The sequence below is a fragment of the Gopherus flavomarginatus genome, chromosome 1, assembly GCF_025201925.1.
Source record: "Gopherus flavomarginatus isolate rGopFla2 chromosome 1, rGopFla2.mat.asm, whole genome shotgun sequence".
NCBI classification, from domain to species: domain Eukaryota; kingdom Metazoa; phylum Chordata; order Testudines; family Testudinidae; genus Gopherus; species Gopherus flavomarginatus.
In genome coordinates, this window is record NC_066617.1 from 26081834 (window position 1) to 26201281 (window position 119448).

Here is a 119448-nt window from a genome sequence, read left to right on the forward strand (position 1 = left end):
TTTAACAAGCAGCTACAAGTAGTCCTGTAGATGGCATTCAGGCTGATCTCTCTTTACAAACACAGAACGCTCCATGCTATCTGTTTGTCTGCTGCAGCTCCTCACTCCAGAAACAAGCAAGGGCACAACTGGGTCTTTCAGCAAGTACAGAACAAGTAGACACAACAGTTTAAAGAGGCAGTTTAACTGAGTTGTTCTTTTTTGCAGACCCAAAAATAAAACCAATTTGTTATTCTGAACCTTTATTAAGTGGCTCACATTTCAGTATAAATCACACTAAAAAGATTTTTTAAAAAAAGCTATTTACACTACAGTGCTGACACATTTAAAATGAAAAAAATTGGTATAAATAAGCTCTATGGAAAAGCCTGGAATTGTCAAAAAGAATTCTGGCTCATCTTACAAAAAATATATATGTTAAATGTCAGCTCTACTCTAAACCCTACAACTCAAATTATTTAAAGACTTCTTTATGTTAAACCTGCAGTGTTTACAGTGCATCTGGCCCTAAGTGCTTTGATACTTCACAGTTATGGACAGGCACTGAGGAATGTTACAAAGCTACATAAACTATTTTCTGTAACAGATGTGAGGGCAAGTCACAAGCTTGCCTCACAGAATTTATGAATCTTTACATTATTACGTCATTCAGTTTAAAAAGGAATTTAAAACGATATGTACAAATTTAGCACAAAAAGTCATCTTCTCTTTGTCCATGCAGATTTGGATGTGTTGAACTCTGTTGTCTTGTATCATCTAGATTTATGTGACTTCCAGAGCACAACTTATCCTGTAAGTCGTTGTTGCCAAGTTCGAATTTAGAGTCCACTTCACACTTAAATCCTGTCAATTCAATATTATCAAATTTTCCTTTAATATTCTGACATTCCATATCATTAGGTGCCAATGTCTTCTCAGGAAGATTAACATTCATGGATTCTTCTTTAATTCGGTGAGATGCAATAAGTTCATGTTTTATCTGTGTGAATTCCTGCTGTACATATTTAGTTTGCAGAGTATCTGAAAATTTGGTGTCTTCGGAGGTATTTTTGCTTATTGTACAGATGTTGTCAGTCTGAAGTCCAATAACCGAAGACATGGGGTCTGCAGATGTGCCTGCTTCACAGGTGCTTGCATTTTGAGAAACTTCTCTCTCTGAGTGATATAGCTTGAGCCGAATGTGCCAAGCCAAACTGCAAACAGCTGAAACCGTCTTGAACTGGTGCACAACATTCCTTGGAATAAAATAAATGTCATTATCATATAATTGAATCCTAGCATATCGAATGCCTTCCCTTCGCAGTTGGTTAAGTTTTGCATCATCAACCCACTGGACACACTGGAGGAGGAAAAATGAGAATAAAGATGAAAAATCTATTCTAAAACATGATAAATATTCATGATTAATAATTCACAATAAGCTTACCTGTGAGAGTGGAGGCTCATGCAAATCTAATTGCATTCGCTGAACTACCTCTAAGAAATCTTCAGCATGAAAACAAATTACATCTTTGGTTATACGAGGTTGCTCAGGCCTACAAAATAAGAAGAAGAAGCAGCAGAGTCAGGGCCACAGTTTAAATTGCTACAGACTTTGTTAGTCTCGGTAGCAAGAACAAAGCAAACAGAATCTAAACATGAATTTTACAACACAAGTCTGAAAAGAAATTTGAAAAAGCCTGTAGCTCTTCAGCTACAACACACTAACCACACTCAGGAATATAATTCAGTTAACCAGTTTCCACTAGTGCCACCAACAGTGACTGTCTTTTATCATGAAGGCAGAGGTTGGATGTTCCAGTATGTTCTACTAACTGACTGTCAAGCTAGAGAATGGTACAGACAGAGCACTTGTTGCTCTGATAAACGACTTCTTCTGTACAATGACAAAGCATTCCTTGTGTCCCACCTTTAAAGTTGCCCTAGGGATGGAGAGAAATATTCTGACATGCTTCTGGCCAAACATAGACACATTTATTTATGGGCAACTATTCATCTCAAAAGCTGTCCCCTATGGAATCCTACAAAGTTCAATCATCTTCCCTATATTGTTTAGTCTCTGGGAGAACTGGAGAGATAACATGGGCTGAGATACTAAAAGTTGATGGTGAACATCCAGCTCCACATTTCCTTAAAGCCAAATGTGACCAGCATCATCTCCCAGCTTTCTCAAAGTCTAGGTGAAATCACCACCTGGATGAAAGTACCAGGACAAAACTGAATCTATGTAAGACTGAGGTAATGCTAGAAAGAGGGAAGAACTTATCTCCTTTACAACATGCTCCCCTAGTGCGGGGGAGATAACCTCAGATTAAGTCAGTCCAGCTGTAGGGTCCTTTAGTCACACAGTAGCACAGTCCAAAGAGCCAACCCTGCAAAAATCCACTCATTTCTATAAGAATCTGGCCAGAAGATTGTACATCAGGCACAGATCTGGCCACAGTGATCCATACATTTGTGACCTCTAGGATTTGATTACTGTAACTCATAAATAGAATGAAGGCACATAATGAGTACAGCAGACTGTCTGATTAGCTCAAGTTGCTGTGAGCGCCTTGCTCTGGTGTTCTGCCCTTTCCTTTTGCTCCCTATTGAATTCAGAGTCCAATTCCTCATTTCTGTCCCAATATTCAAAATCCTCCATGAAAGTTCACCTCTCATCCCACAACCATGACTTTCTACAACAGCTGCATCATTCAATTAAACGATGAAACTGTCAACCATAGGGAAGAGACTCAAAAACACAGGAGAGAATTTTCACAGAAGCTGGACTTCAAATAATGGAACCCACTCTCACAAAAAACAAGACTTACCATGTTCCTTATTACTTTCACATCTGAATCCAAAACTCAGCTCTCCTTCAACAGCATACATACGAGCGCGCGCGCACACACACACACACAAGCTACTCATACTATTTCTCCTATAGGGTAGAAAGGATGAGAGGAATTGGATGATATTCAAACATTACACTGATGAGGATGAGGTGATTTAATAGAGGTTTTTAGGTATATATTGAAGACAAAAGTAATTGTTAAAAAGTGTCTGTCTGTTCTATTTTGTAATAATATGAAGTGACTGGTTGTGGAAATATGTATATCAGGGATTGGCAACCTTTGGCACGTGGCCTGTCAGGGAAATCAGCTGGCAGTCTGGGCTGGCTTGTTTACCTGCAGCGTGCGCAGGTTCAGCCGATCACGGCTCCCACTGGTCACAGTTCGCTGTTCCAGGCCAATGGGGGCTGTGAGAAGCGGCGGCCAGCATATCCCTTGGCCCACACCTCTTCCCGCAGCCCCCAGTGGCCTGGAATGGCAAACTGCAGTCACTGGAGCTGCAATCAGCCAAACCTGCGCACGCTGCAGGTAAACAAACCATCCTGGCCCGCCAGCAGATCTCCCTGACAGGCCATGTGCCAAAGGTTGCCAATCCCTGATGTATAGGAACAATGTCTACCTGAAAATAATTTCTGGTGTAAAATGTTGTGCATACTGGAGTTACAATTAACAGGATTACTGTAACTAAGTTATTGAAAACATCTTCCCTGTGCGATGGATGCTGCATTAAATATTGTCAAATACACAAAGTGCAACTCCCTTGCAGGGTTGCAAGGCACTTTCTATGGAAGGGGGCAGACGAAGATATGGAACAGTGTCAATTCAAGTTTTCCCTCTAATGCACTTCTAACGTGGCATAGTTGAAGAGGGGCACAATTGGTTTCTGAAGAAGTCTAAGAAACATCAATCTAACAGTTATTTTAATTGTTTCTCTCTTGCTGTAAAGACTATTGAAGAATAGGGGAGACAAAAACACCTTATATAAAGAAGTTTTTGGTTTTAATTCAGGATGTATTTAATAGGTGCTGAAACATGGACTTTTAAAAAAAGTAAATTATTAAAAAAAAAAGCTGATTGTGTCCCTTTAATTGATCTTTGTTTCTAATTACTTGGTGACTAACACAGGGACCTACTCTAAGTTCTAAAGAGTTGGCAGACTAACATTTACAGTTAATTTAAAACTGAGATAACAAATGTTTAGGCCATGTGCTGTTTTTCTTCAATAACTTGCAATCTCAGCATGAAACTAAAGAATCTAACATTTATATCAAGTTGGTTTTGTTTGTTTTAACAGAATAGTGAATTAGTCAGGTATGCAACATCCATCGTTACATTAAAACACCACATTACAAATTCTGTGCTAAACTAGGATGTTCCCTTATGAAACTTAGACACTGGCAGTACTTTAATGAGAATTTCCAAAGCTTACAACACAAATTGGAGGACAGGAGAGGTCTCAGACGACTGGAGAAGGGCTAATGTAGTGCCAATCTTTAAAAGGGGGAAAAAGGAGGAGCCAGGGAACTAAAGACCTGTCAGTTTGACCATGATACCTGGGAAGCTACTTGGATAAAATATTCCATTTGCAAATACCTGGAGGATTACGGGGTGATCTCTAGCAGCCAGGATGGATTTACCAAGAACAAATCATGCCAAACCAAACTGATATCCACCTTTGACAAGGTTACTGTTTTGGTGCACAGGGGGAATGCGGTGGCCATAAGATACCTGGATTTTCGCAAGGCTTCCGACATAGTCCAACATGACATTCTCATAAGTAAGCTGAAGAAACGTGGGCTCGGTAGAATTACCACTAAGGGGAAACATAACTGGTTAAACAACCACAAAGAGTGGCTATCAATGGAATAATGTCAGATTAGAAAGAGATCTCAAGTGGAGTTCCACAGGGATCTGTTCTGGGTCTGGTGTTATTTAACATCTTTATTAATGATCTGGATGTAGGAAAAGAGAGCATACTGATCAAATTTGTACATGGTGGGCGAGGGTGTTGGGGGGGGGATGCAAATACTTGGAGGACAGAACTAAATTTCAACAGGATCTTGATATATTGGGGAATTGGGCTATAGGCACCAGAATGAACTTCAACAAAAGCAAATGTAAGGTGCTACACTTAGGGAAGAAAAAAACAAATGCACAAATACAGAATGGGGGATAACAGGCTTGGCATCAGCACTGCTGAGCAGGATCTGGAAGTTATGATGGATCATAAACTCAACACGAATCAACAATACAATGTAATTGCAAAAAAGCAAATGCAATTTTGGGTTGCATTAACAGAAGTACAGCATGCAAGTCACAGGAGGTGATAGTACCAGTCAGCACTAGCTAGGCTTCAGCTGGAGTACTGTGTCCAATTTTGGTCATCAATGTATAGGAAAGGATGTAGAGAAACTGGAAAGTATTCAGAAGCAAGTGACAAAAATGATCAAAGGGATGGAATGCAAGCACGGCTGCCCAGAGGATTCAGGGGGCCTGGGGCAAAGCAATTTCACAAAAAAAAAAGTTGCAATACTATATTTTCATGGGGGCCCCTGTGCGGCCGTCAGCAAATTGCCCCACTTGACACTCCTCCCCCCCGCAGGGCGGCCCTGGGAAAAATCAACATTTAAAAACCTTCCGCATCTCAGCACAAACACAGTTTTGAGAAAACTTCTTTTCAAGTCATCTTTACAAGGTATCACTGGTTCTCAGCATCAGCTAGTGCTAAAAAGTACTAAAGCTCATTAAAAGCACTGGACAAATATTTTCCATCAAAACTTTTTTTGGATCGAAAACTAGGAGTTTTTAAAAAGCAGAAAAAATCACGGACAATGCTGCTTTCCTTCAAGATTTGTTGTGTTTTTTTTAATTGAAAAAGCTGAAACTAATCTGCCAAAACCTGAACATGATTTGGGGTTTCAGAAGTGTGTGGCCAAATATTTGCTGCTTGCTGCGTTTGACTGTTTACAGAAACAATAAAAAAATTCTGCTTAAAAAAAATCCAAAACTTTTGAATCGCCTCAGCTTGTGACCAGACGCCTGAGCCCATCCAGTCAGAGATTTTTCCAGGTTTCTGATACTCTGCTGGCTTCCTTGACTCATATCTGTCTCCATAATTTTGGGTTCATTTAGATTAGAACATAACATAAGAATGGCCATACTGGGTCAGACCAAAGGTCCATCCAGCCCAGTATACTGTCTACCAACAATGGCCAATGCCAGGTGCCCCAGAGGGAGTGAACCAACAGGTAATGATCAAGAGATCTCTCTCCTGCCATCCATCTCAATCCTCTGACAAACAGAGGCTACAGACACCATTCCTTACCTATCCTGCCTAATAGCCACTAATGGACTTAACCTCCATGAATTTATCTGTTTCCTAGAGACTGGGTCCATGGGGTCCCTCACAAACTGGAGACGGTTACTGTGGGTTTGTCTTTAGTATAGCTTATGTACATAACTCCACGAACTGAGCATGTGAGCTTGTTCCAGAATCTGGGATGAGCCTACATTGTGAAAAATTAAATGCTCAAAATAGCACATGCATGTGAATGGACACATTATGCTAAAATTAAATTAACCCAGAGGGTCTCAAACTGGGGGTAGGGACACAAGGTTATTACTAGGGGTCGCGAGCTGTCAGCTTCCAACCTCACACCCTGCTTTGCCTCCAGCATTTATAATAGTGTTAAATATATACAAAGTATTTTTAATTTATAAGGGTGAGTTCACACTCAGAGGTTTGCTATGTGAAAGAGGTCACCAATACAAAAGTTTGAAAACCACTGAATTAATCCCTCTGGAGCCTCAGGGAATGCAGGGGAAGGGGGGGGTCTCCCTTGGTAGGGTTGGGAAGGAGGTAGGTGGTATAGGATATTGTTCTTCTCATGTGATCCCTCCCCCACGGCTCTCTTGGCTCTATCACTGTTAATCTAAAGTGGCTAATTTTGAATGAAGCTACCTCCTCTGACATGAATCTCCCTATGGCACTGAAATTAAATGTAAACAATAATTTGGCATTTGAGAAGTGAATGGGATGATAACCCTAAGGGAAAAGATAACAGCTTGGCTCTTTGTGTTAAATAGCTGTCTGCAAGCCTCAAACTGCTGAATGAGCTTTAGGGAAGGAAGGCTGTGCCTCCCAAACAGCCTGGCCCTGCCTCCATCCGACCCCCACCCACTTCCTACCCCCCAACTGCCTCCCTCAGAATCCCCGACCCATTCTACTCCTTGTCCCCTGACTGTCCCCCCGAGACCCCTCCAACCACCACCCTGGGACCCCACCCCATACAAACCCCTCCTCCTCCCTGTCCCCTGGCTGCCCCAACCCCTATCCATCCCACCCGCCGAGTCCTGACAGACAGTCAGAATGCCCACGATCCAACTCCCCGTTCCCCATCCCCGACTGCTCCCCCGAACCTCTGCCCCTTATCCAACCTCCCCGGCCCCAGCCCCCTTACCATGCTGCTTACCCCGACCTCCCCCTCTCCCAGAGCCTCAGCACGTGACGTCCAGGAACTGCCTTGGCCCCGGGACAGCACTGCAGCAGCATGGCTCTGGCGAGACCGGAGCTTGCAGCCCTGCCCCCTTACCACGCAGCTCTGAGCCGGAAGAGCTCAGGCCCCACCTGAGCCATGCGACTTTAGCTCTGTCCGGGCTGCTCCTGGACACAGTGTGCTGAGGTGCTGGGGAATGGGGGAAGGCGGAGGCGGGGCCAGGAAGAGCCTCTTGACATTCTCATTGGGCTCTTGCGGGGCCCGCGGGAAATTGCCCCACTTGCGCCCCTCCCCCCTCCGTGGGTGGCCCGGAATGCAAGCCATATGAGCAAAGGCTGAAAGAAATGGATATGTTTAGTTTGGAAAAGAGGAGATTAAGGGGAAACATGATAGTGGTCTTTGGATAACCTGAAAGGCTTCCATACGAAAAGATGGAGAAAAACTGTTTTCTCTTGGCACCGAGGGCAGGACTAAAGGGGCAACAGGTTCAAACTACAGCACAGCAGATTTAGAGTAAATCTCAGGAAAAACTTCCTAACCCTATGAACAGTATGACTATGGAACAAATGGCCTAGGGAAGTCATAAAATCTCCTTCACTGGAGGTTTTCAAAAAGAGACTGGATAGCCATCTGTCTTCAATGGTTTAGACACAACAAATCCTGAATCTTGGTAGGGGGTTAGACCAGATGACTATTATGGCCCCTTCTAACCCTCTGATTCTATGATTCTGATTTGAAAGAAATGCGACTGTATACATGTATTAAAAATAAAAAGAGCAACTGCCTGTGGCTATGACACTTTAGACTTTTTAAATATACAAGAACTGAAAAGCACCTACAAGCATCCTTCAATCAAAACAGCCCAATTACAATAACTAACCTATTCATATTTTAGAACTGAGTTATGTTCTGACCCTTTGAAACCTCTAATTATTAGAAGTTAGTCAGTCAAAATAAAGTGTCATCTCCATTTTCAGATACAAATGAAGTTACACTTTTATCCCTCACTCCTGAGCATCACAAACTTCAGAGTGAAATGAAAAAAGTGACACTGTTTTTGCACTATTTAAAAATTCAGACAACTCAATGCTAAAGTTCCCACAGTGGCCTTAACTTTATCTTGTTGCTTTATGCATTTACATGATCTCATTATACAACTACTCAAACTGGACAATTTGCAATTCAAAGCATCAACTGTTTCTCTTTCTAAAACCTTTCAAAATGCTCCGTAGATTTATTTATTACTAATTAAGCTTTGTGTTCATGTAATGAGACATCTGTTACAATGTGGATGTGTGCACACGCCCCTACACATGAAACAGGGCAGAATTAATTTTAGTGTGAATTTTAACTCAGTTTTCTGACTTGTGGTTTAGCTCAACTTTAATGTTTCATCAAAAAGATTGATGTTTTCTTTTACAAAGTATAAAAATTATAAAAACCACATACCTAAGTAATTTAATTAGAGAAAAGTATAAAAAGATTTAAAAGAAGAGAATGCTTTATAGAAAGCTGATTTCAGTCTCTAATCATTTTTCTAATAACTTTGTAATTTCTATAGGCCATGACACCTATAGTTAAGGGGTCTGCAAATGTTAGAAGGTTGAAAATCACAGAGAGGTGTTTTTTGGTGTATATATACACTGCTACGTAAGCCAGTGCTTCAGCTCAGGCTCAAGCCTAATCCACTTGCATCAACACTGCTAACTCAGGACTTGGACCCTGCAGAGCTGGAAGTTCTGAGCTCGAGTTAAGCCAGGTACCTGTTCCTTTGCAGTGTAGATGCAGCCCCGCTTGACTTAGGTCCCAGGAATCAGAGGTATCCCACAATTCCATGGGACAACTTCCTTAGTCCTTTCTATCCAAACAAGCTCTACTGAAAATGGAAGCCCTCTTCCTTCCCCCGCCAACCCCAGCCATTTCCAAAAGGCAGCAGCTCAGGTCAGTGTTAATCCATTCTCTTCAGATCACTGATTTGCAAGCGCAATATCAGAGAGCCTCCTGGGTTTGCAATGGAGAGCAAACTGATCAAGCCTTTTGCAAAGCAAGCTGCTTCCTGGTAACATGCAGGATGGGCAGTAAAGTTTTCCCACAATGTATCACAGTCCTAGGGCTAGAGCAGCCACATTTTGAGAGTTGGGGTGGGAGGGAAACGCTAGGAATTCAGATGTGGTTACTTTGACTAAGGTCTGTCTGTGCACTGCAGGTTTGAGCAAGGGTTAGCAAACTCTTAACAGGGTTAAAATACAACATAGACACTCAAATCCAGGGTTCCCTAACACAGGTCAGTTGACTCGAGTCCCACCAATCCTGGGCTTACATTGCAATGTAGACATACACTTACTGTCCCTGTGAAAAATCCATCCAAGGCCACCAAGTTATAAATTTTGAAAATCCCACAGGCGACATCAATTCTGGCATTTCCTAATCTTTGAGTGCTTAACTTTGCAATATTAACATTCTTTAATGCAGTTTTTGTGTATGTAATTATTTTGTTGTTGCTGGGTTAATATATCTGGGAGAAATGACAAGTCTGTTTATTTATTTGTGAGTTTTAAAAAGTTTGTCAAGGTTGCCTAGATAATTGGATGGGTGCTTTTTAATAATTTGTGTATATCCAAATAAATAAGTCAAACAATGGAATAAATCTAAAAACATTATAGATGGCTTGCAAGAGAAAAAAAACAGGATTTTTGTACTTTTTTTGTTCTTGATGTATAATGAAGCTATGGAAGTTTAATGTTCTGTCTTTTCCCTCCCAAGAAGTATTTTTTTACTGCCTCTTCAGAAATTCTGATCTTGTCTACCTTGAAAGACACCATGGTGACTGAATAACTAGTGAAATCTGAAGACTGAAAGCTGAATAACTTAAAGGCAAAGAAATTTCTTGGGCTGTTTTAAGTTATTTTCATTAACATTTACAATTAATACCTAATGAACGCCTCGGAGAAAGGATACCTTTGTTAAAGATTCAAATACTCCCACCATTTCAGCTAAATATGAAGAGTTCACAAATTCCAAGAAATCCTTTCATAAAACTAGGGAAGCCTAGACAAGCTGATTTTTTTAAAATGAAAAATCATACAAAACAAGAAGTCAAACTAGATAATCATAATAATCACTTCTGGACTTAAAAATCCAGAATGAATATTCTTCTATTATCTTACCAAGCAGTCAACGCCATTGCCATCTTGCCACCTGAACATTACCAATTGTTGTATAAGGATAATTTAGAAACAAGTCAACACAGCTAATACCCAAGTTCCCTCTGGCAAAAAATGCATAGCTTGAGATGTACTGGACAGGAAGCAGAAAGGTATCAAAGACAACAGTGGATGAAGGGTTATTCTTTTTGATTGTTCTATTTCAGAAAAGAATTACACTGAGGGACACTGGAATCCCAAGACAGTACATTACCTAGGATATTTAATCACTCTGGGTAAAGGTACATTTCTTCCCCTCCCACAAAGCTGCATGCATACAACGCAACCAAGATATAAAGCAACCCGGATATAACACGGTAAAGCAGCACTCCAGGGGGGTGGGGCTGTGCACTCTGGTGGATCAAAGCAAGTTCGATATAACGTAGTTTCACCTATAACAGTAAAATTTTTTGGCTCCCGAGAACAGCGTTATATTGAGGTAGAGGTGTACTTGTCTTCTTTCCATGATAGAAGCTTAAAGATGACCTGCAAAAGGATTTTAAATAAATTGGAATTGTAAGTCTCTTTTTTTGTTTCATGACACCTTAAGGTGGCCTGAAGGGTATTTTTGTGCATTTTTTTGTTTAAACATTAGAAATAACAGGAACATAAAATCTGGACTTCTGCTGAACAATCACTGGGCATCATACATGTCAACATGGAACAGAAGGAACTTATGTACAACAAAAATGACCAAACTGTGACATGCCTGTCACACCGTAACTGACAGATAATGCTTCTTGGCTATAAAAACAGTTATTAAGGATGTTTATTCACTGGGAATAAACAATTTAAAAAGAAAACTGGAAGAACAAATTCCATCATTGTGTGCAATGTATGGATGACCAGGATTCCTGGCTGCACAGCAGCCTGTCTGGCTTCCAAGTTCTAGAGGCAGCAGGACAGATAGAGACTGATGATAAACAAACAAATCTATTTAAAATTAAATGGCTATTTAACGGTGGCACCACCTTCCCCTCAGTTTCTTCGCATTAGAATCTTAAGATGGGAGACTCCAATGCAGAGAGGATGGATTCTGGAATAAACATCTGCACCCATATTTTGAACAATTGTTACAGTACAGGTAAACCATTTTTTCCTTTTTCAAGCAGTTGCAGATGTGTATTCCACTCAGATAACTCAAGTAATTAATGGAAGCGTAGCTCAGAGTCTTCTTAAACAACTGCAAGAACTGCCTGTCCAAATTCTGTGTTCGATCTAGATGCTGTAATAATAGCATAATGCTTAGTAAAAATGTGTGTGGAAGACCAGGTAATGGCCATGCCAAAGTCCAATATAGAAAAGTCACTGAGAAGCACAACAAAAGGCGCTTGATCCCCTGTCAAATGAGCCACCAGTCTCCGTGGTCATGGAGGTGTGGTCTGAGTTACCCCATATGCTGTGGTAATCCATCTGGAAACAGTGTGTGCAGAAGCCACCAAGGAATAAAGTCTCTTCATCTGCATTTGAGACAGACTTAGGAAAAAATACAGGTAACTATATGGTTTGGTTAAGGTGAAATTGTGACACCACTTCAGACAAAAACTTACGCCACTTGGCCTTTGAAAAACTAATCATTTACAGACGCTGTGCCATGAAGGCCTGCAGATCAGTAGCTCTCCTTGTAGGAGTTACGGCAACAAGAAAAGCTGTCTTTTGGCACAGTAGATACACAGCAAGTGGTTAGGGGCTCAAACAGAGGACCCATGAGGGCAGCCAATACAGTATCAAGATCCTGCAAAGGACTCTTTTCTTTTACAAGTGGAAAGAGCTGGACAACATCTTTCAGAAATCTAACTACAATGCAATTGAAAAATAACAACTTCCCTTGGATCGGAGGATGAAATGTTAAGATCATTGCTAAGTGGACCCTCAACAAACTGAGCGACAGACTTGAGAACTTAAGATGCAATAGGTAATCCAAAATGACTTGAATACATACGAGCATTGGCTGAATTCCCCACCCAATGACTAAACCAAAAAACACTTCCCACTTAGCCAAATAGGTAGCCCTAGTAGAAAGTTTTCTACTATTAAGCAGGACTTGCTGCACTGCTTGCGAATATTGTTTCTGCTCATTTATCCATGCAGCATACATGCCATCAGATATAGACTGCTCAGCATTGGATACCATATCTGACTATGGCATTGTGTCAGCAGGTCCGGAATGAGGAAAACAGATCTGAGAAGTCAGACTGTGAAGGTTGGAAAACTAACACTGTCTCAGTCAAGCTGGTGAAATGAGTATCATCTTGGCATGATCTAGCTTCAGCATGAGAATCATCTAGGAAATGAGTGGGAGGGGGAAGTGTGGGGAGGAAGGCATACATCAGTGCCAATCCAATTCAAATGGAAGGGGTCAGCTAATAATGCTGCACTGAAACCTGCTCAGGAGCAAAAACTAATTGCACTTCTTGTCTTTCATTGCAAATAAGTTCATCACTGGAATGCCCCATTCCTTCAAAATGGACCTCAGCATGCCACTCTTCTGAGATTCTGGGAAAAGTTCCTTCTGAACTGATCAGCCAAGTGACACTGAGCACTTGGCAAGTGAGCAGCTGTAAGAATGATATCTTCCCTGATACACAATTGCCAAAACTTCATTGCTTCCTGACAAAGATGGCTGGAGTGGGCTTCTCCATGCTTGTTCACATAATATATTGTGGTGGTATTGTCGGTGAGGATATGAACCACTGTGCCCTTTATCTATGTCCAAAAGGCATGGCATGCATTGCAAATGGCTTGAAGCTCCAGGATGTTTATATGAAGAGACGTCTCCTGTTCTGTACACAAAGTTTCATTGTTTCCAGATGTTCTCGCCAACCTATTGTGTAGGATGGTCAAAAGGATCACCTTCACAAGCACTGATCTGATTTGTCCACCATTGCAGGGTCTCCAGAGTTGCTGGTGGCACTCACACAAGGCTGTCCAAAGACTGACAACTCGGGTGATAGGCAACTTCAACCAAAATTGAAGAGGACAAAGGCACAATCTTGTATGCTGGAGTACGTAAGTGCATGGAGTCATATGGCCCAGTAATATGGTTGCCAACCCTCCAGGATTGTCCTGGAGTATCCAGGAATTAAAAGATTAATCTTTAATTTAATTAGATTATGTCATATGATGAAATTTCCAGGAATTTGTCCAACCAAAGTTGGCAATGCTGCCTAGTAACCTCAGGCACACATGGACCGTAGCTGAAGCGGGAGACTGAAAGTAGAGACAGGTGATGAATTGTTCTGAACCGCTCTTGATGGAGAAAGGTTTCTCACTCAGAGTTTTGTAGGGCCCAATGACCTTGATTTTTTTGTGCTGGAATTAAATGTCAACTTTTCTTTGATCAAAATCAGCTCCAGATCTAACTTGAGCTGGACATGATGGGGGACTTGATCTTCTGATTTGCCCCTCATTAGCCAATCGTCTAAGTACAGGAACACACGGGCTTGGGGATCAAAAGTAGCAGTAGAATCCCTGTCCTCAGTGCTGACAGGGAACTTTCTCTATGGCTTCCAAAGCACAGAGAGTCTGGATCTGCTGAATGAACAGGGACTCACGAGAGTTGCCCCTGAAAAGGCATGAGAGAGGTGGGTGGGAAAGAGGTATGGACAGGAATTGGATGGCATAACCTGACCTCACAGTGCTTAGGACCAACTTGTGATTAGTTATTGCTTCCCAATCACTGAAAAAGCAGGAGAGGCTGTCCCCAAACAGAGGAGATATGGTCGAGAAGAAGATCTCACCTAGAATGATGTCCTCGCTAGGAGAGTCAAATTACCTGCTTGCACAAAGCTGATGGAGAATGGTCTGGTTGGTTGAAACTAGAATGAGAAGGCCTTCTCCTTTGCGACTTACATCTCTTCCTGGAGAAGTCCTGCTCTCTATCTTGATAAGCCAACTGCTGGAAATACAGTTGGGAATATAGTTAGTAATGTTGCTACTGTTATTGCTGACTCCCCAAGTGACATCTCTATCGCTGGGACATACACTCCAAATGAACCTAAAGTAATTTGAGAGTCTTTTTTTTTCCCCAAAGGGTGTAATGTCTCTCCAATTTTCTCTGAAAACAAAAACTAAACCAATCAATTGGTAAACCCTCCATGCTTTGTTGGGCCTCAGGGGCTATGCCAGAGTTCCATAACCCTAAAGCTCTTCTCATTATTACAGCTGAGGCCATAATAACGGAGGCATCCGCAATATCTAGTGCTGACTGTAGAGATGTCTTAGTGATTAAACAACCTTCCTCGATGAAAACATTAAGCTCTTCTCTGGAGGATTCTGGTAATTTATCTGTAAATTTGTACATAGTCTCCCAATTTACAAATCATACTTTGATAGTGCCTGCCAATTACTGATGGACATTCATAAAGTGAGGTTGAATATATTTTTCTTCCCATTAAATCTAACCTTTTAGACTGTCTTTCAGCACTGACTTAAATCTCCTTTCACTATCTGTCATTTACGGCTATGACAACCAGAGAGTTAAGGGCTGGATGTGAGAAGCAACACTCAAAACCCTGCATAGGGATATAATACCATTTGTCAGCGCACTTCGCTGTGGGCAGTAAGAAAACTAGATATGCCAAAGTGCTTCATTTATAGGAAGAACTACCCTCTGGAATTAAACACTGGAGAATATCTACTCATGTATGGGTACAGTCCTGAAAGCCCAAAGTTGTGTTCATTCACTTTAGAAGATCCTGATACGATTTAAAATCCTCAGGCACAGGAGGGGAGGAACCTGGTAGAGCGGAACTGTCCTATAAACCAGATGAAGAGGAAAGCAAGGGCCAATGGAATCTGCTGTGATTCTGCTTACTCCTGCTCAGATGAATCAGCTCAGAGAGCGCAATCTAAGTATGCATCTCCAGCCTTGTTGGGTCAAGAGGTGAGACAGGAAGAAGGTTTAATGATCATGCTCTGGAATAAGTGCATGAATGTCATGGAGGAAATAGACATGGCACTGGGAGCCAGTAGGAACTAGGCTATGAACCCCTATCTCTATTACAAAAATGGTACCAATCCTGGTACCAATGATGATCCCCCAAAGATCTTGAAGATTTTCAAGATTGGTATCTGAATGAAGAAAAAGTGGAAGCTGATTCTGAACTTGAATGCAAGAAACCCTCCAAACAATCCAAAGGGAATGGAAGAGCCATGCCTGGTGGAGCCATCACGTCCCGAATGACTCATCGGCACAGTATATGGGCACAGAAGAAGGCAGAGCAGTCAGTGCCTTGAGCATTAGCAGTCTCATTAAGGCAGCACTAACACTCAATACCGAATAGACATCAGTATCCAAGTAGAGGCCAGTACTGCATTTGTAGCTCCAGCCCGTATCAGGCCTGTAGAAGCCAACATTGTCTCTGAGGGTCAAAGATGGAAACAGTATACAAGTGTTCCCTCAGTGCCAACAAGGAGAGTAGTCTTGTCTCTGCAGCCTGATTTTTAAATGGTGCCAGAGACAACACTTGCAACAGCCTGTATTCTGAGGCAACCAACCCAGATGGTCCAAGGATCACAGAAGATACTGCCACAGCTGAAGACTCCTGTATCACAGCTAAGTCCAACACAGAGAGGCAGAGTAAATCTGCAGGTGCTTGAAAAACCTGTGGAGTCAGTATGGTCAGTGTCGAGACCCATGTTGTTCATAACAGATTCAACAGCTGCTCTACTAATGGTACCGAGTTGTCAATGCGGTGCTGGAATGATCTCAGCATGACACAGGACAGTGAGTAAAGTGCCCTGCTCTATCCTGTGAACTCAAGGAAACCTGATTGTGGCCAGCACCCCACTTAGAAAAGGTGGAAGAATCTCCTCGAACCTTAGAGCGACTGTGGTCAGTTTTATGAGTCTTCTCTCTCAGGTGTTGAGAAGAAGGATAAGAGTCTTCTTCTCCTTGGAGAAAAGTCAGAGCCTCAGCAGCACCAAAGGCCTCTGAGAGGCCAGACGATCTGACCCCGGAAACGCAGTGGGCCTCATGGCTTTCTCTATCAAGGGCTGCTTTAGGCGTAAGTCTCTAGTTACCGTGTCCTCTTTGTGAACGACCTGCATATGGAGTATTTAAATATGCCTCTTCCTCAGCCACAATAAGCAATGAGTATGGGGACCAATATTGGGTATCACTATCCCACATGAGACATGCCTCTTGCAGCTTGGAGAAGGCACTGCACCAGGAAAAACCAAAACTATTAATCCAACTAATTGAACACTAAGGGTATTACTACTAACTATATACAAAACCCTCCCAGAAAACTGAGTTAACACCACAAGTGAGAGGTAAATACCACACAGAATGCTCCAATTCAAGACAGGAAGGAACCGAGGGCGTTGATATCGCATTGGACTTAAATAGTCTTGGGAAGGGCTACAAGGGCCAAAGGGTGCAAGCACCACCCCAATGTGTACTGCTAAGCAAAGTTCTCCAGCTTTGGTTTGCTGGGCACGTGCACACCTGAGTGTAATAGATGTCTGCAGACACATGAAGAAGAGGAGGATATCTACTAATTCTAAAAACATTAAAGATCCAGAGTCAGACTTTAAAAGGTATATAGGTGCCTATAGATATTAATAGGTGCTTAGAGTGATTTTCAAACCCCCACTGGGAATTAATTTCCTAACTTGCTTAGGCACTTGTGAAAATTGCATCTATTTGTAACTTTAGGCGTCTATGTATCTTTGAAAATTTGGCACATGCTATCCAGAAAAAAAAATATATCAGTCAATTCACTGGCTAGAGTTAAATTTCCTTTATTTAATTAATCAGTTTTAAATGCACAAATGTTTTGATTAACTTAATTTTTTTCTTATGTATCCAATACATTTAAGGCAATTTTACTTAATCAATAAAAACTATTTTAAAATGCTGTGCATTTAACTGAATTCCAATTCCATCCAAATGCAGCTTGACACAAATCACGAGTAAAAAATTATCACGTAGTAAACAAGAAATGTGTCATTCACCATTTTCTAACAAAAAATGCAAAATTAAGAAACTTAATAAATGTATGTTGAGATATATAACTGCTTAAACGAATGTAAATAGACACAGTGAATCCTCTGTTTAGCAAAAAGTAGTATTGTAAAGGCTGCAAATCATGATGTTTAATGATTATACCAACCAAGGAAAATGAACTTTTCTTTAGGAAAATAACTACAAATGCAAAACATGATTAAAATCAATAATTTAAATTAAGGTTTAATCATTTCAATTATCATAAAAATTGGTAATTTAAATCAGTCCACTCTGTCTTGCAGCTTAGCTCACTGAACTCCTCCAGCATGGCATGACTTTCCACCTCCCCTGGACAGCAGGCTTGCTTTGACAGCCCTGAGGAGCCAGTAGCCCAGCGAGCAAACAAAAAAATTCCATTCTGGTTCTCCCAAAATTAACTTCTTTTTCCCCTCCTGAAAAAAAATTCAAAATTTTTTTTATATCTTTCTTTACGATTTATGACTATTTTTTTTTCAACTTCAATTTTTTCAAGAGGAAAAGGCTATTTTCCAGGCAGTTCTATTAAGGACCACCTGCCACAATGGGTCAGCATAAGAGTTCAAATTCTTGTCCTTCAGATTCAGAGCACAGACTACTACTTGAGCTAGAGGAACAAGTGTTATCCTCTATGTGGACCACTAGTTTGGGTGCGCAGCACATTTTTCCAGTTACATAACTATATGCTACACAGCAGTAGAAAAGTGGGGGTCAGGATTTCTAGGTTTTATTCCTGCCCTTAGGAGAGAAAAGTTTATTTAGTGGTAAGAGCAATGGGTCCGAGTACATAGATTTAGCACATTCTGCAGCAATATGGTTGAAAGGATGAGAGCTTGGTATACATAAAAGGTTTCACTCCCAATTCTGCCTCAAGTGACACTGTGCAACCTCTCAGTTAATGTGAGGGGAATGATACTTGCCTCCCTCAGAGGGAAGGGATATGAGACTGCATCTGGAAACATCCTGCACTCAGACCTCCACCCCTGCACCCCCACTGAGCTCCCTGCACTCAAACCATGACCCTAATGCCCCACTCCTGCACCATCCTGAGCCCCTACATCCAGACCCCCACACCACTGACTCCCAACTAACTGCACTCAGACACATCCCCAGCCCCACTCCCCCAGCACCCAGACCTCCTCCTCCCCGCTGAGCTCCAACCACCTTCACCTGGAAGCCCCTACACCTGGAATCCCCCCAACAGGCCTCTGTGCATCCAGATCCACCCACACCTAGACTCCCCACTGAGCTGCCTGCACCCAGATTGTCCCACACAAAATCCAAATCTCATGATCCCATGACCTCAGAGTGGTTTTCCTAGACCACATGAATTAGATTTTTTCAATTGCACCAAATGTGTATTTTTGTAAGTTTGAAGAAACGGTGGCAAAACGTCATTGTAAGAATAAACATTAGTCCTATGCCTTTAAAACTTTCTTTGCTTCCACAATCACTAACTGCCCATGCATGATTTGTATTAATCAAGATAAACATTTTCTAACTACAACAAAAAAAGACCATACATCTAATGCTCTGGGTGCCCTTGACAGTTTTTTAAAAATACACTAAAATAAACATTCTAAATTCCAAAATCAACTCAAAGACATAGTGACAACAAATATAACTAAAATTAATCACTCACCACGCACAACCCCCATCACAACTGCCTAGCTCTGCCCCATACTCAATTCTTCACAGGCAAAGGAGAAAAGGTGGGCCTTTCAGCATACCCTGAACTCAGACTTCCTCCAGGGAGGAAGCAAATTCCAAAATGTTATGTCAGTAACCCCTCTCCCTACTATCTAAGGGTACTGTCTGCACATGCTGTTGGAGCAAGCTTCCAGCCCAGACAGATTTGGAATAGCAGGACTGACACCAGTGCTCTAAAAATTGCTATATAGATAGTGCTTTGAAGTTACAATTTGGGCTCTGAAGTGTAGGGAGGAGGAGGGCTTCAGAGCCGAAGTTCCAGATACAGCTGCAACTCAAAGCACTGTCTATCCAGCAAATCCTGCCAAGTCTATTGACCTGGTCTGGAAGACTCACTACAAAATGCTATACAGATCAACCCAAAGGGCTTCAGCTCAGGTATGTCTACTAATCCTGCCACTGAGGCATTATGTTATAAGGAAAGAGGCAAGGTCTTACACAGGTAGATTCCCAGGCCTTTTAGGGCTTATAGGTAAAAAAAAATAAAAAAAATCAACATCTTAAAATCAGTCCAGAAACCAGATGCACAATGCAGATCTATGGTTTAACAGACTCAAGGAAAGAAACACTGCTTAATAAAGGCACTACTGAATTCTGCATCAGTTGCAGTTTTTTAGACTGAAGCTGGCAACGACTCTTGTAAAAAAAAAAAAAAAAAAAAAAAAAAAAAAAGTACTGTCATTCTAAAGTGTTCCTAAGACTTCACAGCCCACAAGATACTATGCTTTAAAAAAATTACTTATTTCTAACATTTCACTTCAGCTGTGATACCTGATTAGCAAGCACCTCAAAGTTGGCTACTGCATGTATCAGGAAGCTAATGTTGATATTAAAAATGTTTAGACAGCATAAAAAGTTGAGTTCTAGCTCTGGCAGATGACTATCTACCATTAAAATGTTTAAACTGAACAAAATAAACGAAAATAGAATGACATTTTATGGTCTAATCTCTTGTCTTTTAGGGTTATAAATCCATGCTTTATACCAATGGAATGTGGAGACTCCAATCTTTTCAACAGTATATATTCATGATCAGTCCTCACTGTGCAGATGCTATTTCATCTAACAATCATCACTTATCCCTGAACCAAGCAGTGCTTTTTTGGAACTGGTCCAGGACTGACCATAGAATAAATTATGGACCAATGTAATTTTCGATCTGTTTGCCTTTGACAATATGTAAAGAACAAAACTCAAGAGTTCACAGAGTGATCAACAACTAAAAAATGAAAGATTGAAAAATTTTTGCATTACTTTGAATATGAAAGTACACATATTCTGCCTAATATAAAAGAGTTTGCCATAAGTGAAATCCAACCTTCTGACAACAGAAATCCAGCTTCACTAAATACCAACTTCTAAGTGACCAATAAAGGAGACTACCACACCTATGAATGAACGAATAGAACTGTGCCAACATTTCCAAGTCAAACGTGGAACGGTCCTGAATTTGCCAGAAACTAGACTACAGGCCTTGAAGTTTAAAAAAAAAGAATGTCCACATTTGAATGACCCAGTTCTCTCCCATGGGGAATTTCTTTACTACAGAATCACAGATAAGTTCTGGTTCATGCACTGTTACACATATTTGCACCATTTCACCCAAAGAGGGATTAAGTCTGGGCTCTGATGCAATATGAGAATTCTTGTCTCAGTAACCATGACAGTCAAACTATAAAAAGCGTCGGTGTTCTCAGTAACTGAGCAGGGGCATTGGAACAATTTTTATAGTGGGGATGCTGAGAGCCATTGAACCAAACTGTAAACCATGTATATAATGGAAACCACTTCAAGCCAGGCGGTGGAGCAGCATCCCGCCCCCCCGCCCCCCGAGCCCCCAGTTCCAGCACCTATGTAACTGAGTGGGATATACTGAAGGTAATGTACAACAGAACCACATGCCAGTCTCAGGGACAGAAGTTAAGAGGACCAAAAAAATCCCCCAAATTATCACTTTTCCAGTTCAGTGAAAGAGCCCAGCTGAAATGTACTCTTCTCTTTCTGATAAAACAAGCAAAAAGGGATTCTGCTGAGCTGGGCTGATCCCCTGGATCACATGAGAGTTTCAGACTGTTTGGGACACTAAAGAAATGCCATGCAACTTCCACCAGGCTTAAAACAACCACCATTCCCTTGAACCAGAATTGTGATGTTTGTTTTCATCCACACAGACAGGGCAAAATGTTCCCAGAAGATTCTATGTGCAGTTCAGATAAAAATGTAGGCAAGCCACTACTGTACTGGTTCACAAACCATCAAGACAAAAATCTAGACAAGTTTGAGTGCAACAATTTACACAACTGTATTTATGAAGCTGTTATTGAGACAGGGGAGGCCTTTCTCTAGTTTCCACCAAACTGCAAAGTTGTATCTACATTAGAATGTACCCAGGATACCTAACTCCTCAAGACAAAAGAAAAAAATACAGTTTATTCAATAGTTATGGCTTATTTCCAAAACATACTAATAACTGGATTAACATATTAGCTGATGATCCTTTTAGCAGCTATAAATGGAAATTCATGCAAATATTTTTCAAAAGTCTAACAAGACTAAACCAGTTGACACCTACCACTCTCCACAGTGCACAGCCTTTAACACTCCTACAGCAGCTGTAGTCTGTCGTTCAAAACCTTGTCCTATGTGATCTGCATGGGCTCGTGTCCTGTCTTCAAAGAGCATTTCACGGGGCTCACTAGTTCGAGGTAGGTATTGCAGGTTTTTTATTTCATTGGTAGTTCTGTTTAAAAAACAAAACAAAACTAAACTAAAAATCTAACACTTCCCCCCGCTCAAGTTTACAGTTTTCTACATTCAAGAGGATCCATTTCTTATTTCAGCATGCACATATATTAGAATAAGAACATCTTGGCCAGATTACAGGACGATTAGCAGTACAAAAGTCATTTAGGGAACATTTATGAAATGTTAAAAGTAATCATATGTGCATTCACATTCATTTGCTTACATTTCTACTGAACAATTTGAGTATTGTGTATTACAGCTCTGTTCCACATTTCATCACTGGGTAGAAAAAGGTTTGCAAGACTACTTGTCAGAGATGTTAGAATAAACGGAGAAAACACCACTGAGGTGGAACAGATCCTCTATGATCATTCAATGGCTAATCTAAAGCTGATAGTAAGAGACCATATCACATTAGGTGGACATCTGGGATTTTACAAACTAGGGGTCCCACCTGGAAAATATTTGGATGGGAAATCCACAAGGAAAATCTCCATGCTAAAAGAAGTTATGTTTGATTCTGTAGGTGGCACTCTTCATTTTGAGTCATTATCTAAATCAGTACCCCAATATAATGTTATGGTGACTTTGTACTGTTAGAGGTCCCATCTTTCAGATGAGACAGAAGTCTTTGTCACTTGTAGTTTGTAAAGGTTCAATGGCACTTAAAGGTCCATAAGCACTTAAGAATAGGCAGTTAATACCAGTACCTAGCCAAATTTGAGTAACCGTGTACTGCCTACTTAAAATTTCCCCTGCAGTATTCATATGGATATAGCACTTCATTTTTCCCCAAAACACATTTCATTTTGCTTTATGCTGTTACGTCAAGGTAGCTGCAGTTTAGGGAGAGTGAAGAAAAGATGAGTACTAAAATAGTAATTTTACAAAGCAGGTCATTACAGAAGCCCAGAGGCTCCAATCAGGATTGACACATCATTATGCTAGGTGGTGTACAAATGCTTGCAAAAAAACACATTTCCTTCCTTGAAGAACTTAAAAACTAAGAAGTGATTTTGTTTCTTCTTTTGGGGTAAAAAGCTACATAAACGTAAGACTTATGCTATAATATAGCTACAGCCATTGGGATGAGTGGAAAAGGGATAGGTTAAAACAACTAACCAGATAACTTACCAAGCTAAGAATCCTAACATACCTTTTCCTTTTGAAAGGTGACTTTGGCATGTCAGCCACAGGGATCATCTGTTCTCCTGGACGTACCCACATGATGGGACCATCATCGCTATCTTTACGACTTTCTAATTTTAGACTCGAGAGTGTCCCCCACGGCAATGTACACTAATGGGAAATATAACAATCCACATTTTGATGCGAGTTATTTTCAAATACATTTTAAAATGGTTATTTGGTAAAATGAAAAAAAGTTAACAGATATGATAAATAAGTGAATGTAGGTAAGTGTGATGACTTGGGGAAACAGTCTGTACAATTTATGAATTCTGAACAATTCAGGAGATTACAAATTTTCTGTATCTATTTATACCACGATGAAAACTCCATCCTGAATACAGGGCCTAAGCAGTCTTCTCTGTTGTCCCTCTACCTCCATGTCAGACTGAAGTTCCAACGGATACTGGCACAGGACTGACAATAGAGGGTCATTAATTAGAAATGGTCCTCTAGTCTAATACAAACATCCAGGTAACAGACTGGCTTCCACTTAGAAGAACTGGTTTCTCAGCAAACGGAATGCCTGGCAATGAAGTCACTTGGCAAAGAGGTCCATGATCACCTGTTGAGGTTGATCTGGAAGTCATCTGATTAAGGGACTGAAAGGTGATCAAAGGATTCACAAGGCGAATGCTGAGGGAGACCAACAGGAAGTTTGGTCTGGAAAGGGAACAGTGTGGCCAAGGTCACAGGAAGCAAGCGGGGGCGGGCAGGGAGGGGGAGGTGCAAGAGAGCTCCATGGTTCAGAACCCAAGCCATGCACTGCAAAGAGGACGACTCTGGATGGCCCCAGACAACCCTGACCCTAGCCCAAAGAATGCTCTGGAAGGGGCAAGTAACTGAGGCAACAAATGCATGTAGGGGTTGTTGTTTTTTTTTTTTTAATAGATATGTATATTTCTTGTGTTATTAAAGGATGAGCAGTGGTAGTTCAGAATCTTGTGCAATCTTGTCTGTGTGTATTAAACACGTGCCCCCTTGAAGAGATAAACCAGAAGGCCAAACCTTCAGATGGAGTTCAGGGCAAGGGTGTGTTTAAGTTCTGAAGAAGCCTGAGGAGTCAGCACTGGTTCCAGGGACTGGGCAGTGGTCCACATGATCAAAGTTCTCAGGAGCAGGTGCCATAGAGAAAATCTGCACCCTGAGCATGTGCCAAGGACAGTAATTGGTCTCTGTTCAGATCTGAGGCTTAAAAACCCTGGAGACTCAAGGGCTGGATGCCTTCAAAGGAGCCTGGTGAATGGCCAACATGGTGCTCAACCAGACCTGTGAGATAAGTATTACAGTTCTATTACTTTAATATAGAACAGTGGTTTTCAACCTTTTTTTAATTTGTGGACCCCTAAACAATTTCAAATGGAAGTACAGACCCCTTTGAAAATTTGCAGACTGTCTGCAGATCCCCAAGGGTCTGTGGACCACACGTTGAAAACCACTGATATAGAGTATTTGGAAGAATATCTCCCCTTTCCCATCTTCCCCTTACTTTTAAGAAAGGTGAATCTTCCAACATATCAAGGAACTCTGGAAAGTAATCCCCCACTTCCTCATCCACTGCTCCAACCAAGCTGATCTGTCTCATTGGGCCAGCTCTATATGTACCATGGGAGTATGTTCTTTTTACCTAAAAGAAGAATATGAAAGTCAATTACGAGTTACATTGAGTTCATTAGGACTCAACAAAAGTTTACAAATCAATGCCATGGGCACATCCTGTCTTCTCTAAAACATGACTAAAATTAATACTGTACGCAGTCCATATTAAATAGTATTAACAACTGTATTATATACTATCATTATAAAACCATTATTATGAAACACCAACTGGCTGACGTAGCAGGTAGCTTGAATGTAAAACATTTACTATAGCTGAAAACATGTATTTAAATATAAAAGAATAAAGATAGAAGATATTTCTGGCAAGCTGCAAGATTCACAGTTATGTCAAGTTAAGGTGGAATTTAACAGGGTGTTAAATATTCATTACTATGCATATCCAAACAAGCAGCAAGATGTCTTGAGTGATGTTTTTTTTACAGAAAGGGGATGGAATGTTGAAGTTATGGTTGCATGACAGCTGGCTAGAAAGAGGCCTGCAAAAAAATAGACCAGGAGGACAGAAACAGGTAATAAGAGGTAAAACCAATATAAAGCAGGGGAAAGTCAGAGAGTGTAACAGTATAAAGGAGGTGAACCTATTGAAAGTAAAAAGATGAAACAAACCATCTTAAAACTTGAAAAAGGGCAAAGAAGTGAGACCAAAGCCATGTCTACATGGAGACTGTCAAGAAAGTTAAGGCAAATCAACCAAATGTATGCAAGTTAAGGCACATTAAATCCCCAGGTGGATTTTCTCATTCAGGAGTAAAGTGGCCTAAGGCATGTCTACATTTGAAACTTACCGTGGGTTTTGTGAATCTACGTTATGTGATCTGCAACAAGTGTTTCACAAGCAGTTCATACACATCACATTGTTATCCTGTGATTAAGGTACTTCTGCCTCGTATCATTGCACCCACACAACACTGCGATGTTTTGAAATCAGCAACCAGCATTCTGGGCAGACATCCCAGGCGCACTGCTCTGCCACTGTGCTCTATGCATTCTCGGATTTTTCATGCTGAGCACTCAGATACTTATTGGAAGACAATCGAATTCTGGAGTTTACTGTCAAATTAAATTCCCATGATTCCTAATTTATCCTATCATGCATTAGGGTTTTTAGAGCCATCCAGTGCCATTTTCAAAGCACTGTCATGCAACATGCAGCACACATTGTGATCGCTACAACCCACACTGTAATGAACATAAATAAGCTGCTGTTAACATCTGAAGTTGGGCAGTGACTTCAGAACTGGGATGATAAGGCGATCAGAGAAGGAGAAGGCTGAAATCATGCACATATCGTCAACTTTTTTTCCTGAAGCAGCTTCCCTTGGTGGAGCACCACTTTGGAGTGTGGCTAACGGGTAACTGACTGGTGGGAAAGTATAGCACTGCAGATTGGGTATGAACACGAGTGGAAGCAGAATTTCAGGATGTCAAAAGCCACTTTCTTAGAAAGCTTTGCAGAGTTTGCACAGGGCTACAACAGCAGAATATCTATGTAAGAACTGCCCTCAGCATAGAGACGAGTGTGGCCACCCACATCTGAAAGCTTGCCAACCCTACTACCTACACCTTATAACCAGTCAGTAGCTAACCAGTTCGTTGTTGGTAGATCAGCTATCTGGGCTGTTGAAATATAGACGTGCAATGTTATCAAGAAGGCTCTATCCCACTGTATCTTAAGACTGGGCAATGCACAGACAATTAATTGGTTTGCATTGTTGGGGTTCCCAACTTATACTGGAGCCTCTGATGGGTCCCACATGCCTATTCTTAACCCTCCGTATCAGGCCTCAGAGTCCATCGATAGAAAAGATTTCTCCCACTCACCCCCCAGCCCCATGGTGCTGCACAGCCTGTTTGATCACCATGGAAAGTTTACCAGTATTTATGTGATATGGTCTATGAAGGTCCATGACTCCAGGATCTTCAGAAAGTCTAGAATGTTTTCTCCACTGATCAGTGGAGCTTTTGCATCAATAGTATCAGTGTACCTTGGCGGTAATGCCATTCCATCACTCATTCTGGGAGACTCAACTTACCCTTTGCTTGCCTGGCTTAGCAACAGGTGGCCAGACTTGGCAAATGTTTTGAACAGCCTGACTGGAGGCCCCTACAAAAGGATGTAACCACTCTGGGGCACAGAGCAAGAGATGCATTGTGTTCCAACTTCGAGTTTAGGTGCCATTTGTAAAGAATGCATGTACTTTTGCATAAGGCACTGATCAGCATTACTGAATATGTCTTCTTCTGTATGTGTACTGGGGCAAGGATTTAATCATACTTGGTGCGTATATCACCACATTTCTTGTTGCATTTTTAAGATATTGTGAGAATTGTTGTATTATAATGCTTGAAATGTAGATGAGAAGTTATGCATTTATTGTGCATGCGTGGATACTGCGACCATGATACTGCACATTTGAATGAATGATGCAAGACTCAATCACCATGAACGTAAAACACACTTTCAATATTTCAAAAGGAATGAATACATCAATTTGAACATTGTGAGCAGTAAAAATAATATATTCAAATTCATAAAGCTGTGCAAATTCAGGTTTGAAGACCATGTGCTCCATCACCTGTGTCTGATGTGCTACCCATTTCTCTGACCTTCCCACCCACTCACTCCCCCTCCCTGTGGGTGCTAGGGGGAAAGAAAGGACAATGGACAAATTATTGTCCAAATTGCAGTCTCCATGCCAACATAGATAAAAATGTTGCTTTTTCATTTATTTTGAAATTCCTTTCCTATAGGCTCTTCCCAGTCCTCAGTGAGCTTGGAGATGGTAAGATGTCTGCAGTCTTCCTCCTTTGTACAGGGTCCCCTGAGCTTGTGGCGTAAGAGGATAGCTAGGGGAGGTGTCTGTTCTGACAATTTCAGATTCAGAGTCCACCTGGAATAACTTCATTGTTACAGACTAGGGACAAAATGGCTAGGAAGCAGTTCTGCAGAAAAGGACCTAGGGGTTACAGTGGACAAGAAGCTGGATATGAGTAAACAGTGTGCCCTTGCTGCCAAGAAGGCTAATGGCATTTTGGGCTGAATACGTAGGGGCATTGCCAGCAGATCAAGGAACGTGATTATTCCCCTCTATTCGACATTGCTGAGGCCTCATCTGGAGTACTGTGTCCAGTTTTGGGCCCCATACCACAAGAAGGATATGAAAAAATTGGAAAGAGTCCAGCGGAGGGCAACAAAAATGATTAGGGGGCTGGAGCACATGATTTATGAGGAGAGGCTGAGGGAACTGGGATTGTTGAGTCTGCAGAAGAGAAGAATGAGGGGGGATTTTATAGCTGCTTTCAACTACCTGAAAGGGGGTTCCAAAGAGATGGATCTAGACTGTTCTCAGTGGTGGCAGATGACAGAACCAGGAGTAATGGTCTCAAGTTGCAGTGGGGGAGGTTTAGGTTGGATATTAGGAAAAGCTTTTTCACTAGGAGAGTGGTGAAGCACTGGAATGGGTTACCTAGGGAAGTGGTGGAATCTCCTTCCTTAGAGGTTTTTAAGGTCAGGCTTGAGAAAGCCCTGGCTGGGATGATTTAGTTGGGGACTGGTCCTGCTTTGATCAGGGGGTTGGACTAGATGACCTCCTGAGGTCCCTTCCAAACCTGATATTCTATGATTGAGAAGGGAGTGCTTGCTAAAGGGACTGCTTGCTAATAACTGAATGTGTTCCTCTGCAGATTACTGACAGAATAGCAGTAGCTTTGGGAGTGAGGCAGGCATTGGCAGACTAGTAATTGAACATGTGCATCTGCAGGCTGTTCTTACCTGGAGGAGGTTACCCTGATACATATCCCCAAAAGACAGAAAAGGATGTGTTTAAGAAGGCATTGAACAAATTTGAAAGATATGCTGTGCTGGTGTTTGCTAAGATAATTCCCCTAGAGTTGGTGCAGAAGTGGAAGGGAAACAAGCTCTCTGGACAGTGCTGAGATAGCTGCAACACACTGCAATCTCCCTGCAAAATTAGAGCACTGTTCACACCTTAAGTTGATATTTAACATCCATGATCAGCATAAAGTGCACTGCAAAATTAACAGAATTCTGAAACAAAACAATTCATGTCCCTTTTAGTTAAATGTTTTGAAATCTTTATGAAAATGTCTATAGCATGATTTGGGCAAGGTAATATAACTCTTGTTCACTCAAAAATGAGGGCATTCACAAAACTGTGGACCATGACTTTGTTTCTTCTTTGTATTTGATGCCTTTCTTCAAATAGTCTCATGGGTTAACTAGGCAGCGCCACCATTATGTAAGAGAAAAGGGGTTGGGGAGGCGGGAGAGAAACCAATAAGCACCATCATAAGGGGATGTGGGACAGTACACGGCAAGCTTAAGCAGCACTTGTGTTTCTGTTTATAGAAAAAAGGTACGGAGAGTTTGTACAGTCACTGGTATGGCCATCATTGAGTAGCAGGTGTAGGTGAGACACAGGAGGCAGAGAGAAGGTAGACCAACATTGTGGTACCCTTTACAGTATCTGGAAATAAGTTATTCAAAGCCCTCACCCTCCTGGCTTAAAGTGTTATTGTAATATGTCATTCCACACTCACTAGAATTGGTCCCCTCCAGTTTGGATCTGTGCCTGTGGTTCAGAGTGATCCTCCAGCTGTGGTCTGAGATGCTCCTGAATCTCTGCAACTGTGTCTGCCCTAGAGTTCACTGGATGAATGAGATCCTCGTTTGGAGGCTCAGTCAGAAAGTCCACAACATGCTATGGCTGAGTGGTGCAATCTCTAGCAAACATATTGTCCAGCTCCTAATAGTACCAGTAGACTGTACTAGCTTTCCCTGAGGTCCCATAGTACTTAGCAGTTCTATACTCCAGCTGGAGCTTCTTTGCCTTGATGATGATGGAGTCTCACATCGATGATGACATATGAAGAGTCACCAAACACTATAGGTGAACATGTGCCTTACTGCAACACTGGAGAGTGTCACAGTTGTGCCCCCATCTTGCATTTGTCAGGAAAGCCACTTTCACACCTGTGCTGAACAAATGGTGTTCAGATGTGCCTGGTCACATTCCTCTCTCTAGAGGGCAGTGAAGTCTGCAATCTCAGCACAGGACCACAGTAAAGAATGAGGATGACTGATCAGTAATCAGGAGCATGACAGAGGTTTGTGAACTCCACAGCAGCTGGAATTACGAAAGACAGAACCTGGCTGTGTGCCAGCATTTAAAACAAGGAGGTGACAGCTGGTTAGGATGTCCCTTGAGCAGTGGTGAGCACACAAGTAAACAGAGAAGATGAGCAGATAGCCAGTCAAGTGTGGTATACCAGTAGGATGACTTAGCAGATGTGCAACCATTTTTTTGGGATGAAGATGCACTCACACCTACTTTGCTGAAAGTAAACTCCTCCCGCATCTCAGTGAACCCATCTTCAACGTGGGTTTAACAATACACATTAAAACACTAGATGATTTGTAACAAGAAGGAGAAACATTTATGGATGCAAGGCATTTAACAAAAAATAAATTAATCCACAACAAATTTCAAGCACAGACAAGCCCTTAGTTCGCTGTAGCTTAATCCTCCACCAAGGAGAGTTAAGCTACAGGAAACTAAGGCTACTTAACTCTTGAATGACAGAATTCACAAGGGGGTTTGATGCACTTTGACCAGTGTGCATTAATGTCACACCTTTAGTTGATTTATATTAACTTTCTGAGTGTCCCCATATAGACAAACCCCACTACTGGGGGCAGATAGAGATCAAAACATGAGATTCCACCCCAGGTAGGGAGCAGCTTTCAGATCCAGAACTTTTGGGTGACTGACTGGTTAGGAGTTTATTTGGTACAAGTTTTTTTTTTACTCATACATTTCCTACATATAAAAAATACGCAATTAGAAGCAATGACTGCAGTAAATTATCTTCCCAAAGAGATTTATACTTTTATATTTTAAAGATTTACATTTCAGTCAATGGTTTTCAATAATTCTCTTTTCCTCTCTACTTACTATCATGAAAGCATAACTTATTCATAAGAACATAAGAATGGCCATACTGGGTCAGATCAAAGGTCCATCCACGCAGTATCCTGTCCACTGACAGTGGCCAATTCCAGGTGCCCCAGAGAGAGTGGACCTAACAGGTAATGATCAAGTGATCTCTCTCCTGCTGTCCATCACCACCCTCTGACAAACAGAGGCTAGGGACACCATTCCTTAATCATCCTGGCTAATAGCCATTAATGGACTTAACCTCCATGAATTTATCCAGTTCTCTTTTAAACCCTGTTATAGTCCTAGCCTTCACAACCTCCTCAGGAAGCAAGGAGTTCCACAAGTTGACTGTGTGAACAACTTCTTCCTTTTATTTGTTTTAAACCTGCTGCCCATTAATTTCATTTGGTGCCCCCTAGTTCTTATATTATGGGAACAAGTAAATAATTTTTCCTTATTCACTTTCTCCACATCACTCATGATTTTATACACCGCTATCATCTTCCCTCTTAGTTTCCTCTTTTCCAAGCTGAAAAGTCCTAGCCTCTTTCATCTCCCCTCATATGGGATCAATTCCAAACCCCTAATCATTTTAATTGTTCTGAACCTTTTCTAATGAGATGAGGAGACCACATCTGTACGCAATATTCAAGATGTGGGCATACCATCGATTTATAGAAGGGCAATAATATATTCTCTGTCTTATTCTCTACCCTCTTTCTAATGATTCCTAACATCCTTTTTGCTTTTAGATCACCTCTGTACACTGCGTGGACGTCTTCAGAGAACTATCCACGATGACTCCAAGATCTTTTTCCTGATTCATTGTAGCTAAATTAGCCCCCATCATATTGTATGTACAGTTGGGGTTATTTCTTCCAATGTGCATTACTTTACGTTTATCCACATTAAATTTCATTTGCCATTTTGTTGCCCAATCACTTAGTTCTGTGAGATCTTTTTGAAGTTCTTCACAGTCTGCTTTGGTCTTAACTACACTGAGCAGTTTACTATCATCTGCAAACTTTGCCACCTCACTTTTTACCTCTTTCTCCAGATCATTTATGAATAAGTTGAATAGGACTGGTCCTATTCAAATTCAATTCAATTCAAATTCCAACTAACATTCAGAAGGTATTGAGGTTTCTAGTTTTTACTTTATAGACAAGCATTGACAGACTGTACTTTTATAGAAGTTATGCAATAGGAAAGGAAATAGCAAGCAATGGACTTTGAAGGGGAGATAATTTAAAGAATCAACACTAAGAGAAAAAAGTCTTCATTAGCAGATATACTGCTCAATAATCAAACAATAAATAAGAAAGAAACTCATAATGAAAGCAGACTAACCAGTAAGAACAGTATTCAAAGGGTCATAAAAGGTTAGCATGACACTTACAAGTAACCAGAAAAAGACATAGCACTCATTGTTTCATGAACGCTTAATTTTATTGCATACATGAGCAGACTCACACACAATGTTGCCGCATGTTAAATGAACAAACAATACTTAGGCATAGAACAAGACAAAGACTGAGGAGCACTGTGAAGTAGGGAACCAGAACCACAAACTTTAAGAGGAACCAAATCCTGGAGTGAAAGACCTATTGGTATTAAACAAAACATGATCACATCAAAACAAATGAGAAAGCAGATGTATTAGAACACAAAGTAGCCAAAGAGGGACACTTCATGGAGTTTAACCTATCATGATCCTGCATTCAGAGCAACAAGAAAAAAGAGCAGAAAATGATTAATTATACACAACTCACTCACATCTAAACAGACTATTAGATTTATAAGAACAAGGACAGAAGAGAACCAGCAGAAGCAATCCCACAAAATATAACTAAATAAGCCATACTGCAGAGTTGAATACCTTGTCCTTCCTAAAAATTAGACTTGCCTAACAAATTGTGTTCCAGATCAGTAGGAAGAACCTAGTCTTCAGAACATCTGCTGATCACTAAGTGACAAATGAGTGGAGGCTTAAGTGAGACCTTTGAATCACCAAATGTTTATATAAACCAAAAATGTATGCTACTAAAGTCAGAAGCAAGGAGGTGACTCAAAAGTTTTTTTATGATGTACCCAGAGTAATCCAAAGCTTTAACTAAATGGTACAGTCTCACGCATCAGGGAGAGTAGATTTTTCAAGCACTGGATTGAAAGAAGGATAAATGGGCACAGTGGACAGCACAGATAATGTGGGAGAGTTTGTCAAGGTTTAAAAAAAAATCTGGCAAATGTTCCTTTATTGGGAATTTATGCCACTAAATATCTACAGAAACATAACATTTGAAAGTTTAATATGGGATTCATTTTAATCCTTGAATGAAAAAGTTGAATGTAAGATTTACTCTGCAAAGGGAAAACAATCAGAAATTCTTAGGGAACAATAAGGAAGTTGTTACTGTTAGAAGCCTGGATGATAGGGAGAATAGACGGAGAGGTTAACTGGTTTTTTGAGAGAGGGGTGGATAAAGGACAGAATCAACTGTCACTGGATACTGAAGGGAACAGGTGAAGTTGTGAAGTGTAAATGGACTTACCTGACAGAAACAAGAAATTTCTGGAAGGTGGGTAGGGATCCATGATAGTTCTATATAAAGCTGGCTAACTCATCATATTCTTCAGTCTTCACCTAGTGTTGTATTAACTGAGTGGTTACGCCTCATTCTAACTGTAATAAATGTGACAGCTACTGACTGTAGATCTGGCTTGACATGAGTAACTGGACAAAACTAAATTAAAAAAATTCCTAAAAGGTCGAAAAAGCCAATGTCTGTTACCTATTTGCACAAAACCAAAGCAAAAGTATGCCACCCTTCAAGGACTATATTTAGTAAATACAGTGTTGCAGGCAAAATGTACTACATTAAAAAATAAATGCAAAAAACAAAGCCACCAAAAAAATGGCTAAAAATGTGTCACTTCAAAACAGTTTTTGCACAAATAAACACTGCAAAGTTCAGAGGGAATTAAAGAGTTGAGGAATGTGACAATGTTAAAGTAAAAGCATTAAAGAGGACATTAAGTTGTTCAAGATGAGAATTCTTGGTTTAATAATGAAAAAGACGGTTACTCACCTTTCTAACTGTTGCCTTCGAGATATGTTGCTCATATCCATTCCAATTAGGTGTGCGCGCACCGCATGTTCTATCATCGGAGAATATTTATCCTATCAACACCCAATGGGTTGGCTGTCGAGCCTCCTGAAGTGGCGCCTTCACGGCACTGGATATATACCCCTGCCAACCCAGAACCCCCTCAGTTCCTTCTTGCCGGTTACTTCAATAATGGGGAAGGAGGGCGGGTTTGGAATGGATGTGAGCAACACAACTCGAAGAACAACAGTTACAAAAGGTGAGTAACCGTCTTTTCTTTTTCGAGTGTTTGCTCCTATCAATTCAAATTAGGTGACTTCCAAGCCTTACCTAGGCGGTGGGGTCGGAGTGAGACATCGCTGAGTGCAGAACCGCTGAACCAAATGCGGTGTCATCTCTAGACTGCTAAACTAACACATAATGAGCTGCAAATGTACATACGGATGGCCAAAACAGCAGCTCTCCAGATCTCCTGAACCGGAATGTGAGCCAGGAAAGTGGTCGACGAGACTTGTGCCTTCGTGGAATAAGCTGTGAGACATGGGTCAGGACCCCCACCAAGTCGTAACAAGCGCAGATACAAGAGGTGATCCATGAGGAGATGCGCTGCGAGGAACCGGTAGGCCTTTCATCCGTTCAGAAACTGCAACAAAAAGCTGAGTTGTTTTCCTAAACAGCTTCATACACGCGATATAAAAGGCGAGGGCTCTACGAAAGTCGAGGGAGTGCATGTGTTGCTCCTGCCGCATGGAATGGGGCCTTGGATAAAAGACTGGGAGGAAAATGTCCTGGTTCACATGAAAGGTAGATACCACTTTGGGAAGGAAGGCAGGGCGGAGGCAAAGCTGCACCTTATCTTTGTGGAAAACTGTATACAGTGGTTCAAACGTGAGGGCTCAGATTTCAGATTTGCATCTCACTGAAGTGTTGGTTACAAGGAAGGCTGTCTTCCAAAGACAGACGAAGGAGCAAACAGGTGGCCATTGGCTCAAAGTGAGGCCCCGTGAGTCCAGAAAGGACCAGGTTTAGGTCCCGTGCTGGAACAGACTGCCGTGCTTGTGGGTTGAGACGATCTAGACCCTTCCGAAATCTAACAACGATCGGGTTGGAGAAGACAGAGGAAGCACATTCTCCTAGATGGAACATCAATATGGCTGCCAGATGCAACCTGATAGATGATGTCTCCAGGCCCTGCTGCTTCAGGGATAGGAGATAGTCTAGGATGAAAGGTATTGATGCCTGTAATGGAGGCATGGCGCGCTGCCCACAACAACAGGAGAATCGCTTCCATTTCACCAGGTACATGGCCCGAGTGGAGGGTTTCCTGCTGCCTAACAGAACTTGTTGCACCAATTGTGAGCAGAGTAACTCCAATTGAGTTAGCCATGCAGTATCCACACTGTAAGGTGGAGGGATTGCAGGTCGGGATGACAGAGGCGACCGTGGTCCTGTGATCTCAGGCTCAGCCACAGGAGGAGTGTGATCGGAGGCTCTACCAATAGTTCCAGGAGCATAGTGTATCAGTGCTGCCTGGGCCATGCTGGAGCAACCAGAATCATGCGTGTCTTGTTCCCACATAACTTGAGCAAGACCTTGTGGACTAGGGGAAACGGAGGGAACGCATAGAATAGCTGGTCTCTCCACAGGAGTAGGAAAGTGTCCGATAGGGATCCCGGAGAACATCACTGGAGAGAACAGAATACCAAGCATTTCCAATTGTTGCACAAGGCGAATAGGTCGACCCAGGGAAACCTCCTCCTCAGGAAAATGGGAGTGGATGACCTCTGGGCGAATGGACCACTCGTGAGTCTGGAAAGATCTGCTGACGTGGTCTGCCAGCGTGTTTTGGACCCCCAGGAGAAATGACGCCACCAGATGTATTGAGTGGGCTATGCAGAACTCCCACAGGCGAACGGCCTCCCGGCGTTGGGGAGACGACCAGGCTTCCCCTTGCTTGGCCGTGGTGTTGTCTGTGAGGACTGCCACACAACAGCCATGTAGGAGACAGCAAAACGTCTGACACGCGAGGCGTACTGCCATCAGCTCTCGTATACTGATGTGGAGAGTTAGTTCAGAAGCAGTCGAACGGCTTGGTTTTGTGTTCCCCAAGGTGGGCGCCCCAGGCCAGAGATGATACGTCTGTGACAAGGTATAAGGAAGGTTGTGGGGTGTGAAATGGTACCCCTTCGCACACCGACGTGGGGTTCAGCCACCAACTAAGGGAGGCCAAGACTGGTTCCAGAATCGTGACCAACATGTTCAAGCTGTCCAGACCTGAATAATATACCATTGATACCCAGGCCTGAAGCGGGCGGAGCCAAAGTCTGGCATGCCTGGTTACGTAAGTACATGACGCCATGTGCCCCAGAAGGCCAAGGCATGTCTTTATCATGGAAGTCAGGAAGTTTTGGAGGCTACAGATGATGTTTGCCATAGCCTGAAAACGAGTCTCCATAGCCTGAAAACGGCAGGAGAGCACAGGCGAGTCTGGAGTCTAAGACTGCCCCGTTAAACTCTTTTCTCTGGGTTGGTTCCAGAGTTGACTTTTTGCTGTTGAGCAGGATGCCCATCTTGAGGAACGTGCCTAGGGTGAGCCAGATGTGAGATCGCACTTCTTCCCTGGTGTAGCCCCTAATGAGCCAGTCGTCTAGATACGGAAACACTTGGATCCATTGTCAACAAAGGTAAGCTACCACGACTTCCATACATTTGGTGAACACTCTCAGAGCCGTGGACAGCCCGAAGGGCAGGACAGCAAATTGGAAGTGTTCGTGATCTACCACAAAGCGAAGAAAGTGCCTGTGAGGAGGATAAATCACTATCTGAAAGTACACATCCTTCATGTCAAGGGCGGCGTACCAGTCCCCAGGATCTAGGGAAGTGATAATGGTCCCCAGGAAAACCATGCAGAATTTCAACTTTACCATGAATTTGTTGAGTCTGTGCAGATCCAGAATGGGCCGTAGCCCCCCCACCTTTGCCTTGGGGATAAGGAAGTAGCGGGAGTAGAACCCCCTTGTCCCTTAGTTCCGATGGAACCTCCTCGATTGCTCCCATAGACAGGAGTGTTAGGACCTCCTGTATAAGGAGTTGCTCATGAGAGGGGTCCCTGAAGAGGGACAGGGGGAGAAAATTGGAGAGAATATCCCCTTTCCACTGTGCAAAGAACCCATCAATCTGAAGTTATAAGGGACCAAGAATGGAGGAAATGGGAGAGACTATCTCGAAACGGAGGGAAAGGATCCTGGACAGAGAGTGGTACGCTGTCCTCGGGCACATCTTCAAAATTTTGCCTAGGCCCCAATGATGGTTTAGGAGGACCTTTGGATGTGTTGCCGGCGAGGACTGGTGCCGTGGGTCTCTATCCAAGTCTCCCTGTGGTGCAGTACTCGAAGTTGCTGCTGGAACACAGCACACCGAGGCACTAGGTGCTGGAACTTGGCGTGCCAAAGGAGGAGCTGAGCTGAGAGCCGCCTCCTTAAGAAGCTGCTTGAGTCTAACGTCACGCTCCTTTTTGGTTCAAGACCTGAAAGTCCTACATATCTTACACTTTTTGGCCTGGTGAGACTCTCCGAGGCAGTTTTAAAAGGAGTCATGGGGGTGTCCCGTTGGCATAGGCTTTGAACAGGCTGAGCATGGCTTAAACCCCGGAGCCTTGGGCATGAGCCCAGGCGGCAGGCAGGGAGGAAGGGGAAGGAATCCCTTCCAATCTGCTAACTTTATATACAAACTAATTCTACAACTATCAAGACTACTGTACTACACTAACTATATAACTATAAGAACTAGAACAGTTATCCAAACCGGGAAGTAAAAGCTAGGGAGAGTGGAGGACAGCAATGCCGCGCTCCACAGTTCCAATGACCGTCACGGGCAGTAAGAAGGAACTGAGGGGGCACTGGGTCGGCAGGGGTATATATCCAATGCCATGAAGGTGCCACTCCAGGAGGCTCCACAGCCAACCTACCGGGTGTTGCTCGGGTAAAAATTCTCCAATGATCGTGCATGCAGCATGTGCATATCTAATTGGAATCAATATGAGCAAACAGTCGAAGAAGAACCCAGCTATAGTAGTATAACTCAGTGCAGTCACTTCCGGGGAAACCCTTAGTAATAAAACATTGTGCAAAGGGGAGGTCAGGTGATGACAATTAGCACCACTGTGTTTTTTCCCTTATTAGAAGTGTTCATAGCCATTCTACAGGAAATGGGCCCTTCCTAATGAATGTGTCTATAAATAATCAATTGTAAATGACACTGCATGTACACAGAGACAATTTTATTTGTATTACTAGACTATTGACAGTACAGTTGAGACACTGGGATGCTGGTAAAGTAAAAACTGCCTATGCTACTAACAAGTATTGTGTGGTGACTAAAAAAGACCACTTCTGGCATGACCCCAGGGGATATTATTTTATTTAGCCTATGTTCTGTTTCACACTTAAATTTCCTATGGTAATGCATATTTTTAAATAGTTATACCCATTTTTATAACGTAATAAAAGCAAAATTAAAATAAAAAAATGCTTTGAAGACAAAGCAAACTTGTAATGTAAAATTACACCCTAGTAGACTATACCAGAGGAGATAAGCTTGCACCTCCAGATAGTACTTTAAGACTACTATTAATAGTAATTGAAATAAACACAACTAGTATATCCTTCAAAATGTGCTGCTAAAGAGTACACTTTAAAAAAGAAGAAAAAACAAAAATACAAATAAAACAAATGCCAATATTGAAAAGAAAAACAAAAGCAGTGGAATGTAACTCTGGCCTGAACCGAGTTACTGGACATATGTGAAGCCTCATTTCTTGAGAGACAGGATTAGGGAAGCAAACGGATCAGCAGGCTGGAAACAGAATGTCTGTATTAGCTAAGGCCAGATCTACACCAGATAATTAGGTCATCATAACTATGTGGCTCACAGATGTGAAAAATCCACACCCCTGAGCGGCACAGTTAAGCAGACTCAATTTTCTAGTATAGACAGCGCTAAGTTGACAGAAGAACTCTTCTGTCAACCTAGCTACTGCCTCTTGGCGAAGTGGATTACCTATGCCGACAGGCTGCCCCAACACTGATCAATATTGCAAATGAGTGATAACCAAATACCAGCATGAATTTCTGAATCAATATACCCAAAAGTTGAAAGAACAAGTGACTGGACTTAAGGAATGAAAACCAATAGCCATTCCAAGGTAAAATATAAACAAATATTGTCAAGAGTTGTTAAGTAGCAAGATAAAGGATTCATGCTCATTGAGAAATGAAGAAAATCAGTTCATCTGGATTCTTTTTTAAGATCACATGTGCCACCAAGCAAAGTGTTGTCTAGTGAAATGGAAGAGAACAGGAGTGAGACATTTTCTGTAACTGTATGGCATCAAAATGAAACTGATAACAGAAGGCCCTATTCCATATCTTCCAGAAGAGCTCTTCAACCAGCTCTGTTCATACGTCTATTGGCTTACAATGACCAGCAAATAGCAAAGATCAATAGGCAATTATGCCATAAAAACCAAATTAAAAGGAAAAAGCAAACTAGATAAGAAAATCATGAATTTTTTACATACTTTCAGTATAGGACAAGAGGAGAAATTTAAAGGAATGACTACACACTTAAAAAGACGGTTACTCACCTTTGTAACTGTTGTTCTTTGGGATGTGTTGCTCATATCCATTCCAGGTAGGTGTGCGCACCGCACGTGCACGCTCGTCGGGAGGTTTTTACCCTAGCAACTCCAGTGGGTCGGCAGGTCGCCCCCTGGAGTGGCGCCGCCATGGCGCTGGATATATACCCCTGCCGACCCGTCCGCTCCTCAGTTCCTTCTTGCCGGCTACTCCGACAGTGGGGAAGGAGGGCGGGTGTGGAATGGATATAAGCAACACATCTCGAACAACAGTTACAAAGGTGAGTAACCATCTTTTCTTCTTCGAGTGATTGCTCATATCCATTCCAGTTAGGTGATTCCCAAGCCTTACCTAGGTGGTGGGGTCGGAATGAGATGTCGCAGAGTGCAATACGGCAGAGCCGAAGGCTGCGTCATCCCTAGACTGCTGAACCAGGGCATAGTGGGAGGCGAAAGTGTGGACCGAGGACCAGATCACTGCACGGCAGATTTCATGAATGGGCATTTGCGCAGGGAAAGCAGCTGATGAAGCTTGAGCCCTGGTGGAGTGTGCAGTCACGTGGCCCGATGGGACATGAGCCAAGTCGAAACAGGCGCGGATGCACGACGTTACCCAGGAGGAAATGCACTGTGAGGAGACAGGAAGCCCCTTGATCCGCTCAGCCACCGCGACAAAGAGTTGGGGGGTTCTGTGGAATGGCTTAGTTCGTTCTATATAAAAAGCAAGCGCTCTACGAATGTCAAGGGAGTGTAGCTGCTGCTCCCTGTGAGACGAATGCGGTTTTGGGAAGAAAAACGGGAAGATCTCCTGGTTAACGTGGAAGGCCGATACCACCTTGGGAAGAAAGGCCGGATGTGGTAGCAACTGCACCTTGTCTCTGTGGAACACCGTACACGGGGGGTCCACTGTGAGGGCCCAAAGTTCCGAAACCCGTCTCGCGGACGTGATGGCCACCAGAAAAGCGGTTTTCCAGGAGAGGTAGAGAAGGGAGCACGTTGCTAACGGTTCAAACGGAGGGGAAAGAAGTCTGGCAAGAACCAGGTTAAGATCCCATGTTGGGGCAGGGCAGCGTACCTGAGGGTAGAGGCGCTCTAGGCCCTTAAGGAACCTAGACACCATCGGGTGGGAAAACACCGAGCGGCTATCCTCTCCTGGGTGGAATGTAGACATGGCCGCCAAGTAGACCCTCAGAGATGATACCACCAAGCCCTGTTTGAGGGACCAGAGGTAATCCAAGATGTTAGATATGGATAGCGCAGAGGGAGGGAAGTTCCACTCCACACACCAGCACGCGAAGCGCTTCCACTTGGCCAAATATGTAGCTCTAGTGGAAGGCTTCCTGCTACCCAGGAGTACCTGCTGCACCAGGGTGGAGCAACGCAGCTCAGAGCAAGTCAGTCACGCAGGAGCCACGCCGTGAGGTGGAGCGACTGAAGGTCCGGGTGACGGAGCTTGCCGTGGTCCTGGGTAATCAGGTCCAGGTGAAGAGGCAGGGGAACAGGGTCAGCTATGGACAGGTCTAGCAGCATTGTGTACCAGTGCTGCTGAGGCCATGCTGGAGCTATCATGATCAAGTGGGCTTTGTCCCTGCGCGCTTTCAGTAGGACCCTGTGGACAAGTGGAAATGGTGGAAAGGCGTAGAGCAGGTGCGTCGTCCACGGCACAAGGAAGGCGTCCACCACTGAACCCGGTGAGAGGCCTTGAAAGGAGCAGAATGCCTGGCATTTCCTGTTCCCGCGGGATGCAAAGAGGTCTATCTGGGGAAACCCCCACTTCCGGAAGAGTGAAAGAGCAACGTCCTGGCAAAGCAACCATTTGTGGGACAGGAAGGATCTGCTGAGGCAATCCGCCAGCGTGTTCCGAACTCCTGGGAGAAAGGACACGACGAGGTGTATGGAATGGGCTATGCAGAAGTCCCATAGTTGTAAGGTTTCCTGGCACAGGGGTGAAGATCTCGTGCTGTCCTGTTTGTTTATATAGTGCATGGCTGTTGTGTTGTCAGTGAATACCGATACACAACGGCCCTGCAAGTGTTGCCGGAACGTCTGACAAGCGAGGTGGACTGCTCTCAGCTCTCGGACGTTGATGTGGAGGTCCAGTTCGTGAGGTGACCAACGGCCCTGGGTGCGTAGGTGCCCAAAGTGAGCCCCCCGACTGAGGGACGATGCGTCCGTTGTCAGGGACACCGAGGGTTGGGGCAGGTGGAACGGGAGCCCCGCACACACCATGGAGGGATCTAGCCACCACTGGAAGGAGTCTAACACAGTCGAGGGAATGGTGACGACCATGTCCATAGGATCTCTGGCTGGACGGTACTGCGAGTTGAGCCAGGATTGGAGGGCCATAGGCGCAGTGTTGCGTAGTTCGTTACGAACGTGCAGGCCGCCAACTGGACGACGAGGGAGCAAGGACAAGGAGGTACATATAGATATTCATAGCCCTTTGAGGGCACCATGTACTTGCGCTCTACTCCTCACGCAGCAGGCGGAACAGAGGCCGGAGACTGCCATATTGTAGTGGCATTGGCCTATATGGTTTTTATAAATGGGAGAGCCACTCTAGTGGGGGCATCGGATGACAGTATGTTCACCACTGGATCTTGGACCTCTGGGACCTCCTCGGCTTGTAAATTCATGTTCTGTGCAACACGCCTGAGGAGGTCTTGGCGTGCCCTGAGGTCAACTGGAGGAGGGCTGGTCGACGAGGTTCCAGCCACCGCCTCCTCAGGAGAGGACGAAGATGAGAGACCTGGAACGAGCGGGTCTGAAGAGGGCTCCGCCTGAAGCATAGTGTCTGTCTCCCTGGGGAGCTCGGAGTCCTGTGGCTGGGTCACCCCTTCCTCCATAGCAGGTGGGGAAGGGCAGGTAATCGTGGCCTCCGGTGCCCTGTGTTCCGAGGCCGTCGAATGCGGTGGATGTGGGGGGGGAGGGCCTTGGGCTTGATGGTACGCCCAGGGCATCCAGAACCCCCACTGCTGTGGACCATGCTCTTGAGGCTGAGGCTCGCTGAACAAGGCAGCAGGCACGTCGGTGTCCAGGGCGTATACACTGTCCGCCTGAGAGGACAGAGATGGCTGACGGGACAGCCAGGTAGGAGCCGAGTGAGGCTAGTATGAGTCCCTCGCTCCCGTCGTTGGAGATCTCCTAGGTGCCGGGGATCGGTACCGGGAATCGTATCGGTGCCGAGGCCGAGACCAGGACCTGCAACCAGCGCGGTGCCGGGAGGTCGACCTGGATCTGGATCAACTATGACGGGACCAGCTGCCAGGAGCGCTGCCGGGAGCCGGAGCGTACCGACCGGGATGAGAGGTGGATCTGCGCAGCAAGTACGACCGGTGCCGGAACTGCGAGCGGCGTCGAGATCGGGACCGGCCGCGAGACCTGGAGCGGTGCTGAGACCTGGATCGGGATCGGTGCTGGCTCGTCGACTCCAGCGAAGGAGGCCTCATAGCAGCAGGCTTGCCTCTGGACTGGAGAACCCGCACCGGCGGTGCCAGGGGTTGAGGCAGGGCCGATTCAGTCAACGGAATAAGGTCCCTGGCCGAGGAGAATGTCTCCGGCATGGAGGGGACCGTCAGCTTGACCACGGGTCTCACTGGGGAGCTCTCCTGGACCGGACTCGATGGCCCTCTCAGGACCGGAGTCGATGGTACCACAGGCGTCGGTGTCAGGGCATGGGTAGGTGCCGGGCGATCCAGGCGAGTCTGCACCAAGGGCGTGGAAGAGGATGAAGGCCTTCGATCAGGTCCCTGCTCTGGAGAAGGCCGGTGCCGAGGCGTCTTGGTGGAGCCAGCACGGTCCGGTGACAGAAAAGCGCTGTCAGCGCTCGGTGCCAAGGACGGAGGGTTAAGGGCTGCCTCCAGAAGGAGAGTCTTTAACCGAAAGTCCCTCTCCTTTTTAGTCTGTGGCTTAAAGGCCTTGCAAATGCAGCACTTGTTAGAGATATGCGATTCCCCGAGGCACTTTAAGCAAGAGTCGTGGGGATCGCTTGTGGGCATCGGCTTTTTACAGGCTGAGCACAGTTTAAACCCTGGTGAACCAGGCATGGGCCCCGGCACCGGGTGCGGGGACAGGCTCGAGCCCAAACCCCGCTAAACTATGTACAACAACTAACTAACTGTAAACTATAAAACTAAGATACTAAGAACTAAGTCAACTATTCACAACAAGAGATCAGACGAACGGAGAGAAGCTAGGGAAGTGGAGGACAGCTAAGCCGCGCTCCACTGTTCCAACAACCGACACGGGTGGTAAGAAAGAACTGAGGAGCGGACGGGTCGGCAGGGGTATATATCCAGAGCCATGGCGGCGCCACTCCAGGGGGCGACCTGCCGACCCACCGGAGTTGCTAGGGTAAAAATCTTCCGACGAGCGCGCACACCTAACTGGAATGGATATGAGCAATCACTCGAAGAAGAACCTGGATATACTCCTCCAGACAGATTTGAAAATGTGTAGGTCCACTATTAGTCACTGCAAGTGAAGTAGTGGAGAAAAACTTAAAATAAACAAAACTAAAAAGAATCAACAACATTAATACAAGACAGTTGGTCATACAAGATAAATGACTGGATAACAGCTATAAGCATCCATATAAAAGGAAGAATGAATTCCTCTCTCATTTTATTTATTCTAGTCGGAAAGGAGATCAGCAAAATATTTTGTCCTGATCAAAGTAGCTGAAGACGTCATTCAAGAATGCAGATAAAAGTATGACAAGATCTTTGTCAATTACTCAGACAACAAAATAAAGTGAAACCTTATTGAGAAGAAGGTAGTGATAGCAAACAGTCTTCACACACACTGTGCAACTTTGAAAAATTATTTTCACTATCTCCCTCATTTAACATTATGGTTGGTATTGAAAAAGAAGGATTAATGCCTAAATTTCTGATGATATTGTGAACTCTCAGATATCACAGACTGATATCTCAAGAACCCAAACAAATTTATGTATCTACATTTACTATAAATTACCCTATCTGCACTGAGTATAAGTAGAGTAACTGATCAAAATATAGCATGCTGTTTAAGGAACTATGCACAAAGGTAATAAGCTTACAAAAACAATGAAAGGAGGTTTCTGAGAGACTTGACTGATCACAGGCTGATAGCTCTGCTGTCACAGTGCCAGAGAAAATGTTGCTTGTTATAATTAAACAGAGAACTGGAACCATACAAGCACAAAAATCAAGAAAATATTCAAAGCAGCTATGGAATCTTTCCATTATACAGTCTGCATGACTGAATCCAAATTCACAAGACATAGGCAGAGTCCAGCAGAAGAAGTGACATAATGTCTACTATTTAAAATTGAAGACACAAATGTCTACCCCAAATCTGTCTGTAAAGGAAGTTGTGTCAGAGTTTACTGCATGGAAGTGGTGTAAAATTGTGGAAGTAAAATCATCAGACAGGATAGTTGAAATCAAAATTGTCAGTTTTTCACTAATATCCATTTCTGTGGTCAGGGTTGCACCAACCAAGTGTGTTTTTAGCACTGTCTGATTAGTTTAATAAAGACTTTAGAACAGTCCAAGGCTTTAAAAAGCAAAATTAATTTGGTAAAACTGTACTGGTATCTAAAAGGGAAACACTAAACTGTTATTGTGGGGGCTCAATACAGAATTACAAGGTTCATTTTGGACAATGTGGACTTTATTTGTAAGCATTTTTAAAGTGAATCACATAGTATATATTTTAATAAACTAAATACGTTTGTGCTTTCCTTTTCCAAATTGGGGGTGGATGGTTGATATAAGATAATTTTGGATTAGGGCAAGTCACAACCACACTTTGGGTTTAGTTTAGCAGGTTCAGTCCTCTGGCATTCATCTGATACATTTTTCAAGCCCTGAACTACAGTGGGCTTGTCTACATGATGCCAGCAGAGCACTAGAAGGGTGTGATTTGTTAAGCAACCAGACTGGCACATTGGAGATCCTGCTGGTGCACTTTAAAAGTGTATCATTTCGCATTAACAGTCTGTGTGAAACAAGACTACATTAACACAAACTAGGTTCCTTTTAGAGCATGCCACCTGGGTCTACACAGGGCAGTCAGAACACAGCACATTAGTGTGCTTTACAATCACACCCAACCCCAGTATGTTTCTGGGAGAACTTCATATTTTGAAATCCTGGATTTTTCTGTTTTGAGATTTCAACTTTAAAACCAGGAAGTCAAAATACAAGGAGGAGGAGGAAAGTGTTGCAGTCAGACTACTTTAGGCTGCAGACACAATTTAATGCAAAAGCTGAACTGGAATTAAATACTTCTGGAAAATCTGGACGACTGTTTGAACTCTAGTTCCACTTGCGTAAAATGTGTTAGGAGACCAAAGAGTTGCAGGAATAGTAGCTTTGAATTTCAGCGCACTACGGCATAAGCCATGCACTTACACTTGTTACTACCTAGATTCTGGACCTCCTGCCTCCTCACCTAAAACTTTCAACTGGCTGCTGTAATGGCCCTGTTCAGGAAGTGGTGGGGTAAAGAGTGCAGCAGGCATCAAGTCTTCACTGCCACCTCTTTAAGTTCTGCAGAGCTGACTCAGTAACAACTCGTCTCCCTTAGTCTTCATGGAAATCTTGTCTCTCCCCGTCATCTAGCTCTTATATTTTACAGAGTAGCCCTTCTACTGCACTCTTTCACTTCATTTGATAGCTGGTCAACATGCTACACAACTTAATGGTTTACCCAACCCAAGAGATTTTAAGATTTTGAAAAATGTTCCCTATTGCGTACCAGGATGAAAAGAAGAAACAAATAAAAATAATTTTAAAAAAGCTGAGACTTTTGCAAATCAAAAATTCAAAATAAAAATATTTCAGATTAACAATCAAAACATTTTGTTTTATAATTTTAAAATGTTTACTTTTATTTCAGGTTTTTAAATTTTGTTTTACTTTTTTACTATAAATTAACTTACATTTCAAGCAGAAAAGTAATTTCAAACCAAAAACAAATATTTTTTATTTCTAAAATATGTCCAAATGGAATTTTTGACAATTGGAAAACGTTTCAAAAACAGAAAATTGATTGAAACCAACTCTTTCCTGTGAAAAGTTTTGGTTTTTGACAATTTGGCATTTTCTGATAAACATATTTTGTCAAAAAATATTCGACCAGCTTTATTACTCAGCACAGCTCCCTTTGTTTCCCTCTACCATTGCTACTTAACTCTGTGGTAAGAGCGCTGCCTGGCAAGCCACTGCTGGGGAAGACACAACATGAATGGACCAGACTTTCTACAGCATGCTACCCTGCAACTCCACATGTGAACTGTGAATGGCGGGAAGAGAAGGGAAAAGGAAGCCAGTGGATGAACAAGATGATGATCTAGGTAATTATATGCCTATTATTTTTTTAAATCCATCCCAGGTAAGATAACTACTACTAAGAGACTCAGCAATAAAAAAAAAATTCCAATCTTTAATGCCAATCAACACGCTTGCATGGAAAATATATCTTGTCAAATCAACTTCACAAGTTTATGGAGTCTGGTTGAGAAATGTAGCCAGCTGTGTTGACATAATATATTTAGACTTCTAGAAGGCATCTGAATTGATATTACTAAAAATTAGCATTATACAAAAATCAACATGGCATATATTAAATGGATTAAAACTAGCTCAAGAGATCTCAAAATATAATTGTCACTGAGAAAATCAACAGGAGTCTGTATGTGGTTGCTTCTAGTATAGTTTCATGTAGACTTATTCTCTGTCCAATGCTATTCAATACTTGTATCAATAATCTGGGAAACAAAATCACTGCGCTGAGCTAAACTTTGCAGATTGGTGGAATAGTAAATAATGAGATATGTCATACAGAATCATCTAGATTGCTTGGTAAAATAGGATGCAAACAAGACAAGTTCACTTTAGTACAGCTAAATGCAATCATAAATCAAGGAACAAAACTATAGGCCACATGTACAGGATGGGGAATTTGTACAACAGAAAGCAGTAGCTCCAAAAAGGATTTCAGGGTTATAGTCTATAACCAAATTAACATCAGATTCCAATGCAACACTGTCTAAAACAGCTAAGATGACCCTTGGATGTATAAACTAGGGAATATCAAGTAGGAGTAGGAAGGCAATAATACCACCGTATATGGCATTAGTGAGACCACTTCTAGAATACTTTGTCCAGTTTTGATGTACACATTTTTTAAAGAATGTTGAAAAACTGGAGAGGGTGTTCAGAAAAGCTGATTCACAGTATATAAAATATGCCTGACAGTGAGAAACTTAAGGGTTAAGAGGCAATTTGATCATAGTCTGTGAGACCATTACATTTTAGAAGGCTCTTCAACACAGTAAACAAATGCATAGCAAGAACCAATGTTTGCAAGTAGAAACTCAAAAAATTCTTTAGAAATAAGACAAATCTTTCATGAGATTAATTATTGGAAAAGCCTACCAAGGAATGCGGTTAGAATTTCCATCACAGAGAATCTTTCAATCAAGATTGGATGTTGCTCTCTCTATATATTTTAGTTCAACCACAAGTAGGCTTACCAACTTTCCAGGACTGCCCTGGAGTCTCCAGGAATTAAAGATTAATCTTTAATTAAAGATTGTCATGTGATTAAACCTCTAGGAATACGTCCAACCATAACTGGCAATCCTAACCACAAGTCATTGTGTTTGATCTAGGAACTACTGAGTAAAAATTCTATGGCCAGTGTTATGTAGGCAGTCAACCTAAAATGGCCATGACGAGGGCCCTGACGTACCTCACAGCACAATGAGAACAGAGCCCTTAAATTCCATGGCAGTGCTAATTTATTCTGCTGCCATGAAGGTAATCCTTTGATATTTAAAATAAAAGGTCAAATTCTAAAGTAAGACTCTGTAGCAGGAGCTGAATTCTGCAGAATTTTGCTACATCACAGAATACCCAAGGCCCTGATAATAAGGTCCCTTATGGCCTTAAAATCTATGAAATGAGCAAATGAAAAGAACTAGATATTTGTGTAAAGGCCAAGAGATGAGGAAACAAGGTAGGTCGGAGATAAGTATTCATTCCCAAATATGCTGCAATATTCCTCTCCACACATCAAAAGAAATAGAACACTGGCATGACAGCTGAATTTGACAAATTAGAGACAGAAGAGTAAGTAGCTCCTGTACAAAGGGGATTACTACAAACCAACCAAGGAGGGTAGCATTAATTGGAGGCAGGGGACAATGAAGAGAGAACAGCATAAGCTAGGTAAAAATGAGTTGAGAAAGAGAAAATGGCTGGAGAAACAAAAAGCCAAATATAATGCGTCAAAAAGAATGACCTGAAAAGTGATACATGGAGAACCAGGGACATGAGTATGTGAAGAACCAGAATCACTGCCTAGCCAGATTTCCTTAAAAAACAGAACTAAGCTTATCACCAATTTACCCCTCTAGGACAGGAGTAAAGCATGGCAAATTGATTCAGGAAGTAAAATTGTTAGTAGTGAAGTATTTGTTGTGCACTGTGAGGATCTGGAGCCACAACAAGGGATTACCTGTCATCCACTGCTAGGGGAATCTGGCTGTAGTCAACAGGAAGGCATTTACCTTGAGTTAATGAATAGCTCAGACAAAAATGGGATGACTGCAAGGTATAGGTTACTCCTGCGAGAATTCTGTACCTCTGCGCAGAATTCATACTGTCTGCAGATTTCTTTGCTCCCCCACAGAACAATGGTGGAGCAAAGAAATCTGTGGGAAACACACTCCTTCCCTGTTCACTGCAGAGGGCAGGGGAGGTAAGGTAGGGTGCTCATGTGTATGCACAGAGATGTTAAGGGGGCAGGGCTGGGCGGGTGCCTGCCTGCGAATGAGCAAGAAAGACTCACTTTGTCCCTCTTGCTCACTGTTGTAGTGCCCCCAGCTTGGAGGGGTAGGGTTTTGTAAAGCAGGTTCTGTCCCTGAAGCAGAGCAGAAATGTAACAACTTAGCAGGCAGGCTGCTGTTCCTGTTGTCAGTTAACTGTTCTCATTCTTAGTCAATTCCCCCAGGAGCCTAAAATGTGCAAAAGTTTTAAGGCTCTTTTACATTGCCAGAGTGGTGTAAAGGAGTCTTAGGGCTTGGCTACACTTGCACTTTATAGCACAATAAAGCCTCCCAGAGCACTCTACCTTACTCCCCATCCACCCTGGCAAGGCACGGAGAGCACTCTGACTCCCTGGCTAGAGCCCTCTTGGTATTCCACCTCCCCAAGAGGATTAACAGCTGTTGCATATTGGGTGAATTGCTGCAGCTCCAGTGTAAACAAGGAGTTATCACGCACTGATTGACCTCCGGAAGCATCCCATAATCCTCTTAACTGAAGTGGTCTCTCTTGTCTTTGTTGGAAACTCAGGAGGCAGAAGTTCCCTTTCAAAGCTCCAGTTCCAAGACGGGCTGCTTATCTGGTCCGACAAATAAAAACCAACAACTACTGTTTGCCTTTGAGTGAGTGAGATAGAGGCAGGGGGGCTCAGTTTGGAGTGCACGCTGCTCAAAGAAAAAAAGACAAACAGCTACTGTTTGCTCTGAGTAAGTGAGAGAGAGGTGGGAGAGGGAGAGGGGTCTGAACTTACAAGATGGAGTGCTGACACATTCTCAACACCCCAAAAACCCACTCTCTCTCCCCCCACACTCCCTGTCACACTCCACGCCACCCCACCTCACCCCTTTTGAAAAGCACACTGCAGCCTCTTGAATGCTGGTATAGCTGCCCATAATGCACTGCTCCCAATGCAGCTGCAAGTGCTACAATGTGGCACGCCAGTGCACTTTCAGCTCTCAGTGTAGACAGACTAGGGCGCTTTCCCTAGTGCACTCTATGAAGGCTGGTTTAACTTAAAGCGCTCTACAGCTGCAAGTGTAGCCATATCCTTATTGTAAAAGACAGTAAGGGAATCCTCAGATAGAAAGATCTATGTGCTTTCTTGATTTTTTCCTGTGCCAGAGTGGCACAATGGGGTTAGATTACAGTTCAGGATCTATTTTACTTACCCATTTTAAAAAAATGCAGCATGATGATTAACAAAACTGTATGACTTTCATATGTGAAAGTCTGAGCAATTTAAAGTGACATTCTACTTTATTTTTATTTCGGTGTTTGGTATTCTGTAATGTAATTTAAATGAAAGTTAAGTTACAAATACTTGGTAGCCAATACCCTGCATTCCAGTTATAATCCTGGATTTTCATGTGTTTAGGAAATGTTGACCAGTTATTGCGATATTTTTTTCTGTATGGTAATTTAGTTAAATTACCATACAGAAAAAAATTTAGTTAAATTACCAAAATAAGTGAAACTGATGTGATGATACTGCATTACTTTGACAAATACAATATGTAGAATTTTGCAGAATTTTTAACGTTTTGGTGTAGAATTCCCCCGAGACTAATAGGTAGTGCTCAGATGTTTCAGTGATGGGTCTATACAAGGAAAGAGTGTACAAGAAGGAAAAGGTTCTGTTTTGGAATTGGCTTCCTTGTAGATGACCGATTTAGAGAGACAAACTGCAGACAACTCAAACATATTTGGCGGTAGAAGAGAGCGTGAGCATGGAGCACTGGGCCTGGTGTAAGACCTGAGGCCTGAATCACAGTGAGAAAAGTCAGACCACGCCGTGAATCAAGGTCAGGCCATGTATTAAATCAGATGCTTACTAGTTCACTGTCTGATACATGAACTTGGCAAGGGTACTGCTGGCATTGCTAAAACACAGGCACGCCTAAGAAACAACAGATGCTGAGTTGTTGTGTTTATGTATGTTTGTATGTGAACACATTCCAAAAGACTAACACAGGTGCATCCTGACCTAATACAAGAAAAAAGGGTTTAATAGAAGTGATGTATAGGGATGTTTTGCTCGAGACATCTGGAGCAAGGTACAAAGGAGATAACAAGCAGATGTCATGAAATACATAAGGTGGTATGCAAGTTGTTTGTCTCAGTCTATAAATATCAAGGTACCACACTGTAACCTTTTGTGTGACCAAGGGGACAGCAGAAATTCCTGCTACTGACTGAATCATTCCCGGGCACTCATGTTAGTGTACCTGTAGCTACTATGGGATGCTAGTACTGAGCCTTGAGGGCAATGAACTTGGCTGAGTGCCTTTTGTCATCAAACCTTTCCTGTGGTCTTTCTTTCTGAGTAAAGTCAAGGTCTGCCGAATTAGCAAGCTGCATTCTACAGTGTTCCCTCTAAGCTGCCTACCTGTGCACCTGCACAACAGTCCATCAAGTGCCACACACTTGATTATTACAGACATGCACATTCTCTGACTTGTGTTCAGTGCCCCACTCCTACTGCTCTGCCACACTGCTCCTGCCCTCTGCGTTGGGGACACCCCGGACAGCTGCACTCGGCAGCCTCCCGCTTGCTCTTATGTGCAGAGCAGGGAGGAGGGGGCTGCTGATGTCAGGGTGTTCCCTCCCTCTGACCCATGTACCCCATCCCCGCAGAGCAGTGGGGGGAGAAGAGGGACATGGCTTGGGAGCGAGACGGAACTGCTGGCAGCTGCTGCTGTGTTTGAACAAGCCTTCAGACTGGTGAGTGCTGCTCTGCTTAAAGTGACAGCACATGGTTTCTCATGGTTTACCAGGACACACTGTCACACACACAGGCTCCATCTCTCTCTTACACACACTGTGTCTCACACTGTCTGTCTCTCTCTCTCTCTCTCACACACACACACACACGCAGTCTCACTCTCTGACACCCACAGTTTCTCTCACACACTGTCTCTCCTTCACACTGTCTCTCACTCTTACACACACACACACACACACACACACACACACACACAGTCTCTCACACTCACCTCCCAACACATAATTTTATTGTTGGTGTTGTTACTGCTTGGTACTTCCTGCAATACACATATAGTCTCTGTATTTTATCCTTTCAAAGTGCTGTTATTTTAGTTTTTTGACTGGCCTATGCATTTCATAATTTTATTTCTCTCATGCTTAAATTTAAATTTTTTGAGTAGTGAGTTCTAAAATGCCTAACTTGTCCTGGCTGGAGTAATTATTACTACTTTTATTATTGTATTGTGCTTTGTCATTCAGTATTTAAAGTGGTACAATCCAATAATAGTACCCTTTAGAATGTAACTTTAACTTGTAACCTTAGCTATGCCAGTTTAACTGTGCAGATGTAGGCTGCTTATTTTCAGATTGTATTTTTAGTTATATCTGTAAAATAACTTAAAATTTGCATGAAAATAAATTTAGTAAATCTAGATTTTTTGTTTCTACTGGTGATGCATATCCGCACATTACCTCAATATTGGTGCACATAACAAAATTGATTCCGCACATGAATGGAAAAACATTAGAGGGAACAATGCTCTTCTAGTGCCGATAACACTGGAGCTCCAAGAACAGAAGTACTGAGCACCTGTAACAACCTGGCAAGAGTAACAACATTCTTAAGCAACATACTTAACAATGGCCACCTACAACACTGAGGCAGAAAGGGAGATCATAGATTTTATCTAGGTCACCTGCCAACAGAATTACACTGCCACATGAACTCACATATCTTAAATTCCGTTATGGGTGTCTTCCAATGAGAATTAAAGAAGAATATCTGGATCCTGACCCAGCACTCTGAGGAAGCACAAAGAAGTAACAAGTATGCGAGAAACAAATGTCTAGAAATCATTTTAAGGAGAAAATGAGCATTTGGGAATACATATATAGCTCAACTATATTTCCAAGACTGAATCATAGACTTCATAGATCTGAGGATATATACTACTATTAATGAAGGATTCATCTGCCAAATGCAGAAGGGCAGGCCTTATTACCAGATATTGAAAAAACTAACCTGAGAAATACAAAAGTTCAGATACAGAAATAGCTAATATGACAAGGAAAGGGGTAACAACAAAAAAACATGAAAGCAGAGTGGAATCTTCTCTCAGATTTTGCTGGAGACTGAATCCAGTGCTAAGATAAAGCCTTGAGAATGAAAAAAACATACTGAAGGGAACCTCAAGTCTGCATTTCAGCTAACCAAAATTAACAGGATGACAGTTGAGGCTCTGAAGCAAGTCCTTCACAGTCTTGCAGAGTCATCCAAAACCAACTGTTGTCTGGCCCAGTACAAACTTAAAATTACAACTACATTGCATACAGCAGCAAGGTGAAATAGTCTATTTAAGGCTGAATTGGAAGAGCTAATATGAAGGCTGCAAGTTTGTGGAGATCAGGAAGAGGATACAACTGCTTCCCACTCACAACATGTGTCTGATTCACCAATAGAGTAAGATGCAGTGGTGATAATAATAATACATCATACTTTATATGCAAGGGTCATCAGAGGATCTTAAAGTGGTTTATAAAATGGGAATATTAGCTCTTCTTGATAGATGGGAGAAACAGTACAATTAAGGAGTTTTCCATGATTACACAATGAGTCACTAGAAGAGCTAGAATGAGTACCTAAGTCTTCCAACTCATACTCCAGCATCCTATCCACTGGACTATATGCAGGCAAGAGTGCTCACAAATGGGAGCTATGGTGGAAGTAGAAGCCTAGGACTTCTATAATGCAGAGCTAAAGGCAGATTTGAAAAGTGAAAATTCTTCAAGATATACTGCAATAGAAGCAGAAGGCATAAGAATCCCTTAGGTAACCGGAGAATATTCAGAAAAATGTTGCAGCTCGGATGAAGCAGCTATGAGACTCATATCCAATGGCCACAGGAATCTTAGTTTAACTTTGTAGTCCTAAAATTTTCCTAAGTGGCAAAATGAGAAACATGAGAAGATGGATATGAATTACAAGCAAGCAGACAGATTGGGGAGGCTTAGCAGCATTAGCCCTTTATGACCAGCCAGCCAAGATCTTGATTCCACTGTTTTCTGGAGACATTAAACCAAAGACGGTAATGAGAATTTTCGCAATATATATAGTGTGCCTGTTAAGTTAGCAAATACACAAGAAGCAAAGCATTAGCTGTCATGCAGCCAAATTCTGACAAGCCAGCATATGTAGAGTGGTCAGTGTTCAGACAACAGAGAATGCACACCAAGTCTCCTGAAAACTTAACAGAGAACACAGAGAAGAAAAAACACAAGATACAAAGCTTTCATTCCAAATAAAATGCAGACAATGAAAAAGAAAGAGAATCTTGGATGCATTAATGCATGGATCTCTTGCCTCCCCAATCCCTATCATCCTTAGTCTTTTTGCATGCCTCCAACTAAAATTTTAAATTTAAGCATAGAAAATTTTAAAGTTCTTACAACCAACAGTTATAGAACTGTTATAAGTATGAACAAGGAATGAAGACTGTTATAATGTGGTATTAATTAGTAGTTTTAATAGGATATTCAATTTACCATTTATATGAACACATGTAGGTATAGTTACAAATCAGAACAAAAAGTAAGAGTTCTTCTCTGTAACTTGAGATAGAACAACAAACAACAACAACAACAAATAATCCTGGGGAATGTAAAATGATACACAGTGTAATATTCTTTTCCTCCCTACTGCTAGTCAAACAACCATCAAACGGATCTCTAAGAGAAAAGATGGAATATTGAATTAAACGTTCCACAGCTGTTAGCTACCAAAAAAAAAAGTCAGCGCAAAGTATAAGGACAGCAACAAGTTCCGTTTAAAAAAGAAAGGCTGAAAGGATTATGGGAAGCAGTGTAAAGCAAGAGAAATAGCATAAGGGAGGTGAGTGAGTTGAAAATAAGGAGGCTGAAGTGAGAAGAGCCAACATAACCAGACAGAGAGAGAACACGGATAAATGAGATGTGCTCCTAACTCTATTAAGAGAATTCAAAGGGTTTATTATTGTCTGAACTGCTTCAGTATAAGAGACAAGCTACCCAGCATAATTTATCAGAGAGAAAAAAAGTTTGAGACCACTAGATGTTCTGGTGAATGGTAATTTGGTTCAGAGGGCAATACTACTAGTACATGGTACTGTGATTCAGATTCAAAAAGAGTTATCAAACTAAGTGACTCTGAGTCATTCAACCCTAGTTACACTGCACTAGAAGGAAGAATTATAGCATGTGTTCTCTCTAACAATTTCAGACCTAATGACAGTTCACAGAGGAGCTATATTAATCTTTCTTTATTCAAAAAGAGGCTGCTGAAATGCAAGGCTTTTGTGAGGGCTTAAGAGTAGATCACAGATGACACCTATTGAGGAGACAATAGCAGAAGTGAAAAAATAGAAGGAGGGAATGGCAGAAAAATGGTATGGGAAGGAGGGAACGATTGGATTGGAATAATTTGGCCACAAGTTCAGTCAGTATATGACAGAATCAGATTAAAGGAACTAGAAGAATCTCTCCACTTGAGAGAATCTGGGAAGGTCTTCACTTGAGACTGTTGCTGAGTGACTTTCTAGGAATGAAACTAAACATAATTAGTTTTCCTCATAGCTAACCTAACTATAAGGATAGTTAAGCTCAGGAATAGGCTTCCAGGGGAGGCCCTGGCATCCCCATTGTTGGAGTTTTTTAAGAACAGATGGGACAAACACCTGTCAGGATGGTCTAAGTTTACTTCATACTGGTGCAGTGCATGGGGCTGGACTTAATGACTTCTCATGGTCCCTTGTAGTCCTACATTTCTATGATTCTACAAGAAATACAAGAAAATCAGTGGTATTTAAAGCTCTCTTATTATGATTTCTTATTTAAACATATGATTCTATTGTAAAATGCAACTAACATAGCACAGAGGTGGTCCATGTGTCTCAAATTTCCAGATTCAATTTGCTCAATTTACAAGATATTTTATTTAACTGATAATACTACAAACTGAGCTGGGACCTAAAGTCATGTTGTGGTCTGACGTATGCTACAACAGCAGCTACTGCAACTGAAATTTTGCTATACTGATTCACACGACAGAACAGAAATCTAGTTCACTCTCCCAGAGCTGTGTATCTCTCGGTGGTGCTAAAAAAAGCAGAAGCTTATATGTGTCACTTGAAACAGGCAGATATAGCAGAACTTTTCCCTGTGTGTGTTCTGGAGCTTAAGTGCCATCTTCACATACTTTTCTTGTCATAACCATACAGGTAATCAACCCATAGCTTCAGGGTAGTTTATCTATCTAAAAACTCACTTCTAATGCATACATCACGACAGTACCTAGGTACCACATACAGAAATAAAGACCACAGTTGGATCCATCTTGACTACTTTAAGCTGTCTCATGAAGTGAGAACATTTTTGGTGATTATTCCATAATTCTAGAAGTCTTATTTAAGACAGGGAGTAAGGCTTTGGTACCGATATTTGTGGCAGTACTGAATGTAGGTCTTCTGTAGCAAAAGAGGATGCTTTGTCTGTTAACCACCAGTTTTCACAGCAACATGTCTTAATACTGGGTATTCCTTGTGGGCAGTTCTTTTCTGTACACTATGCACGTTTTAGCAAAAGGTTATTTTGCAAAGTTTTACACACAAACTAAAATGGATAGTATACTATTCACATTTGAACACAAATTTTTATGATTACATTTATATAGGCAGAAGTTATATGTGATTTTTTAAATGGTATATGAACATTCTTTAAAAACCACATAGTAACTTGTTTCTTCTGGTAAACAGAGTTAAATGTAAATATTATCCAAATTTGATGTCGCTAAAAATAGAATTCTTCAGCTTCTTCATTAGTTCTTTCATGAAGATCTATATAGGTGTTTATACAGCATTTATCATGGTAATCTAATGAAACTAAAAATAATTAATCTCCTGAAGTTATACAAACTGAAATGATTTGTGTTCCTCTAAGAAATAATAACTCTTAAAGAGAGTTAAGAAATATCTAGCAAACAGCAGCTATTGTTAGAGATTATACAATAATTTTCCTCAGATAAAACCTAATTCAGGAAGTTGACCCACCATTTTGCCCCATGATTTAATAACTTTCAAGGGAACAGAGTTAACTGAAAGGATTCAGACTAGCTGTAGGTCAGTGCCACTATATGGATGCATTTAGAAGCGTCAATATACATCTTAATATACAATAAACTGTGCATTAGATGGGCTCTATGTATAAAATGTTACTATTTTGTGAAATAAGAACTTTTGTAGCCTTATGGTTCGTGTCCAGATATCTAAATGAAGCCAACACCAGCCAGAAAATTCATTCTCATGCTCCAAACACGACAGCTATTTTTCAGCCAAGGAAAACCAATCTCTAGAAGTGTGTACACATATACACACTTCAACTGATCATGGAAAGTGCAATGGAATGTCTGAATGCAAACAAAGCTTCCTTATCGTCTATATTTTAAGAATAAATAGTTGATTACTCAAATATTCTTCGGTTATTAATCTTCTGTTTTATCTATATACTCTAGCTGATAGTAACTGCGTTAAAAAAATAATTTATAGTTTATTTGAAACCATTAGATGTTTTTAGAAGATAAAATGTGTAACCTCTTACCTGAGCATGGAAATTTGACATAGTCGTTGTCTCTATATCCTTCTTTCCCAAAATCTCCATTTTCACTGGTGAATTGGGAAAATTAAATGAAAAGTAGTCTAAAAAGTCAGGTAAATAAGTAGCTGCCCCATGAACAATACCCATTACATAGTAAGCTGCACAGTTTTCATTTTCACTAAAAACCAGACCCACAAACTCTTCTGCAAACCTCTCCATCTCCACAGGAGACAAGTGAGAGAGTTCATTACTGTAGGCATGGATAACTGATGCACCTCCATTAGGCTGGTGCTCAATATGAATGAGCTGTTTGAACTCCAATGTGTCCAACCTTTTGAGTTTATTCTGAACCCGTGGCTCCTTTAACGAGACAAATGGAAACTCACTGTTCTCGGGTATCTTGGACCCACAGTCCTTCTTGGGATCCATATTCTTCTCACTGAAATCCTTAAGATGATCATCTATGATGCCTTTGGCTTCTTGATCCTCAACATCAGAAACCAATCCTGAGCAGATGGTCTGAATAGATTTGCTGTACATTTTTGGACGCTTCCTTTTCTCACATTCTTTGTGTTTCTTTTTCTTTTTCTTCTTTACCTTTTTAATTAGTAATTCTTCTACATTGGTTTTTGGTTTCTCCTTCCCACCTGTAAAGAGGAAAGAGATTTCTGAAACATCTTTATTTCCCTATTTAAGTAATAGCATTAAAAGTTACCCATACATACCCCTATAAGAGGCATGCTGAGTGAGACTTAACACTACAATTAAAGTATTAAACAACTTTAGAGGTATTTTACTGAAACCAAATAGAAACTAGAGCAATGTTATGCAGTCACGTTATGTCTGACCACTTATTGAAGCAGGATATTGACTATACCACCAGTCATCTCCAGAACCTCAAAACTTACCATTAGCTATAATCCTATCAAATGTGTTTTATCTTCATATTATGCATTATGAAATAAGTACTCTGGAATACTGTGGATAGAATTACTATTTATGATTAGAAACATGGCTCAGTTAAAAAACAGGAGTTTTCAGCTTTTAAAAAAAAAATTCAGCAGACTCATGCACTCTGAAAAAGGTAATAACCCTATTCTGAATATTGTTCTTTTGCTTATACTATTGAATTAGATAAAATGTGTGTGGGTGCAGGAGACGGCAAAGAAAGGCTCACCAAAAAAAACCCAGATTGACCATGAAAGGAAAGTTTTGTACAATCACAATCTTACCTATGCTGTTTAATCAGAGGTGCAACCTCATCAGCAGTTATGCCAGTAGGTTAAATGATTTAAATGCAGACTGCAGTGCTGTAGCCATGTTGGTCCCAGGGTATTAGAGAGACAAGGTAGGTGAGGTAATCTATTTTATTTACTCCTGGCAGAATTCTGTGCCACTGCGCAATGCAGAATTTGCACAGAATTAATGTTCTGTGCAGAATTTCCTTTTTCCCCCATAGAACTGATGCTGCACAGCTGCTGGTCAGCCCAGGAACTGCTGGACCTGGCAGAGCCCAGCACCCCAGCTTGCAAATAGAAGACTGCGTGGGGGGGAGGAGGGGAGAGGAGGCGCTGGAGAGTTCCTGGCAGCTGCAGTTCCCAGTACATCCTGAAGGAAGGAGGTAGTGTGCAGGAAACTCCATACAAGCCTGGGACCCAGTATCAGGCTGTTTCTCTCTAGATCCCTGGGCTCAAGGCCCCACTGAAGCTAGCCTCTGTGAGGAAGGGGTTGCAGGTGTCTGGGCTGGGGGGCCCCATGCCTAGGCTCTATGGGGGCTGGGTGAGCACCCCAAGACGGGGCTCTGAGGGGGAAGGAGGTGTCGGTGTCTGCACTGGGAAGGGGCACCCCGCAGCTAGGCTCTGGGGAAAGAATGTGTGGGTGTCTGGGGTATTTGGTGGGGTTTCTTTAACTCACTGCTCCTGGAATTTTTTTTTTTTTGGTCATCTGTATTGTTACAGAGTTGCTGACATATTTTGAAATAAAATTACCAAAATAATTGAATCTGGTGTGCTTATATTGTGTTATTTTGACAAATAAAATATGCAGAATTTGAAAAAATATTGTGCACAGAATTTTTAATTTTTTGGTGCAGAATTCCCCCAGGAATATTAATTGGACCAACTTCTGTTGGTGAGAGAGACAAGCTTTCAAGCTACACTGAGCTCTTCTTGAGGTCTAGGAAAGGTACTAAGAAGTGTCACAGCTAAATACAAAGTGGAACATATTCTAGAAGACTATTCAAGATGAAATGGCCCATTAATACCTCTGCAGTCATAGAATAAAAAAAATAGGTGGTGCATTACAGATTGTTCTAATAAGCCATAAATCCAATGTCTTTATTAAGACCATGATATTTCGCGTCCAGCAAAATTATGAATTTAAGCTCCCAGGCTTCTCTTTTGAAGGTTTTGCACAGGTTTCCTCTGACAATGAGGACTGATAGGTCAGAAATGGAGTGATCATTTGTCAAAAATGTTCACCACATGAATGTTTTTGTCTTTTATCTTGTTTCTATGAGAGTTCATTCAAGAGAGTTGAGATTGTCCAGTTTCATCCACATTGTATTTTTGGGGGCATTTAGTGCAGTGGATGAGGTACAGCACATGTTGCAAGAGAGACATGCAGGTAATGTTACAATATGTCCAGGTTTTCACGGACATTGCCTCTTTTTTGAGGTTCTATCCTCTGTCCAGATGGTTTTTCCAAACAGGAAATGTCCTGGATTTCTGCTGTGCAGACACTGCAGCTCAGAAAGAGTCCCAATTGATCCATTCGCCAGCAGCCACAGCTGCCACATCCCACTCACCCAGGCCCCAGATGCCAGCCCTGGGGAGGAGGTCCTGCAGGGGGGCACTGACTGGTGGCTCTTGCTGTGGCCTATGCTTGCACCAGTCATGCTGCCACCCTGACAGGGAGCAATACTACTCCCCCATTTCTAGTGAGTGCCCCCACCACAGGTACCCACCCCACACAACTCCCCACCACCAGCAAGGTCCTCTGTTTGAGAACTTGAAATATAGTAGCCCTATGTGTAGGACCCAAAGATCTTGAAAGGTGCATTATGTGAGATATGTCTGCAGATTTTTCATCTGTGGTTATGGCTGGTTCTGGTACTGCTTTGTGCTGGTTTCCTGATCGGTGGGGAGTTTGCTTCCAATTATGAGCTTGGCAAGACAGAGATTGTTTGAAGGTCAGAAAAGGGGTTCAAGAAAGATTTTTCAGGATATGGTCCCCACTGAGTAGGGACTGTAATTGTTTAATGATACTCCATATGGGATACAGTTATGTGGAAGGTGCATTATTACTTAGAATGCATGTTTACTGCATATGCTAAACAAGCTGTTCCACCTCTGAGTACCATTCCCAGATCTGAAGACTTCTCTAGGGCAGCATTTCTCAAATGCGGCCACTATGACTACATGTAGCCACCAGGGCCTTTTCTTGTGGCCATAGCCTCCTGGGCTGTGACTTGAGGGGGTGTGTCTGGCATACAATATAGTAGCCCCTCCCCCTCCTGCATACACCACCTTCGTGTTGATTGCTGGGGCTACCAGTAGGGGTTGGGCCCACCCCCACTCTGGAGACACCTGGGGCACAAAGCTGGAGAATTCACCTTTCCCTCCATCTTCCCAATGGCAGTGTGGAGCTCAGGCTTAGGGCTTCAGCCCTGTGGGGCAGGGGGTAGGATAGCAGGTTCCAAGCGGTGGGCTTTGGGCTCCGGGCCCCTGCTGCCGCCCCAGGCCCCCTCCCACCCATCAACCCCCATTGCTCCTGGCCTCCGCTGCTTCCCCCAACTTCCTATCCAGGGCTTAATTTGGCCCCAGGCTTGACAGGGCTGAGTAAGTCTTCCGTGAAAAGTAACACTTCTTAAAAGTGATATTAATAAACATACAGAGTTACTAGCTAGCAATAAATTACAATGATTTGGATGTGTATATGTACATATTTGTGTTTTTCCTAAAGCAAATTAAGTATTTTAGGAAAAAGTGAAAGAGCAGCCACCAGCAAGAGTTGGTAGCTGCACTCTGAGGCCACCAAAAAACATGTCCTGAGAACCCCTGCTCTAGGTCTATATCGACACTTAAAATGCTACCACAGCACAGCTGTAACACTGCAATTATGCCACTGTAGCACTTCACTGTAGACACTCACTACATTGATAGGAGGAGTTCTGTCACTGTAGTTAATCCATCTGCTTGAGAAGCAGTAGCTAACTAGTGCTGTCTGCACCAGGCGGTTAGGTTAGTATAGCTACAGCCAGAGTTAGGTAGACATAAGCTGCCTTATGTTGACCTAACTCTAAAGTGTCTACACTACAACGCTGCTCCTGCCAATGTAAGTGCCCCACTACACTGACCTAATAACTCCACCTCCACAAGAAGTATAGCACTTAGGTTGATGTAGTTAGCATGACACGGTGTCTGTGCAGACACTGCACTACTGACATCGCCCCAGCTGGGAGCCATGCACCCAACTCCCTACTGGGAGCTAGGCGCAGAGCCAGCAGCCCGAGCTGTCAGCCTGCCACACTGCCCTACTTAAGCCCATTTAAGCGCTCCTGGTGGGGACACAAACCCCCGGCAGAAAGAAGGTAGTGTGGACATGAACATCTGCAGTAATTACTGCGGTGGCTATGACTGTAGCGTAGACAGGCCATGGCTCGGAGGGGTGGATTTTTCACATCCAAAAAAAAAAAAAGATAACTATGTAAGTTTTTGGGGCAGACCAGCTGTAGCTCAACAGCTCATCTTTTTCACCAACAGAAGTTATCTTTTACTGGAGCATTACCTCGCCCACCTTGCCTCTTTAAATGCTGACTGTCAGCCAGGTTGCTAACCAAAAGATCTGAAAATTGCCATTGAGCATCCAGCCACTTATCTGCCTGAGGCTCATGCCGCTGCCAGAGTCCTCTCCTCTCTTGCCATGTAAATTATGGAGTGGTCCTGCCAGCACAACATACAGTTGAGCAGGACTTTTCATATAGAGCTAGTTTTTCCAGTGTCTTAAAATCTACATGTATACTGAAGCTGGCCTGAAAATTGGTAAACAGACCACAGTAGAGTTAGTGGTACAAGTTTGGGATCATTTGCTAAAGGGGCTCCCAAGCATAACTCTCTCCAGATAATCTCATTTTAAAATTTGCTGTTTCTTACAGCACTTTTCTTCCAACTTTTTTTTTTGGGGGGGGGGCAGGGAGGAGGAGGAGATGGACATGGTAGGGGCACATATGGGCAAAAATCTTATCCCCCAAAAACTTCTATTGTGGGACTACTCTGAGCTTATTTAGAGTCCACAGTCCACCTTGAGAATTTAATAATTGACGTTATCAGGCTTTCTTACTTGGTCTACAGAATGATGCACATGACTGATTCAAGCTAAAATTAGCCACATGCCAGAGACTCCCCTTAGATACAGTGGGAAAGGCTTGGAGCAACATTACTATACCACATAACCTCTAAGTGCTCTAAAAATTCTCAAACTCCAAAAACTGGTATGCCACACCAAGGGTTGGGTGTAGACATTGCAGTACAAATTTGGGGCCCTTGAGCCAAGAAGTTCCAAAGATGCAGTTCTCCAAAAGTGACACATTTTTAAAAATGCTGGCTTGGTACATAGCACTGTCCATATCATGGTGAGAACTAGGTGGTTTGGGGTATGACAAGCACATAGTGCTGAGATTAGCAGGGAGGAGAGAACCACAAGTTGATGAATGAGTTAGGTCACACCTCTGCCAGGCTACTGAGGTGTGAAGCTGCCACTGCAAAGCTCCTATTATTTTTTCCTCCCTTTAGAAATACCATTTTCCCCTGCTTCTGTGTGAGTAAGAGGAACTCTGAACTCTTTTCCCCACTCATTTTCCCCCCCAAACAAGGAAATGGGCTCTGGGATTCCCCACCACTCACCCTTAATAACAACCCCTCCCTGTCAGGAGTTTCTTAAAACACAGGGCTGTCACACGATTAAACAAATTAATTGCAATTACATTGTTAAACAGAATACCATTCATTTTAAATATTTTTGGATATTTACTACATTTTCAAATATATTGATTTTAATTATGAAGAATACGAAGTGTACAGTGCTCACTTTATTTTTTATTACAAATTTGCACTGTAAGAAACAAACAAGTGTATTTTTCAATTCACCTCACACAAGTACCCTAGTGCAATCTCTACCATGTTTACAATGTTTACAAATGTAGAATTATAAACAAAAAAACTGCATTCAAAATAAAACAATGTGAAACTTTAGAGCCTACAAGTCCACCCAGTCCTACGTCTTGGTCAGCCAATCACTCAGACAAACAAGGTTGGTTACAATTTGCAGGAGATAATGCTGACATTGTAAAGAAGACATGGGCACTTGAAAGTGAGAACAGGCGTTCGTATGGAACTGTTGTAGCTGGTATTGCAAGGTGCCAGATGTGCTAAAGATTCATATGTCCTGTCATGCTCCGATCACCATTCCAGAGAAATGCTGATGATGGGTTCTGCATGATAACTATTCAAAGAGGTGCGGACTGACGCATGTTCATTTTCATCCCCTGAGCCAGAAGCCCCCAGCAGAAGGTTGATTTTCTTTTTTGGTGGTTCGGGTTCTGTAGTTTCTGCATCAGAGTGTTCCTCTTTTAAGACGTCTAAAAGCATGCTCCACACCTTATCCCTCTCAGATTTTGGAAGGCACTTCAGATTCTTAAACCTTGGGTTGAGTGCTGTAGCTATTTTTAAAAATCTCACAATGGTACCTTCTCTGCATTTTGTCAAATCTGCTGTGAAAGGATTCTTAAAATGAATATGTGCTTGGTCATTATCCAAGACTGCTATAAGGTGAAATACATGCAGAATGCAGGTAAAACAGAGCAAGAGACATACAATTCCCCCCACCCCAAGGAGTACAGTTATAAATTTAATTGACTTTTTTTTTTTTTAAACGAGAATCATCAGCATGGAAGCATGTCCTCTGGAATGGCCAACGGGCATATGAATGGTTAGCGTATCTGGCATGTAAATACCTTGCAACACCGGCTACAAAAGTGCCATGCAAACGCCTACTCTAACTTTCAGGTGACATTGTAAATAAGAAGCAGGCAGCAGTATCTCCTGTCAATGTAAACAAACTTGTTTGTCTTAGCAACTGACAGAACAAGAAGTAGGATTGAGTGGACTTGCAGGCTCCAAAGTTTTACACTATTTTGTTTTTAAGTGCAGTTCTGTAACAAAAAACCTGCATTTGTAAGTTACTCTTTCACAATAAAGAGATTGCACTTCAGTACTTGTAGGAGGTGAACTGAAAAATACTATGTCTTTTGTTTATCATTTTTACAGTGCATATATTTGTAATCAAAATAATAAAGTGAGCACTGTGCACTTTGTATTGAATTGCAATTTCAATTGGTATTCTATTGTTATAAGTGCGATTAATCGCAACTAATTTTTTTGAGTTGAGTGAGTGAGTTAACGGTGATTAATTGACAGTCTTATTAAAAACAAGGGAAATTCACTAATAAAAAGCTTTGCTGAAGGGGTGTTAAGGCTGCTTAGCAGTGCCTCATATCCTTCCAGAATGTGGAAGCTGGAAGCCAAAGATAGGCTCTAAGAATCAGGAACAGCATGCAACCAGACAAAACACAAGTTCGAAAACCAGCTATTGTCATGCTCCCTATACCACAATGGACCCAGACTTCAGACAGAGGAAGTTAAAAAACCCAAAAATATGGCACAGGGAATTAGGTATGTGTCTTATACATTAACATGCGGATTGTAGCAACAGAAGAGAGAGCAGGGTTGGTTTTTGTATTTTCTTAGTTAATTTAAACAAATTACAGATAAGCAGGGAGCTTGAAGGCAGGTGTAATACCTGAAACCACTTAGCTCTTTAAATTGTCTAGATTTAATGTTGGTGTCCCTGCAGGTACCATTTTAAACATTGCTATACATTTCCAGACTGCCCTATGCTGAACGCTACTTTGGCAACTATGAGTGAGATCAAGGCATTCATTATCTGTCAGAGTAGGGAATCTTCCCTCCACTCTCAAAGTGGCAAAGAAGGGAATGGAAGTTGGTTTATTTTGGGGGGGGGGGGGGGGGGAGTATTACCAGTAGTATTGAGAATGGAAGTCAAATCCATTAAAACAAGTATGGAATTATATCTGATTTTTGATTGTTTAAACTAACCATGAAGTACAAGTAGGTTCCTACACTATTTTTAAACAGATACTTGTTTTCCCTTACCCAAAAATGACACAGAAGAGTACTAAATGTTTCACTACCTTGGGTACTTTGTATAATGGCCCCCATTACTGTAGTATCTGAGCATATCACAATCTAATCTATTTGTTCAAGACAGTATCTCAGAAACTATCAGAGGCAGGGAAGATAAGAGAAAGGTTCTTTGATCAGTCTTCTATGGGAGATTATGACCAGCTTTGGCTGTTCAGTGAAGCCCAAACAGCACATGCTGTCAATGTATTTCACTCTACTCTTCTGCTAAGGAAGATGCAAGAGTGGCACACACACTTGTGCAATCTTCCACTTCTGCTGTACATGCGTTGTAGAGATAGTGGTGAGAAAGAAAGTCATTTCTCTTACATGCAGTTTTTAAACCATCACAAATGATTCTTAACCACATTTGGGTGTGCTTAATTGTATAGTGTACAATGCTAACAAGTAGACCCCCAATGAGCTTGCAGTTTAAGGCTATGTCTACACTACCGACTATGTGGACAAAATTTATATCACTCAGGGGTGTGAATATTCCACTCCCTGAACGACACAAGTTAGCACTGTGCACATTAGTGCTATGTTGGCGTATGTCAGCAGGAGAGCTTCTCCCACTGACACAGTTTATGCCACTCACATAGGTGGGTTTTTTATGCTGACAGGATCGCTCTCTCCTGTTGACATAGAGCGTCTTCACCACGTGCGCTATAAGCATAGACATGTCTTAAGGCAGAGGTACTCAGTAAGCGGACAGCGGGCCAAATCCAGACTGCCACATGATTTTCAACAGACCATGAAATCTTTTTTATTTACTTATTATCATTTCTGTTATTGCAGTGTGAAAAATGTCTCTCTGAAGTCTGGACCTTGACTATACCTTGACTGAGAAATTTGGACCTTGACAAAAAATAATTGGCTACCCCTGATCTAAGGTCTTGTCTATGCAAGAAACTTGCATATGTTTAAACTGATTTTGAAATAGATTTTAGTTAAACCAGTGCAAACCCAATTTGTGAACATGCTTAAATCAGTTTAATCACACTTCAGTTTAAATCACCAAATTAAGCTAAATCAACGTAAGTGTGTCCTCACTTATTTAACTAAATTTTAACAAGAGATTTTAATTAAACTGGTGAAACTTAAGTGTATATAAGCCAGGCTTGATAGGGCACTATTATATTAAAAGACCTCTGAAAAGTCAAGGACACATCTCATAATAGCAGCAAAGAATCCTGTGGCACCTTATAGACTAACAGACCTTTTGGAGCATGAGCTTCCTACGAAAACATCTGTTAGTCTATAAGGTGCCACAGGATTCTTTGCTGCTTTAACAGATCCAGACTAACACGGCTACCCCTCTGATACTTGACGTCTCATAATGCTTCCCCAGTCCTGTTGTCCCCCTGAAGTCCATGACCTTATCTTCACTAGGAAAAAGAATGGTTATTTAACACATTGGCTAACAAAACGTGAAAATATGTATATTTCCCCCCTCAGTACAGAACTAGTTCATCAGGTTAGTTAATCCTTTCTAGTGATTGGTGAAGAACTGTCTGTTCAGTTTTAGAGGCAGCAATTATACATATAGATACACACACATACATATTTAACCCCTAAGATTACTAAAACTGAAATATGTTAGCAATAATCGCTATTTCTTTCATTACTAATATAAGCATGACAGGAAGTGAAAGTGACTGTATACAAAGTTTTAATCACATGCTGGAGTGATGACACCATTTATGCACAGTTCTGAGAACTGCAGTTATATATTCTCCCCCAGGTCCTACAAGGGTCAAGGAAGCACCTGCTGGCAGCATGACCCTCAACAAGACCAGAGAGAGAGGTCCTCTCATCTTAATGAGACTCAAGAAAGTACTGGAACAGCCAAGGAGGGTAGGAATTAGTCTACTTTCTCTGACCTCCACACCTGGGGGCAGGAGAGGGACCAACAAAAGAGAAGCTGTGCTGGATGAAATTCCTCACCAGATCTTGAATGGAAAGCAGTGCTGGATGAAATTCTTCACCAAATCTTGAATAGAAAGCAGTGGAGATCCCCATATACCATCTCCCATCTACAGAAAATAGCAAGGAGAAGCAGCAGGCCTGGAGATCAAGGTCATCTCTTGCCCTCTCCTTGGGGTAAGGAGAGTGGGAACACCTCCACAGAGAGAATATGAGCTGGGCAAAGAGGAAATAGCACAGACAGGAAGGGAGACTGAAAACCGCTCATATTCCCCTGCTGAAAGATCCTTAAAATACACCAACTAGAGTGCAGACGTAGTTTTCTTATTTTTTAAAGGAATTAAAGTTTCTGGGCTTTACTGGGAGGCTTTTTTACTTTTACTGAGAGGCTATCCAATTAGAAAACTGGGTATTTTACAGTCAGTCTTCTTTAATCTTTAAACTTAACAGCCTCCCTTTAAGAAAGGAAGATTTTTTTTTATAGCTCCCTGCATTCTTACACTGGTCTTATTCTTCCCTTAAGTTACCATTAAGAACCGCTTAACAAGGGTTTTTGTTTTGTTCTGTTTTTTTAAACCACACACTACATACACAGGACTGATGTTAGTTTTAATCAAGCATTGTGCTTCACTTTTACCCTGAGAGCAAATCTTGCACTGTTCTTAACAGCCCAAGTTCCTGTATGGAAGATCCTTGGAATCCCACTATAATCATATGGGTCACTATCTTCCTATATATAAGAAAGCAACATTAAAAAAAGTTATTTAGTTGCAAAATCAAATTGTTGAAATTTAGAAATGCCAAATTTAAGATTGTGTTCAGAATTAATCCTGGCCCTCGTGTGCCCTTCCAAAGCACTGAATGAGACAGGGATCCCGTGGTAAAAAGTAGTGTACGATCATGCAACTAAAGACTGCATTGTAATACATATTATGCACAATGGTGCTAAATCAATGTTGCACAGACAGACAATCTTAAATCAGGCACATCTTGACTTTTCAACTTAAGTGTTCGTTAAGTTGATTTTTACTTCCCCAAAAGGGCAATTAAGAGTGCCTCTAGGGCAATGGGTCTCAAACTTTTTTTTTTTTTTTTTTTTTTTTTTTTAATGGTGACCCCTTTCACATAGCAAGCCTCTGACTGCAACCCCCTTTATACATTAAAAACACTAAGTATTTAACACCATTCTAAATGCTGGAGGCAAAGTGGGGTTTGGGGTGAAGGCTGACAACTTGCAACCCCCCATGGAATAACCTAACCACCCTCTGAGGGGTCCCGACCCCCAGTTTGAGAACCCCTGCTCGAGGGCATAGTGCATAAACAGTTTGATGAAAAGATTACACAGCAATCTAAAGCCAATTACATTCCGATATCAATTCTGTTTTAATATTCTGAATCAAAGCAAGATGAACAGTTAAACTATATAAAAGGCTTAAATTCCAAGTTAAACTTACTTTTTTTTTTAAAAATTCAAATTTCAAACATGAAGAATACAGGATCCACTCAAGGATATGCCACTGGCACTCACACTCACTGCTTGAACACACATCAAAAAGCTAAAGGTATGCGTTCACTGCAAAGTCAACTTGGATGACCAGCACCCAGGTCAGCTTAGCTCAGGTATGAGCAGACACACTGCAAATCATTCCCAAGTTAGCGTCCTCACTGGTGCTGCATTCAATGATGTGTGTTGCTAGGATTCCTGAGGGTCTTCTCATTCTTTACACTATAGAAAACTCAGCCACTCTATGCTTACTTCCCAGTGAGTTGTGGGAAAACTTGTATGTCCTTCCTGGCACATGGCAAGGAGAGGGGGGGAATTGTGGAAAGGTTTTGGAGGACTATCAGCACCCAAGTGATGTAGCCTGTGTCCTCACAACACAGGGGACAAGTTACCAATCAGACTGAAAGCAGCACTGAGCTCTATCTTACGCCAACAGCTAGGCCAGCTAGCCTGGTTTGAAAGCACTCTAAAGTTAGGTGAGCTTTGAGCAGGAGGACAGAACGGGGGTTAAGAAAAACACCAGACTTACTGAGTTAGCATATGTTTCTACTACACAGTTATCAGACCAAAGGACAGTGCCACTTGTGTTAAAGTTGCTTTTGTAAAAAGATGGGATTGGGGAGAAACAGGCCTAAAGCAACCCAAGAGGATTTGTGGGGTCTGGAAGGGCTGAAAGGAGGAGGAGAAAATTACTGTCTATCTTCTCCTTTCTAGAAGGACAGGCCTTCTGACTAAAAATAATTTTATGCTTTAATCATGTAAACCACTGTACAAATATTAAGTTTTACGGGCTTCTCTACACAGGGATTTTTAAACTAGATTCAATCAAGTTAGTCCAATTTGAAAATGCTTGCATACACATGACAACTCATCACTCTGCACTTACTCTTCATTGATCAGGAACTCTGGAGTCCTCTGGCAAAGTGGACTAGGGGTTTGCTTAGAACTGAATTAGTTCAGTCTTTTATGTGCATGAATTGCTGTGCACCACTTTTTGCATGCTTCCATTGGCTATCCCACACTGCTCTGCAGGTCGACCACTACTGATCTGTCCATTTACTTGTCTCTCCTCCCTGTCCTGGTGTCAAGTTTCCAGGATGACCCTTCTCTCTCTTTAAAAGATTGTGTACAGACAGATTTTGCCCATTTGCTCCTGGATCCCAGTATATCTTTATTTTGGTGATACAACTGCAATAGCAGTTCAGAAGCCCCACAACATGCTTTGCACAGCTGCTTGGATCTCTGTCAAGTCCTTGGATCTCACTGACATCCGGGAAGAAGCATCAGTTAATGAAACTCATGACTAAAGGATCTTCTCGAGGACACTACAAAGCACATGTCTGTGAGGGGTCAAGACTGGGACACCAATCAGTGCCAGATAAAGAGCAAGCAGCTCAGGAGAAAGCATATTAAATGAGGGATGAAAGGAGACATTCTCCCTTCAATACTAAGGATGACCAGCTAGACCCATCAGAGGATGAGCAGGGTGATGCTGGAGAGGAGCTGCCTCCTGGCAGTCAGGATCTTTTGAGACTCATGACCATCTGGAAAAAAAAGAGTCCCAGTCCTGCACTGCAACAGTTCCGGTCCTATATTGGATGATCCTGAGTTCCAGCCAGAAACCCAGGTGGGAGACAATGTCACATCCTCTGGAGGGAACTTCAGCACGTAAGTACTTATCTTTACAATGCGTTATTATTATTGGCGGTTGTGAGCTAAGAACCTCTCCCTTCCCCCACTCCCTTTTGCAAGCTTCAAAATGGCACCCGCCAGCATGGTGTAGTCACAGTCTGCCCCCCACAACTCTTCCTCAACAGATTTGAATAATGAAAGTATCTGTGCAAAATTCAAGTTTACTGAGACAGTGCTCACAGGAAAAGAAATCTATTTAGTTTTCTTTGTTTACCTGAGGCACAAGTGCATTCTGCATGCCTGGACAAGGCACAATGTGCTCCCCACTGAAGTTCAATGCCCTGTAACACACACTGTAGCTGACAGTCATTATAGGACCCCATCTATTCTCCTCTTCACATTCTCAGTCTTAAGTTTTGCTATATCTCCTCTGCACACATGGAGAAATAGCTCGATTTTGTTTTGCACATTAAGAATAGCCACATGCCCATGCTGCCTAGTATAGCTTGCAAATTTCTTTCACTCCTACAGCGCTTCTGTGGGGTTGGGGGGAAACCATCCTGCTAAATAACTTCACAGCATATCTTGCTGGTCTGCTCTTTGCCTTTCTGAATAAAACCACTTTCTACCTCCTCGTCATCCACCTTAGCATAATATCATTGAGAATGAGGACAGCCTAGATGTAGAGAGAATTACAATCCAGCTCACCTCCCAAGAACCCCATAACCCCTCTCTTTACACCTATGACATCATAACAGCACTTCCAGCACACAAACAGAACTGCAAACAAACCTGGAGCCACCCTCACCCCTAACAGCATGGAAGCAGACACAGTACAGTGAAATCCAAATACACGCTGACCACTTAGATCTCCGAATTTCTTCCGAGAATGGGAAGTGTTTTAGATGACAGACATGCTTAAATCATGATGCTTATTGTTCACATTCCAAACAAAGTAAGCTAAGGTCTCTCCCCCACCCCGCAACTCCCACAGCCATAGCACCTGCAACAGCCAGACAATCAAGGACAAAGTCTCTATATACTACTGACAGGCTGGCCAATCTGAGGGGGAGAAAGATGATGACTAGGGACAACATGTTTGCAGAATACATTACAGAGTCATAGAGGAAAGCCAGGCTGGCTGAGAGGTGGAGGCTTTACATGAAGAATCAGAAGGACAGAGAAATGCACTTATTTCAGGAGATCATGGCACAAGCCAAGGATAGAATCACCATACTTAGAGAGCATGGAAAAGACAGATGCAGAGGCAACTCACGGACAGTATCCCGAAACAGAAAGCCCTCCTGCAAAACATGTTCCTGATAGGCCAACAGGCCCTGCATTCCCATAATTTGGGACCCAGCCATGTCCTTCAGCACTTGGCACCGCTTTCCATTGGGACCAGCAGCAACTCCTAGCAGCTGTGATCATTCACAACAGATCCAACTTCTGGGCACAAAGAACACTTGCACCTGGAAGTCCAGCTCTTTTAAGCCTTGCAACAACCCTGAGAATTTTGAGCAGATGCACTCAGCCCCAGAATGCAAGCCAACAAGAGCCACAGGCAAGGCTTACAGTCACTTATCACCCTCACCAAACTGTGGTATTTGAAATGTCCTTACTGTTGCACTTTGAATTCTGTATGCACTGTTGCAGTAATTAAACACTTTGTACAGTTGGTCAATATTGTATTTAGAAACGTTTAGCTAACCAAAGATGATATTTTTCCATTGGTTTCATTAAAATGTTATAATTTTTATTGTTTCATAATAAAACCATTTACAATACAGGCCAAGTCATCACTGCATTTAAAATAAAGAATCTTTGAAATAAAGTTGAAATAATTCACGTTTTATAAAAGGCATATAAGAACATTAAACTTCAAAACGTGTAACCCCCAAGGAGATTACATAGATTCCTGGAGCTCTGTCTGCTGGCTGCTCAGGGAGGAGGAGCCAAGGCAAACTCAGAGTCTGCCCGGCAACCAATAGGGAGTGAGATGCCCCACCTAGGGAGTTGAGCAGAGGGGAGAAGCCAGTGAGGGCAAGGGCAGGACTGGTTGTGTGGGGAGCTGGCGAGTCCCAGGCCTGCAAGCAGGGTTCCGCCTGCGAACTGGCCTCTAGAGACCCGACCGCATATCCCTCAGCTGGGTTTTCCTTCCCCACAGATGATTCCCAGTTGGTAGCGTTTGCTGAGAAATTTCCCCAGCCAGGCTGGGTTCACCTCCAGCTCCCCTGGTGAGACAAGTCACCACATGGTCAGCTCTGCTAATCCAGGGAAGCTGCCTGCTGAGTGTGTGACTAGAGGTTGGGCTAGGAGGTTACAGTTTGGATGTTAGGGTAGTTGTATAACCTACAACTTGAGCCCTGCGCCCCTTTGTGATGAGGGAAGATCCCGGGACCAATGCAGCCTGATTCCTGCTTGAGGAGGATCCCTGACAGCAGATGATAGCCTCTCTGCAGTGACTGAGCAGTCCAGCATCATCTTCAAACCTGAAGATCATTCATGAAGATCTTGAGTGCACTGTCTTTAGTCAGTCAGGGAATTTGTTTTGGGGACCCCCTACTCCCTGAACTGTGTCCTCAAGCCAGAGAGTAAGGGTTTGAGGATTTTATAACCTACTGCTTATTACACCCGTGGAGGGATTCACCACCTCCTCCCACTTGTGGGTCCTTTGGGCTGTACTGAACCCAGTCAGTCACACTGCTAAACCACTGCAGAGAATTCTATAGATCAAGGGCCCTAGCAAAGTACGTGTACCAACAGGACACTAATTTTACACTTGTTACATCAAGTCACAGGTATTTTAAGTGTGGGCACCAGTGACCCTAAAAATAGTGTTTCACCCTGTTATGTTGTATTTGTTGCCTGTTTAATATAGTTGTTGTGTTGAATATATTTTTGTGTGTTGTTTTTTTTCTTGGCAGTCTCCAACTATCTGGCAAGTGGGGATTTCTCTGTAGCTAGAATTTTCTGCCCAGACTGCCCTGGTGACCCTGCCAGGAAGGAGCGAGGGGGGTGGAGGCACCACCAAATAATTTCATAACAAAAAAGAAAAAAAGGTTCACCCTGCTGAGTGGGTGGTGGGATCCAAAAGAACCCAGACCTGTCCATCAGAACCTGTAAGTGGATTGCCATTAAAGGAGATAATCAGGTGGAGAGGGGCGCTACACACGCACACAATGTTTTCCAGAGTTCATGTCTGCATCTCACCACCCATCCCATCCCCCCAGGCTAACATGTTCAGGCATGTGACTCAAAATACAAACAGTAGGCATCCCTGACAGCATTCCTATGGGTGTTTATATTCTCTGTGGAACCCCTACTCTCTGTTCAGACCTCAGAGCAAGTCTCCACACCTCAGTCTCCCCATCCATCAGTAAGGCTTTCCTCTGGCTCTCTCAAATACTGTCCAAAAACAAAACATGCACTTACAATGGTTGGAACATCTTTTTCTGCTGCTTCCAATCTATTCCACAAACAGTACCATCTGCCTTTCAAATAGCCAAATGCACACGACTACCAACTACTGAGGTGATAATTAAAATGTTCCTTCCTTCTGTACAAGCAGCTTACATATGGCTTCATTAGCCAAGGCATCTGGAGATAAACCAAATCTCCCAGAATAACCGGACCAACCTCCACACCATTAACGTTCACATTACTCCTGGGGGGCAAATAGTTCTCTTTCTCCATTAATTTAAATAGGACTGAGTTCTGAAATATCCAAGCATCGTGGACCCTTTTAGACCACCCTGCACTTATGTCTTTAAACCTGCCACGGTAGTCCACCAGTTCCTGCAGCGCCATGAAGAAATAATCCTCGCTGTTTATAAATGTTGCACCATGGCAGACAGGAGGGAAGGGACTGGAGGGAAATGATGGGGAAATTGATGGAACCATGTGCCCAATTCAGTTTAGGAACTTCATGCATGCAAACCATCAATAATCTGAGCATTACTAAGCTTCCTGAACTGGTTAGACAGCACCTTAATGGCTTAGCAGACCTGTATGAGAATAGTCCCAAACAGTTGATTTCTCCACACTGAATTGGTTGGCTACAGATTGGTAACATTCTGGAGTGGTCAACTGCCAGATGGCAATGCCAATGCCAACCTGTCTCTTCAAAGATATGGAGCAGTGCACCTTGGTATGCTGTCCCTGAAGCTCCTGGGTCAGTTCTACACTAGTTTCAAAAAAGGTAACCCTTCCTGCTCTGAAGTTTTCTTGCCACTGCTGGTCATTCGAGCTCTGCAGAACCATCTTCTCCCACCAATCCACACTAGATTTCCTGGCCCACAAATGACATAAAATGCTATGTAGATGATCCAGGAACTGGTCGTCTTATTCCAACATCTTGGCATCCTCCAGTTCTTCTACCTTGTCCTGCCACCACCACATCTGCTGCTGCCATAGAATATTTTCCTGCTCCCACATCAGCTTGGTGGCGTGACACACAAGTCCAATACAGAATTCATCTGGCTCCAAGTGCTGTAATACAACTGAAGCAGCCTGTGCATATTCACAGTTGTCGCCATAGAGGTACAGAGCAAGTTGGGTCCAGGCTGATGACAAACACAAAAATGGCATGAGCCAGCCCACAAAGGAAGTATGGGGCGGAGTCAGTGGAAACATAAGTTTTGTTTTTTTCTAAATTTGTACCCACCTGACTTTCCACATTCACAGCAAAAACAATCTTAGGATGCACAATGCTAAGCAGCAAAGCAACAGACCATAGGAAATCCTTAGCGAACACCGCATACACTACGTGCATATGTGTAACATCTTAGTTGAAACATTTTCTAATGAGATTATTCCAGTGCAGACATGTAAACCCATACAAAGGAAATAGCTTGCAATCTCAGATATTAGAGGAATCTATCATGGAGAATACTGATCAACATACTAGGAAAAATCTCAATTTTAAAAAGATGTATTAAGATTAAGAGAAATCTAATTTCAATCCAGATAAAAAGCAGAAAGCAACAGACTACCCTCTAAAATAGATCACTTCCATCTCTGGCTGCTCCATTTCATATTTATATGATCACAGTTAAGGGTATATACACAAAACCCTCCCACATCGGGGGGCCCAGAAATATGAAGCAAAGAGATGTGAAAATTCACTAATGTATTAAAATAGCTCTCTATGGAGTTGTGTGGACCAAAGGACTCATTCAGAATTCCTAGAATAATCAATGAGCAAGATTGTCACATATTACATATAATATGGTCTGGGAGGGTCCACGATGCCTGAATCTTTCATAACTCAGTTATATTTAAATAAATGGAGAAAACTGTTTGCCCTCAGGAGTACTGTGGACACTACTAGTGTAGAGGTCGGTCCGGTTATTCTGGGAGACCTGGCTTATCCCTTTTTTCCACCAAAAAGTTTAGTAGTAATTGGATGTCTAATACAGTGAACGCCAGTGAAAATCAGATAGGATCTAAGGCTCTAAGGCTAAAACAGGGAAAGAAAAAGTTAAAGAATTACTTGGACAAGTAAGATCTCTTCAAGTCACCAGGGCCTGATGAAATACATCCCAGAATACTCAAGGAGCTGACTGAGGAGATAGCAATTATCTTCAAGAAATCATGACAGATGGGACAGATTCCAGAAGACTGGAAAAGGGCAAATATAGAGCCAATCTATAAAAAGGGGGAATCAGGACAATTGGGAAAGTATAGACCAGTCAGTTAACGTCAGTACCCAAAAAGATACTGGGGCAAAAAAATGTAGCAATCGATTTGCAAACACCTAGAAGATAATAAGGTGATAAGTAACAGTCAGCGTGGATGTCAAGAACAAATCATGTCAAACCAACTTAACAGCTTTCTTTGACAGGTTAACAAGCCTTGTGGATAGGGGAAAAGCAGTAAATATGGTATATCTTGACTTTAGTAAGGCCTTTGATACTGTCTTGCATGACCTTCTCATAAACAAAGTAGGCAAATACAACCTAGATGGTGGCTGCATAACTGACTGGAAAACCGCTGGGGTCCTGCAGAGATCGATCCTAGATCCTGTTTTGTTCAATATCTTCATCAATGATTTAGATAATGGCAGAAAGACTACACTAATAAAGTTTGTGGATGATACCAAGCTGGGAGCGGTTGCAAGAGCTCTGGAAGATAGGATTAAAATGCAAAATGAAGAGGACAAACTGGAGAAATGATCTGAAGTAAATAGGATGAAATTCAATAAGGACAAATGCAAAGTACTCCACTTAGAAAGGAACAATCAGTTGCATACATGCAAAATGGAAAATGGAAAATGACTGCCTTGGAAGGAGTACTACAGAAAGGGATCTGAGGGTCATAGTGGATAAAGTAAATATGACTCAATAGTGTAACACTGTTGGGGAAAAAAATAGCAGCAAACATCACGCTGGGATATATTAGCAGGAGTGCTGTAAGCAAGACAGGAGGAATAACTCCACTCTACTCCATGCTGATTAGGCCTCAGCTGGAGTACTGTATCTAGTTCTGGCACCATATTTCAGGAAAGATGTGGACAAACTGGAGAAAGTAGAGAGGACAACAACAAAATTATTAAAGGTCTACAAAACATGACCTATGGGGGGGGGGGGGAACTGTTATGTTCTCTCACCTCCTTCAAGTACTTAAAAGGTTCTTACAAGGAGGGAGAAAAATTGTCCTCCTTAACCTCTGAGGCTGAGACAAGAAGCAGTGGGCTTAAATTGGACAAATGGAAGTTTAGGTTGGACATTAGGAAAAATTGCAGGGTCAGGGTAGTTAAACACTGGAATAAACTGCCTAAAGGAGGTTGTGGAATCTCCATCACTGGAAGTTTTTAAGAGCACATTAGACAGTCATCTGTCAGGGATGGTCTGGATAATACTTAAACCTGCCCTGAGTGCCGAGGACTGGACGAGAAGACCTCTCTATGATATTTCCATCCATAAGTATGCAAAATTGCAGCTACAAAGAAAGCCTGAGTTCACATTTCAATGAGGTGAACAGGAACAAGGTAGGGAAAGATTACAATTCTGCTTCTATAATTTGGCTGGAAATATATCATTACAAGAATGGAGTTATCAGGGAAGCAGCATATTAACATAGGAACATTAAAAATATAATTTGCATTTAATCTGTGCATACATACACACACACACATACATACATGTGTTCAGTGAGAAAAGACTCTTCTCTCTGCACTACAACTTTTAACATAGTTTTAACTGAAGGTAGACAAGCCATCTGCAACCACAGCAACTAACAGTTTTTGCCACTGCCTGAACCACAAAATGGCACATGGATTCCTTCCAGCAGCTAGTTCTGTACTCTCTGCAGTGCAGACAGAACCCTTGCTACGCCCACTTGACCAGTCCTCCCTCCTTTCTCCCAATCCTCTGTATAGCAGGATCTCTCAGCTTGTACTGCTCCCCATGTTGCACACAGAGCTGCACTAGCATGTCCATACCTGTTAAGGTTGGAGATTCAGAATTCCTGCAGTTTTATGCAAATAACCCAATGCCCTAATCTGCATGCTTGGTGAATATGCATATCCTTAGATACATAAATGGCAGCATATTTCCTTAACATCAGATCTTAAGACTGACAAATCTGCAGCACAGAGGAACAAACTTTAGGAACTGCAACTCTCCCGGGTGGTTTTGGCATCTTACCAGAATTAACATCTAAGTAACTCTAGTGGGTCTACCTGGCTGCTTTTTGTCCTCAACCCTATGGAAGGTTTCGGTTGGGTTGCTAGCCTGGTGCTGCTTGCTTTGGATCAGGAGGCAGATCTGTCTACCTACTGTAATCAGCTGTGAGATATTCTGCTTGGGCATCTGGCTCCTACCTGGGTGTCTAGCTCTGGCTACACCTTGCAGGGGAGGCTCTAGATGCCTCTGCACACTGCTCCCTGATGGGGAGAGGGAAGGGGAGAATAGAAAGGAAGTAGCTTTTGGCTGCTATTCGGTTACTTCACAATCCTATGTGACCACATAACCAGGGATTTGAAAAAATTCTTTTAAACCCTATAAAGACCTACCCACCAGATGCTCATTTTTAAGCTTACATCACTCAAATATTTACAGGACTATAACAAGTGAAAGTTTACTACTGGAAGTTAAACTTTAAACTTCAATTTTAATCCATTAGCGAAGAAGTTTATTCTATAAAAAGAAAATGGTAACGCTATAGTTTCTACTAGGCCTACTAGAGAATAATAAGTGTCTAGAAATTCTAGATGGATGGGAATATGTACAATCATTGGTAAACAACAAGAGGGGTAAAGCAAGCGTGCAGAATCCTGTTGCTGGATAGGCTGAAAAACTAATAGGTTATGTGTTATAAAAACCAAAAATTTCTTAGAGTGTACCAATACCTACAGTCAGATACAAAAGTGTAGCAGGCCTAATCAGTTAGATTGAGAATTATTAGCAATTTTGTCTTAACTTATAGAATTGCAAGCTTTTATTATGGGGAGCACATATAGCTTTTTGCCTGAGGAATAAATATGCTTAAAATACAGCACATACTGTGTAATTCACTCTATTTCATGACCTTTTGGTGTTTGGCATTCCTTCCCACCCCGGGTTAAAGAAAGTCACAACCAATATGGGAAAAGTTGACCAAATTTTCCAAGAATGTGCCAACGCAAAACATGATTAAACAGCCTAATAGGTTTAGACATGAAAACAGGATTTAAAAATAGCTGCTATATGGCTACAAAAACTGAACCACACCATGTTTAACCACGTGGCTTCATAAAAAGAGCAGAACTTCATTAAGATCTGCAACCCTGCTAGAAAAGCATGATTAGAATTTCTTAATTATACTTTTAAAAAAAAAAATCCCCCCTTCCCTAGTGCCAAATCTAATCCTCAAAGGAGAACTATTTGTATACAATTATTGGATTTTGTCAGTTCCCCGAGTTACTAAGGAGCAAAAAAAGTTTTGCTAGCTGGCAGAGCATTCTTTTCTCACCTTTAGAACCTCATGACACTCTCCAAAAACAGCAATATCACAACAAAACTCTCAGCTAGGCTTTAATAAGCTAATTTCCATATAACCACAAATTTCATCTTAAAAAAATAACGATTCAATAATGGAGAAATATCAGAGGACTTCATTTATCAGGGCAGTCATGCTGTTCATTTACAAGACTCAAGCACGGCAAGCTTCCCACTGACATTGCCCTCCGAGCATGCTTCATTCTGACATGGAAGAAATTAGGAACTTTTAGGAGTAACAGAGAAGTTCAGTCTCTGTGGCCCATGCAGATCTCTGCTTATGTTGAATCTGCTAATTAGTGCACATCTGCTAATTAGTGAATTTGTCATGCTGGTGCTGGAACTGAGACCCACCAAACTCATCTTGTATAGGGATCACAAAACAGCCAATAAATGGGAGCAACTTTTAATCCCTACTGTGGTAGGCTGGCTTCATCTGATGATTTACTTGTGAAAGGCTTTGTAGCTCACTAGCAATGCCCTGAGGTATCCAGCCCCCTGCTCTAAAAGGAACAGCTCCCATTAACCACAATACAAGACACTAAAAATGCAACAAATATTAACACAGCATCTAAGATTATGTCTAAATATGATGGCTTTACACTTTAAAATCATTTCATTTCAAAAGTTACAATTAATCTCATGGTCATCAAAACAATTTAGAAAGAACCCACACACACACCATGGGTCATAAGCAGGCTTTGAACTCAGTCTTCAGATCACAATTAGAAATCTCTTCTACTTCATCAAAAATAACTGGAAGAAAACAGCCTTTCACCTCTATATGAAGCCCGCAGAGGGAAACAAATGTAATCCAATGGTAAATGAGCCAATTATTTGTGAGACTGCATGACATGTTGCAAAGTATGATGTATGGGGCATTTAAACTATGATATCAGGGAGAAAATACTTTTTTTCCTATTTAATAGCACATATGACCAAAGCAGATTTTCAGTTTTCAATTTGCAGCATTCACACTGCCTCATTACAACCATCTGGAAAATGGGCTTTTCATTAAAATATGAGAAGTGCCACAAAAATTCAGCATTCACTGGAAATATACAATTATTTTAAACATTAACACATTACTGATGAACACTGCTATTTTGTTTGAACCTACCTTTCTGCAATAATGTGACCTCACCATTCTCTTTCTTGATCTCATTCATTATTTTATGTTTCTTCTTTTCTTTCTGCTTCTCTTTGTCCCTCTCTTTAATTTTGTCTTTGATTTCATCTGAAAGGGAAACATTTTAAGACTGAGCAGGAACAGAAGAGTTTCACAGGAAATTGTCACACGCATGTTCCATACTACACAAAGCGTCTAATCAGTCTGGGGAGGGAGTGGGAAAGGAAGAGATATTTAAATCACAGGACTTGGACAACAAAACATTTACAGGTATCTCATATCTGTTGTACAATATTGAAAGTTTGTCTAGCTATGCTAAACATCTGTTTTCTGGGTCTGTTGAACCAACAGTACTCAACCTTTTATACACTGGTAAGGTATCAGTGGTTAAAACAGTTTATGCATATTCACCACAAGCCAGTACTTATGGCTATGTTTATATTTCATTGCAAGTAGATTTGATTTCTTGAAGTTCACAGGTTCATTAAATATTTTGTCTATTTCTTAGCCTCCAAAGAAATCCGGAAGAAAAATTGGAATTTGCATTTTCCTACAGACATGTCCACAACAGCAACCCTGCACCAAACCATCCTCTTAATATCCTAAACCTGAATACTCCACGTTGCAAATGAAACTTCAAAGGATACTTGAAAGATTCGAGTTATTTTTACATTTGTCACTACCGCTGAGCTGTTTGAAACAAACACTCCAGCCAAATACGGAGATCCAAGATCTTTCACATGGAATGCCCTGGTTGCAGTGTAGCATAAACAGCAATTAGATGTTAGTTTCAGATGGAAATGGAAGAGAAATATCATGCCAGCTAAGCCTCTCCTTTTGCAATATTGTATTGGCACAACAAGAATTCTTTTTAAAATTTAAGTGTCCCAAGCATTAGGGCTTCCATCACTTTTCCACAACCTAACAGTGCTTACCTGGAAGATTGTCTCAATATTCAGTTTTAATTTTCCTTCCTTTAAATTCAGTCTGGGTTTTATCACTATTTGCCATGGCTCTGACCTCTAAAGACTGAGCCATATAATTAAGTTTTTGCACTTCATTACATGGAACAGTAAGTACTGGATCCATAGGTGTATGCTCCTGAGGACTGGCCCTTTCAGCAGAGGCCAACTCTTGGGGCTAAGCATTTACGATCAGTAAAATGCAATCTTTATTCCTGGAGGAATTCTGCATCCCTGTGCATGTGCAGAATTCTCCCCCGTCTCCACCTCACCTACAGCAGAAAATACATTCTGCCCAAGTGCTGCAGTTCTACCTTTTACCAGCCAGAGTCCGCAGTAGCACCAGAACCACCAGCAGCATGAACGCAGCTGGCGGTTCTGGTGCCGTAGTGGACTCTGGTTGGAAAAGTTGGAACTGCTGCATCTCTTGGGCAGAATGTATTTTCTGGGGGGGGAAAAAGATTCTGTGCTTGTGAACAGAATGCCCTCAGGAGAAGTTCATCACAGCACCCTGGTCGCAGAGCCAGGTTAGGACAGAAAGAGTGGGGCACACAGAGCTGGTGGGGGGGGGGGTCAGAGACTGGGGCACAGGCTCAGGAGCTAGTGGGGTGACAGCGTTGAGCCAGGGGTTGAATGGTAGTGGAGATGCAAGGCCACATGGGATGGGGGAGGAGGAGGCTGAAGAGACCCCTGAGGATGGGGGTGGGGTTTGGGGACAGGGCAGATGTGCCTGATTGAATGGGAGAGGCTTGGGGTCAGCCAGGTTCTGTATGGGGGAGGCTGCCCAAAACCTGAATACCGCCCATCCCCCCAAGAAACCTGTTCCATACTTCCCAAACCCACATCCAACAAACCTCCAAGTTCACTCCAAGCGCCTTCCCTCTACCTCGGCTCCTCTGCTACCCCTGACTCCCCCTAAACCTTTGCACGGTTTCTGATGAGTGCAGGAAATTCATTTAAATTACAATACAGAACTGTATTACACAAAGTTCTGTATTAATATGCTTAGTAAGGAATCTACTTGTCAAAAAAAAATTACCAGAATCTTTTTTTGGTCTGTACTGCTACAAACATACTTGCTGACAGGTATTTTGAAATAAATTACCAAAATAATTGAAACTGGCATGATTATATTGTGTTATTTTGACAAATAAAATATGCAGAATTTTAAAATATTGTGCGCACAGTTTTTTGGTGCAGAATTTCCCCATGAGTAAATCTTTATGGATTCACAGTGACTGACACCATACCAGGCTTTTTAACCCCCTCAGCAAGGTCAGAGCTGAAGCTGCTGTCACCGCACTTGAGGAACCATGCATTTTAAAGCCAGAAGGTTTAGCCACTAATGCCTCCTCAACAGCATAGCAAGGAGGCAATTCTAGTAGTCCTTTCTTGTCCTGAGGGTGAGGGTAATGCACACAGAGCAAGGAAAAAAGTTAATTACTTTCCGTTAATACTCCTGAGGATGTTCTGTGCCAAAAAATTAAAAGTTCTGCATCAAAATATTTTGAAATTCCACAAATTTTATTTGTGAAATAAATGTGGAGATTCCAGCCTTGCGGAGCATAGGCCACTGGCTGCACACAGGTAAGAAATCACTGGGCAGCTCTGCCTGGGACACTGAGTCAGCAGTGAGGCTGAACCAAACCCTGATGCAGTGCAAGGACTGAGCTTGGCCCAGAAACACCCCAGGGCCCTGCCTCTCTGTGCCAGGTGCATCAGGTGTGGGCAGGCAGGCTCAGCAAGACAGGACCCAAGAGTAGAGGGGATTAGCGTGGAGGGGGTCCTGGTGTGAGTTGAGAGGGTTCTGTGTGGGGAAAATTAAGTGTGAGCGGCTCAATCGGGGGGATCCAGGTGCGGTGGATGGAGGGTTCTGGATGCACAGGGGCCTGTTGGGGAGAGGGTTCTCGGTGCAATGGTAATGGGACTCTGAGGGGGATCCAGGTGAAGGTGGTTGGGGTTCAGTAAGAAATGTATCAGATCCTGAGCCTAAAAAAGAAAAAACCTAATGCCTAATTAAAGAAGTCAGCAGAACTGGAAGTGATCTAGTCCAATAAATCCAATTTCAAGGACCTGGCAAGGTTCTTGATCCACTTGCTATCACAGTTGTAAGGAAATGAGGTAGTCTGTGTGCAATGTTCCTTTTACAGATGCACTCTTCAAATGTTCAGAACCACAAAGGTAGGGACAGGGGACATGAAAGCGCCAGTCCAAGTCCTCTGGCACATCAAGAATGGGTATGTGAAGAGGCCCCTTGAAGAAGTACCATATTTTAAAGTGGACTCAGATGGAACCTAGTTTTGGAGGTATTTTAGGCTGCATTCCATATTCAACATATTGAATTCACATGAAATTAAAAGGAATTTTGGGGAAGATGCCAAAATTGAGATATGGCCCACAGTTCACAATATTGTTATTTAAGTTGATTTAAAACTTTTTGAGAAAAAAATTCAAGCACTATAGTACTTATGTAGAACAGCTATTTATTTATCAAAACATCCATAACTCCTTTACCAAGATAAGAGCCAATATACAGCAAATGGTGTTTTAAAAAAAAAAAGTAGTGTCATTAAATCTAAGATTACATTCAGTGGGTTCCCTTCTTTTGCTTTTTTTTTTTAAAAACTTTTGAAAAACAGAGCACTAGAGAACTGATGAGATTATATGGTTCCACTCAGAAAAAGAAAAACAGTAAAGGTTCTGGCTTATTCTTCCAAATTATAAATAAAATATAAACTAATCATAAGAATCTTCTAGGATATATTTCAACCACATGTTGATAGGGTAATCTAAAAATATATTGGCATAAGTGGATCGAATTGTGGCTGAAAAATCCAAGGCCAACAGCAGGAAACCCAAGACAGATGTTAGCCAACTTTATTCTGAATCACCTGGAAACCGGTGGAGAGACTGTTCAAAAAAATCTTGAAGTAGCCACAGATGGGCATTCTACCCTGAAGCTCAGAGGCTTGACCTTTATGTTACATAGAAACTGTGTTCCACAAACACAGGATTCATACTTTGTAAATGTATATGAAGTAAGGGAGCATGGGGCTGACAGCGGTCTGTATATAGATTGTTGTCTGCATCCATAAAACCAATGTTAGGAACCTTTTGGTGCAGATACATAACTTGACCTCTAATGTTAAAATAAACTCCTTTCAATCATCATTTATTAAGCACCACAGATATACACTATATACAGCATAGTTTAGCAGCAGAGAGATGACAGTCTGAAAGGATTTAAAATGTAAAAATAGGACAAATAAAAACCTATACCCAATCTTCTTTTAAGCAGTTTCTTGAAGGTGGAGACTGAGGGGGTTTGAAATGTTAGTGAAGTAATATTAAGCAAGATATTTACAAAAAAGTAAGTTTGTTTTTGGTTTTAAAAGACATGCACCATACATTAAGGCTCAAAGTATGTATATCATGTCTAACACACAACATAATTATACCTTGCAAAGGACAAACACCATTGTCCACAAAACCACCAAATCACCTCGTCCCCTCCCTGCTTGAGAAAATAGCACTTGGACCATCTTTGAATATCAGTAAGTTTGTGATTCATTAAATCTGAAGAGGGAGCCATGTCCAGAGCCAAAAACCCAAAACCAGAAGTGTCCAGCCCCCACAATTCACTCATGGCATTAACATCTGAAGATTTAGTTCAAGCACCTGTGCTAACCTCAGCTGATCACAAGGGGAAAGTTTGAGATTGCAAATAACCTAACCAGGGTGGATACAAATAAAATAAAAAATCAATTATTTTAAAAAAATCTGATTTTTTTGATAAAATGCTTTTTGAGGGAAAGGAACACCTACCTAAAAATAGATTATAGCTCAAAGATATCTTAATTAAAACTATCTCATCATGGAATATGGATTATAAATTCTATAGTATAAGACAATATATTCATGTAATGTTTAAGAAAAGTTTTGTAAATGAGTTACAATAGTTCATGGATTTAGAAATCTAATCTTATGGGGTTTTACGGGCTTCTGTATAGATTAATCTTTCTGTCTACCCAAGGGGACTCAATGCTCAGTCTAGAAGATACCATCAGAGATGCTTAGTTTTGCAGTTCTCAAACTATGGATTTGTGTCTCCAGAGAGAATACGCTTGTTAACAGCAAAAATGTTTTTAAATAAATAAATAATATATAGAGGTAAGAAATAACAGACCTCAACCCTATTGTCCTTCTGCAAATTTGTGTACACAGTCAATCCCTTACTTCTCTCTAAAAGTAAAGTAAAGTAAAGTTTCAAAAAGTTCAATGAATAGAAGATTGTTGGGGGCGGAATAGACCTGGAGATGGAGAAGAAGTCTGGAGATAAATGTGAGGAGAGGGGGACAGGCAGTAGAAACAAAAGTGAAACTGTTTGAGCAGCATATTCCAGGTCTTTCTGAGTGTAGCCTTCATTGATTTGAGATCTACCATACCATTCTCTCACTAGAAGGGAAAACCTATAATGGCTGCAGGCCGTAAGAGAGACCTGTGGGTAAGACAGGCATGCATGCAAAATGCGAACAGTGCAACAAAGAAATGCAAGGCCTGGTTGCCCAAATGAAACATCACTAAAAGTGTTCCTTCTTCGGAGGAAGCTGCGTTGAATATAATGAAAGGAACATGTCTGAACATGCAGGATCCTCAGATTGGTAAACTTTATTTCCTACTTCTTTCTTAAGGACTGCCTGTCTTCCTTCTGGACTATTCTTGAATTCTCATGTTTCAGCAAAAAATATAGTTGTTACTCTATGGTACTATCATTTTAGACACAGTTGTGTTAAAAAAATAAATAGCTGAAATAAGCAGATCATCCTTTTACAATTTCATCTTTAAAGTAGTACTGTCAGTGAATACAAGGAGTAATACTAAATGAGGAGTATGGTAATAATAATTAAATAACTGCATTGACTTATTTTGTTTAGGAGAATCCATCCTCAACCTACAGCATTCTGAAGATCACCACCATTTTCTATAGTTTCAAAGTTATCTGCCAATGATAGTGTTTCAGTATCATGTATGTCACATAGCCACAGTATATCACCTGTAGAAAAAAGAAGGAAAAAAATTCTCCATCATCTAGAAACAACCATAGATAAATTTGGGATAAGAACCAGCAGATTACAAAGAGAGGTAATTGATGAAAAAAATGCCCGGTTTGCTTATGCAACAAACTCTCCTTTCCGTATGATTAAGAACCCACTCTTCATTAAAATGGTTCAGTCATTAAGACCAGGCTACAGTCCACGCAACAGAGCAGATGTCACAGGCAAATTGCTGGATAAAGTGTATGAAAGAAATTGAGCAGTGTGCAAGATGTCTAGAGGGTGAAATTGTTAACCTGAGTCTTGATTGGTGGAGCAAGGTCCACAATTATCCTGTTGTATGTGCTTGCCTGACAATAGAAGAGAATGTCTTCCTTATAGAAAGAACTGATACATCAGAAAATGCACACACACCAGAATACTTACAAGTAGCAGCAGTAAAAGCTATAACAAACTGAAAATAAATTCAAATGTCTAGCACACAAACTTGGTCACAGACAATGCTGCAAATGTATCCAAGATAAGAAGAAATTTAGAAGAGAGTCCCAAACTAATGACATACAGTTGTAGTGCTCATTTGATGCACCTCCTAGCCAAAGACTTCAGTGGGGCTTAGAGAGACTATTTTTGAACATTTCCAAAAAAAGGAAGTAAAATATGCATCTCATATATGTCATAAAACCCTGGCTATAAAGGTTTCAGCTGTATTAGTTTGGAGGAGCTACATAATCCACCACTTTTGAAGAATGAAGGAGTTTCAAATTCATGTTGATACAGGCTTCATGCTATATTTAACATTATTTATTTTATATACTATTTAAACACTACACCTACCACTGAAATGCAATCAATCAACTAAAACAAGAAATTATGACTGTTTAACAGCATACTCTGCTGTTAGATCAACACAAAGAATCCCACTGCAAGGAAATCTTTGTTCCCACCCCCATCCCAAGATACAAACAAAGGAATATCTACTGAACTAACTCAGAATGAAATGAGAAATGCAGAGTCCCTCTCCAAATCAGACAGGCTTACTTTTATTTCAAGGGGTGGGGAGAGGGAAGGGAAGAGATAGGTGTGGGCTTTGTTTTGTTTTTTTTTGGGGGGGGGGTTGTTTGTTCTTTTAAAGATAGGGAATGGGTAATTCTCATTTATACAATAAACAGCACTTAATGTACTAATACTGGAAAATGCAGTAATTATCTATAACCAGGTATCTTGCCGTTATCAACAATTTTCTAATTTTGCCTTCCAGCAACGTGAAATCTGAGGGAAGGACAATCCTGTTCAGAATTATGAAATTTAGCCCAAGGCCTACTAGGGGCTTTCTATACATATAGTGTTTTAAAATGAATGATCATAAAACAAATCAGTCAGATTATTCCCAGTCTTGGAAGCATAATACATGCAAAACAAATGGTAACAACCACATTTTGAATATAGGTTTCAGAGTAGCAGCCATATTAGTCTGTGTCCGCAAAAAGAACAGGAGTACTTGTGGCACCTTAGAGACTAACAAATTTATTTCAGCATAAGCTTTCGTGGGCTACAGCTCACTTCTTCGGAAGTGAACTGTAGCTTTAAGAGAGCTGTAGCCCACGAAAGCTTATGCTGAAATAAATTTGTTAGTCTCTAAGGTGCCACAAGTACTCCTGTTCATTTTGAATATAGTATCCCTAAGCCTATGAAGACGCAAGAGAGGTTTAACCGGTCTGGTTTAGTACTGGAAGCAACAAGCTTTAGGACCTTGTAGAATGTCAAAGGCTGTAGCTGCTTTGCATTAGTTTTCCAGATAGTAACCCACAACAGTAGTCAATCACAGATTACATTCTAAGTGTTCTTCCTCTGCCTCCTCCCTTTGATTTAAAGAGAACTGCCATAAGGCAAAATATTTATCAAAATTACTGTTAAAGGATAGTCAAATGTTACTAACACCGACTGTGCTACACTTAGGAAAAAATTAAGAGTGTATGTAGAATATTGGTCTTAGTATTAAAATGAGGAGGGGCAGTCTAGTACTTTTAAAAAGTGAAATCTCAAATATCCATTTGAAATCCACTTATTTGGTTATGTAGATACAGAGGAATGTTTAACAGTTTAAGAACACGACTTCATTGGTTGTGACACCTGCATATATGAAGTGCAGGCAAACACACAAGAGCAGGCCTCCTAGACTTGTGTGCAAACAAAACACACAGCATTTTTGGAATACAGAAAGGGTTATTTTCTTCTTATTCAGAACAGCCAGAAAGATTTGGCTGGTGTCCCTTTAAGCAGGGAAGAACAAAATCCTGGAAGGATAGAACTTGGAATCCGAAACGTTATTCTAGAAATCTCCTCGCCAGTGGAGAGAAGGACATTTTCTGTCGTGAACGGCAAAGAAAGGCTTCCTTACATTTCTGTAAGTTTCTGAAAAATGTATAAGGGTTTAGTCTTCATGGTTCCAAAGAAAGCCTTCTAGACATATACAAATACAGTTTTGGTTTTTTGAATATGAAGGAAACAGCCTGAAGAGAGGTATGAATTTACAAATTTAAGGCTCCAAACCGAGCCTGAGCACTAGGGAGTTCTGCCAGGGACTGGAAGAGGAGGAAAACAGGACATTGCATCAGCACGGCAAACAAGGCCACCAACTCCAGTTTTAGGGCTAAGGACTATGCCACTTGTATCTTAAATATGTGCAGAAGAACGATCAGGTATTCCGTACAGCAGCAATCAACCTCAACCCAAGTTTCTGCTGAATAATAGCATGCAGAGCTGGATTCTATTGTGCATTTCTATATATGCTCTCCATGTCCTGTCCCCTCACAAAATAAAACCTATAAGAATGTTCTGTGGGAACAAAATAGGAACAGGATTTGCCTTCAAGATAAGTATAAACTCCCTCAATTCTTCTCAGCAAGTGAAGCTTCTCTCAGTTTAAGTTTTATATTTCAAAACCAAACTTCTGTATGCCTGGAACTTCCAAGAGAATTCCACCATCACTACCACTGCCCTAGCACTTCATGTGCACTTAAATGTATCCTATTGATCACTACTGCTTAATCTAATGAGATACTGGATGACTTGCAAGGAAGTTGATCAGAAACTTCCAGAAGTTTATAATGATAGCTGGAATGGGAAAGTCTGAGGAAGTTCCTACTGTCTATGTTCTGAAAGTGAAATAAGTCTACCAATTCCTACTTCACTGAGGAAAGAAAAGGGGAGTGAGGAAGTGTTCACATGAAGCATCATATAGAATATGAAGGAAATGAAAGCAAACCAAATAAAGGGTTAAATTTAAAAGAAAAAGTAGGAGCGGCATGCTCCCAATTCCACTAAGTGTGAAAAAGATAAAAATATATTTTCCCAAAGTCACTGGGGAAGTCTGAATATCAAGCAGGATCCCCAGCAGATGAAAAGTGAAGTAATGCAACTCCAGCAATTTCCATTTTTCTGTTTCAGTTGGGGAAGCCCACTAAAAAAAGTTAAGCCTACCAAAAATTCTGAGAGAGCTGGAACAGCAGAAGTAAGGAATGAACTACTGCCGCATGACCAAGGAAGCGCTGAGGAAGGACTCCACCTACCCTGCCGGGGACAGCAGAAGCAAACAGTCTCTTTCCACTACAAAAACAAAAACAGAGTTGGTTCTTGAATTAGGATCCATTAGAAGACACCAGGTAAATAGTTTCCTTATAATGTTTTGCCAATTTGTAGCAAAAAAGAAAGATTACCTCACTGGACTCCTGTAACAGTGATTTAGTACTTTTACTATGGTTCTGAACAGTAACCTTGCCTATCAAAAAAGTTATTACATTTCTCTTTTTAGAATTGTGTCAGGTAATGTCATCCCTGTCATGCTTAATTAAGCCAACAGAGGGCTGCTAGAACCCTACACTTTCCCTAGCCCTTTTCCTCAGAGACTGATCAGAATATAACCCAGTCATTAAGAGGTGCACTACTAGAACTTTATGGAGAAAAAAAAGACTTCAGAACTTCGTAAGGCTCATCTTGAAAACCAAGAGGCCACCTAAAACTTGTCGGAGGTTCTCCCCTCCTGTAGGCTTAAAGAACCTTTAAACAAAAATCCAACCCCTCATAGAACGCATATGTAGTACGCATATTGCCAGAGGCCTTGTCATCCCATGTATTTTATAGTTCTGCTGCTGCTCCTTGGCTTTGCTCTGGCACAGAGATCTGCCCTAGGAGTAACCCATTTCCTTCATTTAGTAAACCTTAGCATTCTAGTGACCATTGGATGTGCTCTCTCTCCTCATGGCAAAACTCAGTCCAAGGACCTGTTTACAGGACCACGTGAAAGCAGGAGGGACTACAACTGCCTCACACCTTGCAATGAGTCTGAATCACAAAAAAAGACAACATGGGCAAACACCAGAACAATAGATTTGAGGGTGTAGGTAGGAGGCAAAGACACAGGATATCTTATCTAGGGGACCCTGACTCTGGAGTGTGCATAATTAACCAGACAAGTCACTTCAGCCGTGACCAACTGCAGCATGGGATAGCCGTAGAAAAACTAACTGAATTGAACTTCTTATATCGGAATGGCAATGCATCCACATGGAGCTTACACCAATTGAATTTCGACAAAAAACTGAGTTAAGTCAATTCTGAAGTGGCTTAATAATTTAGTTAGCAAGATAAGCAGCCAGAAGCTCATGTGTGTGTGGACACAAGGCAGATTGTACTGGAAAAAGTGTGATTTCCTTGTGTGCACAAGTCTCAAGAAAGGAACAGTGCCCATCTACCTCCTTCCTCCACCTCGTCCTCACTTTGTCTCCCCCTCAAGGGATACAGAAGCAGGGATCCTCTTCCTACGACATTAGGAGATCTGTAGAAGGAGAGGGAGAGGAGGCGGCCTATTGCAAGGTAAAGAAATCATTTTCTTTTCTGTGGATTTAAGAACCATCCCCCACACACTAGGTTCAGCAGCTAACACCCTCTCTTTCTCTCTCTCTCTCTCTCTCACTCACACACACACACGAAGCTGTTCCCTTAAGGTATGTCTACATTTCAATGAAAAATCTGCAGCTGGCCCGTATCAGCTCACTTGGGCTGCGGGACTGTTCCACTGCAGTGTAGATTTCTGGGCTCAGGCTAGAGCCCAGGCTCTAGGACCCTGCAATGTGGGAGGGTCCCAGAGCTCAGGCTGCAGCTTGAGTCCAGAAGTCTTGCAGATGACACAAAGCTGGGAGGTATTGCCGATACAGAGAAGGACCAGGATATCATACAGGAAGATCTAGACGACCTTGTAAACTGGATTAATAGTAATAGGATGAAATTTAATAGTGAAAAAGTGCAAGGTCATGCACTTAGGGATTAACAACAAGAATTTTTGTTATAAACTGGGGACTCATGAGTTGGAAGTAACAGTGGAGGAGAAGCACCTAGGAGTATTGGTTGACCACAGGATGACTATGAGCCACTAATGTGATACAGCCGTAAAAAAAGCTAACACGGCCCTAGGATGCATCCGGCGAGTATTTCCAGGAGAACTAAGGAGGTGTTAGTACCATTATACAAGGCACTGGTGAGACCTCATCTGGAATACTGTGTGCAGTCCTGGTCTCCCATGTTTAAGAAGGATGATTGCTCTCTATAAATATATCAGAGGGATAAATACCAGAGAGGGAGAGGAATTATTTAAGCTCAGTACAAATGTGGACACAAGAACTAATATAAACCGGTCATCAGGAAGTCTAGACTTGAAATTAGAAGGTTTCTAACCACCAGAGGAGTGAAGTTCTGGAACAGCCTTCCAAGGGGAGCAGTGGGTGCAAAAGACATATCGGGCTTCAAGACTAAGCTTGATAGGTTTATGGAGGAGATAGTATGATGGGATAGCCTAATTTTCACAATTAATTGATCTTTGACTATTAGCAGTAAATATGCCCAATGACCTGTGACGAGATGTGTTAGATGGGGTGGGATCTAAGTTCCTGGGTCTCTAGCTGATGAGTCTTACCCACATGTTCAGGGTTTAGCTGATCATCATATTTGGAGTCAGGAAGGAATTTTCCTCCAGGGCAGATCAACAGAGTCCCTAGGGTTTTTTGCCTTCCTCTGCAGCATGGGGCACTTGCTGGAGAATTCTCTGCACCCTGAAGTCTTTAAACCATGATCTGAGGACTTCAATAGCGCAGACATAGGTTTGGAGTTTATTACAGGAGTGGGTGGGTGAGATTCTGTAGCCTGCCATGTGCAGGAGGTCATACTAGATGATCATAATGGTCTCTTCTGACCTTAAAGGTCTAGGAGTCTACACTGCAATGAAACAACCCTGCAGCCCCAGTCAGCTGATATGAGCCAGCTGCAGGTTTTTCTTTGAAGTTTAGACATGCCCTCTGTGCCACTCCCTACCCCACTCCCATGACCCTTCTATCTGCTGACCAGTCTTTTATGGGAACACAAGAAGATGTAAACCAATCTGTGTATTAGAGTGCCCTTCAGATGCTTCCTTACTTATGGTGGGTCAAAATTAGCTTTCAATCAATCAATCATTTAAAACCACCATTCATAAATTATCTATCTATCTCATATTTGAGAGAAGGTACCAGAGGGCCTCTAATGTTAACTTGCCCAAAAAACTAACTGTGCATTTCAAATTTTCAAAGTTAGTATTTGTATTACATCAGCATAAGCCGTAAATGCTAGGTCTTCAAGCTATAGTGTTAATCATCATCAGGTAATTTGCAGAGGCAGTCAGGGTCATCAGTTTGATCTACCTGGTACATTTGCCAGCATACTAACAGGACACTAGTACTCGCGCACAGCAAAAAGTTTTGTGATTGCCCTGCAATAGCAAAGCAATCAGGTATAGGAAGGAAAAGTGTCTTATGCATGTCACCTGCTATTTTTGAAGAGTTCAGATACCATTTTCTCTCTAAGGTTAAAAGAACTTTAAGAAAAAAAGACAAATGTACTCCCGCTTTTATTCATCCCATTAATAACCTACCAAATAGGTTAGTGTAACATAATATGGTCAGTACTAGTAGAACAGAAGACCAGGACTTATTATAAATTCTCATTTTATAGTCCCTTACTTTGCTGCCTCTAATCGCCCCAATTTTATGCAACAGTCTTGAACAAACTAATATGCAATTTAACAGTTCATTCAATATGTGGATCTCAAAAAAATTAATTAAGCCTCATATCTCAAGGTGATGAGGAAATATTCCCATTTCAAGAATGAGGAAATGGACAGAGATTAAAAGATTTGCCCAAGATAAGAGTCCCTTGTATATCTGGACACAGAAACTAAATCTCCCAATTCCCAGACCTGTGATTTAGCCACATTGCATTCCATCTCCTTAAAATACATTATTTTGCTGCATATTCACATTGTCAGTCTTGTTATTACTGACCCAAGACTTTTTAATCACGACTTCTGTGTTTGGAAATTGATATGCTTACAGAGTAACACACACTCAACTTTATATACTGCATTATATATATAGCTTAAATATGTAAATCGTTTAAAAATGTTTAACAGCTATAATCAGTATGGGTATGCTACAGGCCCCAGCTGCCTTAAAAAACAAAGAACATAAGAAGAATATAAGAAAGATATCCAAATTATAAAACCATATTACACCAGTTACTGTCACCTTGTGATCTGCTTTTCCTACCTCCTAAGGATGAAATGGAGGGAGTGTGAAGAGAAATTAAATTAAGAACTAATGTATGTCACTTGCACAGTAAGCAAACATTTCATATAATAGATTATTTAAAAAAAGGCACTGATAGCAGCCAGGGTCACAGGAAAACAGAGAGCAATAGAAAGTTGTGTATTAGAGAAGACAACATTCAGAAGAAAAGGTAGGCTGCTTTTCTCAACTGTAGAAGGAATCTACTATAAATCTGAATAAAGCTACAGAAAAATGCATGTCTCTTCTGAAGGTAACCGTTTATGCTACAGGTCTCAATTTTTTGTAAAATGAAAGACAGTTGCATTATTTTGACATCTTGTTTATGTTTGAGAGCATGGCATTCTGCTGCAGAATCCTGTGCTCTTTAGCTACTACTAGATTTTCTGAATGAGAATCATGTCATGCTTGGCCATGGAATTTCATCATCTAAATTTTATCTCTATACCTGTGTTATACTGCTTTAGGATGATAAGTTTTCAATTTTGTTCAGAAGAAACTGAGGATGGTCTTTCTATGCTTTTACACAGCAACAGATTACCTAGCACAGGGTGCACAATATAACTGTAATCCTGGGGGAATTCTGCACCAAAATAAATAAATAAATAAAAAATTCTGTGCACATTATTTTCAAGTTCTACAAAACTGTGCATATTTTATTTATCAAAATAACACTACATAATCATGCCAGTTTCAATTATTTTGGTAGTTTATTTCAATATACTTGTCAGCAACTATGTCTATAACAAAAAAACAACAAAAATTCCCCCAGAGTAAGGACATAAAAGCCTTTGACAATCCCGTTTCTGTTCCTCTACCCCCTCTCGTTCCCCCTCGCGAGCCCAGCTGCTGGGCCTCCCTAGTGCAGACATCTGCAACCCATCCCCCACAGAACCCAGCTGGGGGGCACCTTCCGAGCCCAGGAATCCAGAGGGGAAAACAGCCTGGGTCTCGGGCTTGTATAGTTTCCTGCATGACACCTCCTTCCTTCAGAGTCTGCTGGGAACTGCAACTTCTCAGAATCTCGAGCTCTTCCTGTCCCTTCCCCCAGGCTATATCTTCTATTTGCCAACTGGCAAGCTGGACTCTGCCAGGTCCAGTGGCTCCTAGTGGCAGCCAGCAGCTCTGCAACACCAATTCTGTAGGGGAAAAGGAAATTCTGCACACAACATGAATTCTGCACGAATTCTGCATTGCACAGTGGCACAGACTTCCCCCAGGAATACGTACGCACGCAGATTGTGTGGAATCTAAGCTCTTTTTAAAAAAAGTTGCTCACTCTCATGGCTGCAGAGAACCTCCCAAAAAATGAAAATAGTTTAAATCGAAGTTATGATGTTCAAATGTCAACATTAGAGACCATCATGGTGATGGCACTGCCAAGTCAAAGTTAACCAATCATTCTGGTGGTCAGAACAGGTTAGGAGGGAGAAAAGCTCTCCAGGAGCAGAAACTGGGAGCTGCTGCAGAAAAGAAAATACAGAAATAAGAGTTTAGATACTACATAAATACACTATAGTCCCCTTGATCTCTGTGTGAATTGCCTACTATCATTAGTGTCATTGTGGAAAGAGGGAAGTGTGCCACTTTGAATTTATACCTGGGTGCTCAGACCATAATTAAACATGGGATCTGTCCCTCTCATCCAAATGAGCTTCACATCCTTGATCTACAAGATTTAATTTCTTTGCATTACTCGGAAAGAGAAGGTTCCTCAGTAATGAGCTCACTTACCAAAGGAGGATATCCAGTAAGTAAACAAAAATCAACAGCCCTAACTGATTAAAGATCTAAGTACAATCATTTGAAACCGTAGGAGAAAACCCCACTTCCTTTCTCCCCTCCAAATCATTATTCTCTAGCCATTATACAACAAATTAGGACCATGGAGATGCCACTGCAAATCATTCTCCCTTTCTGTTGGCAAAGACAACTTTTCTTGACAATTGCCACAAGGTGAAGTTTCTTCACATGCTCCTAAACTCATGCAATTATAAAGATTGGAAGACTTGCTTCTGAAATGTATTTGAGACATTTAGATTGTTAGCATTACACTAAATTACATTAATAATATTTTTATAAAAACAAAGCCGAAGCACTCTATTTGTCTGTTTCTCAGCCAACTGCTATTTCTCATTTCAGCAACACAACAGTGGAAAGCAGAGTTCAGTACCATTAACAAAAAGACTAGCCTTTACACATACCTGTTTAAAAAGTGCTGGAAGTAGAATGAAACTAAGGTATCTTCTATTTCCCTGCCAGTTCAGTATTATTCCCTATGGTACATTTACTAGTCAGTGCTTTTTCCAACCTAATTTTAAGCATCTAAAAACAGGACCATCACAATGTGTCTCGGAAGACTGTTTCCACAGCCTACTATGTATGTCAAGACTTAATTATATACAGCAGTGGTACTCAACCAGGGGTACGCGTACCCTTGAGAGTACTCAGAGGTCTGCTAGGGGGTACATCAAGTCACCTAGATATTTGCCTAGTTTTATAACAGGCTACATAAAAAGCATTAACCAAGTCAGTACAAACTAAAATTTCATACAATGGCTTGTTTATACTGCTCTATATGCACCATACACTGAAATGCAAGTACGATATTTACATTCCAATTGATTTTATAATTATATACTAAAAATGAGACTGTAACCATTTTTTAATAATAGAGTGTTGTGATATTTTTATATCTGATTTTATAAGCAGGTAGTTTTTAAGTGAGATAAAACCTAGGGTACACAAGACAAATCAGACTCCTGAAAGGGTACAGTAGTCTGGAAATGTTGGGAACCACTGGTATACAGGTAACATTTTCCCCTTTTTAAATTTTGTTTCATGATTCCTAGTTATACTATCAATTTGCTATGACACCCAGAAAACTCAAGACTTAGAAAGCATGGTAGACATCCTACCAGGAGGAGTTAATCCCCATCCCTAAAACAACGAGGACATGAAGAATATATCCCTACCACTATATCATCCCGCCTCAGTCTCTTCTGGGATCTCCTCTCCCTTGAATAATTCCAGGACATACCTCTGCTAATTCCCATAGCTTTCCTCAAGCAAATGTGAAATTTATTGTTTCAATACTGCCCACCCTGTTCTGAATACCAACAATGAAAAAGTGACCGACTTTGTAAATTTCCCTGATGCTGCTCATCAATTTCCCAGCAGTAAAAGCAGGGGGACTGTCTGGCTGCAGACTCAGGACAATGATATTGCTTCAGCTTATATTAAGTTCACATTTAGAAAGTTATAATTACAGCTAAAACAGCAAGATTAAAAAAAACACCACACAGTGCTATCGAAAAACTGATGCAGTGTGGCCCTCATTTGCTTTGAAAAGTTTTACCCATTAGGGTGCATGGATTTTTCAAGCAGTAACTGAAAGGTTAGGACAAATATTCACAAGGCTTTATAGTTAAAATCTCAAGTACTTTTGCCTGTCCATATACTATCTGTTTGTCATTTCCCAGAGAAAAGCCTGTTGTTGTAGCACCTCTAATAAATAGCCAATCAGTATTTTCAAGGGGGCCCAGCTTCATGTGACAATCATATTTATCATGCAGTATCTTTTAAAGACTTAGAGACATTTTATCTAGTTTTGTAAGATTGTTTCCACAGATGCATTTATATGTTTGTGACACACTGAGGCAATATAACACTCTGAATGAACAGAGATTTTTTTCCAAAACTTTGTAGCAAACACACTGCTGGGTAGCTCTTAGTACCCATTTTCCTAGCAGGCAGGAAGACTTCCATCTCTATTTGACATATATATGGAGAATTACCTTTTAACAAAAACAAAAAACAAAACAAAAAAAAAGTATTTCTGATGAAACTTGTGGAAGTATTTTTGGTGAAACTTTCATAATTAATTTTAAGTATTTTACTTGTTCAACTATTGTGTCTCTGGCTTGTCAATTTAAATACCAGAAATGTGTAGTGTTTAAGACCCCAATCCCACAAAGACCTATGCACATGCTTAACTTTAAGCTTGTGAATAATATACACAACCATTCACAACGCTAAGTATGTCCTTAAAGTCTTTAAAGGATCAAGGTCTAATATTAATGAATAAAAATATGAATAGAAAGAGTCTAATTATTAAAAGAAGCGATAAGTTTTAACTAAGATGGCCACTAGCCTAAGATAGCCCTAAGCATCAGGAATTGTTCTAAGGTCTTCTCATCATACATGGGAAGAGGGGCTTGTAGACCCTAAAAGTTGTGCGATGATTTTGGTCAAATATAAAAAAGCCAAAACATTATCTACCACTCCTCCAGAAGAAAGTTCAAGGTTTCTATAGTTATGTTCAGCCACTTAAGTCAGCCCAAAACACCTTCCGTTTCTTCTGAGCCCTACTAAGTACTTCTCTGAAGTTTTACCCTGATGATCCTCTGGAAACGATTCTGAAGAGGCACTCAGATGGGGTGTTAAATGGCCATCTCTCTAGAGTCTAGAAGCATGTTGTTCTCTACCACTGCATGGCACAACCCATAAAAAAATAAAAGCCTGAAAAAAAAATACACCAGGGTCTCATATCTGTTACAGGAAAGCGTTTGCAGCTTACACCTTCTCGGAATATTCATTATTTCCACAGCAATGGCAAGAAGAGTTTCATTTGATGAACTGAATCAGACCACTAGCCATCCTTATTTCCCTAATAGGTATGAAAACCTAAGGCCTCTGGCAGCTTCCAGCTGACGCCATCGCTAATTCCACACCCCCTTTTTTGACAGGATCCGCCAGATCGAGCTGCTGCTGCTGCCGCTTTCTCTACGAAACCTACACAACAGCAACTCTCTCCCAACGAGGACTCCAAGCCTAGGTAGTAGCCCTGGCCTCTTCCGTTGTCGGGGGTGGACGCGGGCACACTCCTTTAGAAACACCCTTAACAAGCCAACGCATTTACTGGGGGGAGGAGGAGGAGGAAGAGAGGCAGCCATTCCGATCAAAGAGTAACTCAACATTACAACCATTTCCTGCTCCCGGCCAGCAGCTTCAGGGAGACCCAAAGTCCTGTACCCGGGAAACCCCCACCTGCCACCCGCGGTGCTGCCCTCTTCCTGTCCCCTCCAGGCCCTGCCACATGCCCCCTTTGATGGCTCCCCCAGCCCCTCCCATCACCTCCTCAGTCACCCTCCATTGAAACCGGCGGTTTCCCAGGTGTCCCAGCCCGGGGGGGGGATTGAGGGGTCAGTCACCCTGCGCCGCCGAGCACAGCCCCGGGCACTTACCTTTCTGCAAGAGCAGCTTCACCTCGCCGTTCTCCTCCCGGCAGGCCGCACTCAGGCCGCCTCCCGCCGCCAGGGTCCCGTGCTTCCTCTTCTCCTTGTCCCGCTTCTCCTTGGGCCTCTTGGCTTTGCTGCTGCCACCGCCACCCCCGCCGGCGGCCGGGTCCAGGCGATGCCTGTGGTGGCGGTGCTGGTGGGAGGGGGCCGGCAGCAACAGCTTGCCGTGCACTTGAGAGGGGAAAGCGAAGCCTCCTCCGCCCCCCGGTGGGCCGGCAGGGAGCGCCGCGAAGCCCCAGGCGGTGGGGCCGCCGTAGCCCGACGCTGGTGGTGGCGGCGGCGGCGGCTGCTGCCTATTACTCCCGCCACCACCGCCCCCTTCGCCGTTGACGCGCTTGGGGCCCTTCAGGCCCTTCTCGTCAGCTCCCTTCAGCCTCTTGGCGGCCGGCTGGGGCCCCCGGGAGGCCTTGGCGGCCGGAGGCGGCCTGGCGCCGAACGCCTCCTGCTCCGGCGGCGGCACCGCGCCGCGAACGGCACTGGGAGACTCCGCCATTTTGGGCTCCTGCTTCTATTTACTCTTCGCTCGGATCAACCGATAGCACCGGGAGGGGCGGGGAACAGGGCCGCGGCGCCATGGTCTCGCCCAATGGGAGGGGGAGGTGCCGGAGAGACAAGGCGCCCAGCCAATCGCAGGGGAGAGGGGCGAGTGCTGAGGGGGCTAGGGAAGGCGGGCTCGGCTGAGTGCGCAGTTGGTGGGTGGGGGGTGGCAGGGCTGCTGTCATGGGAAGCTCAGCTGCTCGGGGGGCGGAGACTCTTGAAGCGGGAGTAGGCAGGAAGGGGAGACTGAGGGGCGCGAGCGGCTGCGCGGCAGCCCGAGGGGCAGGCAGGGCTCGGGCGGCGGATGGGCCATACCTGTCACTTTAGCACGCGGGGACGCTGGGCTGGAGCGCAGCGCCTGCTCCCTGAGGCGAGGCAGGGCCGGGGCCCCTAGAGCACCGAGACGCCGGCCTTGGGTGCAACCAGAGTGTATGCAAACGGTGCGGCAGCGTCCCAGACCTACCCTGGCTGGGTCACTAAAGTACAGAGAAAATAAGATTTGGTGTAACTCTGAATTTTAAAATAAACTAACAATCTACCTAGTATCTCATATCTTTGCAGAGTACTACCTCTAAGAGCTGGCTTGAGGGCCAAAGACGAAACTATGTCCTGTGATCACAGTGCTAGGCCTTGTGTCCACACATAAAACGTGCACCAGTTTAAACTTGTGGGTTTCTTTTAAACCAATTCGTGTGAAATGGAGCAAGCTTGTTAGCAGACCATCTTACTTCAGTTACAGACCTGCTAAGTCTCCTACATTAGCAAGGAGATGCCTGTTTTTAGCTGCTCTTTGAAACATTCTTGCCCACAGCTTAGATCTTCTGACTTGGCGAGCTGAAGATTTATTTTAATTGTTTAACCAGATGTAAAATAATAAAGATGCCTATCCAAATCTCTGGTCTCTCTAACAATTAATCCTACAATAAATACATTTAAGTTATGTTTCAGCAGCATTAACATCAGTTCCCTATGAACTTGGCCAGACAGCCATATACCTCCTTCATCATCTAGGAAGCGTAGGTACGTATACACTGCACTGTTAACTTGGGTGATTAGCACTTGGTTTTCCCAGTCGTGGGAGAATTTTTCTGTCTTTTGGAAGGAAATTATGAGAAGGGCACTATCTGCACTTGACTGAGTTAGACTTCATCCTGACTGCAAAGTTAAAGCAGAGCTTGAGTTCTAACCCACAGACCTACCAAGTAAGGGGGATAAGAATAAAACTGAGGTAACAGCCTGAGTTAACTGTGCTGTGTAGATATAACTATAGCCTCGGCCTTCTCCAGAAACCCTTTTTCAGCTTGCCCCAAAAGTCACCAAATTTGGGCTCACTCAAGCCAATTTCCAGAATCTCAGAAACCTAAAAGAATGTCCTGACAGGCCCTCCTTCCCCACCTCCCCAGCCATTATACTGAGGATTCAGCTCAAGTGTCCCAGCTCGGGGTTGAACTAGATGACGTCCTGAGGTCCCTTCCAACCCTGATATTCTATTCTATAAGAATGGCTGTACTGGGTCAGACCAAAGGTCCATCTAGCCCAGTATCCTGTCTACCGACAGTGACCAATGCCAGGTGCCCCAGAAGGAGTGAACCTAACGGATAAAGATAAAGTGATCTCTCTCCTGCCATCCATCTCCACCCTCTGACAAACAGAGGCTAGGGACACCATTCCTTGCCTATCCTGGTTAATAGCCATTAATGGACATACTCCTTCAGTCAAAGGAGCTGGAGTTAATGTTACCTCTGCCATCTCCCTGCAGTATCCTATGTTAAAGCTCTTCAGGAAGAGGAGCAATTGCCCACAACTTCTCTTGGAGATATCTCAATAAGTAAAGAACAAAGGCACTGAAGAGCAAACCTATCCATTCTCACTAGGGTCTGCAGGTAAGTCAGCAATATCTCAGGATCAGCTGAGATCTAATACCATCTGCCTAGATACCAGGTCTTCACCACTAAGACAAGATAATAAAATCTTGGGGTTGGAAGGGACTTCAGGAGGTCATCTAGTCCAACCCCCTGCTCACAGTAGGACCAATTCCCAGACAGATTTTTGCCCCAGATCCCTAAATGGCCCCCTCCAGGATTTAACTCATAACCCTGGGTTTAGCAGGCCAATGCTCAAACCACTGAGCTATCCCTCCCCACCAGTCAGTGTAGTCTGTGCCATAGCCAGGTCTATGCCCAGACTGACAAGGGTCAAGAAGATCAAAGGAATTTATATACTGTGATTGTTATCTCACAACAGCCTTTTCCACAATCATACACAAAAAGGGAAGATGTTGGTAATTAGCAAGATTGTCAAAGTTCAAGAATGACTTTTTGAGCAAAGGCCACACTATTGCTTCCTTTCAAGCAATAGGCAGCCTGCCCTTTTAAAGAGTGGTGTTGATAATCACCATAAGTAAGCGACCCAATACTCTCTCACTGGCCTTCACCATCTAGGAACGATCTGAATCCAAAGCACATGTTGTGAGATAAAGTTCTCCCAAGCAACTCTAGTATATCAGGAAGCATAGTTGTCTGAAACTCTAGCAGCAAAGATGAGGCCCATGTTCCCTCAAGACCTTGTTCTGCCACTAGAGAAAGAGACAGCCCCCCTAATCTGATCAATCTTGTCTGAAAAATAGCCAATAATTATCTTGCAACAGGAGAGATCCATACTAGCTACTGAACTGAGACAGTCTGGATTTACCAGACTACCACCTGAAACAAATCTGTTGCCCAAGACTTTATAGGTGCTAGAATAGTGGAAAGGGACTTTTTTTTTTTTTGCCATTCTCACAACCACAGTTTAAAACAATCTTTACGCTACAATCAAACAGCCTTAGCAGGAAAATTCAGCCACTGGTGCTTTAGCCATCTCCCTCCCAAATCCCAACCTCAATTTTGTGAGCATTCATGGCCTGCCATACAATTTCTATTCTAAGATGTGGCCCCTGGGCCAAAAAGTTTGCCCACCCCTGGTTTAAGAGGTACCCAAATTCAATTATAGTGCTCACCCTAAATAATCAAATGAGATTAACTTGGCTCCTAATCTTAGGATCCTTAGAGCCACATGAGGGAGCTTAGAACTTCAGAGAGTGACTGAATCTGCAATAGCTGTAATTGTGTCTTGTTTAATTTTACCATTTTAAATGGCTAAACCAGGGGTAGGCAACCTATGGCACGTGTGCCGAAGGTGGCACGTGAGCTGATTTTCAGTGGCACTCACACTGCCCAGGTCCTGGCCACAAGTCCAGGGGGCTCTGCAGTTTAATTTAATTTTAAATGAAACTTCTTAAACATTTTAAAAACATTATTTACTTTATATACAACAATAATTTAATTATACATTATAGACTTACAGAAAGAGACCAGCACGCGAAACCTTAAATTAGAGTGAATAAATGAAGACTCAGCACACCACTTCTGAAAGGTTGCCACCCCTGGGCTAAACCTTTCCTAACGTGATAATCGCTATTACATCTTTAAATGGTTGAACTTATATTTTCTAACTTGGCTTTTTTGTTTGTTTGAAATGTTTGGATCAGATTTTTTCTTCTATTGAGACGTAAGAATATATCTATAATCATGGAGAAAACTTGAGAAATATTAATATACACAATTTGAACTCATAATTTATCTCATATTTCAAAGGTAATCTTCTTGGCTATAGTCTTTTGTTAACATCCAGGGAAATTTAGAGACGAGTTGAGAGGTCATCAATATTTTTCCATGAATATAATAGAAAATGTTGAGTGACTAAATTGTTAATATAAATTTGAATACAGGATAAGCACAATGAATTTCTTACTTCATACTAAGATCTCTGTACATACCTAAATTGTAAACTCCTTGGAGCAGGCATCTTGTTCTGTGTTTGTACAATGGGGTCCTGGTTCATGATGAAGGCTCCTAGACACTATGGTAATACAACAGAAAAGAAAAGAATAAGAATTTATTGTGTCTTTTGCATCAACAGAGAAAACCCCACTAAATTTGGAGTTTAGTGTTCAGTAAATACTCTCCTATTACAATTTTATTTTTTATGTATTAAGTTGGAAATGTTTTGGGAAGCTTAATACAAATCTCATTCTAACATTTTGTACTGTCAGGATGGTACCCTTTTAGTCAGTCCTGTAGAGACATGTATACATAGTAACTGCAGTCCTCATTTTCTAAATTGTCTTAGAATCAAAACCATGAAACTCAGTTCCACCTAAAATTCTATCAAGATCTCACTTTTTTAGGATTTATTCACTTCCATGGGTTTTATATGTGACAGATTCAAACAATTTTGCACTATTTATAGTTAATCTAGTAGAATCATAGATTAGAGTTGGAGGAGACCTCTGGAGGTCATCTAGTCCAACCCCTTGCTCAAAGTAGGACGAACACCAACTAAATCATCCCAGCCAGGGCTTTGTCAAGCCAGGCCTTAAAAACCTTTAAGGATGGAGATTCCACCACCTCCCTAGGTAACCCATTCCAGTGCTTCACCACCCTCCTAGTGAAATAGTGTTTCCTAATATCCAACCTAGACCTCCCCCACTGCAACTTGAAACCATTGCTCCTTGTTCTGTCATCTGCCACCTCTGAGAGCAGCCTAGCTCCATCCTCTTTGGAACCCCCCTTCAGGTAGTTGAAGGCTGCGATCAAATCTCCCCTCACTCTTCTCTTCTGCAGACTAAACAAGCCCAGTTCCCTCAGCCTCTCCTCATAAGAGTTAGACTTGTGGTTAGCCCTGTGCTGTTACACAAGAGGAAAAGCCACATTGCATACTGGCAGTGCTAGCCACTTCAAAAGGGGAAAAACAGCTGTGACCTGCCCCCCCAAAACTTGCATAAAAGGAAACATAAGTGCCACTCTGTACCCGAGTGGTACAGTGGCTGTGCTTCCTGGAACTCCAAGAGGAACTATGTCTACTCAAGGACCCACAATTGAGTTTAAAGTAGCCAGTCTTCTATACAGTACCATCATGTAGGTTCTAAGCTGATATTGAACTGAAAACTTTCATGAAGTTCACAAATTCTTTCATCTGGGATTTGTTATTTTGACAGTTTTTAATGAGTTTTCTTAAGCATAGCCTGTCTCTCTTTGATAAATCAACATTGACAACAATTTTATGAACTCCAGTTCTCCAAAAACCCCTTGTGTTAGTCAAAATGCTCTTGTCTCCCAATCTAATAGTACGCTATTCTATCCAAACCTCCTAACTTAACTTCCGATTTTATTAAGCTATGGGTGTCTTCATGAGACTTGTAAAATTGAGGTTTACATGGATTTTAATCAAGTGCCCCTGATCAATCTGCAATCTGTAAAAATATTAATGCAACGAATAGTTAAATTGATATGTCTGTATTACCCAGAACTTTCCTAAATAAGACCTATCTAGTACTTTCCATGCATAGATCTTACGGCCCTTTACAAATGAGCTGAGTATCAAACGTTGAAACTGACATAAAAGGTGCTGGGAACAGAATCCAATTCTCTGATTACCAATCTCTCCCTGTGTCGTCTGAGCCACAATACTTCCCCTTCATCCACTCATTTTACTGTTAAAAGTCATTTACTATATACAGAAATCATAAATGTACAGAATGCTTTACAATTATAGATTAAGACAAGTTCATTGTCCCAAAGATGTTATATTTTAAGTAAAACAAGACAGTGGGGAAAAAGAGGTGAGATTGCTTGAAGAGGTGCTTTTACTAGAACAGATATGAAGGACATAGTGTGTACTTTGTGGATGAAGCCTCAGATAGAAGGATTGAAGGAGAAAATTAGATCAGAGAAGCAGGACCAAAGTATTGTGAAAAGCATAAGGAATGACAAGAAAAGTAGGGGGAAGTGAGAGCTGAGATGTAGGTGGAATGATGTGATATAGTGCCTTTCAGACTAGGATTAGGAATTGAATGCACTAAGAGACAAAGCCAATGATAGGATTTAAAGAGGGCAGGGATGTGGTTGGTGTTGAGGAAGATAAAGATGACTTGCAGCAATATTATAAGCAGAGTGAAGAGGCGCTGAGGTGCAGTGAAGCAAGACAGAAGTTGAGGAAATTAAGGTGAGACATTACTAATTTGTGGAGCATTTTAGCAATAGAGATTGTCATAAACAGATAGCTAAGGGTTAATGTCTCTTTCACCTGAAGCACCTGACCAGAGGACCAATCAGGAAACCGGATTTTTTCAACTTTGGGTGGAGGGAATGGTGTGTCTGAGTCTTTTGTCTTTTGTCTGCCTGCCTGCTTTCTCTGAGCTTTGGAGAAGTAGCTCTACTTTCTAATTTTCTGTTTCTAAGTGTAAGGACAAAGAGATCAGATAGTAAGTTCTATGGGTTCTTTTCTTTGGTATTTGCATGAATGTAAGTGCTGGAGTGCTTTGATTTGTATTCTTTTTGAATAAGGCTGTTTATTCAATATTCTTTTAAGCAATCGACCCTGTGTTATATCATCTTAATACAGAGAGAACATTTGTATGTATTTTTCTTTCTTTTTATATAAAGCTTTCTTTTAAGACCTGTTGGAGTTTTCTTTACTTCAGGGAAATTGAGTCTGTACTCACCAGGGAATTGGTGGGAGGAAGAAATCAAGGGGAGATCTGTGTGTTGGATTGCTAGCCTGACTTTGCATTCCCTCTGGGGGAATAGGAAAGTACTATTTGTTTCCAGGATTGGAAACAGAGAGGGGGAGTCCCTCTGTGTAGTTTCACAGAGCTTGTGTCTGTGTATCTCTTCAGGAGCACCTGGAGAGGGGAAGGGAAAAAGGATTATTTCCCTTTGTTGTGAGACTCAAGGGATTTGGGTCTTGGGGTCCCAGGGAAGGTTTTTCAGGGGGACCAGAGTGCCCCAAAACACTCTAATTTTTTGGGTGGTGGCAGCAGGTACCAGGTCCAAGCTGGTAACTAAGCTTGGAGGTTTTTCATGCTAACCCCCATATTTTGGACGCTAAGGTCCAAATTTGGGAATAAGGTTATGTCATGGTGTGCAGCTGGTGGGATATAGACAGAATCCAGAAGCCAGTAGGAATATTATATTTTTCTTTTCTCTGCTAAGGGCGTTTTAGCAGAGAGAGAAGCAGTTGGTTTTAAAAGGGAACCAGAGAGAATTTTTGTTTCTGCTCTCTCTGGCAGTTTGTGGCTTGCATGTTAAGCGAGAAGCCATTAAGAGACTGTTGAGGGTCTTTTGTCATGCAATAGCCCTCCCATTAGGAGGCAAGTACCAGCACTTATATGCATGCAAATAAAGTGGTTTTTCTGGTTTCCCTTCATTGAACATTAGCTAGAGAGAGAAAAGGAAAAAAACACTGTTGCTAGGCAGACTTCAGGAGGCAACAGAGAACCTGCAGTTCAGAAGATAAACACCGGAGGGCACCCCAACACAAGAAAACAGGAATCATGACTTCTAAGGCAAAAATTGAGGCCGAAGAGCAATTCAGAGAAGCTGAACACAGGCGACAACTGGAAATAAAACAAAAAGAGATGGAGATGAAAGAAAAGGAAGAAAGCATCAAACTGGCAGCCTTCCAAAGAGAACAGGCAGCCCAAGAGGCAGCACACAAAAGAAAACTAGAAGAAGAAGAGTTGGCCTACCGAAGGAAACAAGCAGAAGAAGAGGCGGCCCACCGCCGAGACATGGAAAAACACCAAAAAGAAATGGAAAAACACCAAAAAGAAATGGAAAAACACCAAAAAGAAATGGAAAAACAACAAAAAGAAATGGAAAAACAACAAAAAGAGAATGAAGAGAAGGAAAAACAGAGAAAACATGAACTGGAGATGGCAAAAGCTGGGCTGCATGTGCCAGCCAACCCTAACAACCCGGCGCCCATTATTGCTCCACAGCACAGGAAATTTCCCACCTACAAGGCAGGTGATGACACCGAGGCCTTCTTGGAAAATTTTGAAAGAGCCTGTCTTGGGTACAGCATCCCCGAAGACCAGTACATGGTAGAATTAAGGCCACAACTAAGTGGACCTTTAGCAGAGGTGGCAGCTGAAATGCCTAAGCAGCAAATGAATGACTATAAACTTTTTCAAACCAAGGCTAGATACAGGATGGGGATAACCCCAGATCATGCCCGTCGGCGCTTCAGAACCCAAAAGTGGAAACCAGAGGTGTCATTTCCCAAACACGCCTACTACATTGCAAAAAACTATGAGGCCTGGATAACAGGAAACAACATTCCAACCTTGGAAGAACTGAACCTCCTCATACAAATGGAGCAGTTCTTGGATGGTGTTCCTGAAGACATCACATGGTACATACAAGATGGAAATCCCAAAGATATCGCTGAGGCGGGGGAGATTGGAGCCAAATGGATGGAACTGGCAGAAAGCAAGAAAGCTACTGTCCAGGGGAACGATTACCACAGGGGGCACACAGACCATAAACCCTACAACCGAGGACAGCCAAAGACCCCACATACCACCCAAGTAAAGCCACAGACACCCTACCCTTCCACCTCACCAGTCTCCAGTAACTCACCTCGGCCCAGTGACCCATCAGATGGAAGATGCTTTAAGTGTAATGAACTGGGACATATCAAGGCCAACTGTCCCAAGAACACCATGCGAGTGCAATTCATTACACCACCATCACACCAAAGATCCCCAGGCCCGGATGCCTCTCAAATACCCTTGGAGCGAAGGGAAAATTTGAGAGTGGGCGGAAAGAAGGTTACTGCGTGGAGAGACACGGGGGCACAAGTGTCAGCTATCCACCAATCCTTCGTTGACCCCAAATTCATCAACCCAAAGGCCAAAGTTACAATTTACCCCTTCATGTCACAAGCTGTAGACTTGCCTACAGCTCAACTGCCTGTCCAGTACAAAGGCTGGTCAGGAATGTGGACTTTTGCAGTCTATGACAATTATCCTATCCCCATGCTACTGGGGGAAGACTTGGCCAACCAGGTGAGGCGGGCCAAGAGAGTGGGAATGGTTACACGTAGCCAAACCAGGCAAGCTTCCAGACCCATTCCTGTTCCTGAGCCGTCCACAGAGGCCCCGTCTGTGTTACCAGAGACCCAGACAGAGGTAGTGGACCCGGATTCCATGCCTACCACTGAAACAGCCACAGCATCTCCAGTCCCAGGCCCGGAACTGGAACAGCAACCAGCACCAGCAAGTGCAACCACATCTTCAAACTCAACGCCAGTGGGCGCCAGCGAGCCAGAACTGGCAGAAGCAACAGACAGCCATACCCAAAAGGCTCAGCCAGAGCCTGAAATACCCTCAGGTGCACCAGCGGAGAGCGGTTCACCAGCAACGGAAACAACCCCATCACCTACATCACTTCCAGAGGGAACAAGCCCAAGTCCACAGTCTGAGGAAGAACTGGTGACCCCAGCCTCAAGGGAACAGTTCCAGACTGAGCAGGAAGCAGATGACAGCCTTCAGAAAGCTTGGGCGGCGGCACGGAGCACCCCACCGCCTCTCAGCTCTTCTAATCGATCCCGGTTTGTTATAGACCAAGGACTTTTATACAAGGAAATTCTTTCTGGTGGACGCCGGGAAGAATGGCAGCCACAAAAACAGTTGGTGGTTCCAACTAAGTACCGGGGGAAGCTCTTAAGCTTAGCCCATGATCATCCCAGTGGCCATGCTGGGGTGAACAGAACCAAGGACCGGTTGGGGAAGTCCTTCCACTGGGAGGGGATGGGCAAGGATGTTGCCAAGTATGTCCGGTCTTGTGAGGTATGCCAAAGAGTGGGTAAGCCTCAAGACCAGGTCAAGGCCCCACTCCAGCCACTCCCCATAATTGAGGTCCCATTTCAGCGAGTAGCTGTGGATATTCTGGGCCCTTTCCCAAAAAAGACGCCCAGAGGAAAGCAGTACGTACTGACTTTAGTGGACTTTGCTACCCGATGGCCAGAAGCAGTCGCTCTAGGCAACACCAGGGCTAACACTGTGTGCCTGGCCCTAACAGACATCTTTGCCAGGGTAGGTTGGCCCTCTGACATCCTTACAGATTCAGGGTCTAATTTCCTGGCAGGGACCATGGAAAAACTGTGGGAAACTCATGGGGTGAATCACTTGGTTGCCACCCCGTACCACCATCAAACCAATGGCCTGGTGGAAAGGTTCAATGGAACTTTGGGGGCCATGATACGAAAATTCATCAACGAATTCTCCAATAATTGGGACCTAGTGTTGCAGCAGTTGCTGTTTGCCTACAGGGCTGTACCACATCCCAGTTTAGGGTTTTCACCATTTGAACTTGTGTATGGTCACGAGGTTAAGGGGCCATTACAGTTGGTGAAGCAGCAATGGGAGGGGTTTATGCCTTCTCCAGGAACTAACATTCTGGACTTTGTAAGCAACCTACAAAGCACCCTCCGACACTCTTTAGCCCTTGCTAAAGAGAACCTAAAGGATGCTCAAGGAGAGCAAAAGGCCTGGTATGACAGACATGCCAGAGATCGGTCCTTCAAGGTAGGAGACCAGGTTATGGTCTTGAAGGCGTAACAGGCCCATAAGATGGAAGCATCATGGGAAGGGCCATTCACGGTCCAAGAGCGCCTGGGAGCTGTAAACTACCTCATAGCATTTCCCAATTCCTCACTAAAGCCTAAAGTGTACCATGTTAATTCTCTCAAGCCTTTCTATTCCAGAGACTTACAGGTTTGTCAGTTTACAGTCCAGGGAGATGATGCTGAGTGGCCTGACGGTGTCTACTACGACGGGAAAAAAGACGGTGGCGTGGAAGAGGTCAACCTCTCAACCACCCTGGAACGTCTGCAGCGGCAACAAATCAAGGAGCTGTGCACTAGCTTCGCCCCATTGTTCTCAGCCACCCCAGGACGGACTGAACGGGCATACCACTCCATTGATACAGGTAATGCTCACCCAATCAGAACCCCACCCTACCGAGTGTCTCCTCATGCCCAAGCTGCTATAGAACGGGAGATCCAGAACATGCTACAGATGGGTATAATCCGCTCATCTACCAGTGCATGGGCATCTCCAGTGGTTCTGGTACCCAAACCAGATGGGGAAATACGCTTTTGCGTGGACTACCGTAAGCTAAATGCGGTAACTCGTCCGGACAACTATCCAATGCCACGCACCGATGAGCTATTGGAGAAGTTGGGACGTGCCCAGTTCATCTCTACAATAGACTTAACCAAGGGGTACTGGCAAGTACCGCTAGATGAACCTGCCAAGGAGAGGTCAGCATTCGTCACCCATGCGGGGGTGTATGAATTCAATGTCCTTCCTTTCGGCCTTCGAAATGCACCCGCCACCTTCCAGAGGCTGGTAGATGGTCTACTAGCTGGACTGGGAGAATTTGCAGTTGCCTACCTCGATGATGTGGCCATTTTTTCAGACTCCTGGCCCGAACACCTACTACACCTGGAAAAGGTCTTTGAGCGCATCAGGCAGGCCGGACTAACTGTTAAGGCCAAAAAGTGTCAAATAGGCCAAAACAGAGTGACTTACCTGGGGCACCAGGTGGGTCGAGGAACCATAAACCCCCTACAGGCCAAGGTGGATGCTATCCAAAAGTGGCCTGTCCCACGGTCCAAGAAGCAGGTCCAATCCTTCTTAGGCTTGGCCGGATACTACAGGCGATTTGTACCACACTACAGCCAAATCGCTGCCCCACTGACCGACCTGACCAAAAAGACCCAGCCAAATGCCGTTAAGTGGACTGATGAGTGTCAAAAGGCCTTTACCCAACTTAAGGCAACGCTCATGTCTGACCCTGTGCTCAGGGCCCCGGATTTTGACAAGCCATTCCTAGTAACCACAGATGCATCTGAGCGTGGTATAGGAGCCGTGCTCATGCAAGAAGCAACAGATCACAACTTCCATCCTGTCGTGTTTCTCAGCAAGAAACTGTCTGAGAGGGAAAGTCACTGGTCAGTCAGTGAAAAGGAATGCTATGCCATTGTGTACGCCCTGGAAAAGCTACGCCCATATGTTTGGGGACGGCGGTTCCAACTACAAACTGACCATGCTGCACTAAAGTGGCTTCATACTGCCAAGGGGAACAACAAGAAACTTCTTCGTTGGAGTTTAGCTCTCCAAGATTTTGATTTTGAAATTCAACACGTCACAGGAGCTTCTAACAAAGTAGCTGATGCACTCTCCCGTGAAAGTTTCCCAGAATTCAGTAGTTAAAAAGTGTTCTTAAAATGTAGAAGTCTGTTAGTTATATACTTAGGAGTATATGTAAAGGTCTATGTGTTGTATTAATCTGTTTATTTTCAAGTTCTAGAAGGAAATCGCCGCCAGTGAGCTTCCCCACTGTCTGCAATTTGGGGGGCGTGTCATAAACAGATAGCTAAGGGTTAATGTCTCTTTCACCTGAAGCACCTGACCAGAGGACCAATCAGGAAACCGGATTTTTTCAACTTTGGGTGGAGGGAATGGTGTGTCTGAGTCTTTTGTCTTTTGTCTGCCTGCCTGCTTTCTCTGAGCTTTGGAGAAGTAGCTCTACTTTCTAATTTTCTGTTTCTAAGTGTAAGGACAAAGAGATCAGATAGTAAGTTCTATGGGTTCTTTTCTTTGGTATTTGCATGAATGTAAGTGCTGGAGTGCTTTGATTTGTATTCTTTTTGAATAAGGCTGTTTATTCAATATTCTTTTAAGCAATCGACCCTGTGTTATATCATCTTAATACAGAGAGAACATTTGTATGTATTTTTCTTTCTTTTTATATAAAGCTTTCTTTTAAGACCTGTTGGAGTTTTCTTTACTTCAGGGAAATTGAGTCTGTACTCACCAGGGAATTGGTGGGAGGAAGAAATCAAGGGGAGATCTGTGTGTTGGATTGCTAGCCTGACTTTGCATTCCCTCTGGGGGAATAGGAAAGTACTATTTGTTTCCAGGATTGGAAACAGAGAGGGGGAGTCCCTCTGTGTAGTTTCACAGAGCTTGTGTCTGTGTATCTCTTCAGGAGCACCTGGAGGGGGGAAGGGAAAAAGGATTATTTCCCTTTGTTGTGAGACTCAAGGGATTTGGGTCTTGGGGTCCCAGGGAAGGTTTTTCAGGGGGACCAGAGTGCCCCAAAACACTCTAATTTTTTGGGTGGTGGCAGCAGGTACCAGGTCCAAGCTGGTAACTAAGCTTGGAGGTTTTTCATGCTAACCCCCATATTTTGGACGCTAAGGTCCAAATTTGGGAATAAGGTTATGTCAGAGATGATAAAGAAAATGAGGATTTTTAGTCTTATATAGTATCTATAAGAACATATATACACTATAAGGTGGATCCAGTGGATAAGGGGACTCCAGTGGATATAATGTATTTAGATTTTCAGAAAGCCTTTGACAAGGTCCCTCACCAAAGGTTCTTAAGCAAAGTAAGCTGCCATGGGATAAGAGGGAAGGTTCTCTCATGGATTGGTAACTGGTTAAAAGATAGGAAGCAAAGGGTACGAATAAACAGTCAGTTGTCTGAATGGAGAGAGGTAAATAGTGGTGTCCCCCAGAGGTCTGTAGTGGGACCAGTCCTATTTAACATATTCATAAGTGTTCTTGAGAAAGGGGTAAACAGTGAAGTGGCAAAATTTGCAGATGATACAAAACTACTCAAGATAGTTAAGTCCTAGACAGATTGCAAAGAGCTACAAAAGGATCTCTCAAAACTGGGTAATGGCAACAAAATGGCAGATGAAATTCAGTGTTGTTAAATTCAAAGTAGTGCACACTGGAAAACATAATCGCAACTATACATATAAAACGATGGGGTCTAAATTAGCTGTTACCACTCAAGAAAGAGATCTTGGAATCTTTGTGGATAGTTCTCTGAAAACATCCACTCAATGTGTAGTGGCAGCCAAAAACAAACAGAATGTTAGGAATTATTAAGGGATAGATAATAAGACAGAAAATATCATATTGCCTCTGTATAAATCCCTGGCATGTCCACATCTTGAATACTGTGTGCAGATGTGGTCGCCCCATCTCAAAAAAGACTTGGAAAAGGTTCAGAAAATGGCAACAAAAATGATTAGGGGTAAGGAACGGCTGCAGTTTGAGAAGACTGAGGCTTTTCAGCTTGGAAAAGAGACGACTTGGGGGGATCTGATAGAGGTCTATAAAATCATGACTGGAGTAAAGAAAGTAAATAAGGAAGTGTTATTTATTCCTTCTCATAACACAAGAACTAGGGGCCACCAAATGAAATTAATAGGCAGCAGGTTTAAAACAAACAAAAGAAAGTATTTTTTTACACAATGCACAGTCAACCTGTGGAACGTCTTGCCAGAGGATGTTGTGAAGGCCAAGACAATAACAGGATTCACTAACAGAACTAAATAAATTCATGGGGGATAGGTCCATCAATGGCTATTAGCCGGGATGGTGTCCCTAGACTCTGTTTGCTGGAAGCTGGGAATGGGCGACAGGGGATGGATCACTTGATGATTACATGCTCTGTTCATTCCCTCTGGGGTACCTGGCATTGGCCACTGTCGGAAGACAGGATGCTGGGCTAGATGGACCTTTGGTCTGACCCAGCATGGCCGTTCTTATGTTCTTATTATTTGTGCTTATATTGAGAAACTTAAACTCAATCTTTTTAGTTTAACCAGAAGAAGGTGATCACATTCTACAAGTACTGACTTGGAGAAGAAATTTCTGATAGTAAATGGCTCTTTAATGTAGCAGAATAAGGGATATCAATGGTGGGAAGTTGAGGCTAGAAATATTCAGACTAAAAATAAGGCACAAATGTTTCAACAGTAAGGAAAATTAATGATTGGAACAACTTACCTAGTGACATAGTGGATTCTCCATCAATTGAAGATAGCACATCATTTAGAAATTGAGCTTGCTGCAGAGGTTACTGGGTGAGGTTCTTTGGTCTGTGTTATGCATAAGAGGTCAGACTAGATGATGATAATCATGGTCCTGTCTGTCCTTTATATCTATGACTCTGAAGAGAAAAAAGTTACATGAACGTGAGAAATACTGGACAGTGTGGAGGAAAGGAGAAAAGAGCTTAAGGCCCCAAATCCTGATCTGCACTCTGGCTATTTGCATACCTAAACCCAGCAGATCCAGCCCCAGAGAATCTTCCCTATGCAGGGGGAGACTCAGACAACATAGCATCACCATAGCCTAATAGCATCCAGCTACCAACATAAGGGGGATACACAAGCTTTGCCTACGTCCTGGCAATTTCTGGATATCAAGGCAGACACTTGCCAGACAATGTATTTTAAAGCAGCCTTTGGGGTCAGTGGGCTCAGGATCAAGTGAGTCAGTGCAAAGGGCATTGTTTGCATTCCCACCTTTAAAATGCAGTAATTGTGTCTCAGACACATCTGAAGAGTTGGTCCAAAGATTAAACTGAACTTTGAGCCTTGGGAGACAGGAAAACAGTGGAGTGAGAGTGGGTGAACGCCAGTGGAGAGAAGTGAGAAAATTGAGGAGGCAGTAAGGGACACACTGAAGGTTTGATTAGCAAGGAAGAAAGAAATCACAGCTGAAGAATCAAGGAGAAAGATGAAGTGGAGAAAGAGGGATCAGCAGCATTATGGAAGGCAGACAGATCAAATATTCCCCATTTAGATTTAGCAGCAGTAAGCAACTGTTTAAGCCTAAATGAGGACAATTCTGGGAATGCAAAGAGGATTGAGTCCAGAGTGGAGGAATGAATTGAGGATGAAGTCAAAGCTATGAGAGTTCCATAATTTTATAGGCAAAATGGAAGAGAGAGATTCATGGGAGAATTGAGGGAATTTCCCCCTCCCCGAAAAAATAGAAGGAAGTGTATGCTTGAGGCATGGAGGTGGGGGAAATGTTCCAAAAAAGAGAGAGTGGTCAAAGAAAGATAATTTTAAATAACTTTAATTTTCCTTCTCTCTTTTAATTCCTCCTCCAGAATATTGGAATGGAGTCTGTTTGGTTCTGGTGCATTATCCACCTTCAATAATTTCTATTTTACTTTTTATTTTTAACTGAGTTCTTCCAGTATTTAGTTTTTCTTCCAGAGAAAATGTATTTCTGTGCTTGTCTTCAGACTACACATATTCTTTTGTGAATATTTAAAATGAAGAATTCATTTAGCAATTCTGCAACATCTGCTTATCCTATAATTAAGTTACCTAAACCCCTCTTACATGTTGTACTGATTTATTCTGTTCCCTATTTGAAAAATGACTTGTCTTCTGCAATCTTCATTGTTAATTTCCCCATCTTTTTGTACAGTATTCCTAAATTTTGCATTTGTTATGTCAATTTCCTTATCTGTGATTATTGCTTGTATAGCCACGTTTGCCTTCTGCTTATGTCATACAGTGAGCCCAATTCTCCTGTTACACAAGTCAGCTAAGGAGCAATTCCATTAAATTATTCAAGTTTTACATTGCTGTAATAGAACAAAGTCAAAAGTTGAGAATTCTAAAGGTTCAGTTACTCTCTCAGGACTACCTGACATTAGAAGCAGTAACAGATGACAAGTGCTGAGATGGTGTCCTCTGGGGAATTGGACTAAATCTTGTGTAATACCTCAAGGCCCAAAATGATATCAAGCTACTCAGAAGGTCATTCAACGCCTTTTTCCACTATCCAAGGAAAAATAAGAAAAGGTCACAAGCTGTTGGATGTCCTGCAGCCACAGGACAAAGTCAGAGTGGCCTTTTCTAGAAACATATGTCTTCTTGACCCAGTGAAGGATGTATCATTTCAAACTCTCATCAGTTGCTTGAAGTTCTGACATTTTCTCAGATTGTGTGGCAGTTTTTATTTTTCCCTTCCCCTCAAATGTATGATAATCACTTCCTTGGTGACCTCTGATCAATTCAAGGACAGAAAGACATTATGAAGGCTCCACAGGACAAAAATAGCAGGGAGGCTTAATCAGCTATATAGGAAAACTGTTTTGGCCAGACTCTGTGTATTCTGTGGCAAAACTAGAACTAAATTCTGTGGCAAGGGCCCTGGTATCTGTCGCACTCCGGGACTACAAACCAGAAATTCTCCGGCAGCTATAGGTAAATTTTTAAATGGATGTTTTGATTTACAAAGAAAAAATAAATAAGCAGTATAGTATTCCTTGTACTATTTGTTTTTATATTAGATTTAATTTGGTTTATTTCATGTTTTCAGTATGTAACTGTTTTGTATTAATACATAACTGTACTTAAAAGTTGTCTCAGGTGGGAGAATGAACTGTAGGCTTTGGTAGCCGGGTGGGTAACATGGGAGGCTTTTGGCACCCAAAAAGACATAGGAAGTGATCCGAGATCAAGATAAGCACCTTAGCATAAACTTTCTGCTAAAATTATCAGCTGTCAAATAGTTCACAATGCTGGTATTTGAAGTTGTCATTTGGTTTCAGTCTTCAAAACTCCATTGGGGAGGGTGGATCACTTGTTGCAGGCTGTCCAGAGACTCGAGAGGATAACACTGCATAGAGTTTATATTCTGTTCACTTTTAGGAAATTTTCTTGGAAGCCAAAATAACTAAAAACTGCATATTTTTACAAAACAAAACTTAGATTCTGGAGCACTCGAATACCAGAGGTGAATTCTGATCAATTTTTTGTGATGGCAGAATACAAAGCCTGAGAGTATGATTGTCTCTGTATTGACCAATTTCCATTTACTAAGAGGTAGCCCCTTAAAGCCACAAAGGGTGTAAATACATAGGCAGATAGATATGGTGCAAGGCCTTGGCAAAATGTGATCTTAGCCCTTTGACCTATTAAGATCAATCCTCAAGTGTGGTCATTAGGCATTTCCCATGCAACATTAGGACTACAGCACTTACAATGAGACTTGATGTGACAGGACCCTTTGGTTCATGCACTTTTTGACAAAACCTCAAAGGGAGTAGGTTCCACCCACCCTTCCTTCCCCACCTGTTCTTGGAGATTATACGTTATTCCACCTCTTCAGGATGGCCTGCCTGAAATTCCCTAACAGTCTAGACCCATAGAGTTTGTAGTAAAACAAAATATATTATGGCTCAAAAAGGAAATCATTTATACAACGAAGTGGTGTGCATAGTCTGTTGTATTGGAACATACTAATGAAAATCCTACTCTCGGGTGCTTTGTTTCCAAAACAAGATCAGCCCAAACTCCCAAAACTTAAGAGTTTTAGTGTTCAGATACTATAATCATGGGAGATATATAAACTGTGTGGAGTTAAGATTATCTTTCTGATGCTTATACAGGGCATAGCACGACAAACCCCTTTGTCCTACTGTAATACAAATATTAAATGAGGACCTACATAGAGTTTTGGGCACTGCTGATTCCCTCCCTCCTCCCGCACCTGAGAGTGGTACATTCTATCCCTTAACAGTAGGCTCAGCAGTCCCTTGTGTCTTTAACCTGTTAGCTCCTTTTTCTCTGCAAATGGTGAAGAAGTTTCCAGCCAATTGCTGTGTAACATCTGAGGCCCTTTTCTGCAGTCATACTAGGAGTGCAGCAGCCATGAGCCAAGAAGCAGAAAGTCACATCCTCACATTCCTTCTAAATTATATCAAAACAATGTAATATCGGACTGTTAAGGCAGCCCTCCTAATAGTACCCACCATCACCAGGTAAGTAAGGAATCTCTTAAAGAAAACTTTGCTTGATAGCATTCTGTTGGGCACAGAATCACTTATCAACAGTTTATAGATTCATAGATTCAAGGACTGGACGGGACCTCAAGAG

The 119448-nt window shown here is 42.2% G+C and overlaps 1 protein-coding gene across 3 annotated transcripts; it reads right to left on the minus strand.

Annotated features, from left to right (window-relative positions):
- Positions 1 to 225: 225 nt before the first annotated feature.
- RSBN1L (round spermatid basic protein 1 like) lies at positions 226 to 100829 on the minus strand. Of its 3 annotated transcripts, XM_050936844.1 has the most exons (9): positions 100256 to 100822; positions 81336 to 81452; positions 58301 to 58561; positions 57918 to 57982; positions 24654 to 24791; positions 23133 to 23275; positions 21804 to 21971; positions 1427 to 1535; positions 226 to 1339 (listed from the first exon to the last, which is right to left on the minus strand). In XM_050936844.1, the coding sequence occupies exons 1-9, from the start codon at positions 100800 to 100802 to the stop codon at positions 686 to 688; spliced, it is 2202 nt and encodes a 733-aa protein (XP_050792801.1). In that variant the 5' UTR covers positions 100803 to 100822; the 3' UTR covers positions 226 to 685. The 3 variants fall into 3 exon arrangements, with proteins under 3 accessions (XP_050792801.1, XP_050792799.1, XP_050792800.1); XM_050936842.1 differs by having other exon boundaries at positions 57918 to 58561; positions 100256 to 100825; XM_050936843.1 differs by lacking the exon at positions 81336 to 81452 and having other exon boundaries at positions 57918 to 58561; positions 100256 to 100829.
- Positions 100830 to 119448: the final 18619 nt, after the last annotated feature.

What these genes read in the sequence shown, in the direction of transcription:
- RSBN1L (XM_050936842.1), bottom strand. Translation starts at nt 100,802, where the DNA reads ATGGCGGAGTCTCCCAGTGCCGTTCGCGGCGCGGTGCCGCCGCCGGAG. An exon ending in GAAGCTGCTCTTGCAGAAAG is followed by an intron (nt 81,453 to 100,255) that starts GTAAGTGCCCGG and finishes TTTCCCTTTCAG; the next exon opens with ATGAAATCAAAGACAAAATT. An exon ending in GGTCACATTATTGCAGAAAG is followed by an intron (nt 58,562 to 81,335) that starts GTAGGTTCAAAC and finishes TCCTCTTTACAG; the next exon opens with GTGGGAAGGAGAAACCAAAA.